The following is a 123,215-nucleotide window of genomic DNA, read 5'->3' as shown; positions in this document are numbered from 1 at the left end:
CTGTGAAAATTCAATTTCAATAATACAATATCTAACTTTAAAAAATATCGAGCACTCATATCAGAACAGAGCAGTAGCATAAGAAATTACTATAAAAAGTATGAATAATACTTTAATATACATGATATTTGGACATTTATTTCATGACTGACAACTGTGAATACCTTTCAACAACTGCCTTTCAGGAACTTCATTTGAAGTTTAACTTGCATAAATTTATTGGTTTGCTGTTTATCGCCACTCTCACCAGTTTTCCAGCTATATGGTGGCAGTCTGTAAGTAACTGAGTCTGGACCAGACAATCCCGTGATCAACAGCACGAGCATCGATCTACTCGTAGGATACTATGACATGTGTGAACGAAGTCAGAGAGCCTGCCCACCTGATCCTGTTAGCCACCTCTTACAAGCATGGGTTACTGAAGATCAATTCTAACTCGAATCTTCACAGGTTAAATTTTCGCAAAGCAGTGGCCAGTTTCAGTAACCAGGCAGATAAATTCCTCAATCATGAATCTGTGTTTCATTTCTTTATTACTATGAATACAATTTATAATGCATAATTATCAACAAACAAAACAACAGTATGGGATAACAATCATATCAACAGTGGTGTTATCACTCCTATAAATATCTGGGACTTTATATCACTGCAAACAGTTCTCCACAACACTGAGACAGTATTAAACTGACTACGATCAGGTTACTTTCTGTATCAAAAAGATTTTGGATTCAAATTTCCTCAGGTCAGATTTGTTTATAGACTATATGAAAAAATTCTTTAAACTTAATAAACTCACACCTGCCCCAAATATGAGAACTCTCTGAGCTGAGATCTGAGGATGCTATCAGATGAACTAAATAAATTCTCAGCATTTTTAAGCCAGCTGTCATTTTTTGCCATATCATTTCAGAAATTTCAACTTGTTCAAATGAAAACTTACAATGAACAAAAATATTTCTTCTTGGTAAATGCTGTGGTGCTCAGAAACAGAATGATTAAACAACCATGATAACACTCTAGTGTCACTATACACTCCACATTTGTAGGAGCGGTGGAGTAAGTAGCCTAGCATTTGTCGCACCAAAGGCCTGTATTTGATTCCCTACAAGGGTGCAGTGTACAAAGCCTATTTCAGTGAGGTATTGTATTAGCATATGAGGCCTGATTTTATGAGACTGATCAGTTTTTTCTTTGGGAATGAACTTGTTCTTAATTTTCACAGAGCAAAACAATGTAAAATATATTTACAAAAACAAAGCATCTGAATGACAATATACTCACTTTGAACAATCGTTTTTGGCCCCAATTTTCATTTTAAGAAATCTTCGTTTTCTTTGAGATCAGCTAAAGGAGAGTCCAAAAGACAGATATATTGTAGCATGTTTACGCTTATGCATTCTCTTCCCACAGTGGTTACTTGTCACATCTTCCTACATAACCTCTGTTCTAATATGACCCTTTCATGGTGCGAGTATTCAAGACACGTGATCAGACTACTAATCAGATTTAGTAGTGCAATCAGCAACCTTGTTTCAAAAGTGATCATTTGAAAGCTCTCAGTAATTTCCGAATGCATTGTGAAAACTAGAACCTCTTACCGAGCGCAATACTTGAATGTTTCTTCTAGACAGAACTCAGTCATGTCATTTTTGTTTCTCCACATCGCTTGCATTTGTCAAGTTGAATCTAAGTTGATGTAACACATGTTCTGATTAGACAGAAAAAAAGGGAGATAAATCTGCTGCTATTTTTTTGCCCCCCCCCCACCCGCCCTAGATTTTATGAGAACCGCGAAATATGGCCGTATTAGAACAGTGGTTCGTAGGAAGATATGACAAGTAACCTCTGTGAGAAGAAAATGACGCTTACATTGTGATGGAAGTGCACATGTACAACTCATGCATGATTCTTTCACCAGGGCTAAACATGATTGTAAATCAGTATATCAAATGGTTTCACAACACCTATATCACAAATGTCTAAACATATAAGTGCTCCCTAAAGGCAAAAATGTGTTTGACGTCACATGAATAACTTCAAAAAGCACTCGGACCCACAAATATCAACCAAATCTATGAAATGATCGACAAGTTACATGACTCGTAATACAAACAAATTGGAATCTATATACTCTTGATAATAGACATGGAATGTACCGGTGGCTAAATTCAAACAAAACTTATATATGTGCGAGGCAAAACTGATAATCTCTGAGACTGTATTGTGAAACAAACATCAGAAGTGAGTGATAAAAAACAGTTTTGCATCAGATATTGCACACAAAAGACTTGTGAAAAAATGTCTGATGAATTTGATTGTTTGATGATCTCTTGCTTTTGGAGAAATTAATTATATCTTGATGCAAAAATGTTCAAAACATTCCAAATCTAACAAAGCTGTCCATCTCACTTACTAGTATCTTTCATACACACGATCATTCCTCTTCCAACCCTAATCTGCACCCAAACCCCTACCCCTCCCCTCCAACCTTTCCCCTATAAGCCTTACAGACCCCAGTGGTAGAAACATCCATGCATATTCCAGTATCCACATCCTTTTCTTATGCAATAACTTTGTGAGCAACATCAGTTTCTTACAATATTAGTGGGGCAGAGAGGTAGCTTTGTGGTTAAAGCTTTCGCTTGTCACGCAGAAGACCCGGGTTCAATTTCCCACATGGGTACATTGTGTGAAGCCCATTTCTGGTGTCCACTGCTGTGATATTGCTGGACTATTGCTAAAAACAGCATAAACCTAAACTCACTCACTACAATATTACCAATGATTAGAATCAAATTATGGCATCCTCACAGACAATATTCAAATACTTTGGTTAAAGCAAAACCAAGTAAAACCATGTAGAACTATACACACTGAAAGGTGACAGTTAACAAAACAAATGCCAGCACAAAGTTCGCCACAATCTGGACTCTTGGGTAGCTTAGTGGTTCAACCATTTGCTTGGGTTTGATTTCCCACGTCATTATAATGTATGAAACCTTCATATAAAGGAAATCAAGTCTGTACCAGGTAAACCAGTGTTCAAACTGTTCAACATTGCACAGCCAGCATCTATACCTGCTAAGCCAGCAGCTCTTGCTTTGCTTGCTTGTCAATTAATGCCACACACAGCAATATTCCAGTATATATAACAGCAGTCCTAACAATCTTCACTGAATCTCAAAATGTCCTGTTTCAAATACAATAATTTAAAAGACCAACGTTTGATTCCCAGTGTGTGAAGCTCACTTCTGGTGTGTCCGACCATGATAATGCTGGAATACTGCTACATGCAGGATAACGCTCGTGAATAATGCTCATGAATAATGCAGTAATGATTCTAAACATGTTCAACCTTACACTGGAAGGCAAAGAGTCTTTGCATAACCTCCTGCCAATGAATATCGTCATTCTCTCAGCTGCGAAAACAATACACTTGACAAAAATTGTTCTGTAACACAATATCAAACAATTCTAACTTAATACGATACATATTTCTTGATTATGATGACCAACACACTCAAACAGATAGGGGGAAAAAGGAATTCTGTTCTTTCACTCATATGCCTCCCAACTTGCTCTCCCAAACTGGCAAGGGCAGGTAACTCTAACCATGAAGAAGTAACTCTTACCACATAAAGTCAATGACAGGTGGTGTTTGGATCATTCAAGCAATTTATATACACTACTCCATAACACAATCACCTATTCTAACGTTTGGCCTGGAAACTGTCACTGTAGGCAAGGTAAAGGTGTGTTCTCAAGGTGTAACTTGTAGCAACAACTTGTACCATGCATGACTGAAATGTAAGAACACCCAAATCATAACGATTTGAAATATAACCTAGTTGCAGCTGAGTTGTAAGACATAGGATTTGTCCTATTTTTTACCACCAGTTGCAACCTCTTGACCAATCAAATCCAACAGTTTAAATAGGTATCCATATATCAAATCGAAAGAGTCAGATTCGATTTTCGATAAATTGAAATCACTGCAGTCGTACAAGACACACCATGAGAATGCACATTAAGGCATGCAGCTGCAAGCAAGCTATGGTTTACAACTGTATGCCATCTAGTGTTTACAATTACATCAACAACAACACATATACATCTATCTACTGTAATACAACACTATCCATAACACTGAAATATCACAGTTCTGTCAAAAAGCATATTATTGTTCAATCTGAATAAATATCAGGATTTATCACACTGTCAATAGAGATAATATCTTAGTAAGACCACATCATCAGAGGATAGAACAACAACAGACACTGCTTGATGTATGCATGAAGGTATTTGTCATGACTACATATTGTCTTCCTGTAACTGGCTATAAGAGTATTGTTTCTATCTTTGCCAAATTAGGCCATTTTTATGGAGATATATATATAGATTGGACTAATAACTGCATAATCCACTCAAAACTGACTATTGAAAATGATATCTGTACAAAAACAACATGTTGACAACCAAGCTGGGCCCTGTTGCACAAATGGATCTTCGTGCTATGGTTACAGTAAGCCTATGTTAAAGTATGGACATGATGATGACATTAGTACTACAACCGCTTTGTGCAATGGGGTCAAGGCTTTCATTAAATGCAGAATTAACAGTGCATGTGTATTCTTAACTGTTTTCCAAATCTTTACAAATTTCCCAAGAGATCATAGCACTTTGCAGAGTAAGAAATGTTTCCAGTATTGCAATAAAGATCTTGATCATAAATGAGATAATGTCGACCTGCTGAAGCCATTTTGTTTGAAGCAAATGCATTGCCAGTATGAGATGTGGAATCAGTAGGAAGGACTCAGAGGGGATATAACTCATTAGAGCTGGTGGTACAATCAAGCCTTAATATTTCAGGCTAATTCCATAAGGGTGGTAACTAGATTTATGTAGTCTGAGGTGGGAATGGTGGGGGAGCTGTCTAAGGCGCTAGGTTAGTAATCCAGCAAGCTTGGAGGTGTCAGGATCGAGCCCACTTGTGACCCGGTGTAAAAAACCTTGGAGTCAACTTTGTGTGCAGACTCTTTTCGTCTTGTCCCAACCCCTAGTGTGCAGTACACAACCCTGTGCACTTAAAAGAACCCATGAATCTGTTGGTAGATGATCAGATGGAGGCCACACGAATATGTGCAAACGCCTAGTTGTGGGCACACCAACATACTGTGACTATGTGTCCCAGTCCACCTGGGAATGGGTACCTTGTAAGGATAGGAAAGCTATATTAACTTGTTGCGCCTAGTAAGCTGCAAGAGTTGTATGGTCCTCAGGGAGTTGAGACTGAAAATATGATGTGACGCTGTGTTGAACATTCAGTGATCGGGGGAAAAACAAAGCGCTCTTGAGCAACTGAATTGGCAAACTAGATATGCAAATGTATAGCATAATAATATAATATTATAACAGCAAAATGTCCTTAAATCACACTCAGTATGTGAGAGGTCAGTTAAGTCAAGCTCAGGTATTTTATAGATCATCACACAGTACTCTGCAGTCCAAACCAAATCACAAGTGACTTTGACAACAATACTTCATAACACATTATGTACAATCTGTTCAACAGGTTTTGGGATGGATAGCACAAGAGTTATGTCCCCTTGGAATCACTTTCCCGCAGAGTTATCACACTTCTATACAAGCTACTGTCATCTCATTCATATTTCAAACAGCATATTAACAAAGTATAGATCAATCTACACATGCTGAAGAATACAATTAACAACACATTTCCTCTAAAATCTATTACTCAATAATGTTGTCTGCTTGGTCAAGGAATAATCAAGGACCTTATTTACAAAATTTCAATTTAATTAGAAAAAGTATGCATCAATAACTACCAAAACAACAACAGTTTGATTGAAACAATTTGAAGATAGTTATATCAAGAAACACAAAGCTTTATGTTACAAACAAACCTCCATGTCCAAACATTTTGAATGCATCATTGAACAATAAACTACTCAGGTTCAGCCTAAACACAAACTGCATCTCCTCTCCTGATCTTGCTTCCTAGGTCCTGTAATTACTTGTAACAATGTCTCTCACTTTTTGTTCTTGTCAGGGAACAAACACAACAGCTCCGCAGAATTCTTTAACAGGCTTCCAACACATTTCAGCAAGCAGACTATGATCCTGATCTAAACACTGCCCTTGAAAAATAACATAATATTTACAGAAAGCACCCTAAATAAGGTTCCTTGACAGTATTGTGCAGGAACATGGGACTATTGGTACTGAAAAATAATATACTCCCACTATGTACATTAATCTTGCAGTCTGATATTAGTATATACAATGCTGTACATATATTGCCTAAAGTATCATTACATGCTTCCACCAAATCATAGATTTTTCAACTTCATTTGTCATGACTTTGATCTTTGGTCTTTTAGAGAAAAGTTTATAGGGGATATTTTGGAAGAAGCTTATGGAAGAACTATTTTTTAATGCCAATAATCTTTCAGTAGAAAATTTCATAAAAATAACAGCAGTGGCAACATTTGGACAAAGTTGTAAAGCAGTTATCGGTGGGCTGCTAATTATTTGGAAACAACAGTACTTGTACCAACAACAGATACACACACCCCCAAAGTGTTGAAAATAGTAGTTTCAACTTTCAAAAATTAGTAGTTTGACCATAAAATTAGCAGATAACTAAATAGACAAAGTCATGATGAATTCTGAGAAAAAAACGAATGATATTATGGTCACGATTGAATTATTTCCATCAGAACTAAATGTGTCAAATTGCAAAGGTATTGAAATCAGCTTCGCTAAAAATTACGATTGTTACTTGCAATCATTCCAGTTCAAATATGTCATTAAATATGATGAATGGAAGGTATGAGAAATCCAAAAATGTATTTCATCGTTGAAAAAATATGTGTTTGTCTATATATCCAAATTTTAATGCATTTTATTAAAATTTCGTAGGATTTCTTGTGGAATCGTATTGGCATAGTTTGAAGATAAAGTTTGTTGCAACTTCTATAAAATCATAGAGGTTGGCATCTCTGCAACAACAACTGTCTTGCAGTAACAACATGGAAACACGTTCACCTATCTAGTTATTAATCATTTCTGTACATCCATGTTTCCCCAGAGTTGAAGAAAGCTGTTGAACCACCTCTCCCTACTCAGTTAGTTGATGCAGCTGTACATCTCAACAGCCATGAGTGAGCTGATTAACACTATCACATGATAAACAATAAGTTAGGTAAAGCATGTATGTAATGTCACGACTTCTATCAATCAATTAATATATGAGGAAAATTTTAGGATATTTTTATAATTACCAGTGCTCTAGCTTCCCTCCCTTAACTTAACAGGAACAGACTGAAGTCTCTTCCCCAGTACTACCACAACAACTACAAAAGTGGCCACCATGGCCCTGTTTCACAAAACTCTCGTAAAACTAAGATCTCGTAACTTTTCTCACAGCACGTGCACCTCCTATGTTACAGTATGCCAGGTACAAGAGCTACGAGAAAAGTTACGAGATCTTAGGCTTGCGAGAGTTTTGTGAAACAGGCCCCATGTCACAATCATACACAACATTGGGAGGTCAACACAAATCTAACATCAGCAACAAAAACAGCAAATTGTAGAATATATACCACCCAGAAGTAATGGATTAACATCTGGGAAAGGACATACAGGATGAAAAAGACCAAAACTGAAGTAAGTACTCTGAACCACATCTGACTGGAAGACAGATACAGAAGAACATAAAACTGCCACAACCAAGGTAGATAACTCAGGGGTATAAGCATAAGCCTCACTCATCACATTTTTTCTACTGTCTCCCCAATCCATCACTGTCTGTTAGATTAAGGTAGGCAAACTAAAGGACTGTGTAGCATCAGGTACGGTAAAATTTGTTTGTGTCATGTTTGTAAGCACTGAAATTGTCTTGACTAGATCCCTAAAGCTCTCACGTCAGATGATTGGCATCAATCATAATGAAAATAACTATAATACTGCTAGTACTTAGGACTACTACTAATGATGATAACGATAAAAATTATAATAATATTAAAATTGCAAGCAAACACTTCATGAAGAATACTGGTGTTTGATGGTCTTATTCGGAGACCTGGAGGCTGTTCTTCTATATAAGAAGTCATTCATCTTGCAATCAATCCAGCTTTCCAGGGATAAACATAGTAAAATTATAAGATTGAAGTTGCAGTTAAAAAAAAAAAATGGAACTAACTGAAACAAGTCATGACAAGAATTATCATTCATAATCTTTCACTGTGCAAAGATATCAAGCAGTGAAGAGAACGGCACTCCCAATCATGGTATTGGTTCAAAAAGTTTCTATAATATACAGTATAGAATTGTCCCAGTTCAAGGACAGCAATGAACCAGTCCATATAAAACCTCTGTTACAAATGGAGATGACCCGACTGAATCTTCTGAGAGGAATATGCAGATTCCTGTATGTGCACAACACATAATGACGGCTTGCTATTGGATGCTCAGTTCTGCAATAATATGGATGCGTCTGGCATACTCTTCAATATACCTTAGTCTAAATAAAGTATATGACATTTTCTCAGGCATCGGCCCATCACTTTTATTTGTGCGCATAACATTTTTTATTGCCATTTTAAAAAAAAAATTTGACTTGGCCATGCCCTGATCATCAATTTGTCCACTAAAAGAACGAGTGTGACTGAATCTACAACTCATTAACATGTCCTAAACTTCCTAAACTGTAATTCTAAGAGAAAAAAGAAATAAAAATAAAAAAAGAAAAGAAATAAAAATGTGTTCCTCCTGTGTTCCACCTTCCTACTTTTTTTCTATCAAAAGCTTCTACCACCTAAAAAAAGCATTAAATTTTTTTTATGCAGCCTTAGAGCATTAATAAACATCTGGAACATCAAATACAATCAAATGCCACATAAACAAATATCCAAACTAGTATCAATACTACCTGTCTACCTGATGGCAGTGTGCAAAACAGTTTTCAAATTTTGCTAGCCAGCAGCTACGCCAGAGATTTACTAGCCAACAAAATTATTCAATAACCTAAAATCTGAATGCAGAAACCGAAGAAAAGATTACAAAAAGGTAAAATAGCTTAAAAAAAAAAATAACCCCTTGAAAATTCATTAGCCAGTCAGGCCTGTTACTAAGATTTACTAGCCCGACAGGATATTTACTCTCCATGTCTGATGGTCTTACAAATAATAAAAGATACAGAAGATCTTGAATATGACCAATATGCCGTTTGAAAATACTGAGAAGTACCAATAGAACAGTAAGGTGCAGGGGCCTAGATGAGCTTCCTGTGTTGTAGAACGTGGTCAGTCTCCGCATGTTAGATCAAAATGTCTGGATATATGACTGTGAGTAATGATGAGCCAAGAAGTTTCATTGCATCAGTGCCGAGGTTCATGCATCCGATCTGCCAACCCAACCAGGTATCCCTTGACTTCTGACTCGTAATCAGAGCTCCGGGGCTTCTCAGCCAGAACCCAGGTGTCATCGGCACTTTCCACTTTACACCGGCAAAGTGGGCAGGTGTTGTGTGCCACATTCCTGTTGAACACAAAAAAAAAGAGTGAGTGAGAGAGTTTAGTTTAATGATGCATTAAGCAATATTCTGCTATAATGGCACTGCATGAGTAAAGAGGGTTTTCACTCCGCTTTTAACAACGTTCTAACAATATCACAGAAGGGGAAACCTGAAATGTTTCACACATTGTACCCATGTGGGAAGTCAAACCTAAGTCTTCAGCTTGACAAGTGAATGTTTTAACCACTGGGCTATTGCATCCATGCTAAAAAATATGGATACACAAGCTGTACACAAAGTTTGTGATCTAGAATATCAGTTGCTGAGGTCCATTATTGTGGAAGCCCTAGCGGGTGAGTGGGTTAGATGGCCGATTCTGAATTCTGGTGACTACCTGCATGACTGTGAGGGTATGGGTTTGAATGCCATATGGGAATGAACATCACAAAAGGTTCTAGAATCTGTACTTTACTGAGAAAGTGTAGTCCCCATTGTAACATAAAACACAATGTGTTGAACTTTGAGGAATGTGCCATGTATGTGCATTCATGTGTGTATCTCTTTTTGTGTGTTTTTGTACATCATGTGACCACATGACCATTATGTGAACACCTAAACTATGTTCTTGTTTTGAAAACATCAGTCCCTCAAGGATTCTGTGATTCTGCAGTTGCAGAAAAAAATCGTGGAATTTACCTTTCCATGCAGAAAAAAATTCGCGGAATTTACCTTTCCATGCAGAAAAATGTCTTGTCCGTGGAAAATGCATTTTCGGGTAGAATCCGTGCAGAATTTGCCACTTTTCTGTCGCGGAATTTGCTTATTTTAAAAATTGAGTGAAAACTGACTGACAGCAGAAACGAAAATTAGAGTTAATGTCAGAAGTAGGATCGGTTACACATAAAACGAACTGACATATTTATTGTGACAATATTTTCAAAACAATTACGATTAAAGATAGTCTATTAATAAAGCATGTTTTAGGCATGTTTCAAATAAAATTAGATGAATTTGACACTGCAATTATGCTCTCAAAATCGATCATTTTGAAAACAGAAATTATTTAAGATTTTGTTTAAATATAAAATTGTTACATTGGCATGAAACCTGAAGTTGTTCGTCTGCATCAAAGTTACAAATGAGAAGACAGAAATAACTTTCAGCAAGTGTTTAATTCTCAAACACAGAAAAAACTGTCAGCGCTTTGTTATCAAAGAAGGCCTGTATAATTTTTTTGTTGTTTATCCTAAATGTTTTAACCGCAGAACGATTTGGTGGCTTGGCCATTTATTAATAAATAAGACCGTAATAAGACCTATGGATGTTTCAATTCTGGCACACGAGACAAACATTTCCATATTGTGCTTGGCAGTGGGATAGCCCAGTAGTTAAGGCAACAGTACTTGCACCAAACATGCTAGGTTCAATTCCCATAATAAATGTGATGTCCATGCAATCTGGGGTAGCCTAGTGATTAAAGTGTTCACTCATCATGCCGCAGACCTGGATTTGATTCCTACATGGGTTCAATGTATAAAGCCCATTTCTGTGTCCTTCACTGTAATATTGCAAAAAGTGGAGTAAAACAAAACTCATTCCATATTAAGTCAAAAAATAGAACTCACCAGGAGTCAATGCAAGTCTCACAGAACTCATGGTTGCAGGAGAGGATTATCTCAGACTTCCGGTCCATACAAATACAACACTCGTTCTCATCTGCCACGCCCAGGTTAGACGACGCCACCCTGAAATTAACATGGCTGTCATGAACGAATACAGACTGACAAATAACACCTGCTGCAAAGTGGCCATATGTATGTGTGCTGAAGGATCATGGCATACACAAACCTAACAAGTACTGACAATGCAAAGTGGGAATCAAACACAAAGTTAAGTTGTGATGAGAGGACACAGCAGCCACAGAACTACGGTAAAACAGTCACTTCCCACTCCCGGTAAAACAGTCACTTACTCATCAAATATCTTTGAAGCCGTGATGTCGATAGGAGTTGACCCAAGGGGTGGTTTTATGGCTGACAGGTTGTCGACTTGCTCCGCGATCTCACGGTACATGACAATAAACTGCCGTAGTGACAACAATCGTGAAGACTCAAACTTGTTGGTATGTGTGTTTACCTGAAATGATGATAATAACAAGAATAAACATGGTTCAAGGATCACCAATGGAATTAATATTGAGTGACTTTAGTTTATGCCACTTTTAGCAATATTCCAGAATTTGACGGCAGTCTGTAAATAATCGAGTCCAGACCAGACAATCCAGTGATTAACAACATGATCATTGATCTGCGCAATTGGGAACCGATGACATGTGTGAACCAAGTCAACGAGCCTCACCACCTGATACCGACAAGCATAGTCGCCTTTTCTGGCAAGCATGGGTTGCTGAGGGCGTATGCTACCCTGGACCTTCATGGGTCCCAGAAGTATTAAGGTGGGGACACCAGAAACAGTACCCGAGTGGGGAATTGAACCTAGACCTTCGGCATCACAAGCAAACACTTACACTACTAGACTACCCTCACCTGAACTACATAACTGAACACCAGTTATTTTTCAGGGCAGAATGTCTTCTGCAGCTTTAGGCATTTCCAGTGCTTAGTTTCAAAAACCATTGTATCAGTAATTAAAGATCTAAAAACAAAATTTTTTCCAGGAGTTCCTTACCTCTGACAAGAGACATGCGCAAAAAGTATTTTCTATTCAGTGATAAACATAAAACCCATGCTGTCAACCACTTGTTTGCCTGGACAAGACTACATTGTTTACTAACTGCTGTGATATAACTATTATTGATCAGAGTTTAAATGACAATTACAGCTTTGCTCATTCTGGTTTCATGTACATGAGTTAGTGAGTTAGTTCAGTTATACATCACTTTTAGCAATATCCCAGCAATATTATCATTGTACCCATATGCAGTTTCGAACCTGGTTCTTCAGTATGAGTAAACACTTTAACCTCTTGGCTACAGCACAGCCTCTAATGTACATGTAACATACCGTACATTACCGAGTATAAGCCGAATTTTGAGGACCAAAAAATGTTGTCTGTAGAAGGGGGTCGTCTTTATCTATGAGACACAATTTCACAAAAGTAGTCGTCATTGCCCTGAGAGGATGATCTTACAGGTTAGCAGTACACCTGCTAGGAAGTTTATGACGATTACAGCCACTTTGTTATACATGATCAATAAAATACAAATCAAAGTATACAGTTTTCATTATTTCAAATTATTTTGCCCTTAGTCATTATTAAGTTCCGTACCAACCTATTTACACACAACATTAACTTTTAAAAAGTTATAATACCGTCCGGTCGCCATTTGACGTACTAATCGAATCAGCTGTTTCTTGTCACTTCACATAAGGTGATTACTTCCTGTTGTTTTGTAATGCCACGCAAGCGATACACAAGTACTGTTAATAGTGGGCCTGATTGCTATTCTTTGTTGTTTGCACAAGCACTTTCAAGAAGTGAGTGATTATTGGAGTAGGGGCATTAATTTGTAACACTCTCCCCAGCTGAGAGCCACGATGTGATACCGCTAAGTTTCCCTTCACCCTTTTATATTTTCATTTTTGCGTAATTGGAAAATTATTACTAAAGACTTCTCAAATAATATCTATGGTTGTCTCTTCCCCAATACCAATGGATTTCCGCTCGGTAACAGGATACAACTGGGGCAAATACTTCCGTTTTCGGAATTCCGTACAAATAACATGTGAGGTGGCGATTCGTTTGATGGCGGGTATCATTCGAAAGCTCTAAACATCAACCTTGCCAAGACCTTTCTAATGATGCTTTTTTGTCACAGTCTACTATAAGGATCGTGAATGCATTCGAAACTACTCGTCCTCTTTCTGTGACCTACAAGAAAGCTTGCTGGTATGACATGAGTAGTTAGGAATGTCATGAATGGTCAAAATCAAACATGTGACCTACGGTAGCCAATCAGATAACAGCAATGGATAATGTCCTTTGTAACCTTATAGATTCAGACGAAAGTTTTTGAGTACAATCATGCTCTTCTGAACCTGTTACACAACACACCACCACCTATACATACATTATGGACCCTAGTGCATGTATTTTGCAAGGTTATGACCTGTGACAAAAATGCTTTATGCACAATTTTTAGCATTAAACATCGTGTCCGAGCATCAAATTCGAGGCGACGGAAGCCAAGATGTCACTTGAAGTACGGCACACAATCGCTCAAAAAAGATGGAAGTAGTAAGTTATTCTGTTCATTTGACAACTTTTACGAGTACTGTTGATTGTATTCTTCAGCTTGTTCACTTTGATTAATTATCTCCCCAAAACATCGTTACTCTGCTCTTTGACAACTTGATGATATGGACCCGTTGATGATGCACATGTACAAGAATTTTTTCCAATAAAATAGGGAAAAATAGTTCATAATTCTACTTCTGTCGGGTTTAGCGTATTATTGTGGACATAGAATGGAAAACATTGTTAGAACAGAGCACCAGAGCTCCTGCAATCAACCCGTGCTCAGTCAAAGGAAAGATTTTTCTGTTCAGACTTCAAAAACCAGGACTGCATTTTTTCAAGAAAGAAACCAATGAAAAAAAACCGACTTCTTTCACATTTTAACAGATATTTTACTGTAGAAATATAACCTTCATAATGTAACTGACCTTCATGCATCTGACCCTGACAGTGGCCTTCCAGAGGACAGTGGAGTCCGAGCCCTTCTTCACAAGAAACTGCAGCTGTTTCCCACGGTGGTCAGTGAAGGTCTTAGTGCTGTTGGGAGCAAGTGCTGGCATAAAACAACTTGCACCAACATTGGAAGCTGTCTCAGTTTTCAACATAACTAAACAACATAACAAGAAATCTAACATGTCATTTTTCTTCAGTCCCAATATTCTGAGTGTACATAGGCCTTGGAAACAGAATCTCTACTGTCAGCGACAGGATTTAGTCTCTAATAATTAGCTGTATGAATACATGATAAGTTTTTATGGAAAGCAGCTCTTTTTTCGATCTCTGTACAATGTTTCAGAGGTAATTCTTGCTCTTTCATTATCATTCACAAGAAGGAGCAAGAACTTGCTCTGAAACATCGTATAAAAAAAATATAAAAAAGTTGTTATTCATAAAAAATGTGTCATGTATTCATGTTCGAGAACTTCCAAATGCCCTTCAAGAATTTCTCTTAGTTGCATGTCCCTCAGAACATCAAGATTTTATCACTTTATAAGAAAGGGTGAATAAATCACACAAAGGTACATTAAAAAAAAATAAATTCAATCAGTCATCTACTAGTATCAATTTGCAGTTGTATTTCCTTGATAGTGTGATGCAATGGGTCAACCTATGGCCTCGTGGTTAAAGGGGTGCAGTTTGCAGATGCAGTTATGGTTCAATGAAAAGATTAACTTCTACCTGTTACCCACACATTATAATGGAAATGGAATAGTCCAAATAAAAACAGATAAATAAAAAAACGGGAGCTATATTACATGCTTTGAAAGATGGGCGTAAGGCATTAAGTTGAAATTTGATTGCTGCAAAATAAAAATAGTTGATTTTCATGAATATTTTGGTTTAACCTTCTTAAATGGCATCAGTATATTCAAAACATTGTAAAAAAAACATCTAAAATTATTGGAACATTTCAGAAATGAAAGTCCCTACTAAATAGAAATGAAAGAGGTGCAGCCTCACATTTGATTCAGCTCCAGCACTGACTGACAGAACTCCTCGTAGGTCAGGTGAGCTACTCTCTTCAACACATCCAGGTGAGCCTGCAGTGCCCCCACGGGCACCACAGGGGAATCTGCTTGACTTGAGGTTTGACCCATCACATGGCACTACAGGCTGCGCTACTGAAACAAACAAAGAGATAACTCATAACAACTGAAATACATGCAAATGTAATCCAAGCAGCTTAACAAGATGAATTTCTTAACAAATGCAGACCTCCACTAGTACAGGGTCAATAAAGACTAATAACAGATGCATCCAGTGTTAGGGGTGAAATGGTATACTAAGACTAATAACAGATGCATCCAGTGTTAGGGGTGAAGTGGTATACTGAAGCATTGGTAGATCTGTAGTATTTTGCCTTCACCGAAATGGACCGAACCAAAGGCCTTGTACCGTAATACGTACTGTACCATGGTAAGAGTTGCCGCAGTAAGTACTGTACCATGGTAAGAGCTACCACAATACATACTGTACCATGGTACGAGTATTACGAGCATACCGTTTCACCTCTAGCCAGTGTACATGTACAGAACTGATCCCTGATAGTATGATAACTTACTTAGAAGTTATATCTGAGATCAGTACTGATGATTTACTGTTATCATCAAGTTTAAATTTACTGTTTCATTTAAGAAACCTGCAGAAACATGTGTACAGTGCAAACAAATATTGGAAATGATAGAATAAACACAGAAAAATGAAACCATGTGGCATGCACTGTAATATTCTTCGTATTAAATTCTTGAAAAGAAACAAAATAGAACTCAAGTAAAAGTAATACATACTCTCACAGCACACTATCAGACTACCTTAATTCACCTAACTATATCCTAAGAGTTTTTCCTCTTGAAATGAGTAATTACAGGTACTCTGGTTCTGTTTGTCAAGGTAATCCTATTTGTATTGGTTCTATATTAATGATTCAGTATGATCAGAAATTCCCAAGTTCATGAATGTGAGACATACATTCCTTTAATGGAGCATCTGCTGTCATTTGTTTGCAGAGTTGATAAGTTGTTTATGTACAACGTCTAGACAAACAAATTAATGCGCCGTTGCACACGTTTCGTCTGTGGACCGGAATGGCTTTACTTGATCAAACGTTCTGTCAGAAAACAAAATAACTGACTTCCTGAGAAGTAGCAAATATCAGGGCCATACGAACACAAAAGTTCCTACTGGCTACAAGTTAATCGGCGTTTTGGATTAAAAATACTCTTTCTTTGCATTGAATTTGAGAGTGAGACATCAACATGTGATTTATCAGCTGTTGGTGGTTATTCAGATCGCAATAATTACCCCAAGATGGCACGTAGAAAAGTGGTTGAATTTAATCACATATTACATACCCTCTGAATATCACCAAAATCCTTTTCGTTTATGAAAATCTCATGAACTGAATCATATGATGGAGTCTACCATCACAAACACATTTCCTTAAAAACAACAACAAACAATGAGAGTTATCCTCCCTTCAAATAATATCTTCCCACTGACTAACCTTTCTTCGTGGACTATTCTACATAGCCTCCAACAAACGGCACATTTAACTGAATGATGTGTGTCGAGTTTCAATTGTATATCTGACCTGGCGATATCAGTTATAAATATTTTTATGAAAACTGAGTCCCTGATATGTAGGTAACTCAACACAATCCATAAACCAATAGCCATCCTGATCAGCAATTTAAAATTATGCCGAATAAACATTTACAAAACTAGATCCGTTATGTAACTTACAGGTTCATTCGAATTAGCGAGCAGCAACCCACAGCCATGTGATAATCCAGATAAGCACTCAACAGTAACCAGAGCTGTTTTCGGTAATTCACGTTTGGTTCCATTTTAATTAACCTCTCTCTATCACTGCTGACAAATTCAGTGCAAATCATGCATATGAATGGGACCAGCCAAAACTAATGGATATCTCAGACACGTGGGAATTACAATACATTATCTAAGCCTACTTTTAGGCCAGTAAGTTACTCCTTTATGTATTCTAAATAAAACATCCACAATGCGACCTTCATATAATCATAATGTTGTATATACCAACAGTTTATTATGATTTCGCTCTAATTTAAAAATAAATAGATAAACACAAAAACATATTTAAGTACTTTTCACCGCTTTTAGCAATATTTCAACAATATCTCAGCGGGGAACACCGGAAATGGGCTTCACACATTGTACCCATGTGGGAATCAAACCCCGAGCAAACGATTTAACCACTACTCAACCCCATGGCCCCATGGATTTTGAAGTTTTAGTTAAGAGAAATATACATGAAGTCAAGACATTTATGAATAGTGGACTTGTTCTAAAATATTTTGGACAATTTTCCTAACAATATTTTGCAGTAAGCGATTCATTTTACATTTTTTGTGTTAGCTAAAAATAGTGTATTCTAAAAGAAATGTTTGGAAATTTAGTTAAATTCAAATCATCATCATACAGAAGTTGGAAAAGGAAACGTTTTCTATTTTTGATACATACTGAACAAATTTTATACAGAGTTTACAGATTCTTTCACATGCTGGTCTAATTTTAAAGAGACACACATGAAAGAAATTGAAATAGATCGTATGTAACTTGGAAGAATAAATTAGTTTTGGAAGCAAGGTTAGCATTTTTTTTTCACATGTTAAGTGGCATAGAGGAAATGACAGAGGCACCAGCGTAATAATACTATGTTCACTACAATGCCCCTTTCAGCGATATTTCAAGTGTAGAGTAAGTATATACTGACAGTGATAATTATTCTGAATATAACAAAATTTTATCCATTTAATCATGCTGATGAGCAGGGTCAATTGGTCCAGTGATAATCAGTGACGTCACAGAGACAGTGAATTGCGAACGCAGCATTTAACCGAAATAATATTACAGTGAATTTAATGTTTCTCATAGGAAAACGCTAAAAACGATAAAAACAAATTGTACATTTTGTAGCCGGTTGTGATTCTTGTTTGTTGTGTTGTCCAAAATCGCAATATTTGTGATCATATCTCGTGTCCTCAGAGGATTGGTACATATGTTACCCTAATGAAAAAGCAAGTTTGTAAATCTGACATGTCACCGACGAAATAACGACAGCAAAATGAAATGTGTGTTCGACTCTCAACACGGGTGCAGTGCGAGAAGCCATTTCTGATGTTCCCTGCCGTGATATTGCAGGAATACTACTGCTAAAGGCAGCGTAAAACCACATTCATTCAATCACACATTCCCAGCGGCTGGGGCGGTTGGGTAGCGTAGTGGTTAAAACTTTCGCTCGTCACACCAAAGACCCGGGTTCGATTCCCCACATAAGTACAATGTGTGAAGCCCATTTCTGTTGTGTCCCGTCCTGATATTGCTGGCCTATACCTTAAAGCGGCGTAAAACTATCTCATTCACTCACTGAGTGTACACGTGTGGTTACATGTATAAGTGTCAGCTAAATTCGATTTGTTCGAACCCATCTCACTTTCTAACAATATAAGATGCCTTGTTTTGAAAATAAACTGCCATACCATAAGTATGTATCTGAAACTAATCGGTGTTCTAAAGTGCTTCGAAAGCAAGCTGTTTATGGTTCCTCTTTAAACCCCGACAAGATGTAAATATTTTACGTTCGCTTCACGTCGCAAGACGTACGCATTTCAATAATGATAAGTTGTAGACGATCAGTATGAACAGGTGCCCTGCCCTCTTCATCACGGTTATTGAGGCTTACGTCACTGGTATGAGTGTACACATCGCAGCAAGTAACTAAACCAAGTCGGGCTAGGTGAATACACACTGCCGTCTTTAAATTGCCTTTGGACACATATTTTAAGGTAAGAGAACCGATTTCTATATCATGTCATTCTTTTGTGAGATCTCAGGGATTTGGTTTTATTGACGATTTTAGAAACGGAAGAAAGTTGGCACACCTGTAAATGAGCCAGTGACTCGACCGTCAACTGGGTGAGGGATGTTGTCATAAATTTCAGGTATTCCACTTTGTGATCGGTCTCACTTGCGTGTGTCTGGATATGTCAAGACTCGACTAAGCGTCACGCTTTGCAGACGGGCATGAATGATTGTCAGGTCGTTTCAGTCTTATGATGATCCTTTAATGTTCTTAATTTACGTCTCAGCTAGGCGTGTGATCAATAAAATGTATTCTTATGCCTACCTGTTAACCATTTTAAGGTAAAACTTCAAGAAATACTTGTAATGTCACAACAACCCGTTTGGGTGATTTATGTTAAGCTTATGTATCTCTGAAACCTCTTGACAGGTTGGTTAGAAGGAAGAAAACGTGATCAAAGAAAATTTATATTTAGATATCATGGGCGGATCCAGAAATTTTGAAAGGAGGGGGTTCAGGGGATTAATCCACCATCTGCGCTCTGCCAACACACACAAAAAAAATAAAAAGAATAAAAATAAAAAACCCTTCAATGTGATCATAAGTCATTTTCAAAAGGGATGTGAGTTTGAACCTCCTGAAACCTCCCTCAGGATCCCCCAATGAATATATATACCTGAAACAAGTGTGCAATCCGTTAAACATCTTGAAAAAGCAGTATTGTCAATCTTTGTAATTTGTTATTACCTGTATTTCATAACAGAAACATAGGTAATAAATCAATTATGATTTGCCACTTACAAAGAAAGACTACCCAGGTGTCAATTGCCATTTTTCTAGACCGAGACATGGGAGTTGCATGTGTGAAACTAAACATGTTTCTTTAATTAGTGGAAACCCAGTGAGTGAAAGATTACCGCATAACATTTAAAAATATGAGAATAGAGTGATAAAGTTGCCTACTATATATCCACTTAAACCTAGACCTTGAAGCAAATATATCCAAGAAAGCCCACACAAGAAAGAAGATTTTATGGATATCAACTTCTTTATATGAGAACACAATGTTTCGGAGTTAATGCTGATCCTGATGAAGGAGTAAGCATTAACTCCGAAACGTTGTGTTCTCATATAAAGAAGTTGATATCCATAAAATCTTCATTCTTATGCATTTCACTTCTAAATGCCTTTCAAAGACTTGATAAGCCCACACAATTCTAGAAAATGTGGCAAGTCTCGATTTCCACAGCGTCTTTAAGAAAGCCTCATTTCTCATTTTCATTATATATATTTTTCTCCATGAACTTTTTGTCAGTAAGATATGTTCATTTCAGAGACTAGTTGTTAATCTAATATTCACCAAGCAAACACCCCTTTGTAAAACTAAATTTGATATACAGAAAGAAGAAAATTTCATGGAAGTCAGTTCCTGTAATATGAAGAACTCAACAATAAGGAGTACACATATAAAAGGAATATACAATGGAAGCTTGTCAAAACTGGCATCTGACAAGTCCGTCAGGTTGTCAACACCAGCATAAAGTCTCAGTCCCATCCGAGATTGTACATTTATCATCTGCATCACCTCATCATATTCTTGTTACAGATGTCGGTGTTGACTTCCATAATAAAATTTATCCCATGATGAATAGCCGTAATGAGTTGAAGATAACATATATATGGATGTTGAATGTTTAGCTGTGCAGAACTATTTTATGTTATCTATCCAGTTAGATGCTCATTTTAGCAAAGACATATGGACATCACCCATCGTGGACCGAAGAGATATCTTCATCCTCCTCACTGCACTGAAGGATCTCATGCTGAATGCTGATGTCATAGGCATTATTAATGGTGAATTGCCATAAAAAATAAGTGTAGGCATGTGCCTGATGGCAGTTATGATGATGACAGTTATGCTGCTGCCATTATAGTGGTTACTGGTCTTTAAGAAGGCTGTTTTTTTTCCTGACATGCAAACAATGTCTGAACCCCTTTCCTTGTTTCTTCAAGCATATTTATATCATAATATAAAGTTCAAAGGTCAGTGATGTGTGTCATGCTCTTTGTGTTAAAGCAAAAGATTGCCTTGATTCAGTGGATAATACCTTAAAGTACAAAGGATATACCTTAATTATCAACAAATCAGTTGTTACAATATTTAAGGTATACTTTGAGTATCAGTCCACCCTTTACCAAAGTCTGTCAGGAATTTATCTAACCGTGCTCAGACGACAGCATACAGTCTTAAGTCAGCTGTATGTTTCAAAGTAAAACTCCAAATATGGAATTTATAAATACTCCTGTTCATGCTGGGAAGATATAAAGAATATCAACTTTGCAGAGATTTCTTTTGTGCAGCTGATTAGAGTGTTGTTGTATGATTTTGTTGATTGTATTCCAGCAGTATTCTTGCAGAGAATACCAAAAGTTAGCTCCATACATTGTTCCCATGTGGGGCATTGAACCTATCTTTTAAGGCATGATAAGCAAGCACTTTATCCATTTGGCTGTCCCAGTGCCCTGAATTGTAATAGGACAATTGAATAAGGTGGAAGCCAGATTAATGCGAAATAATTAGCTTTATAGTATTGCATTGAATTTGATGCAAAGATTCTTCTGAATTAAAACAAAATAGGAATTTGTAGTCAAATTACGCTATTTTGGATGAAATATAATAGTCACAAATGAACATGATGCATGTTTTCTCCCCCAAATTGCCTTCCAAGGGCAGCACATTGTTTGTAATATGTGGTAACTCCTTTCAGAGTTTCACTAGACCATCCATCTTGTTCTGGTTCGTTTACAGCTGATGACAAGCAATGTTTTCTCAGTACTCCATGTTGAGTTTGAAGTTGTTCACACTTCTCTAAGCCCCTGGTTCCCCCAAATCAGTCCACTTTGACACTGTGAGGATAGCTGCTTCCCTTTGTCCACTGTCAAAGCAAGAGTTGACTTAGCCTTGTATAAGGTCAGAGGTCAGAGTGTTTGGGACCCTTGTAACAGGGAGTCCTGGCTCTCTGCAGCAATGCTGAAGGTCGGCTCTGAACATCACTGGTACACATTGAGAGACCTACCTCCTTGTGTAAATTAAGGGACGCCAAGTCGAACATGCTGATCGCGCAAAGGCAAGAAAGTAGAGAAAAACTGAAAACTTTGTTTGTTGCTGTTAAATCTACCTGTGGGTTGCTTTTGTTGCTAAATAAGTGTTTTCTGTTTAAGAATGAATAATGCAAGAAGTCGTACATCCTTTTACAGGGACTAGTTATCATAACTTAGAAATATGTACATAAGTACATATATACCATACATCCTACTTGAATTCTCTGAACCAAAGTGTAACAATCAAAGATTTCTGTCATAATATAACTTTAATGCTGCAGATATTTATGACCCAAGATTAAAATGTTTGCATCCTGAACTTTTATAACAAAATATTCCACAGGTCCATTCTATTGTTATATTCTTAATTTCTTTTGGATGTAAAATTAAGCATATGTGATGACCTTGAGCATGCATTGTCACCTTGTCTGTGAAGACATGTACGAGGCGGGAAATACACAGAGATGCTATTAGCATGCTATGTCACGTCTCCAGTACATCGCTGTGTCCTCTCCCTGATGAACGCTGCTAATTGCACACTAATCTATTACTGTAATGATGTGGAACAGCCACGCCTCAATGATCTCCGTGGGGAGTATACAAGGATCTGTCAGGACAATTGCTTGATCAGCAATCTGACCAACCTTAACATGTTTTAATTTGATTGATATTCGTAGGGAATCCTAAATGCGAACATCCTTTCAAATAGTATTACACTGTATGTTTTATTTAGACCTCATTAACTTGAACCTGACTCTCAAGTGCACAGAGTTCTTGGGTTAGGGCCACTTTTGTGAGTTAATAAAACCATGAAAGATTAACTTTTGCTGTTTTTTGCTGAAGCTGTCTGTTTTCAGATTTTTTTCTCTTTAATAGATCCTTACTATTTCAGTGTGTATCCAGTGTGGTATGCTTGTTTTCTTTTGTGGCAGACAGGCAGAATTAATGCGTTACGAATGCAAAATACATTTCAAGAGGTGGTCAGATTTAACTTGTTATAAATGGGAATACACTTTCTCAGCTAAGTACAGATTCTTGTACTTCTGGGGGTGGGTTGGGGTTAGTTCCCATTGAGTCAGGCAACTTATCGTTGCAAAGTCAGCCATCTAACCCACTCAGCCACTCAGCAGCTCCTACAATATGGAAGTGAGACACAGTGTTCGCATTTAGGCAGAAACCTGCATTTTTCATGCTAAAAAATGATAGAACCAAGCAAGCAATATTTTGCGTGCTTGTTTCGGACTCCTAGATTCTGAACTACGTAGTTTTAAAAGGTACCTTAAAACTGCAACATATAGGCAAGCAATACATTTTAACATGATTCAGGATTTTAATGGAAATTTCACACGCAAAAGATTTGGACTGCGTATTTATAATTTTATTTCTTCATGCACTCATATAAAACCTACGGTGAAGACTAGAGACAGCTGTTGGTCTAGATAACATACCTAAAATATAAGAACATACTGTCATGTCACCAAGCAATATGACTTCTCCAAGCAACTTATGCTTGCTAAACAGTTCATCAACAGCATTCGGAGACATTTCATGCTAAAAAATGATAGAACCAAGCAAGCAATATTTTGCGTGCTTGTTTCGGACTCCTAGATTCTGAACTACGTAGTTTTAAAAGGTACCTTAAAACTGCAACATACAGGCAAGCAATACATTTTAACATGATTCAGGATTTTAATGGAAATTTCACACGCAAAAGGTTTGGACTGCGTATTTATAATTTTATTTCTTCATGCACTCATACAAAACCTACGGTGAACACTAGAGACAGCTGTTGGTCTAGATAACATACCTAAGGAGAACATACTGTCATGTCACCAAGCAATATGACTTCTCCAAGCAACTTATGCTTGCTAAACAGTTCATCAACAGCATTCGGAGACATTTCATGCTAAAAAATGATAGAACCAAGCAAGCAATATTTTGCGTGCTTGTTTCGGACTCCTAGATTCTGAACTACGTAGTTTTAAAAGGTACCTTAAAACTGCAACATATAGGCAAGCAATACATTTTAACATGATTCAGGATTTTAATGGAAATTTCACATGCAAAAGATTTGGACTGCGTATTTATAATTTTATTTCTTCATGCACTCATACAAACCTACGGTGAAGACTAGAGACAGCTGTTGATCTAGATAACATACCTAAAATATAAGAAGAACATACTGTCATGTCACCAAGCAATATGGCTTCTCCAAGCAACTTATGCTTGCTAAACAGTTCATCAACAGCATTCGGAGACCATGGTACCCACAGGACTACTGGAGTTCTGAATAGTAATGTGTTATATTCTTTAATAAAAACAACACTGTATAGCTGGACTATAAATTGCTCATGTTCATTTCTTTCTGACTACATTCCTTGAGACTTCTACATATTAGAATGAAAATATTGCTTCACTCTGTAGTTTTATTGCTGCAGTGTGATCATTAGTCAGTCTGGCAGTCTCCGAACAAGGCGGCGGGTGGTTGAGTAGCATTATGGCTAAAGTGTTTGCTCATCAAAGATCTGGATTAGATTTCCCACATGTGTACAATGTGTGAAGCCCATTTCAGGTGTCCACTGCTGTGATATTGCTGGAATTTTGCTCAACACTCGCTCGCTCGCTCCCTCGCTCCCTCCCTCCTTCACTCACTCACCCGCACACCCACTCACTCCTGTACTATACAACTCACAACTAAATTGCAAATGCCCTGAAGCAATTCTAGATTTTACTTTCTTTAATTTAATTTATTTCATACAATAAAAATTATATATTTTCAGAGACTAAATGTTAGTTTGTGTATTTTCATGAGCAGATTGTTTTGTACATGTATCTGTTCTAGTAAAGACATATATAAAGAAAACCTAGACGTATAGTTTATAGTCAACTCTCGACACCTACAGTACGTGAAGATCCAGGTTAGAATCGATCTTCAGCCACCCATGCTTTTGCAAAAGCTGACAAATGGGATTGGGTGGTCAGACTCACTGACTTGGTGGACACACGTCATCATATCCCAATCGTGCTGTTTATCATTGAATGGTCTGGTCCACCAGACATGATTATTTGTGCCATTTAGCTGAGTTGCTGAGTGCGGCATTAAAAATCAAGCAAACAAAGCCAGGTAAGGTCTAATAACTGGAGGTCAGGTACCCCTCTCACAAATTTGAACTTATCCAAGCTCCAACTTTAAAGTTATCATTGGCTCCAGATCAAACATTTTCGACAAAGAGCATATTCAAACTGCACTTTCACTCTCATTGCTGATTCAACTTTGGCACAGTTCCGTGAATGTATCCGAACAGTTAACTTGCCTGTAGAAGAGATCAGGTCTCTTCGTCCCAACGTTCAAGTCCATTGTCACTTCTGTATGTTAGGCAAATTTCTCGTAACAAGATATTTGCATACATCCCTGTGATTGAAGGGGAATTACTTGAGTCAATATGTTCAGCCTCGACAGGCATTTTCTTCATAATGCCTCCATTTGATCAGAGCTCCAGACGTGCCCTGGACATGATGACATTTGCTACACACTGTTAGAGAGTATATTCACTGCAGCAAGTTAATCTCTAGTAATAGCTTCACTTTAGTGACCTACCAGTGATCGTTTCTTCAATGATGTTTTTAATGCCCACAGATTTAATGATTCAAGGGGTCCAGTTTTGATTGTGTAAAAAAACTGCTGTTTGATGCAAAATTTCTTTCAGAATGTTCAGCCATTCCTTTTGAATTGTGGTTGATTTGAACCTTTGGAAACTCATGCTTGTCGTAAGAGGTGACTAACAAGTTGGGATGGACTTTATTATTTACAGACTGTTGCCATATAGCTGTTATATTTCTGATTGCGCCATTACACAACAAACCGAAGATGTATACATGTATATGTCTTTGCAACAAACAAACAAAAACTTGAAAAGAACCCCTAAGTCTGTTTCTAAGCACACAGGACTGTGAATATGGTACGTGTGTGACATTAAACGAATGAGTGTTACTTTTGTTTCTATCCTTTAGAATGTTTTTGTTTCAAGCCATTACAAACTGAGGTAAGGGCTTCCGCCTCTGTTAGTTACAGCCTGTTGATCTTCCTGTCTAATGGCATTGTTCACTCAAAGCAGTATCTCAGGCCTTTAGGGTACACTGAGACTGATGTGGTACGTACACACAGACGACAAGACATTTCCTCGACTTGTTCAACAGTCAGTGTGTAAATGTCTGTCACAAATGTCTGTATACTGTTTAGGCTCTAACTTTGTCGTATTTATTGTCAACTAGCTACTTAACCTATTTTATCTGTTATTCCATTTGTTGTTGAGAAGATAAAACTTCATTAGGCTGCATAAAAAAATTAAATGTTTCTTGGGCACATTTTTGTCAAAAGTGGCAATCGCAGTAGGACTTTATTTTCAATTTTTCATAGAAAAAGAATTGACGAGGGAGGAACACATTTTCATTTTTTTCTCTCAGAAGTACAGCTTGGGAAGTTAAGCACATGTTAATGGGTTGTAGATTCAGTCACACTCGTTCTTGCAGACATTCATTCTTATACTATTGTGGACAAATGTATGATCAGGACGCAGCCAAGTCAAAATTATTTATTATTTATAAAATATTGTTACATGCATAAATAAAAGTGACACGCCGATGCCCAAGAAACATTTCACTGTTTTCATCTTGCCTTAAACCTTGGGAAACATTTGATCAGTATTTTTTCAATGTAAGAATAGAATTGGCTGTGCACATCCCTCTTCTTCTGTTTCTGTGTGTTATCCTGTGGCATCACGGCAACAGGATTTTCTTCTTCATTGTTTGGTTAGTATGTAGCCCCTCTTGGGTGATTTTGTAGCCATGTGTTTAAGGTTCTTGCTCATTATACTTAAGGCCTGGGTTTCATTCCCATGTGAGTTTGTGGTGTAAAATCCATATCTGATGTCTGATGATCATATCTGTGATGCTACTGGAATATCACTTAAGCTGTTTAATACCCCACACTGCAACCTAGACAACTAATGGGGTTAGGTGGTCAGGTGGGCAGACTTGGTTGATGCATGTCATCGTATGCCATTTGTGTAGACCAGTGCTCTTGATGTCAATCACTGGATTGTCTGGTCCAGACTTATTTACAGAACTCTGTCACATAGCTGGAATTTGCTGTGTGTGATGTTGTTTCACTACAAACAAAAAATCGCACGAGGTGTTACCATGGTTACAGTGTGTGCCAAAATCAAAAAGAGCTCAAAAATGCACCCCCCTTACATACGAAAATGATAATGTGTAATGCCTTGCTAGTATGTCATACTCATACAAACCCTGTATGTATACTCACGTCTGTTCTAGTCATGAAATACTGCAATTCCTGAAAATGGGGAGAGTCTCTGAGCCCCTTTGTATTACATTTTGAAAGGACAGTTTCTTGGTGGGGTGGGGGGTAAAATATGTTTGTTTGGTCTAATTAGTAAGTAAGTAAGTAAGTGCATCAGTTTTTGCCTGACAAAATCGCACCTATTACTAATTTTGCTTATCACCCGGTGCTGTACTTTCTGTCTGTTCCATAACCTTGAAGATTTTGCTCAAATTTGTGTGACTTACCAACTGTTCTTTCTGTAAGCCTTACATGAATCATAGACTTAAAAAGCACCAATGATCTATTTCCCTCAGTGTAGCAGTCTTACAAATAAGTAGTCAAAACTAGGTATTGTTCTGGTGAGAAATTTCACCACCTCCCAGACATTGGATCAGCTCTGTCTGCAGGGAATGTAGGGGCTCTCAAACTATTTCTGTATTTTGTTGCAGTGTTTTTGATGTTTTTAAAGAGCAGAATAAAGAATAAAACTTCATTCGGGGTTTTATTCATTTAGTTCATGTTTGATATTTTTATGTGTATGGCTTATGCAAGTTAAAAATGTTTGGAGAATACGGTTTTTCATGTGAAAAAATCTATCTTGGTTAATGGTATTCCTCTGTAATGCTAACTGCTTTGTAGATTTCAGGAGAAGCATTTTATGAGAAAACTGAACAAATCCTTGTAGCATTTATATCATTATTAAAATTGACTTTATATGCTCATAATAACTTTAAAATTGTTGCTATTTTTAAGTTTCATGAAATTTGGTGTGCATCAGAATTGTTTGAATTGTTTTTCAGTGTCTTGAAAACACTTCTGTTGAACAGCATCTGCACTTTAGGGCATTAATGTGAGGGTATTGTAAGTTAATGTCTTGAAACAAAGTGATCTATCACCTACACAGTGATTATCTGGGCCAGAATAGGTCTTCAACAACCCATGCCTGTCATAAAAGGCGACTAACAGGATCAGGTGGTCAGATTTGCTGACTTCGTAGACACGTCATCGGTTCCCAGTTGCGCAGATAAATGCACATGCTGTTGCTCAGTGGATTGTCTGGTCCAGACTGGACTTTTTACAGATGGCCTCCATTTAGCTGGAATATTACTGAGTGTGTAAAACTAAAATCACTACCTCACTCACCCATTTATTTGATAAACCTGTGTTGTTTCCTGTTTTCTGTGGATTATGACCTTGTGAAGCTGTGTACCACTGCACTATTGTCAAAGGAAGCAAATACTGTCTGTGTTCCAAAACCTACTTACATAGAAATTGCTAAAATTGTTGAAAGTTTTCCAATAATAAAAAAAACTGCAGACCGCGAGTACCAAATTGTTTGGGGACAAGTTAAATACCAGTGATGGTAGTCATCATTGACAAGGAACATTTCAGGGCAACAGTTCTGAACCAGTCGTTAAAGCCTCATTTCTACTAAAACTTTGCTCTGAATAAAGTATAGTAACCATTTTTGTCTTGTTCATGCAGGACACACTGCATTCTCTGATAACTGTCGATAATCCATTAGCCATCTGTACTGGTGTGAAAAAAATGAGCTTCTGATCCTACAGACACTATCCTGTCCATGAACTTGTAGCCTAATAAATTAATGGGTGACTGAAAATTAATTTTGTTTACTATATAAGTCAAAAGACTTAAAATGTTTATGCACCCTAAACTGCATGTTTGGGACTGTCAAAGATGGCTTCATGCTGTGTAATGTAAATACTGAGGTAAACCAGGCAAAAATAAATTTTCCTTCTTTTCCAAACTGGGAATTAACTTGTGTAAGGAAAACAATCATGGTTAAGAACAATATTTGAAGTATGATTTAGATGACCATAAACCTAGATTTAGCTTAGGGTCTGGTACAGCCTAATAAACATAACCAGGTTAAGTTGTTAGACCTTGCTGTCTAAGTAAACTTACTGTATTTCGTTACACTTCACTACTGAGTCTAACAAAACCTAGTAGAAGGTCACGTCAGGTAACCTTTCAGCAACCTTTGACCATCCAATCAAATGCGAGGTGGTTAAATCTATTTATATTATCAGACAATGGCTACTATTTAGGGATCGGAGGGACTTTCAAAATATTCAGATCACTGACACAGATCTCTCCTCAAACAAAAATCCGCATATAATACAGTTATTTGACCTGCATTATATATGCTTTGGGGTTTCTGTTGGCATGGTTACCATTAGCTAATATTTCCGCAAGATGACATCCTTGAATACTGCCCAAAACACTATTTTTAGTGACTGTTTACTCTCCGTTGTCATGGTCAACGTACGCTGTGTGCATCACCCGGAAGCGAGCGTACATTAAATAGCATTCGGAATCGTTCTCGTACGAACCTTTTCGAGATAAAAAGATCAAAAGGTATGTGCGAATGTCCACTTCCACGATTTGGTAAGCTGTGTTCTGATTGGTCAATCTCAAAGTTTACCTGACGCAACCTCCCATAAGGTTTTCTTAGACTCAGTAGTAGAGTGTAACGAAAAGTACTGAGGATAAGTTTGCTTAGACTGTTAGACCTTGCAACTTTATAGCTGGAATATATAGAAGAAAGACAAAAAGAAGAGATGACATGCCAATTGGCACTCTGTAATGCTCTTTTTTGATACCAGATCAATCCTTCAAGACTTTTCCCCTTTTAATTCACACCTGATATGAATGTGGATATTTCACAGGACAGCTGGCTTTTGTTTGTATTGGCACTGACAGTTATGTCATAATTTTCATGTTTAAAATTGATGCCATTTTAATTGTAATTGATTTGCCAAATCCAAATCCGATCTGATTAACTTGATGCTGACATGATATAGTTGCCATGTGTTCTCTATTGACATGATGTGATGATCACAGCATGACATACCCCAATGTCGGAGCATCGCTGTTGACATGACAGCTTGTAGGAATTTATTGTCGATGTTACATAGTTTGGTTGTGCTGCATTTTGCCAATCTCAACAAACATTATAAAATGTCTAGTGTTTGCTTTGCAGTGGAAACTCTCAACACGCCAACCCTTTTGCCAGGGGCGTTTGATTCAGTACACCTAATGTGGACAGGCATATTTTGAGTTTGGGGAGAATTTGCTTACATTATTCATTTTATTTCCAATGCATTGTCATATTTTAGAAAAATGTATCAACTAACATCTTGGTCGTGACGGAAACTTAACTGTTACAATGGGACAGCATTTGGGACGAGATTTGTGCAGCATGACAACGAATTTAAATATGTCAGAGTCAGCAATCTTCTAGCTGTATCACGCAGCCTGTAACTATCCAGGTTTGGTATGGTCAGCTAGTGACTGATAGTATGAGCAACAATGTCACACGACCATGCAGGTTACATAGTTATGACCAGACAAACATTAGGACCTACACAACCACAAATATATTTTGGCTCATATCATCAACACAAGCTGGATAGGACCTTTCCTGCCGTGAATAATATTAAATTGTTTGTTGTTAAAGACATGGCATCATTCTGTAAATATTTAAGTTTGTAGATAATCGAATCCAGTGATCAAAAGCATGAATATTGATCTTCACAAGTAGGACATCATACCAAAGAACGTCTCATGTGGCTCTTTAAAGGAGCAAAGGCATGCCACTGAACGATAGTACCCAGTTCCTATAATAAATATATTGGTTATGTCGATAAACAGAAGTTACATGGGACTTGTCTTGAGTCAGAATTCCCATTTTGACTCTTGTGACTAGGGGAATTAAGGTCCTATTTGTCTCTTGAGACCTGTTCTACCTCATCGTTTTTGCCTGATCACGCTAATCATTATGATGTACAGCCTCAGTAATGAACTGTATCAACAAGAAGTGGGAGATATGATGTTATGATCGTGAAGTAAAATGTTCAGTTTGTACGCATTTATCAGAGGCTGATATTCAACTCCAGCAAATGATTGTAAAGTTTCCCAGTTTAACCAAAAATTTTACAAAAAGGAAAACATGAAATTGTCCTGAAATGAAATCATGATTTTGTTACAATTTGCCTGCCCAGGGCATTGAGTTTGGACTCCAAACGGGAGTGTTCTTCAGAGTTTCCTGTGAATCAATGCTATCCTACTGCTGCTTGCCTTCACTGATGTCATCTCAAGCATGAGTAGACATGATAATTGTTCCATCAGAGTCTTATGAACGGTTATTGAATTTTCTGTATATGCTCTGTTTGCAACTTCTAGATCAATCAATTATTTTTGCTTAAACTGAACATTTGCATGACAGTCCACGTCTTGTGTTTATTAGAGATTGTCTTGTCGAAATCAGCAAGTAAGAAGGCAGAAAAGGAAAAGAGAAGACAGATAAAATATTTAGTCACACTCACATTATGGGAGAGAGGTTTTAGTACAACTTTTGCATTTAAACAGTATCGTGTTGGAATTATTTGAAATTGGCCCCCCACATAGGTATAATTAAGCGTTGGCCATCAGTGTGTCAATAGTGTTTTATCCGGTATGCTACCCTACCCTTACATTCAAAAGGACTGTCATTATACCCAGACAATATTATCTTGGCCAGGTGCTTGCTTGAGCAACATTACATATTGTCCTTGATGGTGAGTGAGTGAATTTAGTTTTGCACCTCTTTTAGCAATTTTCCAGCAATATCATGGTAGAGGACACCTAAAATGGGATTCACAAACTCTACCCATGTGGGTAATTGAACCTGGGTCTTCTGTGTGATGAGCTAACTCTTTAACCTCTAGGCTTCCTTAACATCCCTCTTCCTTGATAGAATAGTCAGGTTATTATTACAAGGATTTCAAACTATGCATGATAGTGTTTACTAACAATTATTTACATGCACAAATTTTCTTCTCTTGAAACTTTGTTTTGAAAATCTAATTTACTGCATGCAGTTGTTAATTGTATTAGGTTATTGCAAACTTGGAAATTATTTGCATGCATAAATTTTATTTTCTTGAAACCGTGTTTTCATAATATACATATGGAAATTAATTAAGCAACACCAAATTCAAAGACACATAAAAACTTAACAAAGTTTAAGGAAGTAATTTTGATGATTGATTATTCAATTTTGATGTATTGACATACAGCATGAGCTTTTCATGGGTTGATATGACGCGCGTGAAGCTTGCACAGCGCACGTGCATTGCTTTAACCTCAACTTTCGAAAAATGCACTTTTTCCCTGGGGTGTTTACAAGCGCAGGTTGTCGATTGCATTCGGTTTTTCATTCATTTCAATGTCATGGCACGTAGGAAATTATCAGAGGCCACTCGTTGGCAAATAATCGGCATGAGGAATGCTGGTATGTCTCTAAGACAAATCGGGACTCAAATCGGACGACATCATTCCATAATTTCAAAACTTTTGAAAAAATACCGGGCCACTAATGAAGTTAAAGACCTGCCTAGACCAGGAAGACCCAGGAAGACCACAGTCCGGGAGGACAGAGCTTTACTGAGACTTGTACGGCGCAGGTCCTTCGACTCGAGCTCTCGGTTGAGACAGGAGTGGCTTCCAGGGAGACCCATCTCGAACAGGACTGTTCGGAATCGTCTGAAAGCTGCAGGATACCGGGCAAGGAGGCCAATCAAGCGACCCAGACTGTCTCCAGCCCATAAGGCAGCCCGACTGGCCTGGTGTAATGACCGTTTGCACTGGAACATTGCCTCTTGGAGGAAGGTCCATTTCTCAGATGAGAGCCGGTTCTTGCTGCACATGGTGGACGGTCGTACTCGGGTCTGGAGGCAGAGGAACACAGCAATGGCTCCACGGAACATCCAGGAGACTGTGGCCTTTGGGGGAGGTTCCGTTATGGTATGGGGTGCATTTCCATGAACTGCAAGTTGGATATCATTACCATCCGTGGCAACCTTAACGGTGTTCGTTACCTACAGGAGGTTCTTGACAGGGCTGTGGTACCTCATTTTGAGAACCATCCTCTGGCAACGAGACCCATATTTATGGACGACAATGCTAGACCTCACAGGGCGCATGCTGTAAATGATTTTTTGCGGCAAAATGCAATTGACAGAATTCCATGGCCTGCCATGAGCCCTGACCTCAACCCCATTGAACATTTGTGGGACTTTATTGGCCGTCGTGTGAGGCAGAGAGACCCACCAGTCCATAATCTCAACGAATTGACGGCTGCCCTGCATGAGGAGTGGAACAGGATCCCCCAGAATCAGATCCGGAGACTCATCCAAGGAATGAGGAGGCGTCTGGAATCGGTGGTGCGTGCGCAGGGAGGACACACTAGATATTGATGAAAGTCGGTGTGCAGACTCTCAGATGACTGTTCTTTCTTTCCATGTGACATTTGTGTTAATACACCTGACAACAACGTCTGTGGATGAATAGTAAATTGTGTCCATTTTTTCATGAATTTAAGACAGTTTTAAGAATTTGGATTTCGTTGCAATAAAGCAAAGTCTTGATACTTTTTCCCTTTAAGTTGTTTGTCAGAGATCGTCTGTTGAATAAAAAAGTGTCAAACTATATCAACCCGGCATATTTTGATTGTCAGAACACTTCAAAGTTGCTCCAATAGAAAAAATTGGGGTGTTGCTTGATTAATTTCCAGGTGTATATATTTTGATGTATGCTCATTATAGCTGTAAGAATTAACAGGTTTTTACAAACTGCTTGATATTGTTTTACGGTAAGGAAAGTATCATCAGTTTTCACTCCTGACATTGGTTGTGTGATGCTACTTGGCCGTCTGCTCCAGGATATTTGAAGAAGTCAAACACTCTCATTGTCCTGATTGCACAATCTGCCTTTGAAACGACATGCTCGGAATTCATTCAACAGGAATGTGTGCTTGACAGCGCTAGCCTATTTCTAGCAGGCCGCAAATACCATAGGTAAATCTTGGCTGTAGAGCTGGCTAGTCAGACACCTACTGTCTTCTTCACAGCTAAGCAAGGCTGTGTCTGTATATAACACGAAGCAGTCATTACAGGCGACTATCAACTGTGGAGATAGTGTTTACTTGTCTTTTTTGATTAATGTAAATGTACAGTCATTACAGGCGACTATCAACTGTGGAGATAGTGTTTACTTGTCTTTTTTGATTAATGTAAATGTTAGACATATTAGAAATTAAGATTATTCGTGAGGCAAGAATATGAATGGTGTTGTATACATGAATATTAGAGTTTCGGTATGGTATGTTTCAGGTGTATTCATGTCATGAACGTTACAGGGAGTGTTTTGTGGAAGTGAGTCTTTCCGGTGTTTTTGCTTTTCATTGTAGAGTTTGTTTGCAATGGATATGTGTTGGCATAGGAATTTCAGATATTTTGAATGCTTTTTTGTAATTGAGCATGTTATATACTTGAACATAAATGTCGCTAATGTGTGTTTGGGACTTTCTACAAATGGGATATTTTTTTTGAGGGAACATGATGAATGTTAATTAATGCATGTTAGTGCTGTATTGTCCTTTGCACAAGCAGATTTATTTGAACCCCAGACAGGGGCATGTTGGCATTTAGATTACATGTGTACACACTGACGAGACTGCAGAATTACTGCAGTCTCACGCAGGAACATGCATGAAGATACCCCCTGACCCTCCCGCTACTTGCATGTCCCAGATCCAACGGACACCTGCCTGTCCCAGACCCTCCCGCTACTTGCATGTCCCAGATCCAACGGACACCTGCCTGTCCCAGACCCAACAGACACCTGTCTGTCCCAAACCCAACAGATACCTGCCTGTCCCAGACTCAACAGACACCTGTCTGTCCCAGACCCAACAGACACCTGCATGTCCTAGAGCTTATAGACACCTGCCTGTCCCTGACCCTACAGACACCTGCCTGTGTCAGATTCTACAGCTACTTGCCTGCCATAGATCCAGCAGACACCTTCTTGTTCCAGATCCTCTAGACACCAGCCTGTGCCAGATCCTACAGACACCTGTAAGTCCCCTACCCAACAGGCTCCTACCTGTCACTGACCTTATAGACACCTGCATCATCCAAACCAGCTGATGCCTGCTTGTCCCTGTCCTTTTCTGTCATTTGGTCATTAAGGTGATGTGTCCTTGCCTTGCCTTGCTCTACTTTCATTACTTTACATTGCCTAAATTATTTTAATCTTTAAACATTTACGCTGAGACAGGAAATCTATAAAGAAATGCTTCAGTTCACAACGTAGAATGTTCCCTGCTTGACAGTGCAGTACCACTGACCCAGCTGTGTAATGTGTAGACAGAGGATGACTACAGCCTGATGCCCTGTGTAGTGATGTGTCTATGTACATTTTTATGAGGTGTGACAACTGTGATGAAGACACTGGAATACATCTGTTGCATTTACGTCAGTTGCTGGGTAGTTAAGAGCTATGGTCATGCTGCCTTGTTTCACAAAGTGATGAGATCCCCAGCATCAACTGATCTTGGAGCTATGGCTAGTGTTTCCAAGGCTTTTACATAGGCCGGCACTGACAGCAGAAGTATGCGGGGTGTGTACACCAGTGTTGCTTCCACTGTCTCTTTTACCTAGAGGTTGTAGCGTCTGCTCTTCACGTCGAAGACATGGGTTCAATTTCCTCAGATTCCCCACATGGGTAGAATGTGTGAAGCCCACCTTAAAGTGTGTTTCTCAGTATATTTCTCCATTTTTGTCAGTGTGACCAGTTAGTCAGGTCTGAACCAGACAAACATGCGCTTCAAGTTTGAAGTTGACAGTTGTTAAGGTCACATAAGGTTGTTTTTTTTCATTTGTTAAAAGTTCCATATTAGTCACATTAAGTTTTTATTTTATTTACTCGTCCTGTATTTGAAGATGATATAGTTGTGTTTCAGGTTAGAATCTCATTCACTGTGCTCTGAGATGGTCTGAAGCACAAAGCACGCTATGAAAACATGATTATATGTTTTTGTTGTAAGGTTAAAATCTTTAAGGAAACACGTACAAGGAAAAGAGACATGGTTTTGAGAAAAATATGACAGAAACATGACAAAGTTCTGTTTAATGTACAGGGCAGTGGTTTAGATAAACTAGATTTTGAAATGACACGTTTGATCCCCCACATGAGTACAGTGTGTGAAACCCATTTCCCCCATCATGATATTGAATATTGTTAAAAGTGGCGTAAAACTAAACTCATTCACTCATTGATCATTTCACGCCTTACATAGAAAAGGTTTGAAGCCTACTTAAAAGATACATATATGTCTTTGTTTTGGCTGGAGTAATTCTACAAGGAGCACACTCATTTTCATCTTCTGTCGGTGAATATCCATGAACTATTGCAGCTATTTGTTATGGAACAGCACTGGCAGGGTACCTTCACCTGGTTTCAAATACCCCACTACTATAGCTTATATCAACACTTCACTTTCACATAGCAGTGGGCATTTAGGTATTTATAGCCCAGTATGTTGTAGCAGGCTCCCAGGGTAAACACCCTGCACAATATCAACTGGGTTATAAAGATACTTATCACTCTATGCATGTAACACCCTATGATTAGGCATGTACCCAGCCCTGTGCCATTGTGCCCAAGTACCTATACTTACACAGCCAGGTGTATTTATATCGGTTACACTTTCCCACGATTTAGCTTCCGTGGAGATGTACCGTAAGTAGTGTAATAGCATTGTTTTTTTTTTTGTTTTTTTTCAGGATTAAACACAGCAATTGCCCATGTATAGGGTGGCAGCCTGTAATAATCAGATCGGTGCAGACAATGCCACACATAAAGATGATATTAATTATATCAACACAAGATGATAAAATCACAAATATTTAACTTTTATCAATGGTGATATAACTGATATCAGTTAACATGAGTGTGATGTTAATTTATCACAAAAAAATCACTTGTCATTAGTTTTCAGTGAAAAATGTTCATATCTGAACAAGGTACTTAGTAACCAGTGAGTGATGTCATAGCATTGTGATGTTATCAAGTTCATGATGTCATAGCTACCTCAGGGTATTGTACAAAAGGAGGAGGTATCATTTGACCTCACACAAGCAATATCTTTTGTCTAGTATGGTGACCTACCTTCAGTTGTTGGTGATCTATAGCCTGTTTTAACATTGTACTGTCCGAATAGCGATATTGGTTTTAACTTTTCACGCTAGTTTTAATTCTTATTGTGATACTCTAGCTGTTTTACTGTTCTTCGTTGACAGGTTTTTACCATATGCATAAATTCCTTTTTCCAAGAATGTTCTTGTCACGATATGGCTGCAATATTGCTGATGTGACATTTAATATTAACTCACTCACTCACTCACCCAATATCTTTTGTGGAACACAGTTTTGGAAGACAAAATAAATTGGTCACTATGTCTGACCACTCCACTGTGTAGGCCAAATCAGGTTGACTGGAGACCATTTCCTTTCCAGTTGGTTATTATAACTAGGTTTTTTTTCATGAATTTTTGTGAGATGTCTACATTTTTGCACATGAAGCCTGTAACTCACCTGTTACTATGATACATTAATTACAGTTTACAGAACCATTTTTATCATCTACCAGAGGATGTTCTAAGTTGTGGTAACTATTATAACCAATCCTTTCATGAGAAAATGTGTTTAATTTTAACTACCTGGTACAAGCAACACAGATTCTCATGTCAAGTGGCCATTTCTTTCACCTGACATGACCCCAACTGAGACTTGCAATCTGGGTCAATACACATTTGGCAAAAAGCAGGTGCCCTGACTTTAGACCTGGCTGAACAGATTGTCTGTCTTGCTGTGCGTGTCCGATTGAGGCAATTCATCATCGGATATTGACCACTTTCGCTTGTAATATTGTTATATCTATACAGTTCCAATAGGGAAAATTCATGATGGTTTGTAAGGGTTATTTCTTTGACACTGTCGGGGTTCGTTAAGTGGTGTCATTGACCATCTCCTGAAAAAGATACAGCTCTTTTATTGCTGACTGAGAGGCTTTACAGGTTCTTATAATGAGCTAATATCAGCCACCTTAAAATATAAACTAGGTGGTTAAAAAGATCTTTATGAACCAGTTAATTTCTGTCCGACAATATATATATATACAATCTTGCTTCCATTTATATATTTATTTATTCATATTTTATTTTAAACAGCCCTCTGATATACGTTATACGAGGTATGCATTGACATATATGCTTTGGATGTTTCTGTGAACATAGCAGATCAAAGTGAATAATAGTTTTCACATACCGTGTTTGATGTAGTAGTGTCCTGGGTTCTCAGAAACTTCTCTTGTTAAAACCATACACAAGTTAAATATGACTTAAGTTATCAATTAGTATTGAAGAAATTTGGTTGAAATGTTGTAAACTTACACCTTTTCCAATAATAGTTTCATAGGGAAACAGTATGTTCTTCTCCCACTCTTTTTTCTGTAAAGGAAATCTGCATTATACAAAAGCAAATATCAGTTGCCTTGTAAATTTATGTTTAAGAGTTATAGACATTAGTAGTAGACTGGTTGATGTGTGTTGTGTATTATGGTGTAATTGAAGGTTTTATACCACAGAAAGAATGTATAATAAATAGTGTGATTAAACAATCTTCGGTATAACATTGGGACAATATCTCACGATTCTCTGGTGTGAAGATTGTCATTATCCACCAAAGACCTACTACCATTCTATATTCCTTCAAAGTAAACAAAATAAAGTTTCATTCTTTTCAAAAGTTAAAGATGGTCAAAACTGAAATTACATTCTTTTATCCAAAAAAACCCAGATTTTCTAACAATGAACAGTGTATTCTTTTCTCAGTCAGAATTGCTTCTTTCTCCTCAGAAAAGATATAAATATACTTTTTTGTAATCATTCTGCCAAACATATTTAAGAACAGTGATGACGGAGATTCTATTCTTTCATCCAAAATGCTTACAGATTTTTTAAAATGTATAGTTTCTTAATCTGCATTTCATTTTTTTAAATTATGAACTGTTTTATCAGTAAATTGTGTTTGTTTCAGAGAATAGTTGTTAGTCTATTATGCTTTTTAATCCAGGCCAAGCCATACGGTGGCCTACATGTAACATTGTCCAGTGACTAGAGTCAACCATTCTCAACCCACAAAGATCTAGGTGATTGATAAGTAATCACCAGTTATATAGTCTTGATACTCTCACGTTCCCAGGTGTGATCGTAACCTTTGACCTGCTTTTGGAGGTATGCTGCTGGATATTGTCATTCAAAATCTGTGCAGCCGCTTCCAGCCAAGTCACAACATGTTTAAATTTCTAGGGAGTACATTGATCTAGAACTGACTCACTGGGCTCTGAATCAGGATTTTCAAATTTGTATGTTATTATGTATCGTATATGTGATTTTTATTGAAGACAACTGACTTTTTCCCTCATGAAAAAGGAAGCCAGTGAGACAGGTGATATATGTGCTGTATCATTAGGGAGTTTAATGTCATTCTTGGGAGGGGAATCTTGGCAGGATTTTGAGATAGAATTTGGATAACCTTTGAGTTATTGTTGTAACAGTGTTTGCAGAATATGATTGGTTGAAAACCATTGTGAGACTCTGAGAAATAGGATTTGATTGAAGGATTGAAATCTTGGAAACATTTAATTTCGTTTGAATTCTTTTCTTGATGAAGGTAATGTTTTTTGTAACAGTCTTTTGGCATTGTGCATGACAATGTCGATAACATATTCATGGTCATGTTTATAACGTATTTAATAAATGTTGATTTTAATAATTCAATAGAGAACAATCGTCACTATGGTTTGCAGACAGGTGATTTGTACCTAGGAAGGGGGGATTGTTAGTTTGTCTCACAAGGAGCGGAGCTGTAGCCTAATGATTGGAGCATTCGCTTGTCACGCTGAAGGCAGGGGTTCGATTCCCCACATGGATACACTGAGTAAAGCTCATTTCTGGTGTCCCCAGTAGTGATATTGCTGAAAGAGGCATAAGTCAGCCACCTCACACACTCACTGTCTCACAGTCCCTGAACCACATTATTTTCCACTACCGCCATATAGCTGGAATATTGCTGAATGCGGCATGAAACTAAACTAGCTCACTCACATTATAATCCTTCCTGCCCAGTCTTCTCTGCAGTACCTTAAATGAAGCAAGTCTAGATTTCCTCAGGTTCTGTAACTCTTGTCTCCCTGGGTTCCTTTACAATTTGTATGGCTTTGTTTGTTATTATCAAAGTTTTAAATACACAGAGACTAAGTGTTAGTTAGTCTAGCTTGGTTGTGTGTGCTTGGATAGCACAGTGTTCAACCTTGTGAAGGGTAATCCTGGCCACTGACAGTCACAGACACACGGAAATGTCTAATTGAGGAGCTGGTGGCTGCAGCGTGTTTGTTATGTTTCAGTTGTCCAACATCTAGTCTGTTCTGGATGGCTGGTATCTAGTGTGTTGGTTCCAGCAACACCTGGCGTTACATCAACATAAACAACAAATTTAGCAGTATTCAGACATATTGGGATAGTTTCATCTAGTGGATGGCATATGAAAGGCCTTATTCACTGACATTACCACTACCTCTGTCAAACAAAGGTTCATCCTCAACTGTGTGATCTTGATTAGATGTACAGCAGCAGTTGCTTTATGAAGAGGGACCTTAGATCACTCACCCATTGTTACGCTTAGTTAATGGGTGTCATGCACGAGATCAAGGACAACTGACTGTACTGACCTTAGAATTTCCTCATTTGATTTGAATGTTTTTATGACCTAAATATGGCACATATATCCAGCTAGATTGCCTGGCTGCAAAAAGCTATTGCCATTGCTGATCACATGGGGCATGAGTCAGAGCTGTGTGAAGTTTTAGTACAGTTAACAATCAGCCATACTTGTGGCTCCTCTGAGTGGAATCCAGCTATGCTTTTCCAGTCTTGAAGTAACATGGTTATGTTTCAATCTCAGGCCTACCAAGAAAACTTTCCACTGTGCAGAAAAATGCAGAAAAGCCCACATTAATCAATATAAACATATTACCTCGCTACTGAAACAGTACTGAGAAACTGTCATTTAAAGCTGCCGATACAGTGACATCAGTTCTAACCTACATCTTTTAAGAATTCGGGGCAATGGAGTGGCCAAGTGGTTAAAGCGGTTACTTGTCTCGCTGAAGGCCCAAATTTGATTTTGCACATTAGTAGAATGTGTAAAACTGTAAAGGCTATTTCTAGGGCCCTGTTTGTGATATTGCTGGAATATTTCTAAAAGTGACATACAGCTAAACTCACTCACTAGAAGGGTTCTGGACTTGTACAAGCAGCCACATACACAGACATAGGTGAAGTACATGGATGCAGCATCAAGTGCAATGTTAAACCCTGTTCACCTTGTGCTTGTACACAGCGCCATGACAGATAAGCTATCAAAGTTCCAGGACCTGTTTTTAAACTGATCAAGACCTGGGCCATGACTTGCCATCATTCTTGAATGCTTCAACCCGGTTAGTTGTGCCTATCCAGATCCCAGAATGACTGGTTTCCTTCCTAATTACTGATTGTTCTGTTACATCGGTCACATGGTTGACAGAACCAAACTGAGAGGAGCTGCATGACAGCTGTATCACTACATTCCAGGTAGTCCATCTTGAAGAAAATCTAGATTTCACCAGATTAAGGTTCTAAATGTCCCATGTTGCTTGGGCTCATTTGCAATTTAAAAGTTATGATTTGTTTCTATCTAAATTGTACATGTGTTCAAAGACTAAGCAGAGACTAGTCCGGACATTGTGTGTCTTTCGTGTGTCTAAATGTCCCTTATTAGCTGGGGCTTGTTAGCTATTTAAGAGGAATTATTTGCTATCTATCTGTCTGTCTACGGAGACTAAGCATTTGTGTACTCATCGCAGGGCTTGCCTAAATTTAAATTGTTAATGGTGTATCATCACTCATGGTATTGCTGTCACGTAGCTGATCTTGAAAATAAACAATAACCTGCAATAAGGTTCCAGTGATTTGCAGCAGAGTTTGGTGGCCTTGTGTATGCTGTATGTTCACAGTAATGAGGAGATTCTTCAGATGTATGGTTTTATGTAGAAAGAACTACATCAATAACTTGGTAGTTGGTGCCAACAAACCAAGGATAATAATCTGAACAAAAATTGGATTCAAACCTGTGACATCTTGTAAAGGCATGTCTCAAACTGAAAAGGATAAGATTTCACAAAGCAATCATAGTGCTAAGAGTCTTGTAAGTCTTTGTTAAGTTATAGGAGTTAAAACATATCGTAGTGGTATTATTTGTTAGTGAAACTGGACCCAGCACAGTACAGTAAATGTTACAAGGTTAATCTTGGGCAGTGTAAATGCAAGGGTTGATCTTGTAAATGATGGAAGGTCAGTACTTGATCGCCAGCCTTTTTATGACAAAAACTGATTGTGATTGCTCTGTTACCAGAGGTGGTGGGGTAGCCTAATGGTTAAAGTGCATGCTTGTCACGCCAAAGAACTGGGTTAGTTCCCCACATGGGCAGAATGTATGAAGCCCATTCCTGTTGTTCCCAACCGTGATATTGCTTAAATATTGCTAAAAGCAGTGTTAAAGCAAACTCACTCTTCTTCACTTGCCTCAGCATCACATGCACTGCAGTAAATTAAGCCACCAATCTAGAATGCTTCATTAAGCCTTATTTCACCAGGCATCAAGTGCATGTACAGATTAAGTGCATGATGAAACTGCTGCCTCAGCCATGACTGAGTAAATCTGAGACAACCGTAACGATGGCACACCAAGTGAACCCCACACACTGATGCATCAACACAAACCCATTTTAATGATCAATTTTATCTTTCTCTGATGACAATAGGACACAAGTCTTATGCACTTTGTGATGATATGCTTGGATGGATGTGCGGCACTGAAAGGTGGATGGTATTTGTACTTGACTAGATGATGTCTTTATGGCTTTGATTCTGTTAGTTTGAATACACCACAATGTTGGAAAAATGGAAGATGCTTTGTCATGTTGAGATAGATCAGATGTAAGTATATTTGTTGCATACAAAAACTGTCAGCACGAAGACATTTAATTTGTTTATTCTGGTTCAGGTAAATAACATCTGAATGAGTATCCATTATATCCAGATAGTGATATGAGAGATGGAATGGTCTTTTGTTGTCGCGCAATTTTGAGAGAGAATATTTGTATCTGTGGAGCCTTTTTGAGAGATATAATTACTTAGCACATCTTTTATATGATGGTTGATATGATGGTTACTCAAGTAATCAATTAGCAAATGAAAATAAGACCATGATACCCCAAGCCTTTGTGCAAGGATGAACCCCTTTTATTTGTTTATTGCCTTTCAATGAACCTTGAGCAGTTTCTTGTTGACGGAACTTTGGTGTCAGTACAACACTGGGCAAAGTGAATATCAAAGGTGAACCATGGAGTCAGGGCTACTTTTACTAGAATGTGATTGTTAATTTCCTGAAACAATTCATACAATAAATTTTGCAACAATATTGTATTAAAGTGAGTGAGGATGGTTTTATACTGCTTTTAGCAATATTCTAGCTATATTATGCCTGGGAAAACGAGAAATGGGCTTCACATATGGGGAATCGAACATGGGTCTTCAGTGTGACGAGCGAACACTTTAGGCCTCTGCTCTGCCCCTATTGTATTTAAGGAAATGAATATTATATGAAAAAAGCATGTATGCTCCATGTTTTAATATTCTCCCTAAAATTAGCATTGCCACATCTGTAGAAAATGTTTTTGAGGTTTGAGTTCGAATTTGAAAATGCTATTTTCTTATTATTAAACTGATATTTGATAGTTAGATGGAAGTCCTGTAGCTAAACTAATACTTAGTCCTTGAATATGTAGAATTTTGATATCATATGATAAGGAACCAATTTAAATGGCAAAGGAGCCCCAGTCTGCTGGGGACTTGTTTCATTCAGGGATGGCAAGGCAATTAGGAAAATAATGTGGTTGACTAACTGTGAGACAGACTTATCCTATAACAATATTTTCTACCACTGTATGTTGGTCGGTATGAATAGAAATCTGCAGACTGGACAAAAAACTGTTTTGGATAACTGAACACTACTGTGCATTTCAGTCACCATATTTTCATAAATGTTATGTATCATCATATCTAAAGACATGACTTTGGAATTTGTCAGCGATAATTTGCAGTAATGCAATGAAATTAGAGCCATCTGTCCGTGTTTCCTTGGAGATGTGACAATCTGCATTTACATATAGATATTTCACATTATCATGATTATAGGTTGAACGTGACAGCTTGCCTCCTATTAATTTAGATGTTATTTACAGCAAATTATGAATCTGAAAAAATAATGATTTCTCAGTGAAGGTCTAAACTGGTGAAGATCTGTGTCAGAATTGTTCTCCAGTAACACATGCCTGTTTTTAGATTCGACTTATGGGATTTGGTGGTCAGGCTTGCTGACTTGGTTGACACATGTCATCATATCCCAACTGTGTGGACATGCTCATGAAGTTGATCACTAGATCATCTGGTCCAGATTCGATTGTTTACAGACTGCCATATATCCAGAATATTGCTGACTATGGCGTTAAATAATAAACACACATGTGACACTAGGACGAGGCACACCAATGGTTAACACCTGATAGTAGCTGTATTTCATATGAACAGTGACAGGTAGGAGAGGCAATCATTGCTCCATTATTACATATTGATCCCCAAGCAGGACATCACATGGTGTGAGTGTCATATGGTTCTGGTCACAGCAGATGTCATAGGTAGGTTCAGTGAGAGAAGCTGCCATTGATTCTGGTCAACACAGATTCACAGAAGAAACCTTGGTCCTTGTGTGTTCAGGAGATTTGAGGTATTCACTGATCATTTCATTGAACAATGAACTTGAGGCTAATGGAATCTCATTGAATGATCCACTTACGTATCTGCATGCTGCAGTGCACTGCCAGGTATTCCAGTGTGGAGACTAGTATTGATCATCCATCTTCAAATTGATCATTGTATGTGTAGATTGTGTGGGAGACATGTCACAGTGACCAGAATAACCTGAAACTTGACCACCTACATCTTTAATGTCACTGCACAAGTGTTTGGGGTTTAATGAAGCTTTGAATGGTGTTCCAGTTGTAATATCAGTTGTGGGAGGAAATCCTTAAGAGATGCAGGTTTCAGGCATTTACCTACATGGGTATCAGGCTAGCTATTCTCGAAATGTTTGTGACGCTACAAACTTCTTAAGCCCATTCTTTACACATTGGCTACGATCAAAGTTAAGAATTCTTAGGGGTATGAACGCTTCGAGAATAAGGGCCCAGGTGCCACCTATTTGTCGTGACAACTTGTAGCAGTAAGTATGTACGTTTCGTATATTTCGTGTATGTTTCAGAAACATGTGACCATACAGTGGATGTCCTTTATAGTTATATTACTACTTTATAAGTTTCTAAATTTTATATAATTTTAAGGTATGTGATTTTTTTTAAAGATCGTGAAAACTGCAAATGCTCGTTTTAAATATATTCATTATTGTTGTCAAGCTGAAACATAGTAGCATGTGTGTTCTCTAGCTCACTGAATATTTCAGCTAAATACTGTTGCCTATATGGCTGTTTTGTGGGTTAGAATTAATCTTCAATAACCCATGCTTGTCGTAAGAGGCGACTCATAGCATTGCTTGGTAAGGCTTGCTGACTAGGTTGACACATGTCATTGTATCCCAGAGTGATGCTCATGCTCTTGATCCCTGGATTGTTTGGTCCAGACTCGATTCTTGTCATGTAGTGGGAATATTGCTAAGTGCGGCGTAAAACAAAACTCACTCACTTATTTGTTTCATAACAGTGGGGGAGCCTTAGGGAAAAATGCATCACTTGTCACGTCAAAGTACCGGGTTCGATTCCCCACATGGTTACAAAGTATGAAGCCCATATCTGGTGTCCCATGTGTGATATTGCTCGAATATTGCTGAAAGCGGCATAAACTCACTCACCTGTTTCTTACTGTATGGGATAACCCACCATGGCCCTGTAACTCAGGCAGTAATTGGCTACTCAGCAGAACATGAAGGACATATTATGTTAGTCAGTTCTAGCTTCCGGACAGGAACAAATGTGTCTGTCAATATATTGACAGTCCACACGTAAAATAGATTCCTTGTTGCTGGCCACAGATTGATTGGTTATGGATATTGTGACTAAGATAATGGAGCAGAGCAAGCTGTCAGAACACCAATCATTGATTGGGGAAACATCAGCGACGTGTGTCGAGGATCATACTGGTGGAGTAATGGTTGGTTCTACATGTCATGGGAAGATATTCCTGTTTTTATGTAAAGCAGGCGATTGCATTTTGACTGATGTTATTAGCCAGTTTCATTTACACTTGTTTACATAACAACAGTTTATGTTGTCCAGAAATATCATCTGTATAGGCAATGATAGAGTAGTCCCAAACTGCAAGTCCTAAAGGGAGGTAATTCTGAACTTATACCCATAATTTGTAGCAGATATTAATTAATATTTGGTTTGAATTTAATATGTTTTTGCTTGTATTGAAAAAAAAGCACTGTTAAAATTACATTTCCATTCTGCCAGGGAAATTCTGTCATTAGTCCACTGGTCATGTGCGGAAATTAAAGTGAATGAGTTAAAATTTATCATCTCATCTGCATTATTCCAGCCATATTGAGACTGGAAATAAAAGAGTTATTCTGAAATTACTGCTATTTTGTTTAAAGTCAACCTTCATTCATTACACTGATTCATTTTAACAAACAGAATTACTTCTAAGGCATCTGCAAAGTGGATTGTTCAGCAAATGAATTACTGCACTGGGTCTCCCCAGAGGATTGTTGGAGAAATGGTGTTATTCCAAGGTCAGAAGCCAAGAAGATTGTCAGTGTAGATCTGTAATTGTACCTTGTGGACTTTGTGATGTCTCCATTTAGAGTAAGCTGAGAGGCAAGTGATCATCGTCGTCAGGAGACACCTTGGGACAGTAATGTCTTTGCTTTGTGAATAATGAGTCTGAGGACACAGTGATTACTATGGGTAATAGGATACACACACATACAGATAAATGTGACACTGAAACTAATGTTAGCCAGCCCTGAGTTGAGGCACTTGGGCTGCAGCTTGTTACCTCCCTTAGCTGCATCTTTCAGAGTTAATAACTTGCAACTCGTTTTTTGCAATATTCAAGCTATATGATGGTGGTCTCCCTGGACCATACAAAACAGTGGTCAACAACATGAGCACTGATTTCTTAATTGAGAACTGATATGTCATCAGTCAACCAAGTCAGCGAGCCTTACCACCCAATCCTGTTTGTCATATCTTGAGACAAGACCAAATCCCTTACCTTCTCGGGTCAAGTGCAATTGACGCTGTTGCCCCTTTTGATTGCCAGGCCATGTTGGAGTGGATAGTAGTCACAGATTTCTTCCAGATAAATGATCCCTAAATGTGAGAACTGTATTTAGATGCTTTTGAGTGTCATTGTAGATGAAAATGCCAGGTCGAGATAGGGCCTCTGCCATAGGATGATTTGTGATATTTCATACAGTCAATATCCTGCAGCCTACCAACAGAAATAATTACAACAGGCTAGGCAAACAAGTTGTGAACAGCCTGAGCACTGTTACTAAGCCATGTCGGATGTTACTTGTGGACGCTTGTATCTAGCTACCTGTCAGATGGAATGTCTTTGATTGGAAATATTAGCATTAAGTTTTCAACTCAAAATATCACAATTCACTTATCAATACATATAATAGATACATATCAATACAATTAATAGATAGACTAATAAGGTAGATAGGAAATTAATGTTATTTCAGAATGTTGTAGAGTGATTGATTGATTGGTTCGAAACATAATTTATTCAATTAAGAAATGGATTGGGCACAAGTTATCCAGCTTAATAAGCCTTCTCCACGAGACAACCAGACAGTTGTGTTGAAGACTGATATACTAACAGAAGAGTTATATTAAGGATTGTAATACAAAGTATCTATTGCCATGACCTTGTATCAGGATCGAATGTAATTTTACATTTTTCAGTGTACCTGTGAATTAATATATAGCAGTAATTCTCTTTTATCCTTGTTTTGTGTGTTTGTTCAGTCAGATGAGCTGATGCCTTTCAGCTGAACTGATTTCATGCAGATGAACATGTCAGTGGTCTTCAGTGACAGTTATGTATGTGGCAGTGCCATTGGATCAGAATGATTCTGTTTCATGCTCGTAAATTTTTGTCTTCTCACGAGACAGTCACGTTGTTAAGACAATGGCGTAAACTGAGACAGGTGTGTGGCAAGGCAGGTTTCTTTCATCAGCATCATTACCATAAGCAAATTTACTCGGAAGTATCCAAGTATAAATTGAGGCCTGAAAGGTTCAGCTCAACCGCAGGGATATCAACTGAAGATAAGGAAAGTCACAAGCAGGGGTAACCTGACCCCCTGGGATCCCTCCAGCCCCTCACAGTGTCAGTCAGGATGGTCATTGTCTCACTGATTGAATCACATTGGTGGAGTCTTTTCAATCTAAGGCTGTAGAGGGACATAATGTTACCTGCAGGAAAAGAAAATTGACGGGGTGTACTGTGACGTATATCACTCATCAACCATCATTTCATTAAGTGTCACACTGGTGGAATGTGGTCAGTCTCAGAGCGTATAGGAAAGTTACATGATCGAACATAAGACCGTAGAGAAATGTTACCTGCGGTAAGAGATAATTGAGGGGGTTTGCTGGAAGGTGTATCTCCCCTTAACCTCACTGGAGGAGGATTAGATTAAACCATCATTTAACTAAGTGTCACACTGCTGGAGTCTTGTCAGTCCCAGAGTGAATAGGAGAGCTACCTGATCGAACGTAAGTCTTGGGGGATGACTTTGATGTATATGTACCTTCAGCTTCACATTAGGAGGACTGGATTCAACCAGCATTGTCTCATTTGGTGGAGTCTTGTCTGAGGATGGAATGCTACTTGTTGGAAAGAAAAAGCAAACTGTGATGAGCATTTACCCTTAGCTTCACTAGAGGAGTACTAGATATTTTGTTTGGGGATATCTGTGAATCACATGTGTTGCAGCTTTACTTGGAGGTATTCAATCACCATTGTGTCATCACAAGGGTGGAGAGCCAAGAGGTTTTCCCATATCAGAGAGTGAGGGACTGTTACATCTTTGATGAACTGTAAGGGGACTTTAACAGGGGAAATGTGAGATGTCTGAGGTATGGTATCACTGTATGCATCAGCAGGCGCTTTTCAAGTTAGAGGTGGTTACCTGTAAGTAATGAGACTTTTCTAAGATGACCACTGATTGTAAATTATGTACAAGGATTCAGAATTTTATGCAGTGATCATGTGATCAAATGATGCTCATTGGTTGGAGATAATGGTACCCAATCTCCAAGTCCAGACATTGTGACACTCCAATCCTTGAATCCTTGTTATTTAGGGATGAGCACAGATAAGACATTGTGGCCAACTAATTCTCATGAGTTACTGATGATGGCAACCATAGACATTGAGACCAACCAATTCTCATTAGATAGTGTCATAATGATAGCACCCAATCTGCCACATTTGACATTGTGGCCAGACAATCCCTATTTTATTTAAGTTCCCAGTAGGAGCTGCCTATGCTCCAAAGTCTACTTTGTGTGAATTGTATTAGATGTCTCTGATTCATATTTTGGGTATAACTTAAGGTACCTCAAAATCCTGAACACAAAACTTCAGAGTTTGAGAAGCCACATTGATTAATTAATAGGGAATGAACCTGAAAATCATTTTCTGTTTGCATGCCTTCAGCAGTACAAAATCAATTACCGGTACTTGGAAAGAGAAAAGGGAGCTCCTCATCTAATAATGCCAAACAGAATTATTAACAGTATATTTTTGCTGTCTGTTGTTCAATCACACAAATGAAATGAAAGACACATACCTTTTTCTCATGACATCACTTCCGAGATGATGGGACTGTCTCCTACAGTCAGCGAAGTTGCCTGCCGTACGTTGTATATTAGCTCTGTGTCTCCCTTAGGAAGTGTGTGCAGTGATGCGCGTCATTACACATAGAGGTGTTTTGTTGCCTCCATATGGAATGTAATTAAATACCCATAGGGGACTCACTTGACCCAGATTCAGGATGGCAATGACCAGGTGAGCTGATGCTAGGATGACCCTTGTTAGTGCTGAAAGTAGGAATAGTGTGAACAGACTTGTACCTGGAGGTGGGTGGCACTGACGGACTTGATGCTGTGGGATGTACAGTCGGGAGATGATGCATGGAGTCGTCGCCACAACGTCCTGGTAGGTCAAGGATAGCTAGTGGAATCATCTTTAGTGTTGATCGGTGAATAATACAAGGATAGATACAATGAATACATTTTATTACAGTCCCCACTGAATTTTGCAGGCTTGCAGCATGATTAGCCTGAGCACAACAAGAGATTTGTTGATGTGTTATTTCCCATGGTATGCTATTTCCAGATGTGTGATCAGTGGTTCACCAAAACCATGGTGTTGCGAAGGGATGACAGTTGTAGTACGTTTTTGTTTTTTGTGAAATCTGATCGTTGAAGTCCTCTGAAAACTGTTACAAGTTGACTAGTCACTGTGTATGATGGACCAAGTGGGACGCTTTGTAGACTTCAGTGTGTTGTGTAAGCCATAGAAGTGCTGATGGTAGATTGTGTAACTTTTAGTTCACATTATCAACAACCTCCGACATAGTCATGGCAGCATGAATCAAGTAAGTCAGTTAAGCCTGTCTGCCACATCCATTGAGTTACCTCTTGTAACAAGCAATGGAGTGCTCAGTAGCTATTGTAATGCTGATCCCCATGAGATGGGTGATGATGAATTATACAGACAAGGTATGCTCTTGTGTTAATTGGGTTGTAATGAATGGTCCCTGGTGTAGGAGGCAGTGTCTCTCTGTTCATATGAAGACCAAGAGCCTGGAAGTTGAGGTATTGTACAGAGCATATGTAGGTATCTACCTGAGTGAACTGCTCTTGATAGTGGAATGAATGGTTCCAAGTGTAGGAGGTGGTTTCTCTCTGATCTCAAACGATAAGCATGGATGTTGATAATTAGAGCATAGAGGATATGTAGATATGTTCCAGTGTTACCTGAATTGTTCAAAGTAATGAAATGAATGGCCCCTGATGTAGAAGGTACAAGAAGCTATGGATTACTTCACATATTATGCAGAACACACGTACAGGTGCACCTTGTTTTGTAGATTGTTCCTGGTAATGTCATAAATGATCCAGGGCGAGGGAGGTAGTGTCACTTCGATCATATAATACCAGGCGAGGGATGTAGTGCCACTTCGATCATATAATACCAGACGAGGGAGGTAGTGCCACTTCATTCATGATACCAGGCTGTTGTATCGGAACCATATACCAGCGCCTTGAGCAAGCACTAGATGCATGGATATATGTGCCATATTAATATCCTGTAATAATTTTGAGCTTGATACTTGATCATATGAATGGACAGGTGTTAGTGTGTCCTAGTGCATGTGAGTGTTGGTGATGCTGACTGTACATTACATGCTACGTTGAGACTTAAAGCATATACTGCAGCTTCATAACTCACCATGTAACTGTAAACAGGAAGTAGCAGGTCGAGTGATTGATTGATGTCTCAATTATGAAAGGTATACCTCCTCAGATTAACAGTTATAGCATGGGGGAAATGCCATACTTGCAGTCCATGTCAAACTGATAACATTCAATTACTAGGAGTGCCTGCCTTAATTGTATTTCTGTGTTTGTCAGCACCAGGCAAGCCTTGCTCCAAGGCTGTACTGAATGCTTGATCCATGGATAGATGGTAATTCTATCCTTTAAAGAAGCAAGTGTAGAAAAGCAGACTGAGGATGCCAGTCAGTTATTTCAATATTCTTTTAGAAATACTCATTTGAATTATTAACTGGTATGCCAGTCTGTTATTTATTTTATTTTTATAAATTTTCATTTAAACTATCAAGTATTACCTTAGTGGCTTGTGCAAGTCTAGCACTATAATACCACTGCTTGTGGTTCTACCATGGTGGTGAACTTACTAGAACTGTATTTCCAACTACAGCAAGCTGATACGTGATGTAATTCGAATATTGTAGTATGCAACATAACTGCAACTTATTCACTCACTCACTTACTCTAGAGCACTCACTCTACTGTAGAGCGTCATGAGTGCCTTACTAAGCCTGCTGTAGCGAAGACAGCTGATGGTGACCCCCTTTCATTAGTAGCCCATATGCTATACATGCAGGAACACAGGTCTCTGTGACTTTGCATTTCTTTGAGGACACATGATACACTGTTGTGGGGAAGTGGTGTACAACTGACAAACTTTGAATAGATTCTGATTATTTGCTGTGAATCTGTTTTGTAATTAAATACAAACATTGGGAACAGTGCCACCAGTAGTGTATGGGGACTATTAAGAAGTTTGATTTCAACTGATAGAATTACGTTAACCATTAACAGACTGCCTTGATGGACATTTACTTTTATAGCTCTAAGGTGTCATACCACTATGTTTAGAATCACATGATCTGCATCTGTCTTTGTTACATGCCAGTGAGTGCCTAAAAGAGGAATAACTTGTCATTCACATTCCTGATCATGCAGGAATGTTTGAGAATTTGTGTGAGTGTGAAGGCATGCATATAGATGTATGGAATGCTGGATATGAAGTCAGGTAGAAGATATCAATAATTAGAACCCTTTTCTTTTTCCATTCATTGTTAGGCCACCATCATAATTCAGGTGCCAGATCCATGTAGATTTTTCAGCCACATTCCTATGTTGATGTTTTTTTCAGCTTTTTGAGGCGGTTGGGTGGCCTAGTGGTTATAATGTTTGATCGTTTTGCTGAAGACCTGGGTTTGATTCCCCAAATGGGTGCAATATCTGAAGTAATTTCTGGTGTCCCCTGCCATGATATTGCTGAAAGCTGAGTAAAACTAAACCCCCTCATTTACTTAGGTATCATTTCTTCTCATATAGGTGGTAGTATCCTTTAGCTGGAGTCAAGTGACATCCTTCAGCAGTGTACCTGAGGGAGATACTTCAAACCTACTGATGAATGCAGTGTGCTCATTGTTACTTCTTTCAATGACTTAGCATTCATGTGGTTATTCATCTGGTTGTTTTTCAGATTGTTGACTCAAAGGAATACAAATACCTGGAGTGTTACCATGGATACCAGACGATGAGATACATCCCCTGGACAGAACAACTGAAGGTAACGAGTGATAGGACCACTATACCTGTATACTGAATGATGATATAATGCACAGCAATATGCTTGTTTATTTCATGGCTTGTGTGTCATTTTTTATTGGTTGTGTGTGTGAGTTAAATTATTATGTTACCAGGTCAACATTTCAGCCATACAGAGATATGGATACAAATGTGAAAGAAAAGGCAATAAAGACTAAACATTAGTCCCGTCTTTCTGTGGTTATCTTAGTTCTGAAAATTGCATCCAGATTTAACAAGAAGAAAAATGATGATCTGTCCTTAAAATTTTAAATATGCACCCCAAACTGTTGAAATATATCTGTAACACCAAAGCCCCAAAAAGCATGCTGCACTTTTTAATGGAGTCGAGGACAGACCTTTCTTCACAAGGTAAACATGAATGCTTTGTACAGGAAGAGTTCTGAAGGTTGGGATTGTAAGGAGGGGGGAGACATGTTGGGGGAGTTTGGGGAGATGGGGAGGTTGTTGGTGAAGAGGAGCTACTTGATGGATGGCTTGGGGCAGATAAACACCAGGCTTCCTGGAGTTATGTAACTTTATCAAACACAGGCCAGACTTCACAAGGATTTGACACATATGGTTCACGAAGCCGCCATAATTACAGGACAGGATTAAATGTTGCCTGTGTACTTAACAGATTGTTTTCAAAATTTTGTTTGCCGAAAAGACATGATTTAATGTTGTTTAGTTGTGTTGAAGTGTATTAGCTTCGGAGAGTTTACAGATGGCTGTGAACAGGATGTTGAATTCGCCAGGTGACAACACTTCTGGTTTTCAGATCTGATGAACTTTGTTTACAAGACATGAAATCAATAGAAAATTAAGAAGTAATATTTTTAGTCTGCTGGACATAGTATTTTGTCATTTGTCTGAAACTGGTATTGAATCAAAAGTAAAGTCTGACAGAAACTGAGCAATCTGTGGTCCATTAATTTGTGCCAGTTTGTTTGAAAAGAGACTATGGGTAGGTAAGTGGTTAAGGTGTTTGTTTATGACACTGAAGATCAGGGTTTGAAGCATATTCATGAAGTACTCTTCAGTGATATGACAGGAGCAATGCTAAAGCATCTTAAAACATTTACTTACAGTTATGCAAGAAAAGACAAGAAAATATTAAAACAGTCTATTGACAAATGAGAATCGGCAAACTCTTAAAACAGAAAGTATTACTTTAGGAGCCTGAAATCCCATGTTGGCAGTTCTCCCTTAGAATATGCCCTTTTCTTAAAATTTGATACAGGGAGATACAGAGAATCAAGAATTTATTGATATAAAATTCCAACAAGACTAAAATGACTAGTCCCTGAAATGAACATATTTTGTATCTGGCCTAGACTTTCCAAGTTCTCTTAACACTCAGATAGTTGTAAGTTAATGTTACTGTATGGACCATGAAGATCCGGGGTAAAATGTCTTCAGCATCCCATGCTTGCCACATAAAGTGGCTATGCTTGTCGACTAACTGGATCGGTTGGACAAGCTCACTGACTTGGCTGACACGTCTTTGGTTCCCAATTGTACAGATCGATGCTCATGCCCTTGATCACTAGTTTTTCTGGTCCAAACTTGATTATTTACATATGGCCGCCATATAGCTAAGTGCAACATAAAACTAAACTCACTCACTCTATAATGCATATAGAATATTATGCATTGCTGAAATAATGCTTACTCCCCCACCCAGTGTTTTCGACAGGTTTCAACTCTGAAACTGTATCGGCTGGTCTTGTGGGACAAATCTTTGGACCGTCGTGTTAGATTAACATTGATATTTCCAGCAAATGTTTGTCTTTGTTTGCCACTAGGAATGATCCAGGGCAGATTAAGATGGAAGTGATAATTACTGATATTAACATGGAGACCTGCTCTGCTGTTTGTTGTTTAATGCCACAACTTTGATACTATGTAAACAATTATGTAAGCTGTCATGTATGGACCAGACATACCAGTGATGGACGGAGGGGTAATTTAGTGGTCTAAGATTCAGCATGGTATGCCATAGGCCAGGATTCGATTCCCTACATGGGTACAATATGTGAAGCCCTTTTCTGTTGTCTCCTGTCATGGTATTGCTTGAATATTTCTAAATCCCAATTCACTCACCAGTAAAATGTAATCATACAAGCCTAGACCAAGAACATAGTTGATGACCTATACTATTCAAAAGTTGTCAAGGGAACTTGATTTCCTATAACAGTTTACCTGTCATGCCATGATTGATTATTGCAGTGTGAACAAATGAGGTTATTCTTTATTTCTTTTGAGTAGTGTATGATAACCTGGAATTGAATGAGGCAGTTCTTACTATTTTACAGATATGGTGGCAAGCAGTTTCCATGAAATTCAGAAACACAAAATGTGCACCAAATTGTTTCAGGCTATGTTATTGTCCTTTGATCTGTGCAAGGTTTCATCAGAGTTTGTTCCAAGGCAGAACTGTGTGTATACCCATCAGATTCGCCTCTGTTTCCAGCTGATAAAGTTGGAGAGCTTTTCCCTGGCAAACAATAAATAATTAACTCCACATAATTGACCAGGTGTGCACTGATAAATGATTGATGACCAAAGGGCATTGATGTTTTAGCATGAAACAATAACTCAGGATTGTCTTGTGTTTGGTCCAGGTCTTGATTTTCAAAGCTCTCTTAGAGCTAAGATAGTCATAGGTTAATGTATGGCACTTAAACCGTCTGAGCACTAGTAGATATTCTTTGTGGGTTTTTCAAAAGAGTTGATGCATAAAGTGTGCATTCCCTAACCCCCATCATCCAATTTCATTTTTAATAACTAAAGAACTTTTCAAAAGAAGTGTTATAACCAACTCCCACTCACTCATCACTGTCTTCTGATGTCCTGCTGACTTGAGCACTGTAATCCCTGAAAATCCTCATCCATGCCAGCAGGTGCCCTCCTCAGCACTTGGTCACTCATCACTGACATAAGGACTTGTACCTCGGTCACCACACATTTATCACAGCTTAGTGTGTGCCTGGTGGGCATTTTGTCACTGACCATCAGCCCAGAAGATGACCAGATGACTAATACCAGGAAATTCCTGCCTTCCACCAGCCCAAAACCATCCACATGAGCAAGCACCTGTTGATCTGCCCCTTAACAGTCACAGTGTCGGACTGGTTACTGCTCAATGGGGCTATCACACCATCACTTATTACTGTATGTGGTTTTCCTCCTTGGCTCAGTGAGTGGGTTGATTTGTTGAAAGACATTGATTACAGTCTCAGTTCATCCTGAAGGAAGTCCTTTTGCCAGCCTATGGCCCACACACTTGAGGGAGTTTTAACTGGTTTGTTGAAGAGAAGTCTAGAGCGGTAATGGGTTGTGCATTGCTTTTGGATATTTGTTGTATAGGAAACTGAATGGAAATAAGGACCAAATAGTCGACCTGGTAAAATTATAGATAACTGGAAAATTGTCTACAAGAAATATCATTCATGTTTATCAACATAAAATTGTGTTAGTGATAATATTGTACATTAATGTTATTGTTAGAAAAAAAGTTTTTGTTTTCTCACACAATATACAAATATGGAACTTTATTCATGGTCTGCGTCTTAATTATTTTCATGATGTTGTTAGTAATGAATGCAAAGACTTGTTACGACTCGTCGGTGATGTGAAATTAATTTTCTCTTTTTCTTCTTTCATTTTTAGCATTTTTGCACAAAGGTATTTTTCCAATATAGCAATAACTGATCAATATCTAATTAGTGATTATCAATCTCTATGATCTATATACTGATAGACAACCCTTCCAAACACTACATAGTGGACTATTTGCCCCCACACTAAAGATTTGTTCCCCCAAATGTTGAAAAATTTGTTTATTCTTTAGGTAATTGTTTCCTATACATGTTTGGTATCCCGAAAATTAATGTGTCAGTTAAAAGGAGGGTTAAGTTCTTCCTGACAGGAAAAATAATTGTAGTTTGGAATCCATTTTCTGACCCTAACAGAACTTTTAATCCTCACCAACTTCTCTTCAATATTGCTTTGTCATTTGGCAAGTCCAAGTGTTGCATTAGATTAGATGTTCTATCCTCAATGTCATACAACATTCAACAGTAACACAAGGTTTCCAATGCATATTGCTATGCATGGATAGTCAGCCAGTTGTTTACACCCAGAATAAATACCCTTATTGTACAGAGAGGCATTAATTCCCCATTATCACAGCCATTCTCATAGGAATGTTGAGGATGTGATGTAGACTTTAAAACGTCTCTAATATAATAATTAATGATTTAAATGATAATTTCTAAAATATTCAATATCCTTTTAACAGGCTGGAGTCATAATGTTCTGTCCACGTCTTTAGACTTGCCTCTTTAAAGGTCAGAATTTAGAATACATCCATGGGAGCTGCCCTTCAGTACGGCCTTGGAGGAAGGGTAGGTGTGATGTTATTCTGTGTTTTATGTTGGACTGGGTGATATAATGTGTATGTTCTGTTGTTTATGAGGCATGAAACATAACTGGTGAATCCTAGCTTGAACAGAAGGAGGGCTTGGGTTGTTTCTGTCAATGTTGAAGGACAACTGACTTGGGGTAAGTGTTTTGGGTTTGGACAGCTGACTGAGGGTAAGTGTTTCGGGTTTGGACAACTGACTCGGGTTAAGTGTTTTGGATGTGAACAGCTGCCTCGGGGTAAGTGTTTCCGGTTTGGACAACTGACTTGGGGTAAGTGTTTTGGGTGTGGACAGCTGACTGAGGGTAAGTGTTTCCGGTTTGGACAACTGACTCGGGTTAAGTGTTTGGTTTGGACGGCTGACTGAGGGTAATTGTTTTGGGTTTGGACAACTGACTTGGGGTAAGTGTTTCCGGTTTGGACAACTGACTCGGGGTAAGTGTTTTGGGTGTGGACAGCTGACTGAGGGTAAGTGTTTCTGGTTTGGACAACTGACTCGGGTTAAGTGTTTTGGGTGTGGACAGCTGACTGAGGGGAAGTGTTTTGGGTTTGGACAACTGACTCGAGGTAAGTGTTTTGGGTGTGGACAGCTGACTTGGGGTAAGTGTTTTGGGTGTGGACAGCTGACTTGGGGTAAGTGTTTCCGGTTTGGACAACTGACTTGGGGTAAGTGTTTTGGGTGTGGACAGCTGACTGAGGGTAAGTGTTTCCGGTTTGGACAACTGACTCGGGTTAAGTGTTTGGTTTGGACGGCTGACTGAGGGTAATTGTTTTGGGTTTGGACAACTGACTTGGGGTAAGTGTTTCCGGTTTGGACAACTGACTCGGGGTAAGTGTTTTGGGTGTGGACAGCTGACTGAGGGTAAGTGTTTCTGGTTTGGACAACTGACTCGGGTTAAGTGTTTTGGGTGTGGACAGCTGACTGAGGGGAAGTGTTTTGGGTTTGGACAACTGACTCGAGGTAAGTGTTTTGGGTGTGGACAGCTGACTTGGGGTAAGTGTTTTGGGTGTGGACAGCTGACTTGGGGTAAGTGTTTCCTGTTTGTACAGCTAACTCGGGGTAATTGTTTCCGGTTTGGACAGCTGACTTGGGGTAAGTGTTTCCGGTTTGGACAGCTGACTCAGGGTAAGTGTTTCCGGTTTGGACAGCTGACTCGGGGTAATTGTTTCCGGTTTGGACAGCTGACTCGGGGTAAGTGTTTCGGGTTTGGACATGACTTAGGGTAAGTGTTTCAGGTTTCGGGAGTTGGGTGATAGTGTGTCCATGTTGCATCCTAACTATGCTGACAAAAGGAAAGTGATACGACTGAGTTGATTCTCAAGAAATACTGTGGTGATATAAGAGGTGAGGCAAGGGGCAAGTTATATTAGAAAGATGATATGAGGACATTTTGATGTGACATTTCTCCATGTCATAGTGTTGTCTGAAAATATATTCTCAGGACATGCTGGATGAGAGCAAGTATTGTGGAAAAGGAACTGATCTGAAATCCTGGGAATTGATATAAAGGTGATATATAAAGGTGATATATAAAGGTGATATATAAAGGTGATATATAAAGGTGATATATAAAGGTGATACGAGTCAGGTGATACCAGAAGACATTACAAGAGTAGATACATAGGTTTGTGATACAATAGGGGTGATATGATGGATATGATACTAGGAGATGATACAAGGAAAAGGATTATAACCGATGAAGGTGACACAAGGAGGTGTCACAGGGAGGTGATACGAGAAGGTGGCATGACTAAGATGATACAAGAGAGCTGATAGGAGGTGTTGTCAGGGAGTTGATTCAAGAGAGGTGATACAAGGAGGTGTCATCAGGGCTTTGATACAAAAGAGGTGATACGAGGAGGTGGCATGAAGAACTTGATATAAGGAGGTGATACGAGGAGGTGGCATGAGGAACTTGATATAAGGCAGGTGATATGAGGTGAGAGCGTGATTAAGGTGATACAAGAGCGGTTATATGAGTGAGGGAATGCAAGGGAAGGAGTACAAGGTAAATGATGAGCTGCCCTGACACTGTCTAAAGCAGTTTCTACACTAGCATTAGGAATGCAGGGAATCTGGATAATAATCTCACACAGCGTCATGTGAATCTATTGTCATGTGAATCTATAGTCCGACAAGTGTTTACAATATCCTCATGTCACTGCTGGTTTCTTTTCCTCACCTGATTCAACACGTTTTGAATTATGAAAATGAAGATGTCTATCATCTGAAACAGGTTGAGGTATATATGACATGTGAGCCCTTTTGTGGCAGAGGAGCATGAGCATAACGACACACTAAGTTACTTTTCTTTTCAAATAATCATCCACAGTGGCAAATTGTTTTCCTCTATATCTTTTCCATATACAGACCAGAGCGAGGGGTAGCCGAATGGTCAATGTGTTTGCTGATCACGGTGAAAACCATTGTTCAATTCCCCACATGGGTACAATGTGTAAAGCCCATTTCTGGTGTCCCCCACTGTGATATTGCTGTAAGTGTCATAAAACCATCCTCACTCACCCACAATTCTGAATCTGGTTTGCTATTATCAAAGCTGTGGAAACTTGGACAGCTAAACTGACAACTTGCATGGGTAATTTTGTGTTGATGTATCCACACTGGTGTTATACTGTTGGTTAGTCTGCCTGAACCACATTATTTTCCCAACTCCCAAGCCCTCTCTTCATGCTAAAGCTTAAATGAAGCAAACCTAGATTTCTTCTTGTTCAAAATCTCTGGTCTTACTGAGGCTCTTTTTCAATTCATATGGGTTAGTTTCTCACTATCACAATTATGTATATTCAGAAACTATGTATTAGTCTAACTTGATGTGATCCGTCAGATGGGTCTGTATACGGGCATCTGTCTTCTAGTTGTTCCCCGCAATCCTGTATCTGTTATTATAAAAACTGTGTAGAATTTAACCTCTCCATGTTATATTGGATGGGATTCACCTTTGATACCCCATATGTTTGCACTAAGTGGATTGCCGTGACCCTCCCTCATCTAGATAATAGCAGACTGAGACAATGGGAAGGTGGGGGCACAGGCGAGGGGAGTCAAGGAGTGAGAGTGAGGATGGGGGCGGAGTAGGGCTGGGGGGAGGATCTACTCAGTGCCAAATGTCACAGAAGATTGTTTCAGGAGACAGACATGTTTGTTTCACCACTTAAACTTGACAGCAAAGGGCATCTGGACACTGACAATGGATGTAGCAGGGATGAAGAAGGGGGATATAGTGTTGTTTTTAGTGGAAATTAGAGATGCTAGTGACATATGGACAGTGTGATAGAACTGTTTCCTGGAGAGGGGATATAGGAGGGGGTTGAGTGGACCAACCATCTCCAGCTGTGTGAAGCTGGTACAAAGGAGGAGAGTGGGTGCGGTGAGGATGGACATTGTCCATGGTGTATTGTGTTCTGGTGGTTTCAGCTGCAGCTTGAAATAATGTCTAAGGTGCAAAAGATCTTTTGGATCCTTGAGACAGGTATGAAATTTTAATGTTTTAAATTGTTTCTGTAATGGCCTCTCATTATTTCTAACCCCTGTCTTTTGTTAATGCCCAAGATTTTCTGAACATAAGTGAAAGAATTTTCTTACTCTCTCACAGTTCCTGAGCGTCATTAGTTTGCCTACTGCCAATCCTTTTCTGCAGTGCTAAAAGCCTTAAATGAAGCAAGTCTAGATTTCCTCAAGTTTCCCTGGGGCTCCTTTTCAATTAAAATGTGTTTGTTGGTTACTTTCAAAATGATATATATTCAGAGTGTAAGCCTTTGTCTAGAGTTTTCTGTGTTGTGTTGTGAGTGTATAGGCAGCCTGTTACTGAGATATGATAATGAGTATTCACAGTGCTGCATCACTGCTATGGAACTTCAGATGATACCAGTACATGTACAGCGTTTTATTGCCTGAGAGCACAGTCTGCCTTGCTGTGTATACTTATTGAGTAAGTTTTGCTTGTGATACTTACATTTCCGAACAGAGGGTAAGAGAAATATAAGTTTATGGCAGAGTTTATGCAATAGCATGTGTGCCATATGGTCCTAAGATCAGAAAATGATGATGATGAGGAGGAAGAGGAGGAGGAGGAGTAGGAAGAGGAAGATTTGAAATGCACATTCCGATATAATGAATATTTCACACGATCATGCTAGGCCATTTAGTGACTGATTTTCGTAGATAATTTTTTATGGCATTCTTGGTCATTTGTGTCATCTGGTGTTTTATCCTATGCTATTGTCTGTTATTAATGTATTAGTGAAGGTGTGAGTTCCCTGCCGATAGATTCATGTTTTAATGACATCCTGAGTTATCCTCCAGCTGGTGAAGATCCTCGTCATTTAACAGTGACATACTTCCTTGATTCAGTGATTGCCCTTGGGTGTCCAGATACGATCCATGTGTTGTTCTGTTTAAGGGCAAATATTTTTGTTTCCTTGTTTGATGAGTTGAAAGCAATGTTAACTTTGTATCGGTTCTGTTATTGAATATATTGTAGAGGATATTATCTTACATTTTGCAGTAATCAGTTATCTTTAACAATAATCAGTAGTGTCTCATTAAGTCAGTTTTGAATGGTTTATGAACAATTAGAGTCAAAGGCATGACGTGTAAGAGTCAAAGTTTTCAAAATAGGACTCTTTTTCAGAGGACGTTTTTTCCTAGGCATATTTAGGACTTTTTTTTTTTGATGGAGGCACAATAATGTGTCGTACAGTCACCAAAAACCACATTATTTTCCCTGCTGCTCAGCCGTCCCTGCAATGCTCAAGCCTAAATGAAGCAAGTCTACATTGCCCAAGGTCTTCTCCTTTTCATTTTGAATAATTTGTTTAGTACTATCAATATTGCATGTTCAGGGAATAAGCATTAGTCTAGGGGTCACAATTGTCCTAGTTTTTGCACGTCAGTGAGCTACTGTCCACCGGAGGAGAGTGGGTGCGGTGAGGATGGACATTGTCCGTGGTGTATTGTGTTCTTGTGGTTTCAGCTGCAGCTTGAAATAATGTCTAAGGTGCAAAAGATCTTTTGAATCCTTGAGACAGGTATGAAAAGTTTACATTTTAAATTTTTTCTTTAACGGACTCCCATAATTTCTAACTTCTGTCTGAAGTCACCCGTGACTATCCACTTTAGAATTGATCTTCAGTAACCCATGCTTGTTGTAAGAGGCAACAATTGAGATCGGGTAGTCAGACTCACTGACTTGGTTGACACATTTTATTGTATCCCAGCTGCATAAATTGGTGCTCATGTTATTGATCACTGGATTGTGTGGTTCAGACTGGATTGTTTACAGACCACTGCCATGTAGCTGGAATATTGCTGAGTGTGGCGTAGAACTAAACTCATGTACTTGCCCAGTCACTGGGTACCAGCTACACTATTGCTGACCATGGCACAAAACAAGACCAAAAAGGATAATACACTTGTGTCTAGGACCTGGAGTATTTGTAGATACAGTGAGCATTGACGGCAAGACAGTGTGACAGGTATGTAAAAGCATCATGGTTGGACTGATGGTAGACTGGTGATGAGTCATAAAACAGGTTGTCACAGCATGCTGTGGTTTAGACTTGTGTTGATAGAAGGATCATCCCTGTAGCTCTGTCAAGGTTATGGCACATATGTTATCATTGGTGGTTCACATACAGTCAGTCTACCTCGTCAGAGACAGTCTGAAAAACAGATTCAAGATATTTTTCGATGTTGTCATGTACTTGAATTCTCACTGGGACTTACTGAGAGTTGGAATTACTGTGATCACTGGAAGAGATGACTTTATGGATTGGACGGCCAGACACAGGTCTATGGGTCTATGTGTCCTTGGGGGCGATCATTGGTGTACGGTTACAGATATCAATTTTCGGATTCTCTGGTTCAGACTTAGTGATTGACAGAATGCTGTCACATAACTGGAGCAATGCTGAGCAAGCTAACAATGGATGACGGATTAGAATTGGTTTGGTACAATTTGTGACAATATTTCTTCTTACTTCAGACATGATTCCTTGGGGTTTAGTTGATAGTACCTGATGCAGCATTGGCCAACCGCTTGTGTTTCGTTTGATTGACATTTCACACTCTTGCCTGACAATGGAGTCAGAATCTGCACCAAAATGTGGCATCATGTATACTTTATACATGGCATCATGTATACTTTATACATGGCATCATATATACTTTATACATGGCATCATATATACTTTATACATGGCATCATGTATACTTTATACATGGCATCATGTATACTTTATACATGGCATCATATATACTTTATACATGGCATCATATATACTTTATACATGGCATCATGTATACTTTATACATGGCATCATGTATACTTTATACATGGCATCATATATACTTTATACATGGCATCATATATGCTTTATACATGGCATCATGTATACTTTATACATGGCATCATATATACTTTATACATGGCATCATATATACTTTATACATGGCATCATGTATACTTTATACATGGCATCATATATGCTTTATACATGGCATCATATATGCTTTATACATGGCATCATATATGCTTTATACATGGCATCATATATGCTTTATACATGGCATCATGTATACTTTATACATGGCATCATGTATACTTTATACATGGCATCATATATACTTTATACATGGCATCATGTATACTTTATACATGGCATCATGCATCATGTATACTTTATACATGGCATCATGTATGCTTTATACATGGCATCATGTATGCTTTATACATGGCATCATGTATGCTTTATACATGGCATCATGTATACTTTATACATGGCATCATATATACTTTATACATGGCATCATATATACTTTATACATGGCATCATGTATACTTTATACATGGCATCATTTATACATGGCATCATATATACTTTATACATGGCATCATATATACTTTATACATGGCATCATATATACTTTATACATGGCATCATGTATACTTTATACATGGCATCATATATACTTTATACATGGCATCATGTATACTTTATACATGGCATCATGTATACTTTATACATGGCATCATATATACTTTATACATGGCATCATATATACTTTATACATGGCATCATATATACTTTATACATGGCATCATATATACTTTATACATGGCATCATATATACTTTATACATGGCATCATATATACTTTATACATGGCATCATATATGCTTTATACATGGCATCATATATACTTTATACATGGCATCATATATGCTTTATACATGGCATCATATATGCTTTATACATGGCATCATATATACTTTATACATGGCATCATATATGCTTTATACATGGCATCATATATACTTTATACATGGCATCATATATGCTTTATACATGGCATCATATATACTTTATACATGGCATCATATATGCTTTATACATGGCATCATATATACTTTATACATGGCATCATATATGCTTTATACATGGCATCATATATGCTTTATACATGGCATCATATATACTTTATACATGGCATCATATATGCTTTATACATGGCATCATATATGCTTTATACATGGCATCATATATGCTTTATACATGGCATCATATATACTTTATACATGGCATCATATATACTTTATACATGGCATCATATATGCTTTATACATGGCATCATATATGCTTTATACATGGCATCATATATACTTTATACATGGCATCATATATGCTTTATACATGGCATCATATATACTTTATACATGGCATCATATATGCTTTATACATGGCATCATATATGCTTTATACATGGCATCATATATACTTTATACATGGCATCATATATGCTTTATACATGGCATCATATATGCTTTATACATGGCATCATATATACTTTATACATGGCATCATATATACTTTATACATGGCATCATATATGCTTTATACATGGCATCATATATACTTTATACATGGCATCATATATACTTTATACATGGCATCATATATGCTTTATACATGGCATCATGTATACTTTATACATGGCATCATGTATGCTTTATACATGGCATCATATATGCTTTATACATGGCATCATATATACTTTATACATGGCATCATATATGCTTTATACATGGCATCATATATGCTTTATACATGGCATCATATATGCTTTATACATGGCATCATATATACTTTATACATGGCATCATATATACTTTATACATGGCATCATGTATACTTTATACATGGCATCATATATGCTTTATACATGGCATCATATATACTTTATACATGGCATCATATATACTTTATACATGGCATCATATATACTTTATACATGGCATCATGTATACTTTATACATGGCATCATATATACTTTATACATGGCATCATGTATACTTTATACATGGCATCATATATGCTTGTATAAAGTTGTCATCCATAAAGTATCATACTTTCTTATTAACTACTCTCTCTCTCTCTCTCTCTCTCTCTCTCTCTCTCTCTCTCTCTCTCTCTCTCGCTCTCTCTCTCTCTCTCTCTCGCTCGCTCGCTTACTCACTCACTGAGGAATGGAACAACCATCTTTTGTGTTAGTTTCTCTAAGCATTAAATGAGATATCATAAGATAATTTATTGCATAGCATTCCTTTGAGGAACAGCGGCAGTATTCTGTAAACTGCAAATATAAGCATAAAAGGTACAAAGATATAGAAATACACATAGATGATCTTTATTGTAACAATCAGGCGCTAGATGCTACAAAAGCAAGGTATATAATGAACCTACATCTTATTGATTATGAACAAACTGTAAATCTATGGCAGTAGTATTCTTCTATAGCTTTTGTATTCTGCATCCTTTCCAACTGATCAGGGAGTGATGTATGGCACATTACTATCATCAATATCAACAAGTTTCACAAGTGTATCATGCAAAGTCAGTTTACATGTCAGACCCACTGTGAGACTTTTCACATTGTGGTGAACCAACCGAACCATTAACACTGGGTATGTAAATATTGACACAGTGTGGCTACATTGTTCTTGTCATAATAATGCAATTACCCATCCTCCCACGCAACTCAGGGTGGGTTTGTCAACACAATGATGTAATCTGCCGGCTATATAACAGTGATAACAATCCCATTATTACAAAAGCAGCCATTTTGTTGCTGGCAATTAAGTCATTGTTGTGCCTGCTTGCTCTCTCCCTAAGCTATTGTTACAACACTAAGTCCCTTATACCTGTGCAGCTAGCACTGTCGAGTGAAACTCTACCTGGGAAAGGTATGAGCAGTTGAAATCCTACCTGGTCCTTATCAGTGTTGTGACAAGATCCCTTGTCCCAACTGATCCTTGATTCCTTGCAGTGTTAGGTGGCAGTGTTTCGGAGTTTTGTCGGGTTAGTCATAGAGGGGCATCTATTGAATGCACAAGAGGATTGCTGGTAAATGTCACAGGTAATGTTAGTTGTATATTAAGTTCATTCTTTATAGTTTGACTCTAACATAACTGCAAGGTGTCATTTATGAGGAAGTGTGACGCTTAACATGACATGACATGAGGATTCACATCATTGTCATGTGTCATGAGTGTTATGTGGCATTTATGAAGAGACTTTGCTCTGCCTTTAGTGTTATGTGCCATTATAAAGAGTTTTGGCTCTACCTTGAGTGCTGTTTCATTATGAAGAGATGTGGCTATACTGTGATTGCTGTGTTTCATGAAGAAGTTTGGCTTTACTGTGATTGCTGTGTGTCATAAAGAGGTTTGACTCTACCATGATTGCTGTATGTGACTTTACGAAGAATTTTTGGCTCAATCACGATTGCAATGTGTCATTATCAAGAGGTTTGGCTCTACCTTTGCGTGCTGTGTAATGTATGAAGAGCTGTGGCTCAACCATGACTGCTTTGTGACTTGGTGCTACCTTGGGTGCTGTGTGACATTATAAAGAGTTTGGGCTGTACCAAAATTGCTATGTGTTGTTAAGAAGTGGTTTGCTAATGGAATGATCGAGACATGTCATGAGGCATTACTACATACAGTGGCTCACTCATGACTGCCATTATTTTCAGGGGTTTGGTTGTGAATCTCATATGAAATTTCAAAGAGTTCAGCCATGTTAATCGTAATTTTCATAATTGTGGCATTTTTGGGAACCTTGTCTTTATTCTCTATGACATAATGTTAGTCCTGAAGGACCTTTATTCATGGAGATGTGAAACATGATATAATTGTGTCAGTCAGAGGAGTGTGCCTCTGCAGTGTAGTGGGGGTGTAGTATTGCCTCTGAGAGTCAGGGATTATAACCTCAAGTGTCAGCTGGTATCACACACTGACATTTCTCATACTGTAGCATTAAGGTCTTTGAGTTTGTCTTATGTCACAAGGGTGAGAGTTCTACAGATATGCTGCTTCTTAACTATCAACATGAGTGACGTTTCAGTGTAACTACTAAACTATCAAGCAAGTGATGTACAGTGTAGCTACTAAACTATCAATAAGTGATGTACAGTGTAGCTACTAAACTGTCAAGCAGGTGATGTACAGTGTAGCTACTAAACTATCAAGCAAGTGATGTACAGTGTAGCTCCTAAACTGCCAAGCAAGTGATGTACAGTGTAGCTACTAAACTATCAAGCAAGCGATGTACAGTGTAGCTACTAAACTGTCAAGCAAGTGATGTACAGTGTAGCTACTAAACTATCAAGCAAGTGATGTACAGTGTAGCTACTAAACTATCAAACAAGTGATGTACAGTGTAGCTACTAAACTGTCAAGCAAGTTATGTACAGTACCACAGTCAAAGCTGGAGATACCCATACAAAAGTTGATTGATGCAGTATGCAGTATTTCTATGCAGAGACTGACACCAAGATAGATGTGTAACATCACATTATGCTCTGATGAAGTTTTATCCCTGACTCAGAATAATTCTGTGAGACCTGCTTTCAGGCTTCACATGTGTCTCAGGTAATAATTAATAGTTTAACTGATAATTTCTAAACACTATATGACCAATCAAACTGGCATCCTGTATTGTTGGCTTATCGAGACTTGCCTCTTTAAAGATAGAATTACTTGGGCTTATCCTTCAGTAAGGCCTTTGAGCAAGGCTACCTTTGAGTGAGAGTTAGATTTTTTGCTGCTTTTAGCAATATTCCAACAACATCATGGCAAGGACACCAGAAAATAGGCTTCACGTATTGTACCAATGTAGGGAAAGACAATCTTTGATGCTTCACAGGAGCCTCTGCCTTTGTGTATCAGCTCTTTCAACTGTAAGTGCTGTAATGTATGTGAGAAATAAGCTATTACAACCAAACAGGTGACCTCCGTCACGAGAAATCTATCAAAGTCCAAGAGGAGTTACACACTGGCCTAGCTCCCAGGTGATCCTGACTCAGTCCTGCCCAATCATCTGGAACCAGTACCAGTGTTCCTCATTGTGCTTCAGTGCACCCATGATCTGTTTGTTCAGCTCCGGGGCTTACTAATACATGAACTGTTCCCGATTAAGGTGTCAAGGTTCATTAGATCATGTACACATTGAGGACAGGTTGTTTGCTTGTGTAGGTTAAAGCTACCATGATCAGCTGCTGTGGGGTGTGAGATGTAGGCTGTGGGGTTAATGGGGCAGGTAGAAACCATGTCACTGACGTTTTCGAATGATTGGTGTATTTGGCAAGTATCCACTGCATTCTGGAACAGGAGAATTTGAATTTTAGCGTCTGTGATCTTGTCAGTGGATACTAAAAGGGCTTTTGTGATGTAAATAGCAGCAGTGGTATAATTTATGAGATTTATGACACTTTGTTGTGCCATGATGCCTTATTCATACCAGTAATTGTGCTGTCTGAAGTGTCATCATACAACTCTCACTCTTGGTCAAGTGGTGATGACAGAGAACCTTCATTAAAGTAGATTAATGCTTATATTCTGAATATATAGAAACTCATTAAAGTGAAGATGGTGCTCCTGAGGGAAATGAGAGATTCTGGAAAATTAAGCTTGCACTATTTAGTGCTAAAGCATTACTGTGAGTTTGGGCTGGGCAGAATTGCCAATAACAGGAACTGCAATACTGACTACACTTGAGATTGTCTTCCCATCAAGTAATACATGATTATTTATCAGCAAACCAGTGACCTTGCTCAGTGACCTTGCAGTGACTGTACCCACAAGACACAGGACTAACAGGCTCGGGTGGTCAGATTGTGTGACTAGGTTGACATGTCATTGCATCCCAATTGGGTATAGTGATGCTCATACTGGATTTATGGCTAAGCTTGATTATTTGCAGACTGCTGTCATATAGCTGGCATGTTGGCGTAAACAAAAGTCACTCACTTACTATAATCACTGACTGTCCCTAGCATATTTTGTTGTATCATTTATGGTGGCATTCATATTGTAAATTAGTTATTTACTGGTCATTATAAAATAAGCAATTGGAGTGATGAAAAGTGAAATAGTTTATAGGAATTATTTTCACACGTTTTTGCTCTTGTATGAATGCACACAAATTTGCTAAAGCAATATTCCCTGTACATCAGCTGGAAATTACTTTCTTGATTGGCAATTAAGGTAAAACCATTTGGGGAACATGTTGATACCTGTGCAGAGTGAAGGTTGGTTTATGCACGGAAATTGTTGTTTACAACAGGTGATTGTCAGTCTGTTTTGCAGGAGTTACTGGTACATCAGTTCAGGCACTACACTGTTTGCCTTGTCCACCCACATCATCTGGAAGTTGCTTTATGGGTATTGATCTTGTGTTTCATTAGTACCGTGTTAATGAACATAACAATTAGTGACGCTTGCTGTGTGTACTTTGGAGGATGTGGAACTGTTTGACGGACTGGAATGATGGTGATCTTGTGAAGTCCTTACAGCCCATACAAAGCAGGGTGAATAGTCAAGAACATCTATTGTCACGGGTGTTAATTCCAATACGGGTGTTAATGTGTGAGTATAGATGATGATCAGAGGTATTCTTGCTTTTGTTTTTCGGTCAGGGGTGTTCAATCCAATGTTGTGGTTAATGAGCATGATATTATGCCAATGTAGGTTTTGTGCAAGGAACCACACCTCTTTGAAGACACTGGTATGGATGACAACCAGAACAGAAGTTGTGCTCTGTAAGTAAGTGAGTTTATTTTTACGCCGTACACAGCAATGTAATTGCTGTATAATTTGTACTGTAAATAAGCGAGTCTGGAACCGACAGTCCAATGATCAACATCATTAGCATCGTTCTATGCAACTTCAAAGATATGTTCCATTGTCAAGTGTTTCAAAGATGAATACAGTAGTTACGAAATCGTTTCTGTTCGATTATGAGAAAATGTGATCGATTGCGGAGAGTCTTCGATTATTTCAATTAATCAGAATACCACTACTTGCCAGCCGATCCTGTTAGTTGATTCTTATGACAATCAAGGGTTACTAAAAACCAATTCGTACCTGAGTCTTCACTTGTCCTTATCCACTGTGGCTGTTTGTTAGTGAGTGTTACAACAGCAGGTTTTGTGATATGTAAGTCTACGTTTCAGTAGTGGAAGTCAAGCAGTCACCGTGGTTTTATAACTAAGTGGTACGATTTCAGAGGTATAATGAACTTCAAGGTTAAACTCATGTTAGTCTATATTATAGTATCAGCAAAGCTAAGCATTACAACAGTTGTTTGTCTATGTTATGGCGTTAGAGTTTTTCTTTAATATTATTATAGGATTTTTATATTGCTCACATATCCATGCATGCAGGAGTGCTCCCTTGGTCAACAGATGTCTTTTTTGTGTCATTCTTTTGGCCTACTCAACACCCAGGGGAGTAATCAACACAGCCTCATCCTCACAAAGTATCCATTTGCAGCTGGGTGGACCAGGACACATAGTCACAGTATTTTGTCAAGTGATACTGCACAGTACTACCCACAACTAGGTGTCTGCATGTGTTTGTGTGTCCACCATCTGGTCACCTTCTGTCTGATGACTGAGATTTTGCACAGGTTTTTGTACAGAACAGTAGGGGTTGTGACAACACTGAACGAGCCTGCAAATAGTGTTAAAATCTACTTATACCGAAGGTCACTTTATAGAATTACACCAAGGTCTTTATCCCAGCTCCACAAATCATCCAGCATGCTTTAAGTGGTCATTACTGTTAACATATTTTATGCATCCCTGTCCAGAGGAGCTGTAGAACATAATAAGCTGGCCATGACAGGCATGTTGTCTTTAACACATCTCCAAGCTAGCCCCACAAATCATGCAGCATGAGATGACTTAAGTGGTGATTACTGTTACACTCTTTTATCTTCCCCAGTCCAGAGGAGCAACACGTAATATACCAACACATGGACATGTCTGAGCCATGTTGTTGACACCCTGGTAGACAGTTTTCTTCAAAAAGACAGTGGCAATGCAAAAACAGCGTTGTCTGGTGTTTCAAGACTCACAGTTACGCCTTTGCCACAATTAGCTCGTCACCAGACAGATATTGAGGTCTGGCTGTAATTAGTCCTTTATCTGTCATGACCCTGGGTGTGATAAGCACCAAAATGTTCAGTGTGGCGATTTTGTGTCAGCCCATTGTCTCTGTGTCTGTCTGATGTTACCATTTGTTTTGCTGTGTGTCTCCAGTGACTGTCTGTTGTCAGACCTGTAGACTCCATGTGGTTGGCTGTTGTCTGATCCATTGTCGCCATGTTCAGCTGTTCAGGAATGATTTTGTCACTGTAACAACCCACTTGCAAAACTGCTCTGTAGGTGGAAGAGATTGATCATTTTAACAATCTGAGAATCCATTATTAGCTGATACTTACTTTCTCAACAATCTTTGACAGTAAATGTGTACACAGGATATCATAGATGCGATTTGAATTGATACTTACGAAAATCAAAAACATGACTTTCCAATTCTCCTTACACCAATTGTTACTTACAAGGGGTACTTTGCTAAAATGTAAGGAAACATATTGTTTACTATGTGTATTTTACAGCCCAACTGTCTTCATGTCAGCTGCGGTATGTTGATTTTGTTCAGGAGAATTTTGTCCAGTTACGGCGTTAATAATACCGTGTAATATTGTTCAAAGTGACATTAACCATCCACCATTCAGATTTTTGGTTGTGAATATTTCTACTTTTGTCTTGCCATTTGGTGTTGTGAAAGTTTTAAGCAAATATTATTTTTGACCAAATTAGTTCATGGCAGAGATAAGGTGAAGTTTAAGTAGGAGCTGGGTTTGAAGATGGACACAGAAACATCTTTGTTGAGCAGTTTATCTTCAGGTTTGTGTGTTTCTATCGACAATGGTATGCATGGGTTGATTCCCTCTCCCTGTGAGCTGCCTATGCAACATGGCCGCCCCCTCATCCATCACACGTCTGCTCCAGGGCAGTGGGTTCGTCAGGAATGTAAGGTCCTTATTATCAATGTCCCCCCAGGCTGATGGAGTGAATAAGTTTGATATAGATTCATTCCTCTTGTCATTGTTCTCATATTTATGTATCTTGGAATGTATTGTAAGCACTGAATATCTATGACCATTTTTGTAAACTGAGGTGTGACCCTCAGTGAAATTTTTCAATGATTTAGGTTAGAATACTGATGATGTAACTTCAGACAGTATGGAAGCTGGGGCTATATTTCAGCTAGTTAAACTGGTTCAGACTAGTTGTTAACACTGTATATTTTGGGAAACATCTGTAATTAGTACTAGTCCAAGGAGAGATGTTCCCATGGGAATGAAAGTAGAACAAAAATCTTTTGGGATCAGAATTATCTTGGTGATAGTTCTTTAAAAAGTTCACAATTTCATAGAAATGTCCCTAAATGTGTTCTTGATCCTTTCCTTTATTGTTAAGTGGAAGATGGTGGGTAGCCTAGTGGTTAAGGTGTTCACTGGTAATGGCGATGGCCTGGATTCAATTTCCACATGAGCACAATGTATGAAGCCTATTTCTGGTTTCCCTCGCCATGATATTGAAGGATTATTGCCAAGTATAGGAGAAAACACTTCTACTCGGTTTTGTTAGACAACATAAAACCGGAGGAGGAGGGATGTGATCATTTAATGAAGCTACATAACAATAACTGAAGTGTGCTTAAAATCAGTTTAATGACAGTAAGTAGATAAGTTAACCCCACCACCTTTGTCAGCCTGGGGATTGTGTGCTAAAGTGTCTGCCTACAGATCTTAGATTTGTGGTTCCAATCCTGCTTGGGAAAACATTTATATTGTGAGTTTAATCTAGAACGATATTTTTCAATTGATTTCAAACACTCTGTATCATTTAAATGTTGATGTTCATAAAAAGTTAGGAAAAGTAAAACCTGGGAAGAGGTCTTTCTAGCAAAAACTAACATCTGTCCCTCCAAACAAAAACCTCTAATGCGGTTATTCTGGGAAAACAAGAGATGATTTATAGTGAGAAGCATACTTTTGGTTCATATAATCTGTGTAAAACCACACTCAGTCATTTATTCACTCACTGTTCAATGAAGGTGTCTGTCTGTCAGGTTTCTTGAGAATTTGAATTACAGGGCCCTTGAATTCTCATTGTTTCTATATTTGATTATTGGTGTACCCTAAGACCTAGCTTTTAATCTTAGGACAATGATGAGGACTTCACGACATTCATTCTTAATTCAAACGCTGAAATGGAGAAAACAATATTTTAGCTGGTAGTCCAAGTCAGTGGACAAACACACCTGTTTGTGTCCAACCCTAACTTACTCTAGTCATCTTACTATCCTGAACCTAATGGGCCTTTAACATATGAGAGGTAGAGATGTGTTCCACTGTGATGAATATGATTGAGTTCCTAAGCTGGACACATGCCCCATGTCTTGTTGTATAACATCTCGTAACATATACCTATATATCCACTTGTGCATTTCAGATGTGACAGTGACAGGTGGGTGTGACGTTTCCGACTGTGAATGCTTGATCTATGTCACATAACGTGCTGGAGGAAGTATATACAGATCACATGACCTGTTTGTCGTAGGAGAGTGATGACAGTATTATGACAGTACTGAGTCGGAGAGCTGTGACGGTATGACAGTTGAAGTCAGTGCAGGAAGATGATACGTGTCTTGTATCTCCCACTGCTAGTGAATACAGGATTTATACACTACGCTTTCCCTACATGACCTAGCGCCGGAGATATTTGTGCTTTCCTTACAAGGATTTATTACGAAAAGAGGATTGTGCCCAGAATTAATTTGTGTTTCTTTGGAGAGAATTGTTCACTTTATGTGCTGAATATCTGTTTTTAAAATGTTTGACATTTGTGAGGTGTCAGATTATCCAAGTATGGTTTCTAGGAGACAATGATGGAGTTAAAAGTTTGGGTGGACGGGATCCAGCGAGTGGTGTGCGGTGTTACCGTGGATACCACTTGCCAGGATGTTGTCATAGCACTTGCTCATTCTATGGGTCGCACAGGTCGATTTACGCTGATCGAAAAGTGGCGTGATGTGGAGCGACCTTTGACCCCTGGAGAACACCCGTTAAGGGTGTTGCATAAATGGGGAGAATATTCATCGGAGGTGAAACTATTTTTGTGTCAGTCTGAAACTGAAAAACTGAAACAGAGGGATCGACATAAACAACCGGACAGATTCACACACAACTTCTCTCCCCCCAAAACTCAATCAGAAAATGTCATCAAACGCAATCTGACATTCAGTGGTGCCCACAATATTTCAACGAGTCGTACCAGCCTTATTCCTGGAAATTTGAAAAGAGGAACTTTGTTAGAAAATGGCATCAGTCCTCGGTCATCATCTCATTCATCGTCGTCATCAACAAGGTCATCACCCCATCCTGTTCCAGCGCCAAGACAGCACTCCCCAGGAAACATACCGAAACCAGCACCCAGGCACTCCCCGCTTCACAATGGTCAGATTCCAGCCCTTCCAAGCAAACCGAGTGTTGTTCGTCAGCCACCATCTAGGTCGATAAATAACCTGTCGCCAGCCAATCACCAATTATCAGTGTCAGCTTTTGACCAACACAGGGGGAGATCACCCTCTCCAAACACACATAGACGTAATTCTCCATCACCTAGTTCCTATGGGAGAGGTTCCTCAATTCGTCATCGGTTGGACTCACCTTCACCCAGCAGACATGGCACTTACAGTAACTTGAACACATTAACTGCAGAGGAACATAACATAGATAGTCCAAGACATTCCCACCAGGGGAGTACAGATCTAGAGGAGTATGACCTAGATATTAATTTTCCCGATATTTTGCGGGATTCCCAGTGTCCAGAAAGGTCAGCTGTGCACACAGAGTACCGATTAGATGATCCACAAAACAGTCAACCAGAACCGGAGAAGGCAAAACTCCTACGTCTTGTGTCAATGCAGAAAGAGAGGTTAAAAGTACAAGAATCTCAACTGGATGTCATAGAAACCGGTGAGTAGTCTCCCCTTAGTAAGTACCAAAGCAATGAAGAGTTTTTGCTCCTTTTTCAGATTTTGTAAATGGCCATTTTAATTTGTTCAGGTTCTCATAAGATTTCACAGGATATGGCAAGAAGGGAGCTAAAATGTGGTGTGAATGTCCTATACCCATGTCAGTTTCTGTTATGTTTGTTCAAAATGTCATTTCATAATACATTTTTTTGTTTCGTAGATAATGCTTAACATGTTGACTGCCACCATGAGTATACTTGTAGTGTCAGTGTTGTAGCCCAGTTTGTCACTGTGAGTTATCTCGTAGCTACATCAGCTGTATTCCACAACAAGTTTCACAAACCAGCACCAGAAGCAATTGTCTCCTGGTGGTAACACAGAACACATATTCCAGCTGCATAGATCGATGCTCATGCTGCTGGTCACTAGATTAGCTGATCCACACTTGATTATTCACACACTGCTGTGATATAGCTGGAATATTGCTGAGTGCAGGAAAAAACTAAACTCACTCACTCTAAGACAGGCTTTTCTTTTTCATGTATGACTTTGCCAGGATATGTAATATTCTGAACAAGTATTGGCCTGAAATATTTGCTTAATGACCATCATAGTCCAGATCTTTGCTCAATTTCCTTAATTAAACATCACAGATAACCAGCTCTTAGAGGAAATGGTTCTGTCCATTGACTGAACTGTAGAGTATTGACAGATATAGATGGCAAATATTGATTGATAGCCACTACAATAGTCTGTGGATTTGGATGATTGGAAAACCCTAACATTCAAAGAGGACAGTTTACAAATACAAACAATTGTGATGTACATGAGTAAATATAACAGAATAACAGACAATAGTTGTGCCAGACTTGAGAGTCGTATGTGTGAACAAGCGTTGAGTGGGTTTTGTCCCGAGCTACTTGTGGTGGACTGTAAGTGTGGAGTAGTGATGGAGTCTGACTAGGTGATGCTCCTTGAGGTGGACGAAGGATGTAGGTAAACTCTTGGCATGAGGAGGAATCAATGGAGGAATGAGATTGGCAAGTTTTTCAGTTTGTCCCTTTGTGGTATCGGCGCTCTTAATGACTTGTTTCCTGGATTAACCCGGGCTTATCTCTGATGTGATAGCTTTGTTTGGGAAGTGGCACCACCATTTTTATGACAGATCAATAACTGCCCACACAAAGTGAATTTTCATTTAGCAGCACATTATTATTTAATCAGTTTGTGTTAATTTCTTCTGCCATAAAATTGTTGCTGTTGAATAAAGTATTCTATTGACACGTATCACTACGTGTCTAAACTGGGTAAAAATGTAAATACCAATCATAATTCATAAGAGGCTGGTCACATAGCCCTATTTGCAAACCATGTTACAGGTATTTGGAAAGGACCTGGAAGGAAGTCTTTGGCAGTGGGGTAGCCTAGAGGTAATGGTGTTCACTAGTCATGCTGAAGACTCGGGTTTGATTCCCCACATGGGTACAATGTGTATAGTCTATTTCTTGTGTCCACTGCCCTGATATTGCTGGAATGTTGCTGAAAGCGGCAATAAACCAAACTCTCTCACTGTTAACACAGTAATAATCTTGAATGCAATGAGAAGACCATGCTTCAGCCCACTGTTCTGGAAAATATGGATATGAATGTCAAAATTAATATTTTGTGGCAAAAGCCAAGAAATTTCATTTGGACTGTCAAAACCAAAAGGCATTTAAGGACAATAAGTATACAATGTGTGAAGTGTTTCTGTTTGAACCTGATGTATAACAGGTTCTTACACAGTAAACATGGCTATGTTTTAGTGATTCTGGACGAATGAGTGAACTAATCCAGAAGGTGTCAAATCAGCAAACACTGTCAGTTATTAAGGATCACTTTGAAAGGAAATGTACATAGGATAGGTTGACATTATCTATTGAAATATCCTTAACTACAGAGATAAAAAGAAGTTCTAAAATCAATATTGTTGTATTCTCATGAACTTTGAAGGTTTGTTTACACAAGGATGAAATAAGATTTTGCTTGATCATAGTTGTCCAGTTATATGCTTGTTTTTTCTGTCCACAAGTTATTTTCTGATTTTGTTTTATACATTTCTTATGGCAATTTTAAAATTAAATAAATATATGTGTAAGTTACGTGCTAAGAAAATATGTATTGTAGCAATCACTTTATTGAAGACGTATTCAAAGAGCTTTCGGAAATATTCCAAGCAAAACTACTGGTCTGATGTTACTATGGAGTATTTATGCAAATAATTCTTATGAAGTCATTGTTGTTAATGCTGACCGTGTTGATAATGCTGAAGGTGATATTAAGTTGATTTGTTTTATGTCAGCTAGTATCCTTATGGTCCTTACATATGACTGTAAAGCTGAAAAAGAAAATCTACATCAAAATATGTCCCTCACTTGATACGTCATTTAAAATCCTATGCATCAGTTGTTTTTATTGCATGCTAACATGATATTTTAAATATTTTCCAGTCACGTGAATGATACCATTATCCATTGGAAGACATGCTTGACAGATACAGTATAATTAAGGAGGATATTCAGAGTGTTCCCAGTTGTGTAAAGTTAGGATTGTTTTTGAGAAGAAAGTAAGAAGTGTTCTTCACAGATCACATTCCTTTTAATAATTTCTCCATAAATTTGAGCCAAAAAGAATCCAAGAAACATTAAAAGGTTTGTGGAGCCTTAGCTAGTTTTACTGGTTTTGACATTGTCTGCTGGTTTAACTATGATTTCTGTGAATATTTATCATTTTCCATAGTATTTAAAAATGTGAACGAAAAAAACTTCAATGCAGGAGTGTTCATGGTAATGATGCTAAAATTATGCACATTTTAACAGCATAACCTTTACCTCTAACTTGATATTCTGTTGGGGTGGGCATTACGGTAATTTAATACTACACCACGACTACAAGTCATTGAAGGCTTGCACGCAATGGCGGTTGTCATTTTGTGTGTGGAAATACATTCAATTATTAATTAGTTGTTAATCCAACTGAATGTTAATGGCAATGGTTAGTCGACCTTGACACTGATGATCCATGTTTGATGAAGGACTGCGATCTGATCTGAGACATGTTAGTTCACGTTATGACCGTATAAAGGAAAAAATATTTTGCCTGATTTGGGCCCTTTGAATAGTAAAAATCCTAAGTGTCTTAGCTCTAGTGATGATTTAATTAGATAAAAATTTAGGGCCTGTAGGTATAATTATGCACATGTTTGTTGTTTGTTGAATTGTTTGTTTTGTCAGAGGAATTTATTAAATTATTGGGGGTATGTAAAACTCCCATAATGAAATCCGCAGTAACAAAATATTGACTATTCTGTTTCTTCTCCAGGAGATGTATTATTCAAAATACATGTGAGAAAGCAGGAGATAAAGATGTATAATAGATAACTAGCTTCAGATAGGGACATGAAGAATGTATGAGAGCTCACTGATACCCATCTGTTGTAGCAGGTGCCCCCAAGGGCTGCAGTATCTGTAGTCTAAACTCAAGTTGGTTCTTGGGAAATGTGTAATTTTGATGGAAAAAAAACAGCTGAAAAAGAAGTATGTGTGAGAGAGAAGCTCTGTAAGGACTCATGTGGAAGAGCAAGTAGTAAAGTTTTGGGACTGTGAGACAGGATAGCCTTGTTCATCAAATTGATCTACTGGACCAGTATAATTCATTAATCTATCATACTGACCCTGAAGCAAATACATTTAATAAAGCCCATACATGCCTATAAAAATGATGAAATCTAGAGTGGCAGGCCAAGTCTAATTTTTGTCATATCTTATGCAGATAATTTCACAACTTTTTATTACTTGTGGTAAGTGGTAAAGTATTTTCAGGGACTAGACCTATAATTTTAGATTATACCATGTGTGTGACAACCGTGTGTATTCTATAATTATTCAAAATGTTAAAGATAAAAGGCATGATTGTTCTGTTATATGGATGAATACATTTTGTTTCTATTTTCTTGAATATATATTTTAATATGGTATAAAGAGTTAGGTGGAGTAACGAATCATGAACTTGCTGTGAAGAGCAGGTTTTGTGCCTACTGATGTTTCCGCGAGGAACTATACAGAGTGAGTGAGTGAGTGAGTATAGTTTTATGCTGCACTTGGCAATATTCCAGCTATAGAATATATATGGTCTATAAATAATCAAGTCTGGACCAGACAATCCTGTGATCAACAACATCGATCTGCAAGACTGGGAACTGACGTATCCACCGAGTCAACAAGCCTGATCCTGTTAGTCACCTCTTATAACAAGCATAGTTGCCTTTTGAGGCAAGCATGGGTTGCAGAAGACCTATTCTACCACAGGTCTTCCTGGGTCTGTCCATAGAAAGAATGTTACAGGGTCACTTCCCTAACCAGTCATCATTTAATACCACAGGTACTGACAGGTAGTTCCTTGCCTGGTCCTTTAACATGTTTAAGACAGCAGCATTAGACTAAAGCAGGGCTCCAGATAAAGGCCGTATCGGCATATGTTCGGATATATATGATATGGTAGGAAGAAAATAGAAAACATAGCTGATAATACGCACTACAGCAGTGATGTACGTTCTTAGGATTATTTACATACGTATTTATCTGTTGTTTTATTGTTTACTGACCAGTTTATCCCAAAGTAGCAATGTTGTGCAACATAAATGAAGCGGAACACAAGATTACTGGCACTCCAGTAGATTCCATTCAGTGCTCTTAATGGACTCTTAAGGTTTTCCAGTACTCCTTCATAGAAAAAATATGGCGTACATACTCCTGATATAATGTGGTTCAGAGATTTTGAGACATACTGGGATTACACTTTCTCATCAAAGTACAAATTTTAGTGCTTTTCTTTGGTGGAATTTGAGTCAGGATTCGAACCAGAAGCTGTGGTGGCTGAGTGGGTAAAATGGGTAAAATTTGTGTGCTGTTGATTAGTGCCTGACATTGAGAGTGTGGGTTCAGTCTGAATGGGATTAAATTCGACAAAGTTACTCGAGTCTGTACTTCAGGACCAGTCTAAGTAAACTTATCCTCAGTACTTTTCGTTACACTCCACAACTGAGTCTAACAAAACCTTATGGGAGGTCGCGTCAGGTAACCTTTGAGATTGACCAATCAGAACACAAATCAGAACACAAACACTGCTTACCAACTCACGACAGTGCACATTCGCACATACCTTTTTAACTTTTTATCTCGAAAACGCTTGTACCCGAATGATTCTGAATGCTATTTAGCGTACGCTCTCTTCTGGGTGATGCACACGGCGTACATACAACCATGACAACGGTGAGTGAACAGTCACTGAAAATAGTGTTTTGGCAATATTCAAGGATGTTATCTTGCGAAAATATTAGCCAATGGTAACCTTGTCAACAGAAACCCTGCGCACATACTGTAGGTGAAGTATTTGTGTTATGTGCAGATTTTTGTTTGTGGAGAGATCTGTGTCAGTGACCTGAATATTTTGAAAGTCCCTCCGATCCCAAAATAGTAGCTGTTGTCTGATTGATTAAATCTATTTAACTGTCTCATGTTTGATTGGACAGTCATTGGTTGCTGAAAGGTTACCTGACGCGACCTTCTACTAGGTTTTGTTAGACTCAGTGGTGGAGTGTAACAAAATACACTGAAGCTAAGTTTACTTAGATTGACTTCAGGACAGACCAGTTTTATTTCTTGTTTTACAGATCCGCCAATCCTATTTTTTTTCAAGAACATGAATAAAAATTAAAATAAGTTTCCTCATGTCAAAAAGTAAAATCCAAATGTTTTACTGGCTGAAAATGTAAACTTACAAGAAAACTTCTGTTAGATTTTTTTATGCCCCATATACATTCATAAATTACCAAAAGTAAAGTACATTTAGTATTTAGAAGGAATATTACTTTGATTGCTGATTGTATTTTTATTTTTTCTGATTGTATTTTTATTTTTTTTCCTCTCCTGCCTCCAGGTTCTCTCAAAAGTCTGTAAAACATGAAATAAATTTGTTCTGGCCCTTAGCTGAGAAAACCTAATCCCACGTAGTGAAGCTGTACTGTGTATTTACACCTGAGTTGGAGATGATCAGCAACAGAATCAGTGACCCATGGCGGCCATGTTGTCAGTCAGTGTGACACAGCACAACAATACAACCAATCAGAACAATGTTGACCTTTCATTACGTTCAATTATCCTTCAACTAATTATAGGGCTTTGACTGTTAGGGGACATAAGTGACTTTGAGTGATGTTTTGTTGATGTTAATTTTGGCAATGTAATTATCGGTACTGTTTGGCTTCACAGAGTTGATTTGATCATTGTGTGTGTGCTGTTGACGTATGACTACACATTGTAACAACTAGAATTTCACTGTGTTAGTTTAGGATCTAACATGTACTTGTGAACTCTCAAGTGCAAAGCAGTTGTCCGTGACCTGCTTGTTGAGGGTAGTACAAGTCATATATTGATGAAAAGTTGTACAAGTAGTAGTCACTATCAATACTTTCTCCAAATTTAATATTGTTTTGCCTAGAAGTCAAATTTAATTTGAATGATTTGGCAAGTCAAGGCTGCCATTTGGCTTTTAGATTTTTAGATATATTAAATATATTTTTAGGACTGAATTTTAGCCAATGAATGAGACGAAAATACAGAATGAATGATGCAAAAAACAGTGAAACATATCGTATGTGACTGAACGTAGCCAAATTTTTAGGGCCAAAAAATATATTTGGTAAAAGGGGGCTGGTTTATCTGAATGAGTCTAAAACTGTAGTAATAAGGATGCAGGGCCTTCAGTTGGGGACTGTTTAAATGAGTCGTCGTCGTCGTCATCATCATCATCATCATCATCATCATCATCATCATCATCAGGCAAATGAAGAATAAGCCAATTATATAGTACAGTTACCCACTAAAAATGGAATGGCTGTAGTGCTGTTAAGTGTAGTGAGAGTTGTCCTGATCTGTCAACACCGTTGTGGTGTGTTGTGATTAAGGTATTGCATGCTTACATCAATTCTTTGTCGCATTTTTAGGAATTCAGTCTATTTGCGTGCACATGGCATGTTTATTGTTTATCATTTACCATGGAATGTAAGAAACATGAAGTACACAAGCCATAACAGATGTTATTTTGTTTTGTTTGATGTTTTGAGTTTGAGGAGATGTTGGCATGCAATATGTGAAGTGCAAAGATAATATGTTTTGGTGAAAATAGTACCTTGATGATTGTTTTATTTATGTTTTAATAGACCATTGAGTGCATAAGGGTCATTGTGTCAGTATATCCATTGCCTTGAAACAAAGTGATTAATGAAATATTTTTGGCTGATTTAAATGTTGAAGTCATCTGTCTTTATCCTCATGTCTCCAGTACTAATTATGAATGTTCAAACGTTTCCTCAAATGGAAAGTGGGGTAGCCCAGTGGTTTAGGTGTTAACCTGTCATGCAGAAGATCTGCTGGACTATTGCTAAAAGTGGTATAAAACCAAACTCTCTCACTCACTCTTGAAAACAGAAATTTGTTTTTATTTATGAAGCCACTAGATATTCTAGTCTAGATAGTCAATTAAAAATTATAAGTTATTCTGATTAGATATGATTAATCTGTTTGCAGAGATTGTGTCACTAGAGGAAAAGGAGAGCGAGTATGAGAGTAACTTCCAGAAACTGACAAACGAACTTGTTCAGTTGGAACAGAGGGAACATGATGATGAAGTCGAACTGACTGAGATTTCATCAATTCAGTGGATAGATGTTCTTGATGTTGCACAGAAAACTGAAACGCGTTTAAATGGTGAGATCAATGATCTCAAAGAGAGGCTTGGTGAGCTAGAAACTCAGCTGTCATCGCAGCAGGTACGACTGACGGAGTTGGAGTCTGAGGTTGTGACAGCTCAGAAAGCCAGAGAAGAACGAGAAAAAGAAGCAGAACGAGTGAGACTAGCAAAGGAGGCCCAGTGTAAGACAGACATAGAAGACGTGAACAAAGAACTTCAGAAGGTGGAAGAAGAACAGGAGAAGGGAAAGAAGGAACTGGAAGAGTTGGAAGGAGAGATTGCCAAAGTGGAAAAGTTGCTCAAAGTGAAAGAGACTGAGTTTGAGGGGCTAGAAGGAGATCTGAAGAAGGTCAACTTGCAGGAGTTTGGTTCTCAGTCATTATCTCCAACTCTTGGCAAGTCAGCAGACAGTGGAGAGGGTAAGTTGAAACTAGTGAGAAGCTTTGGGAGCAGTTGAGTTGCCAGACGGTTAAATGTGACTTCTTGGGTTCTTTTGATTCCAGTTCTTGATGTCCCCTTGCCTTTCTATGGCTGGAATATCCACATTGATAGAAAGAAACTAGTTTATGAAGAAAGTCAAAGGTTTCTTATTTAATCCAAAATACATTTATTTTAATGCTGTTATAAATCATGAATACACAAACTCAAGCATTATATATAGTGTGAGTAAGAACTTAGGGTCCAACCAGTATATTTTGCCAATATGGGTTGTCTCATAGGAAATATTTCAGAATGAACCAGCTATCATAATTTGGTTTAGTTCTGTAACTTTAGTTTAAAAACAAAACCATTATTGAAATTATCCTTCACTTTAAACAGGATGTATGCACTTTTGGGAAGTTACTTTCTTTTGAAAAGTGAAAATCAGAAATGACTGGTTGTCATTTTTGACAAGTGCAATGTGATTTTAGTGGTGTTGTATAAGCAGGATAGGAATGGTTATAGTTATGGTTATCATACAGTTAACATTTCCTTTGATTGTAAATACAAATGATATCCCCAAATCAGTTTCCAGATGAACTGTCTCTAAGTATGGATTTGTGTTCCCAATTATTTTAGCCTAACATTTCCACAGCTTCACATCTTAGTTTTGAAACAGGCTGTTGCTTAACTCTTGGTGACTATTTTGATGTTGAGCAGCATGTGAGTTCTTGTCTGGTGCATCAAGGTTACCCCTAAGATTGCACTATGTGCAATGAGGTTTCATTTCCTTAAGTTGAGCCTTAAATCTAAGTTTGGACTTAAGAGAGAGATTTCACTCAAATTTGAGTAAACGCAGGAAAGTGCACTTGCCAGAATGAACTGAAATCGATATTAAAGTCAAACATGAAAGACAATTTGAGTATGGTGGATAGATTAATTTAGTTGATTGGGCTTATTTAATTGAAAAATGCAGTTGAGTTAAAGATTCAGCTGTTTTAAATTGTAAAACTCATTTTGAAATTTGAGTAGAAATAAAGTTTGTTTTGAGAAATTGGAGCCTGATCATAAAATTTCTGGCATCTGTGAGAGAGACCTGGGTTTGTTTATTTTTAAGCTCTTTTAAATTGTAAAACTCAGTTTGAAATTTGAGTAAAAAGAGGGCCTGATCATATAATGTCTGAGATCTTAGAGAGAGTGAGACCAGTATCTAATGTTGCCTCTTTCTTCTTCTAGCTGTGTTGAAGATCTTAGAGGGCCGCCTGTCACCTCGGCCATCCATCAGCCCCAGCACACCAACACAGCAAGCCTTCATCAATGCTCTAGCCAGCAAGAACCCTAATGGAGTCTGGGTGTAGTAGTCCCTGGAATTCACAAGATGCACTGCCATAGCAGATTTGTATGACTGTTGCACCTAGCATGTACAGCTAAGCATGAAGGGTCAAACATTGCAGTATCCATTTAAGTGCAGTTCATCACAAGTCTAGTGCTAAGGGATTATGCTAGGTTAACAAATGTACTTTGCATTCCTCAGTCATGCCAGCAATATGACCTGTCTGTGTACATGTCTATAATGTGATAGCTCTGTAAGAGTGATACGTTTCATAGACTAATGTGGTCAAACTCATGATAGTGACAGCAGATGCATTGTGGGTCCATGTTTCTTGGTGATGACTCTCCATTGTGTGAGATAGAAAAATGACCTTAGGAGCTTGTGGTTGTTGCTCAAGAACTTGATAGTGTCACGAGCATACAACATCTCAACTAGGTGCGGGGATAGTAGGTGTAAAGCTTTTAGTGATCACACATCAATGACTCTTTGAGAGATCATTGACAAAATTCAGCCGTTGATCAGGAGAGTTCAACATAAAGGTAAACAGACTGATCACAAGTGATTACAAGAAAGCCTTCACCGGAGACTTTACACGTCTGAGATGGCTCAAAAGAATGTCTGCTGTCAGTGTTCAGAAGAGATTCAACAGAGATTATTTAATTAGAGTTCCTTCAAAATCAGTGATTCACACAATAATCAAGAGACTGGGATGCTCTATTCAGACTTAACTCTATGTGCTGTGGTGATGGGACCTTACAAATCAGTGCGTATCTTCCTCATCATACAATTTTACCCAAGACCTGCATTTGTTCCTGATCCTGCCTCCCTTGGGGAGGGGTGGTGGGGTGGCCTAGTGGTTAAAGCATTCACTTGTCATGTAAAAAGCCTGGGTTCTATTCCCCACATGGGTACAGTGTGTGAAGCCCATTGCTGGTGTCCCCCATCCTGATATTGCAGGAATAAAAACAAAACTCACTGATTCACATGGGGAGGTTACCTGCCTCAGGCTTTCATCCCTGCTGCCTGGTGTGATGGGTAGAACTGCATCTGGTTGTAAACTGAATCTATGCTCATTGAGAATATGTTGCTCCTGTGAATCGTTTGTATCATGACTAATACTGACTGTTACAGCACACAGAGGACATATTTTTGTAACTTGTTACACATGATGTGATAAATATGGAGTATGAGTGGTGTAAAACAAGTCCTTTGTCGAAGATACCATGGACTAGCATTTATTTTCAGTTTGTGTGTCAACATCAGCAAGTAAGGATGAGTGTGAACATACTCAACATGTGATTAGTTTGCATCGTACTGTAAGGATGAATTTACCTGAGCTAGTTTTGCTGCTAAACACTATTATTGGTTGTGAGAAAAGGCAAGAGGAAATTTGAGTGTAAGTGTGAGCATTTATGAGATTATGAGTTGTTTAAACCAATAAGAATCAGTCGTAATTTTTCCTTTTTTCTTTAACTGTGATTTCCATGGTTTCAATATAATTATTAACAACATTATTCAAGATGAATAGAATTTTACATTTGAATTTAGTGGGAAAATTTAAAGAATTTGAGAGTTCTTTACAGAGATGACACAACTTATAACATAACAATTATTTTAACAAAGGCAACATTTGGGATCTTATACCGTTTTCAGGCATATGGCGTAAGAACTTATACAATTTGATCGTCCATAAAGTTGTGTCATCCCTATACCAGCAACTTGTCACTCAGACAAAGCAGTCATGATAACAGCCTGATTATTGTATTGAAAAAGTGTGAAGGAAATGGTTGCTTTTGTAGATGCTTGTTGATCTGGAGTCTGCAAGTGGGCTCAACTTATTAGTTTACTTAAATATTTTCTTCAATTGTTGTCTCTGAAGTGATAATATTTTATGTAATTTCCAGATTTATTCTCTTCGCAGTGACAGGACTCTAAACTTTTTTATGACATACCGGTAGCCATTTTTGTATGATGATGTCCCATATGCCAGATGTTTAATTGTCAAAGAAAACATTACATTTTATTTCATATGATTTCTGGACATTCCTATTGAATGACCTTCCTTGTCAAACAATATATATTCCATCAGAATGTGCACTGCCCAATTATCATCTTTTCAAATCACTTCATGAACTGGTACCTTTTCAAGCCGTAAATGGCTGAAATGGTGTAAAAGCCATACTCACTGACAGTTGAAAGGAAACATTGTTGTTTGAAGCATAGCCAAATTTGCAGTCATTAGTGTACACATACATTTAAACCCTATTTGTTTCTTTATCACACTGTAAAATAGGTAATGACTCAAAGGGACACAACTCCATCTAATGGTTTGTTGTGACCATAATAAAAAAAAGATTTTCGTTGTCATACATCACTTACTGTCCCATATGTCCTGCACGTCTTTCTATTCTTGATAAAATATTTCATATATGGTACCATATACAGAGACTAAATGCCCAGTACAGAAGAAAGTGTACATGTAGGTCTACCAAACATTCCATCCTCACAGATCGGGTAGTCAGACTCACTCACTTGGTTGACATATGTCATTGTATCTGATGCTCATGCTGTTGATCACTGGATAGTCTGGTCCAGACTGTTACTTACAGACCACCACTGTGTAGCTGGAATATAGCTGAGTTTTGCATAAGACTAAACTCACTCACTCACTCCAGCCTCATAGATATATCTTACATATTAATTCATGAACACAACAGCCTTCAGGTTTTTGTTAAAAAATGTTGATTATTACTAGTAAATATTCCTCCTGCAACTCATTCATTAAGATATAAGACTATACCTGAAAATTCCTTTGAAGAATGATTTACTGCACATACTGCACATTACAATTTTTCAAATAAATATATCTGCCTATTTACCAACCCTATTTTGGGATAACCTCACCAACAAAACCCTACACATTCTCGGGGACAAAACTACATTCCTAAGCCAGTCAGGGTTTTCACACCATTTTTTGCATCTTGACAATTCGTTTTGAACTTGAACAATACCATTGGTTTGATTGAATTTGTATTGACATATTTAAGTGTATTTTTTTCTTGAAGGATTGATTTAATTAATAATGATTGCAAAAGAAGTCAAGAATCGTGACAGATGAATCTAGTGATTCTGAAACTATGTGTTTGTAATATCCATGACCATGCATTCTGTGCTGAAAGGGTTTGGTTCTGCACTGGCACCAATGTTGACTTAACAGGTTCCTTTTACTGTTGTGAACTGAATTGTATTTCTTGATGATCTTGACCTATGACACTTAAGTCATGCATATTAAATGAAGAAGTGTAAGGGGATCTTGTTAGAATTCATAGGTAGTGTCGAGACAGTGGTGACAGCGTTAGCTTCTGACGAAAAATATTGTTTGAATATTGACATAATAGTAGCAAAATGATCTCAAATACTGATATCTGTAATAGTTAAAAAAGCCAGGAAATTGTATGGATTTCTGCTTAGATTGTTATACCGTTGTCAAATAAGCAGGGATATATATATATATATATATATATATATATATATATATACATAGGAGATGAAATTTGTAATGTAGCAGTTTAGAATGAGTCAAATTCAAGAGTGCTTTTGTTCCAGGCAGGGAAATCAGTCAAAGGGGAATAACTCATGTTGTCAATGGAGAAAAACGTTCTCTCTTCATTGGCCTGCTACTATCATTCTTGACAAGGAACTGTTTTCTGACATGCATTTTGTATTCTTAGCTCAATTTCATTTGTTTTATTTTTTTTTAAGTTTCCATTGTCCATGATCCTTTGTAGCAAATATGCAAGTCATTTTACATCATTTTACTTAACTGTACATAAAGCATTTTTGTCCTATTTACTTATTACTTCTACTTAGGAATATCAAATGTCTCAAATTTAGTAAATTGTTTAACAAGTCAATACAGGTTTGTATACGTACACTCCACATATTTCTGTTAATGGTTGGGGCAGTGTCATGTGAGGGTGGGTTGGGTGGTTAATGCGTTTGCTCATCAAGGCGAAGGTCTGGGTTTTGATATTCCCCACAAGGGTACAATGTGTGAAGCCCATTTCTTTTGTCCCCCAGTGTCATATTGCTGTTAAAAGCTGCATAAAACTCAACTCACTCACTCACGCAAGAAGTAGGCAGGTAAACCTTCTGTACCCTGAAAGTCTCTCAGATATGTGATTACATGATGAAATTTTATAGTAGCAATTTTAGCTTTGACTATATTTATGTACACTTGTTCATCACTGTCAGTGCACAAATGGCCTACTTTACGCCAAAGTTCACTTTAGTGAATTTTCATTTGGATGTTTTGCGGGGATCTAAAGACATCTATTTATACAATTTTCCATTTTCCCATTGAAGTGTAGGAAAGTAATCTTAAAGCAGTGACATCCTAAAAGATAAATATATACTAAGAACATTTGCAGTGTTTTATTTATTGTACTGCAGGGCCCTTATTCAAGATAGAAATCTCAGCTCTAAGAATATCAAAGTGACATACTTTCAGCTAGACACATCCAATGATTGCTCCAAGGTTGCTTTGTGGGGTGAGCTTGTCCCTGAGCATCCTGTAACTGCTCTTTCTAACCTTCAGCTGTTTTTATGGATCACTTTAATTATTTACCTATTTTATTGCTTCCAGTGAGAAAGATTTTGTATAGTGATGATTGTGTTATATTTTACATGTTTATGTGTGCATCTGGAATGATATTACCAGCTTGACCAAGATCAAACCTATTTATGTTATGTTTGTGTGACTATCACACACAACTTGTACAAGGGTCATTAAACTGTCACCAGAAGTTCATTTTGCATTCACTTGTACGTTCAGTCTCATTGCTTGATGATGTTAACTATGAAAATATTTACTAACATTTAGTAGAAAGGATATCTTATGAGACAGTGACACTGTGCAAAGCAGCCTTTGCTATGATTGTAAGTCTGTACAAAGTGTTGGGGCTACAATCACCTTAACCCTTATATTGCCTTGTATGACACCCAGGACATGTTTGTTGCAGTAGAGGATCAGGTTATGTCAAATTTTGCTGAGACAAAGACACCAATAACTCCAACATGTGTTTGCTAAAAAATGAAGTTTTTAATATATTTTAACATTTGCCCAAACTACATTAGATCACTCAAAAGTCTCTTTGCAGTTGATCAGAAAAATCACTAGAAGAAATTTTATGAATCTGGGTCCCTATCCTCAAAGCTTTCTAAGTGCTATGACATTCTTAAGCCTGTGGTAAATTATCGAGTTAAGACAGGTTGTGACGTCACGAATACTTTCTTGATCAGGACCCGGGTCTTTGTAATATTATTTTAGATTCATATCACAGGGTCTTTGTACAGGTTGTCATTTCCTGGTTGTGTCTCTAGTCGTGACCTCTACTCTACTTATTCATACCTCGCCTTGTGAGAAATGTGAAACTTGTTTGTTTCAACACAGAGAAATACTTCGTGTTCTGTCATGCTTAGCTATGGCATAGGTGAGTTTCTTGTACACATTTAGGTAATAATGCATTATATCATGAAAATAAGGTGAATTTAGCTATGGCATAGGTGAGTTTCTTGTACACATTTAGGTAATAATGCATTATATCATGAAAATAAGATGAATTTAGCTATGGCATAGGTGAGTTTCTTGTACACATTTAGGTAATAATGCATTATATCATGAAAATAAGGTGAATTTAGCTATGGCATAGGTGAGTTTCTTGTACACATTTAGGTAATAATGCATTATATCATGAAAATAAGGTGAATTGTCACATTTTATCAGGAGTGGGATGAGTGCACCTCAGACCATGTCATATGCATATGGTGTTTACTTCTTTTCATGGCGCTGTAGGTGCTGCTGGTCCCTTGTTCAAATCCCAGATTAAATCTGATCATATCTATCAGCATCAAGGGCGGTTGAGTAGCCTAGTGCTTGGAGCCTGAAGATGGGAGCTAGAATTGAAAGTCAGTAATCCATGCCTGTCACGACAAACAGGATTAGACGGACATATGTCTGTGTAGATAGCTGTTCATGCTATTGATCACTGGACTGTCTGACCCACACTCGATTATTTACAATAGCCATATAGCTGGAATATTGCTGAGTGCAGCATAAAACTAAATTTGATCATGCTCTCTCATATTTAGCTCTTAAATCTGAATCATGGATGGAAGGTGTAGTTTACATTCTCTACTCTCAGAGGCAATTTCTTCAACATTCACCCACTAGTTTTTGTGTGTCATTGTCAGGTGTTTGTTGAATAGCAAGGTGTTTGAGTGTACATTAGATGCTAATTGCTTACTTTGACTATTCTCTAACAAATTACCTTGTGAATGAGACATTCTAGATGTGTTTATGACCAGCTTGAATGAGGCCAACATCAGCAACATAGATCTCAATCTGTTCAACGTTCATCAGACCAAAGAAACAGATTTCATTTTCCAGAATAAGTTGAATGTTTTATGAAATTTTTCCTAGGTCATATATACATCTGTCCATATACCGGGTATTCATGTTTTGATCATTGACTCTGATTTTGTACGTAGTTTATAACCAAAATTTGGTCGTTTTTGTTATATTTTCATTTACTTTTAACAAATACTACACAGATTTAAGAATAAAAGGCAGCTGTATCTAGTAACAGTTGTTTGAATTACTTGTTCCATATTGCAGTGGACAATGAATGCTGTGAGATATTTTATGAGTGTTTCATGGAATGTTAACTTGTGCCAGAAATTTGTTTCAACAAAGGTTGTTCAGAAGAGGATTTTATTAGCAGGAGTGTCTTGCAGCAAAGCCCAAAGTGCCTAATGTAGATAGTCTGTGTTATATTATTTATACATCATAAACCTATGCTATATGAATGGTACTGTAAATAACACAGCATCAAATCTCAACTGTGTGTACATGTCTAGGGGATATAGTGTTTATATGACTTCTTTGATCGGAAGAAGTACTTGTTTGTCTTATGTAAGGATTCCACAAGACACTGTTTTGTTGTTGAAACAAAATTTTTGTTTTGCAAGACAATTGGGATTTGGTTCAGCTTGTCAAAATGACATTTCTTTTGCAATTCAAACGTTTCTTTTGCCCTGCAATAGAAGATTCCTGTCACATGTGTCATTTTGTTTGTCAGTTGACAATCTGGTTTAGAATTGGTCTTCGGTAAACCCTGCTTGTTGTCTGGTGGTCGGACATGACAACTTGGTTAACATGTGTCATAGTATCTCAGTGGGATGGAACAATGCATATACTGTTGATCACTGGACTGTCTGGTTCATACTTGAAGACCATTATCATATAGCTGGAATATTGCCCAGTTCAGTGTTAAACAACATTCAAACCAAACCAATTGAAGGATTTTCTAATTATTGAGTTAGGACTGTTATATCTTGATTGATTGGTACCAGGGCTCAACATGTAGACACAATCTTGTAGGTACGCACCTTTCTTAATAACACATAAGGATGTTAGTATATAGGACTTGTATATTTATCAAAGTAGGCTGCAAGTTGGAGGTCTCTGGGCACCAACTGTGTGTGACAGAAGCATGTCTTCTTGGAACTATAAAATGTGTATCAGCAAATGTTTTTCAACCTTTCTTACAAGATGATATAGATTGTGTAAGTTCTGTATGTTTTGTTTTGTCTAATACTAACTGAACCTTTTGAACAGCTGACCAGAAGGCAGGGTTCCTGATTAAGGGGGTTTCACTGTAACAGCTTGCACTTGCATGGTCTGTCTTGTAGGCTGATGAACCAGGTGTGTTGTTGAGGGTGGGCAGTTCCAGTGTTTTAGTGTTGTGACCCGATGATGATGATGATGATGATGATGATGGGTGAATAGCTATGTAAATATACTAATGATAAGGAACTGTCCACCAAACCGAGGGTTTGTGCAATGTAGCTACGCGCTCACAGACCATTGTCAATATGATTTCATTGTAATAAAATCCCTTGTTATGATTGGAGTTGTCTTGTTTTTATACTCCTTCACTCTTTCCACAACACCTTTACTTGATCATGAGTTGCCTGTGGCACGGGGTGCAGCAGACCATAAGGAAGGTTGGTTACTCATGTCAGGATATGTTTGATCAGGCTTGTTATTAGAGGCCAATCTGGCAATGGTCAGGCAGCTTGACTTGGTTGATGCATCTCATCCTATCCCAATTGCGTAGATTGGTGCTCATGCTATTGTCCATCGGATTGTCTGGCCCAGACTCAGTCATGTACAGACCACCATCATATACAGTGGAAACTGTCAAAACCGGCATTTGTCCAATCTGGCAAATTGTCAACACCAGCATAAAATCTCTGTCCCATTTGTGACTTGTACTTTTAACATCAGCTCTACAATCCAGCAGGTTGTCGAAATTGGATTTATTTAGTCCCAATGAGTGCCGGTTTAGACAGCTTCCACTGTAGCTGGAATACTGCCGACTGTGGAGTTGAACAACAAACCAGCCTAACTTGTTCAATCATTGACAAATCAAAGAGGTCAACTTGGCAATATGTAATATTCACTGGTGTAGTAATGCATTACTGTAAAATGCAACCTGATATTAACAGGTATCATACCCCTGCTTTTCGGTTCATTCTTCTTACAAACTAAAGGCATTTGAAAAATGTCTATTTTACTTCCTCACTAATTGTGATGCATGATCACAGAGCGGATGATGTGCACTTGCTGCTGCAATTTGTTTTGCTTCTTCACTTCTCAAAGGGACTTAATCTCTGCTGAGAATTTTATTAATTTAAACTCCGCCGACCGATCACACAACGTGGGAAATAATTTCCAAATTGTGCTTGCCAGGCGGGCATAGTCCGAAAGCGAGCCCACAAAATAATTCACCAGCCCGAAATATGAATGTAGAAACTTAACAAAAGATTACAAATATAGATGAGCATATAATATTGGCCAACAGTAAGCTGCTGATATGATTTTTAAGTTGATGGTAATGTCCGAGTAATTCCCCATTCTTCAAAAATATTAGAGCCGATGCCCCGAAGGAGTTGAGGCGTATTATTTGTAAGGAATGGAGAGTTATGAGGATATTACCCTACTTATATTACATTCAAAGTATTGGGAATATTTCTGTTGTCAAAATCAAATGTCATAATGACAAAATCAAGTCTTAAATTTGAAACTGGCACACACCTCTCCATTACTGAAAAGTCTAACAAGTCGGAGAGCGTAATATATATTTACAAAATGACCCCACGAAAATTCACTAGCCACTCGTGCCAGTGACTATGGAGATTTACTGGCCCTATTGGATTTTTAATAACCACGGGTTAGCGGGCCAGTGGTTGTTTCGCACACTGCATTTGCCACTGACAGAACAACTTGTATTAATAATCTCTACGGCGACAAAGACCGTCTTAAAATCTTTAATTTCATGAAGCGTCGTAAAATATATGTTTGGATCAGTTCAATCTGCGATGTATGTGGGCGTTTGTACAAGCTGCTTAGTTCGTAAACGCTGTTTGTCGCATTCAGCAATATTCAACTATGTATTCCAGTGACCAACAGCATGAGCATCGATATACGCAACTGGGGTATGAAGACGTGTCAAACAAGAATAGTGAAGGCCAATTCTTCGCGGATCTTCGCGGTTCTAGGATTTACAGACTCGTGTCATATATTTGGGACACTTGACGCCATTTCCATAGACTTACATGTTATTTCAGTATACCATGAATAATTTTATTGAATTGAGTTTGGGGTGGACCTTTGGACCTCAACTTTGACAGGTAAATTTGTAATCATCTCTGCTCTGCGCACATAATTTCACTCTCCGACCACTATTTAACTAATGGCATCACATTTATCCGCTTACGTGTGGTTCCAAAATGCACAATCCCACATGTCGCCATGTTAAAGGGGTTCACGGCACTGTACATATGTTGATTACATTGCTGTCATTCGATAAATAAGGAACGCACAATTAAACAGAAATGGTGTGATTGTAGCTAAAATGTTTCTTCACATATGTGCCAAATTTGACTTGCATCTTACGGAAATTAACGTCGAGAAAAATATTCATGCATCACTAAATTAACATGTAAGTCTATGGAAATGAGATCAGGTGGCCGAATATTATTGGCACGGGCCTGGAGAAGTCGGTATGATTGAGAGGAATATTAATACAGAAAACCAGGACAAAGTTTTACCAATATTTTATAACGGTATGTTATAAAACAGGATATTTACAAACCAACCGACCACGTTCCTCACTGTTAAACCTGTCAAGGGTCACGGTGATAACGAGCATCGGACTTATCCGTGACCGGTATCTCTAAAGCTAACAGAGCCAAGGTGCAATGTATGTATCTGTCTATATGGCTGTTAGTAGTTCACGCTGGTCAAATCACGTGCGTGCCACGTATACCTCCGTGGCATACTCACGACTGGCCATCGATGCCTTGGTCCATCTAAATGACATAATCTCAAGTTCACAATAACAACGTTTTCGTAAGTTTCATCTGTAAACGCACTTATCTGCGATGGCTGGAATAGGTACATGGAGTGGGTGACAGTCACAGATCAAATGTGCCTGTCTAGTAAATTCACTCAAGTATTAACTTACTTTTTTCTAGTTCCACAAATCTTCATCATTGCAATTCTATATTAACCATATCTACAGTAGATATCAACCGTTAGGTCTGAGTGGAACGTGGCGTCGTTAAATGTATCACTCAGTTGTATTAAGTCTACGTTGTTTGGCGTAGATATTGTAGATTGTATAAAGTGTGTCGGATACTTTATCTGTAGCATTACCTTGTGAATACTATGCTGTGTTCTAACTCTGAATACTGCAGATTGTACAAACGCCCTCTGGCTTGATGTGCAAAGTATTTAACAATGACATTACCATGTATACTTTTGAATGTGTATCGTGATTAATGTAGTATGAATAACGAATCTACGTATAATGTCTATGTTCTTTAAAAGCTGATTGATGTTACGATAATTGTAACATATTATTATTGAATGATCATGTTAAAATCATCTTGTGACTGTGGTGTAATGAGCTCCTTGTTTATGTTACTCTGGGGTTGTGTTGTGTTGTGTTGTGTTGTGTGTGTGGGTTGGTATAGGCATATCTTATTCCAAGCGAGCTAATTCCCCAAACGCGCGATTTAATAGGATCAAACTCTTATCTTTCTTTCGAATCCTGCAGACCACAAAATTCTACAGGCCACCATCATATACAGCGGAAGCTGTTAAAACCGGCATTTGTCCAATCTGGCAAATTGTCAACACCAGCATAAAAGCTCTGTCCCATTTGTGACTTGTACTTTTAACATCAGCTCTACAATCTGGCAGGTTGTCGAAACTGGATTATTTACTAGTATATAGTGCCAATGAGTGCCGGTTTAGACAGCTTCCACTGTAGCTGGAATACAGCTGACTGTGGAGTTGAACAACAAACCAACCTAACTTGATCAGTCATTGAAAAATCAGAGGTCAGCTTGGCAATATGTAATATTCACTGGTGTAGTAATGCATTACTGTAAAATGCAACCTGATATTAACAGGTATCATACCCCTGCTTTTCGGTTCATTCTTCTTACAAACTAAAGGCATCTGAAAAATGTCTATTGTACTTCCTCACTAATTGTGATGCATGATCACAGAGCGGATGATGTGCACTTGCTGCAGCAATTTGTTTCGATTCTTCAATTCTCAGAGGGACTAGCATCACTGCTGAGAATTTTATTAATTTAAACTCCGCCACCGATCACACAATGAAGGAAAACTACTCCTTAGAGGCTACTAACGTGATGGTGTGGTCAGGCTCGCTGACTCGTTTGACACATTCCTTAGGTCGATGCTCATACTGTTGATCACCGGATTGTCTGTTAGTTGCATCCTGGTGACTAGAGTTATTTATCAGTTCTGGTCTTGCCGTAGGCGTCCACCCATCATATCTCCGCTCTTGACGAATAGATGGCCAGGTCAAACTTCCGGTACCAACGTTTGCAGCATGGTTGGCAGACATTGTCCTCTTGCAATGTGACGTTACAGTCCCTAAACATGCATAAAGGATAACCGCCACATAGCTGGAATATTGCAGAGTGAGACGTTAAACAACAACCAGTTGCAAACAGAGTTTAACATGACCTCGACCGTTGTCGTTTGATGGCGTACGCCATTCAAGTTTACATCCACAATAAAGTCTTGTCATACCATTACTCTCGACTGATAGGTACCGTTCTACCACTAAAATGTTTCAACCTAGGGCCTAGATTTTCGAAACTCTCTTGGTGCTAAGATAATGTTAATGAATGGCACTTACGACAATCTTAGCGCTAAGACAGCTTCGAAAATCTAGGCGCAGGAATTGTGCCAGCTGTTAGGCGTGTGATTTGGGCATGGACTCCGTAGATAAACCAGCTGAATACATTAGCCATGATGAGGTGACAAAGCGGAAGTGTTATTTACCGTTAAATAAAATGTCGAGTCAGAGAAACATATGAGATTCAAGTCCACAACGTCTATATCTGAGGAACACATTTACAAGAATACTCAACACCAACGACAGTGGTTTCTTTATTTTCCCGTTTTATGTTGTACACATATATGTATGTGCTAATTTCGGATATATATCGTCGTGATGAATTACTTATAAAAATAGTACTGACAAATGGCATAGGTGTTATGGTTTTAATTCAGAAGTTCTATATGACCATGTTTTGTTACTGTGACACGCACAAGAAAATACTTTATCCTTCTTGTATCGTGACACAGCAACAGACATGCGACATTTGTTAGCATAGAGCTGATTCTGTTCCTTCCGACGTCCGCGTCAACTGCTTCAGTCCAGCTTGATCCCCCTACGTCCGCGCGACCTGCCTTAAGAACTAGTTGAACTTGTCTTCTATGACGTCCGCGCGAAGCCTAATTTGAAAGCTGCTCTGTGTGTTCACATAATTTCTGCATACTTCTGTGGAAAACTAGTAGAGCACCTGAAACACAGAACAATTTCGCATAACCCCTTCCGATGCGCTCTTGAATTAAACTTATCAAACCAAACGTAAAGAGTGGGTTTTACGCCGCTTTTAGCAATATTACTGCAATAACGTGGCTGTGGGGGGAGAAGAAAGAGACACAAGAATTTGGCTTCACACACTGTGATCCTGTGGGGAATCGAACCCGTCACGAGCGTACCACCAGGCTAACCGGCTATAGAAATGTAATGAAAGAACTGAACATTTACTATACCTTACACACACAGCCATGTAGCTGATTACTTGATTGTCTGGTCCAGACTCGATTACTTACAAATTCCGCCATACAGCTGGAATATTGCTGAATTCGCAGTTAAACAACAACAACAGCCCTTAGTCGTTATTTTATGAGTCAAGACACCAATAATTGATTAATTGTATTTCAAATCGATTCCCGTCACGATTCCTTGATATCCGCATCACAACTGATGTAAAATGATATTTCGAAAATGGATTTTCCCTTGTTCGCAACAATAAATATCAAGGTTGTCGTAATTGTGGAGTCTGTTTTAACTATATCTGAATAGTTGAAACTATAGCTGGAAAATAATTTGATTTCATCATACCAAACAAATAGCGTCTTCACGCAAAGACGTTGGTGTGATCTCATGTGATCTCCGCTGGTGACGACAGCGTTGACGCGGCTGTGACCTAGTTGCTCCCCAAGACTGGACAGGGGGTTGGGAAGTGCCGCTTGCCTAGAGATAAAACACAACGTTGTACGTGTCGCTACACATGGCTACTGGTGTCCTAGATGGCATCATGGGCGTCTTATGAAATACGCCATGTCACTCAGGAATGACAGCATAATGTCGCGATAACGAGGACTGAAATAACCTTGCCCAGTGCTAGGTATTGCTCGACCTTCAAGTCACGGTCGTAGGGGACACAGTTGCCAACGTATTAATGTTAGTTTATCTCACCGATCTTTCTGCACATGACGTCATTGGTTACAGAATTCGAAAGAAAGTGCAAAGATAAGAGTTTGATCTTCTCATGTCCGCTTACTACGACCAAGCCACGCGGTACTATTACTAATACGACTTTGACAGCTGACGCTGTTGCTGCAGACACTACTTCTTATTTCTGCAGATCCATGAAGATCCGGGTGATAGACTTAAGTAACGGATGATTGTCGAAAGAAGCGACTAACGCGATCGGACGATCCCTCAGCAGCATTTCCAGCTATATGCCAGCGATCTATAAATAATCTAGTATGGATCAAACAATCCAATGATCCACAGCATGAACAACGAAATAGGCACTTGGGATACGATGTCATGTGTCAACCAGGTCGGCGTGTCTGACCACCTAATACGGTTAGTAGCACTAAAGACAAGCATGGACTTTCGAGGACCAATTCTAGCCCGGATTTTCACGGGTTTGTTTATATTTCAAAATAGTATGGAATGGATGACTTCCATATATTAAACCAGCAAACATCTCATGAAGTGACTGACCAGTTCTCATAGCCACAGCAAATGAAAACGACCGAAACCTATGCATCGGTCTGAACTGTATTTGCTTTCCTGCAACACCACCAAATACTTGAAATGAAATACTGTGAAGATGGACAAGGTGTCGTCACTGCGTTCAATACCCAACATTGTTATGGATAAATAAATAAATAAATAAAAATGCCAATCCATCAAAGCCAAGCATAATTTGATACGTCTGATGTTAAACATTGTTTTGGGGCTTGATTACTTACAGTTTTTAATATACTAGTATACAACAGTCTACCAATACTCCATGACAACAACCACAACGGCTACTGCCGACTTCATCGTCAACGATCGAAAGCCGCCAATTATCTATAATGCTATATCACGTGGTGTCTGTGATACTAGTTTCACGATAAGAGTCATCTAAACAGCAAGTGAAACATTTGGAATTGCTGGGAACACTTAACACTTGTGAACGCAACGGTCCTAACATCTGTGTAACCTTATCTATACTCAGCTGACCTTGCACGTGCAGATTATGAAGAGAGGTCATTGTCAATAATGTATGACGTCAGTGCAGCGAAGTATAAGTTCCATGGGAGAGAGCACTTGCCTGAGTACAGTCGAACTCAACTGAACTAATGTCGTGGTTTTTTTTCTCTCTTTTTTTAACAAACAAAACCTGACAGTTGTCATGTTGAAGAATGATTGAAGGTGCAGCGATCCACACTCATTGCAAGGTTACACATATTTTCAACAGACCTTGCCACTTGAAGCAGAATATGAAAAAATAAAACAAGATCGCGACGATTTATTCATGAAGAAAGCTGCGTGTGTGGAAATACTTGTAAAGTAAAAAGACGCTCGCAGTCATCTTACCGATTTTCGGGAAGATCGTATGACTCACGTGACCACAATTCGATGACGAAAAACCGCTGAAAAAAACCGGTTATTTCTTAGCATTTTTTCAGTTTCTCTGAATAATAGCCCGTTTAACAGCAATGGAGTTTTTCAGTTTATAAGTATTTGAATATATGCAATTGTCTTCACGCGGGTGCTCGTGCGCAACCCCACTATCAGCACATTACAGGAGCTGTGGACACCTCAATATAGGCTTCGCACTTCTTAGATCTTTCAGATATATAATCCTCGTGATTTTCATATACACAGGGTTTGTAGCTGTTTCCCCTAAGACAGTGGGCAATTTCATCTTCGATGTAATCATGTGTATGTTACAGTCAGATTGTGAAATCAGCCATTTCGTCAAATGACTAAGAGGGTCATCCATTTCGCGTCTGTTAGTGTAACAAAAGTCAATATACTTCAGTAATTTCATGAATTTAACTCAATAACGTATTCTACAAGAGTGGATCACATTTTCCACCTTATTTATTGCCACCAAAAACTGAAAACTATTGTGGCAGCGACTGTTACACTTAAGGTTGAGTTTGAAGCATTGGCACCTGTTTGTTCGTCACTTGCTGTCCAGAGCAGCCACACCTCACAGACCCCTGTCCTCTATATGTAAAGGAAATGAAATTTCATGAAATGACCGAGGTATATTGAGACGCGCTGACAGTAACATATATACAAAACATATGGTAGGTGCCTTTAGTTTACGTGCAGCATGCAGCCTTGACATTCGACGCCATTACTTCGTTTCGGAAGTGACTCAATCTCAGTCTACTGTTATTAATACAGCACCGAATCTGTCTCGCTGACGGGTCCAACTTGACTGGTCATATTTTACCGTTGCCTCACTAACATCATACTGAGAACCAAACTAATGGCAATTAATCACATCAGAATGGAAATAGACTGGCCACGAGTTAACTTGGGAGCTCAACCATTATTCTCTGATTACATACAATTTTGTTAGTAGCCCTTCATCCCACGTAAATTGAAAAGAGGTCTTAGACAATTAGGACATTTGAAAATCCTTCACTCCTGAAGTGAGTCGGTTTTCTTGCAGATAATAAGAGAACCTCAACCTCAGGGTATTTAGACTTGCTTCATTTACAGCTATAACACTGCAGAGAGGTGAGCCAGCGAGTTTAATTTTACCCCACCTTTGGCAATATTCAACATATGATTACGGCGGGGGAAGATCAAACATGGGATTCATACACTGTACCCATGTGGGGGGGATTCGAACCCATGTCTTTGACGAACGAGCGCATTAACCACTAATCTGCCCCATAGCCCCCAACTGCAGAAATGGGTGGACAGAATGGAAAGTGCGATCCGGGGACTGTGAGACAGACTATAACCACTGACCGTATTTGCTATACGCGTGATGGTAAGAGTTCCGCCCGTATAGCAACCCCCACCCCCAATCAAAAACCAAATTTCAAACTGACATGCCCACTTCACCCTAAATATACATTCAATAAACTCGAACCGGTATAAAACACTCTATCAATGAGCTTATTTCAGTGTTGGAATATTACACCGGGGAAGGACTCTCCCTAGAGGAAATTACTATGTGAAAAAAGCGGGCCTCTCTACCCTGTAATCTGGACCGTTTCAAAAAGTAATCACGGGCTGGGTGTCAGCGGATGTACCCATGTGGGGGTGTCCGGGGTGACATCTTCAAGTAGTTTGTTGGTATCTAGATGATAATGACTGTACTCTCAAAACCAAACTGGCTGCCATATCACGATACACCTGTTTTCCGATACCTCGAGTGTTTCAGGTTGCCGTGACATAGCCGACACAGTGATAGTGATGTAAACCACTCTCTCATTTGCCACCGGAAAGGACGGTTCATGAACATATGAAATAAATGTGTCTTGCCCAGGAAAGGTAGCGGATCGCTGCGAAAGAAATGTCAACGATTTCCTGGTACGCTGACTCACGATCGCTCATGCAGGAACACACGTACATTAAAATTTCCGTACACCCGTGCAAGTTTGATTACGCCGATTCCCGATAATGTAATGTTCCTCACCTAAAGCCCAGCCAACTGACATCTGGTGCATGTGCAGCACTGCACGCGGCGAAGTGTCACGAGGCGCCTGCAAGTTCGCCAGCCACCTGTTGCATGAACCGCACGAGAAGCACACAAATGTTCCCTAAGTATACGTCAATTATCTGGACGCAATGTGTTTGGTCCTTCGTGAATAAGCGACAAGCGCTTTTGTGTGAATGTGATTGAAATGTGCGTTGTTTTGTAAAGAAGTCGAGTGACAACTGATCATATTTGATAAAATTACACCGCGAACTTTCCTTCCCAACAACCACATCACACGTGCAGAAATTCGAATACCATTCTTATATACGACGTCCTGGAGATTGCTCAAAATGTTCACTATTTCGGCGCTCACGTCAGACACCAAACATCCTGTCTTTTGTCTGAATCCTGATAACGGCTCTTAAAGGTAAGATCTAATGGAGTTTCCTTGTTTGTATAACGTTTTGGTTCAACTGCCCACACGAGCGCAAATATGGATTATTATACAAATCTACAACTATTTATTCTACTAGTTGTAACCCATGAAGGTCCGGGTTAGAATATTGGCCTTCAGTAACCCTTTCTTGTCGTAATAGGCGGACTAACGGGATCTGGTGGTCAGGCTTCCTGACTTGATTGACACATGTTCTCGGTTCCCAATTGAGTGAGTAACTTTAGTTTTACGTCGCAATCAGCAATATTCCAGCCATATGGCGGCGGCGGTCTGTAAATAATCGAGTCTGGACCACACAATCCAGTGATCAACTCCATAAGCATTGATCTGCGCAAATGTGAACCGATGACATGTGTCAACCAAGTCAGCGAGCCTGACCACCCGATCCTGTTAGTCGCCTCTTACGACAAGCAAGGTCGCCTTTTATGGCAAGCATGGGTTGCTGAAGGCCTATTCTGCCCCAGGACCTTCATGGGTCACCCCATGCTTGGAAGAGGAGACTAACGGGATCGAGTTGTCAGACTCGATGACTTCGTTGAAGCATGTCATTGATGTTCATGATGTCAAGTCACTGGATCATTTACAGACCGCCAAGATTGATTCGATTGATTTTCACAAAATGAAACGGCAGAAAACAAAGACTTGAACAATATAAACGGCAGAAAACAAAGACTTGAACAATATTACAAACGTTCACATAGTCAGTGACTTAAGGTTTACGTCCCATTCCAAACGCGCATCAGTTTTAAGCCAAACTCCAAACTTTCCAACCTGAACTTTCACGGGTCAGGACATTTACATGTTTAAGATGTGTCAGACAAGAATATTACATAAATACCTTGTAAGTGTAAACCATGACCCCAGGTCTCCGATTGTTTACCGCAGCTAAAAGTCCACAGTTCACAAGTCTATTAACATCCGGCCACTGAAACCAAAAACATTACATTGTACATGTGTATGAAGAATGGGTGTTTAAGCTGTAGGTGCTGAAACAGATATTCGTTTAAATTAAGGCTATGGGTACTGACAGGTTTTCTGGAACAACACCTTGCAAACATTCTTATGTTGTTGTTCAAGACAATTTCTTTCGAACCTCCCACCCCGAATATGAAGCATTATGTTTTAAGTATTTTCTGTAAATGATAAGTGAAATAGTGGGCCCCAATTTAATTTCTAAATGTCATATTTATGACAAATACTCCGAGACACAATGACTTTAATTGTTATGAAAGTAATGCGTGGATGAAATGGATAATGTATGAACGTAAATAACCACTCCGGAATGTTATAATGTCCAGATGTACTCGGTCTGACGGTACCACCTTCACGGCTCACATCGCGCGGACCTCAGAGTAAACAATCTTAGCGACCCCGGCATCTGATTGGCTTCAACGAATAGGCCGAGCACATTTGAATGGAATGTATATGCAAAACTGACAGTGATGGGTGTGAGCTTAGCCGGAGGATGAGTGACGAACGCCAGAGAGGGTTTCCGGGGCAAATGGGGTATCTCAAGGAGGCTCAACACTAACATATCTCGATAGCTGCATTGGGAGGTCAGTCCGGGTCTCCCAAATTGTTATCATATGTTATCAGTTAGTGTTGATATCTCTTATCACCTAAACTCTGCTCGTATCATGGAAACAAGAATTTAACATTTGCAACAATAAAGAAACGCATTAAGCTCATCAGTAACACAAATATGGTAAACAATTCTGTCAGAAAACAAGAAAATCCCTTATTGCTACACCTCTTCATCTTTGATGGATTTATGACACTCCCAAAAACATTAGAATACACGTTCGCTTTCAAAAGTTAAAGTGGCGAAATGCTTAACATTTGGTTATAATACTACATAAGATAATAAGACAAACTCCAGAAACTTTAAAATAAGCAAATAACCCCATAATGTGTAACCCCATAAAATATGGATATCCATCGTGTTCCATATAGGCTTCACCATGCCTCTGGCCATAAAAGTGTTTGATTCTCTCAGTGTTTGATTCTCTCACGTGTGTGATTCTCTCAGTGTTCGCCCTCCAAATGTAACCAGTGCCACCAAGCGATCCTTGAGCAACCACAGTCGTCGTCATACTTTGCGAGTAACTTAATTAGCACTAAGAGAGCTTTGAAGGGCGGACTCTTGCATGTCTTGGATGGTACTTCTTGGAATACATTTGACCATAGTGAATTCGTGAAGGAAGAATAGAGCATAAGATCAAACACCGCCGTGACACAATCATATCCAAAGAAGAATGCACTACCTTGATACCTGCTAACAGATCTATCCAAAATACTTCCTCGAAGCGCGTGTATTCAATTTCGCGTTAATTCCTGATAACCATTCGATCTTATGCCGAAATCGTAGACTGAATTCTTGGAAAAAGGAAAGGCATGACCACACTTTTGAAACAGAGACTCCCTTTTCGGAGAGATCGGGTGTGAAACGTCTTCAACATACAATATTTGAAAATGCCTTTGTGGTTCGGAAATATTATTCCTGGGGTGCCCTGTTGTGGTATTGCTGCAACATTGCTATAAGCGGCGTTAAAGCCAGTTCACTAACCCACCCGCCACTTAACAGACTTTACGACATTTTATCCTTTAGGTGAGTTGGACGCGGGTGTTTGGCATGCAGAAGGAATGCTTAGGCCCGTGGCATAAAGAAGCAGAGTGCTCGAGTTTGGTTTTACGCCGCTTTTAGCAATATTCCAGCTACATCACTCCGGGGGACACCATACATTGTACCCATCTGAGAACCCGGGCCTTCGGCGTGACGAACGAACGCTTTAATCACTACGCTACACCACTGCCCCTAAATAACTCCGCAAAGTGTAGTACAAGGTGCATTGCTGGAGACTGAAGATAAGTAATAAATAATATTACAAGGCGCTGCTTGGCTTCTCTGAATGACAGACGAACTTTGATCTCTCTCTAAGGGAGAGAGAATGTATGTAACCCTTCGTCTGTTAGGTCAGTAGATGTGATAACAGTGTTTGTATATCGTATTAACATCACAAAACAGTTCTTGAATTCCTCAGATACGACAATCAGTGGGAGTGCCGGCACGTACTCTATGGGACTTGAGTCAGACAAAATGGGCTAGTTAAAGGACAGACATCTTTACGGGTAGATAGAGAGCTGGACATGGGTTACAGCGACCGACAAGGCGAGAGAGTATGCAGTCCAGGGAGCAGGTAGTCGTGACCTGCAGATGTTAGTACACCTGGAAGTTGTGAGTGAGTGAGTATGGTTTTACGCCGCTGTTAACACTATTGCTGCAGTATCACGGCGACGGACACCTGAAATGGGCTCAATACGACGCACCCATTTGGGGAATCGAACCCGGGTCTTCGGCGTGACAAGCGACCGCCTTAACCACCAGGCAACCCCAGGGAATGGGAAAGGTAGGAGCCATGGGCCATTTGCACATTAGAACAAAAAACGGCCCATTAAAATTTGGAAGTTTAGTGTTGATACAAGGGCAATGGCGCATTCAAAATTCAGGAAATGGCTAATAATCCTGAAAATGGTCCGTTGTCGAAGTTCTCTTTCCCAATCCCTGCTACCCCACTCTCAGCTGATTTCTCTCCCCTCGGAATATTGTTAAAAGTGGCGTACAACCATAACAGATAGACCAAATATATGAAACTTTTCGTGATTATATTTTATAGATATAACAGGTTGGTGATGTAGAAGCCGCGGACATATTGTCTGTGCATTACTTACTATGTTCTGGGATTTACATGTTCAAGAGTACGACATAGTAGAATGGTTGTAATTCTTTCCTTATTCCCAACAGTTCACCTACACTGATGAAGGCATGAAATTATATGTGTTTTTGAATCAAGCTTAACAAGGCCTAGATTCTGGAACATCTCTTAGCGATAAGATACTCGTTAGGTAATGTTAATGTATGGCACTTACGTCTATCGGAAAGAGTTCCGCCCGAACCCCGTTCTTTTAGAACATTTCCGCCTTCCCCGGTGTAATATTCCAACACTGAAATAAGTTCATTGACTGTTTTTTAAACCTGTTCCAGTTTATTGAATGTATATGTAGGGTGATTGATGCATGTCAGTTAGTAATTTTGGCTTTTGATTGGAGTGGGGGTACGGGCGGAACTCTTACCCTTGTGTGTGTGTGTGTGTGTGTGTGTGTGTGTGTGTGTGTGTGTGTGTGTGTGTGTGTGTGTGTGTGTGTGTGATACCATTAAAAAAATAGGTACGTGATTTTCTATTTAGCGAGCATACCACTAGCCCGTGTTTATGAGAAAAAGTATATATATATATATATATATATATATATATATATATATATATATATATATATATATATATATATATACAGATGAAACATTTCGAAGAGGAATGGGATGAATTGTCATATTTTCGCTCAATTTCACTTTCTTTGAAACTTACTCTGTGGCATCCTGGGAGTGAAAAGAAACACCAAAATACCTGTATGCCTTCAGATCGGCTTTGGATAACGACAGATAAAATTCAACCGCCTTCCCGTCCACAATTCCACCTATCGGAAAACATTATAACGGCATCTTGGAACTGGCTGACCTCATGTAAATATTTCCTCCATCAGATAGCCATTACGGCTGCACACTGGCTCGGAGATGTAGTAGAAAGGTGATTGTTGATAAATGCGCTTCTTGCTCCGAAACCAAGGGCTAATGGTGTACATTGGGACGGGAAGATCCGTGAGTCATTCTATAACTAATGGCTGTATTTGGGGTCGGTGTCTTACGTGTAAGACCCAGAAACAGAACACAGATAGGTATGGCAAGAACGCACACAAGAAACTGTCTGACAATCTAGATTAACGTTTAGTCTCCGATGTACTTTATTTCAGTTGATATGCAGGCCACCGGCCCAGTACAGCATAGCGAGTGAGTGAGTTTAGGTTTACGGCCCAGTACAACATAGCGAGTGAGGGAGTTTAGGTTTACGGCCCAGTACAACATAGCGAGTGAGGGAGTTTAGGTTTACGGCCCAGTACAACATAGCGAGAGAGTGAGTTTAGGTTTACGGCCCAGTACAACATAGCGAGTGAGGGAGTTTAGGTTTACGGCCCAGTACAACATAGTGAGTGAGTGAGTTTAGGTTTACGGCCCAGTACAACATAGCGAGTGAGTGAGTTTAGGTTTACGGCCCAGTACAACATAGCGAGTGAGGGAGTTTAGGTTTACGGCCCAGTACAACATAGCGAGTGAGTGAGTTTAGGTTTACGGCCCAGTACAGCATAGCGAGTGAGGGAGTTTAGGTTTACGGTCCAGTACAACATAGCGAGTGAGGGAGTTTAGGTTTACGGCCCAGTACAACATAGCGAGTGAATGAGTTTAGGTTTACGGCCCAGTACAACATAGCGAGTGAGGGAGTTTAGGTTTACGGCCCAGTACAGCATAGCGAGTGAGTGAGTTTAGGTTTACAGCCCAGTACAACATAGCGAGTGAGTGAGTTTAAGTTTACGGTGCTTTTAGCAATATTCCAGCTATATCACGGTGGGGGACACCAGAAATGAGCTTCGCACATTGAACCCATGTGGGGAATCGAACCTGGGTCTTCGAACGCGAGCGAACGCTTTAAAAACTGTGCTACCCCACCACCCTCATTACAATACAAAGATAAAAACATGTATTGATTCCTTTGCTCATGTATGAGCAAAGCTTATGCTTCTTTTACACGCATCGGTTTCAAAGAAGCGAATTTGAAAGCATGGTATACATACATGTATCAATACTTTAACTGGACATTACTGCGAAGTGTTGCCTTGACGGATGCTGTATGTATGTTCGTGTTTTGGCTATGTACTACTGTCTAATTCCCCTTAAAGATTTACAGATCATAAAAAAGTGTTATTCACCCTCAATAACTCATTTGCATAGTTCACATAATCTCTCAGACTAATTCACATTCTGCATCCTACCATGGTCTACTTCTATCGGAAGAACACCTCACAACCGAAATTTGCCAAAGTTTAAATTTATTGAAATGAATTACATTGACAAACCTTTTTTGTTCCAGAATGCTTTTAAAAAGTTCATGGTTCTGTAATTTGGACATGCTATCAAACGCATGTTCTCTATACGGGGAGGTGGGGTAGCCTAGTGGTTCAAGCGTTGGCTTGTCACGCCGAAAACCTAGGTTCGATTCCCCACATGTGTACAATCAGTGGTGAAATCTATGTCTCGTGTCCCCCGCCGGGATATTGCTAAAAGCGGCGTAAAACCCAACTCACTCACTCACTTAGTCCTATGTATTTGATAGTAACAAATAATCCCATTCATTCTGCATAAGGGTCACTTGACTGTGTTGGAATAGTTTAGCACAACCCTCTGCTTAGCTCACTAGTACGTGTTAGTTTATTATACTGGTTTGATTCTCTACAAAATACCAACTTACTTATGCCATGGATGAGTGAATAATTGAGCGAATGTTGCTTTAAGCCGTATCAGCAATTTTGCAGCTGTACATTCATCATGACAAGGCCGGCCCAAACCGGATTTGTAAGATCTGAAAAAAACTGAAAAAAAACCTCTTGACACCAGTTTGCATGTGATCGTGAGCTCATTACTGACAAAATCACCAGTATTACAATATAACTTTTTTCATCAGGATGTTGGGATCTCAGCACTGGTACCAAGGCATCTCGCTGTATAAGATAATATTGCTCCACAATTGAAATGAACTATAAGTGTATATGTACTTTTCGTTTGAAAAACAAAATCTTCTGACTTTAGTCAGAGTTTACATGATATTGATCCAAATACCCGCCACACTACATACCTGAGAGTACGCGCAGTAGTACCTGTAGAGATCTATCTGAATCACACCTGTCCTACCTGTAATCTGCCCTCCCAAGGTTTACCTGGCTGTCGTCACGTAGGCGACTATAAGAGAACATAACTTAAAGAGTCAAATGTGAGACTCTGGATATTTATTTATCCATTTCAACGAGCGAGTACAATATCTTCTACCATGAAAGACTTTGCATTACCATAAATTCGGAAACCGTTGAATGCGACAAAAACGATAAGAAATAATAAAATGAATACAGCATTGGAGGATATGTGGTCTGGTCCTTACTTACTGAGCAAAGTAGGAACCGAACGATTAACTACAGATCAATCTTTTGAATCATGTAATGCCCAAATTTATTTGGGTCCATCGGTTCAGTGGAAAATATATATGCTATTTCTGTCAAAAGCCTAAAGTACACCTTAAAAAGTTCAGAGTGACTACGACTTGCATATAGATTTCCTTTGAGGAGGCATCGTTCTCTACTTAAGGGGCGTCGGGGTAGCCTAGTGGTTAAAGCGTTCGCTTATCATGCTGAAGACCGATGTTTGATTTCCCATATCAGTACAAAGTGTGAATCCGTTTTTGCTGATGTTGCTGAATATTGTTAAACCATCCTCACTCCCTCTCTCCATAAAATCTTCATGGGGTATGGGGACAAGAGACCATGCTGCATTTTGATAAATTGTTATTTGAAAAATTATTTAAAGTTGTAATTTTACCGAACTTCCGTACTTTTACTAATTCACCAAGAATGAAAGCTTTCGGCAATGAAACACAAATATATTTTATTTTTCTGTCTGATTCAGAGTGCAGCATTCATGGGTTTGACGAATCCTTTCATTTGTATGTTTTTGTATTCGGCGTAAACATCCGGGCGAAAGGTCCCGCAAATCTTGAAGTATGCATTTGTTAAACACGGAAATCTGGTGCGAGCATGTCACTGTGGGGGAGTTCACTCGTGGCGTGAAAGTGCGTAATGCAAATTGAAAAGTGGTCTTGTCTGTGAAGAGTGCAGATTTGCCTGTATGTCTCCAATTAGATAATGAAACATTCTGAAACTGTTTTCCATGTTGTAAGTCACCTACTTCACTTGGGCGCATGGCTGAGATTGTCACCTTCTAGCTGTCCAATTATTAATCACCCATTTACAGCTTGTTTCAGATTCATAGCCCAATGAAGCAATTTTATAATTAATATTTATAAATAATTATTTTCTATTAGTCATAATAGCATCTAAGGTAACCGTTTCTACTCGGTTTCTCCTCGTCTCCCTGCCAACGATTTTCCTACTTCCTGTATCTCTGTAGCGACAAGCCACAATAATCGGTGTAAGGAGTAACACGTATATACCGTTACCACAGCAACAGTTGTAAATCCCCCGAAACAATAACGTTAAACTATAATGTTGTTCTCAGTAGTTATAAATGCGGTACATAAATCATCAGTTACATTGGATTCTCAAGGTGTAGCTCAAGAGAACATAGGTGAATCTGGTATTTGGACCTAGTTGATCATCGGATCTTAGTACAACTAAGGGACGCAATTTAGACACCAGTTCAGCTCGTATGGCCATTTAAGGAAATGCAATACAAGCAATATGGTGTAGGGTCATACAATGTTTAAAAGTGACCTTTCACAATCTTCATGACCAGTATGTCCAGACATCACCTGTCAACATCAGTTTGCATGACGTTACCTTAAATACATTAAAACACGTCCAATACAAGGATAGCCTTCGATTAGAGTGATACACCAATTCTGGAGCTGTACAACTCGCCTCAACTATAATCTGATAACATCCGATATCTTTCACCCAGTTCTCCACGAAAGATTACCTATATTTGCACCACTGATAAAACCGTGTAATCTATTTACACGCTCCCCGATCTCACTGATGACGTCATCAGTCGGAATCTCCTCGCTGTTCAGGGAGTTCCACTTCCGCCTGGTGTGAGAGCTACGTGATGCGAGGCAGAAACAGCAAGTTTCTATTGTAAACCTTATTTGTACATGTAGAATGAATTCACCACAAAATATAATATGAAATCATTTGATAATGAAAAACAATAACTATTTTACATCTTTTCGGCTAAACGCCAAGCCTCCGTGATTCTAAAATGGTAGCGCGCCGGGAGGGAGGGAGAAGTGGGATGGGGTTGAATGGTGTATGGGGTGGGGTTGAATGGGGTGGGTTCATGGGGGTTTCGTTAAACTTGAGGTTCAGGATACAACCTCAATCATATTTTACCGATACCCCCCAGTCAGTTCAAATCACTGTTTAAACCGATGGTTCCATCTAATAACTTTTTGGAACTTTGTTTCTTGTCTAATATCTCTGTACATAACGGCATCCCTTAATGATCAAGAATGATCGTTTTTATGAGCAATAACCGAATTATAACAGGTTGTTGAGGTTCTGACGTAACTGCATACTTAATATTCTAGTTTACTTGCATCTGGTACTGTTCGCAGTTATACGAACTTATGAGATAAAAACAAGAAGGAATTAGTCAATAATGAAGAGAATCTATCTCACTCACCATTTCGTGATCCCTGACCACGTCGCCGCGTCTACCGCTGCCAATGTCATCCATGTACTTCCTTCACTGTTGTCATGGTTACAACTCCCACACTCACTGTATCATATATGAATGGAGTTTCAAGTGTAAACAAAACTGATTTCAAAGTTGTTGCATGTGGTCAGATACAACCGTCCTCCCTGCTGGACCTCCAGCTACTGCACCGTCAGCCCGTTCCCCGCCCTCCCGTCAAGACCCGCGCTTCAGGGAGACAGGCAGCGGAACACGTGTAGGGTGAGAGGGCTGCGTGAAGATCGGCACGTCTTCCACTATGACGTCACTTAGGAATTCCCCTTACTGGGATTCCTCGCTCCGGCCTATATTTACATTCACGTTCCTCACCAGCCGAGCTTGTAAACGTTTATTTAAGTGTATTTATCAAAGACAGAGGTTACTCAATTCATACTGTGATCACATTAATGGATTCATAATTGAACATTAATTATGATTATAAGATAATAGGTATATTTAAACATTTCGTTTGAAAATACTTACCAGTATTTAAAACATAATCAAGATTGTTCAAAATCATATTTTACCTACAGTTTTTAGGTTAATATTTATGATAATATTAACTGATCGACCTGATAACAAATCAACGTCGGTTCAAATATCATCATCTTCAGTACTGCTTCTCAACATTAATATTAACCTTGTATGCATATTTTGTGTAGAAGATTTCAAATGGTCAAAGTTACATTTAAAGTTAAATTTACATATTTAGGAAGCTTATTAAGAGCGGTACACTTATATCTTCACAGAGTAGAGAAAATACATCTGCGTTTAAAATTTACAATATGATAAACATTTTCACAATTACTTTGTAGCATCATAATGTGCCGGTACAGTTTTACATACACATTCAATTCACTTCATTTCATTCATTAGGGGCTGTGGTGTAGCTTAATTGTTAAGGCGTCCGCTCGTCACGCTTAACACCCGGGTTTGATTCCCCACATGGGTGCAATTAATGTGTGAAGCCCATATCTGGTGTCCCCGCCGTGATATTGTAGAAAAATTGCTAAACCTTACTCACTTAATTATTCTTGGCCACGTGGCCCAAAGTGCAGTTGATCGAGACGACTTAGCCGTAACACGTGACAGGAAGAACATATGTACATCTTCATGATAAGGAAAACACATGTTTCGTGGAATTTGCGAGAAGTTATGGTTTGGATATTCTTTGTATTGATAATAGATAGACTTTTGTAATTGATGCTATGTAAATATTTTGTTCGGAGATCCGCATGCCTCTCACTTACAAATGATACGTAGTACTCTTCGAGAACTCCAAGATTACTTGTACATACAGCAATATTTTAATTAGCATATTTTTGGTACATTTTAATGTCTATTATAGCGGGACAATGAATAGACGTCATTTGGGACTAATGAACATATACCACCCATCAAGTTTAGACTTACTTAAAGCTCACACTATATGTTATTTACATACATATGCCTACACAGAGTCACTAACTTGGGGGAACTAACTACAAACCTTAGGCTGCTTAATAGTAATTAAATGTTTCTCGGGCCCTTTTTTTCAAAAATGACGAGGACGGTAGGACTTTGTGTTTTAATTTTTGATTGGAAAAAGTGACGTGGGAGGACAAAGGGATGATCGGGACGCGGCAAAGTCAAAATCATTTTTAAATGGCAATAAAAATTGTTACTCACACAAATAAAAGTGATGCACCGATGCCAGAGAAACATTTCACATTTTTTATTTAGCATTATGTAGATGAATTGTACGATGGTCATGCATAAAACTGCTGTAAAGCGTGCAGATATCGTGCATGTGAACAGCTGCGCTTTGGAGCAATTTTCATGATTTATTGAACTTATGACAATAATAATTTCAACGTTATTAATTTGTAACAATACACAGGATAATGCGCAAACAGTACCTTTATACAATATGGGATATTTTGCAAAACCTGGTTTAGAACAGTTGACTGAACTATGTGGCTCTATTTCCACTAGTGACTATATACGTTTGATGTGTAGCATATTTCCAGGAAATGTAACACGTGTCATGGATTTATGTCTGTTAATGTATGTCTAGTGAGTGAGTTAGATTTCTTAGATTTTTCGTGACATCGACAGTATTTCGGCCATTGTTAAGAAATAAAAGTTTCATAATAAGATCTGTCGGTGCATGACAGTGAAAACAACTAAATAATCACAGAAAGAGTTCAAACTATCTAGCGTATATCGTTAAAATCTAATCAGTATTTTGGATACAGTGTGAAAATGGTCTATTAGCAACCGAAAAAAGATCACCATCCTAGGACCATGAGGACTTGCACTACTTTTGTTACCTGCAAGGACCTGGAGCTAGATTTACACCATCTTTTCAGTCACTGGCGATTGTACTCGAATTTAGCCACATAAGAACATATATAGGAATCCCCATACCCTCTCAGAGTCAGGGCATAAAGACTTGTGCAAGTTTATACAGTGAAACAAGTGATAAGAAAGTTCATTTATGTGCATTGTTTGTAACGAACATTATGTCAGTGTTTGATAAATAACCTGTGTTCATTCTGCTGAACTGATCACAATGACACCAGGATTTCAGTATTGTGAAGGTTCCTGCCTCCTCAACATTAAAACACACATCTCAAATTAGTAGGCGTGTTTTTCTTAAATATTTAAAGTATACCCAAATATTTCATGTGGCAAAAATGGTATTCTCCATCTTCGAAAAAGGTAATTCAAGTTTGCTTACAGACTAACTTGCTGAGGTGTGATGTAAAACAGGTGCACTGACGGCAGTAACCTTTAAGCGTTGTCATATCTAATTTGGTATGTTTAAGTCAGATGGAGACAAACATGCGAATAGAGTGAGTGAGTGACTGAGTTTAGTTTTACGCCGCACTCAGCAATATTTCAGCTATATGGCGGCGGTCTGTAAATAATCGAGTCTGGACCAGACAATCCAATGATCAACAACATGAGCGTCGGTCTGCGCAATTGGGAACCGATGACATGTGTCAACCTAGTCAGCGAGTCTCACCACCCGATCCCGTTAGTCGCCTGTTACGACAAGCATAGTCGCCATTTATGGCAAGCACGGGTTGGTGGGGACCTATCCTACCCCGGGACCTTCACGGGTCACATGCGAATAGAACATGTACATGCCTGTAATAAGCAGGGACGCATATGAGTGAGTTAGTGAGTGAGTGAATGAGTGAGTGAGTTTAGCGTCGCTATCCCACCACCGGCGTTCATATGATAATTCCAGAGTTTACAGGGTGTTACAAGGAGCCTTTGTTTCAACGTTTTCCTGTAAAGATAATATTCTTGTTAGACTAGTCTCTGAAATGAACATATTTTACCGAAAAACGTTCATAGTTAAATGATAATAATATAATGAAATGGGGGTGGGTGGGTGTTATAATATCTGGATTGCCTTGATCAGAGCTCATGATGTTGACCAATGGAATGTCTGATCTAGACTTGAATATTTTCAGACCGCCGCTATATAGCTGGACTGTTCAGTGCGGCGTACACAACAAACAAACATAATTAAGTATAGAAATAGAAATTAGATTTAAAACATTTCATTTGTTTTTCACATGAAACGCAGCGACTACTAGGTCCTTTGAAGTCTGAGAAAATGTATAAATTTGCATTTTTAAAACAATTTTACACCATTTGAAGCATGGTGGCGGTTACGCGTTGCGCATTAAGTTCCTTCTCTAGTCCTCTTGAAACATGGTGAAGTTGATATAGAAGCATCAATGAAAATCATCAGTCTTTCCATGTTTCTCAGCCACAGAAATTTGTCTCCATACTTTTTTTGCCTCTAAGACTGTATCGCCATGAAAACCCACTCGTTTCAAATATGTGTACACGTGTATGTCCATTTATCGCTAATTGCAGTGTCCACTCTTTATCTGGCAAGGTCAAGCTGAAAGCACCGTCTGATACGGAGTAAGTGGCAGTCATGTGAGACAAGTACGTCTTCCATCCATCAGCTGGCCTAGAATGATCTACGATCGTTTGTCTCACAGTCCGTTACCCGCATTAATTTCCCTAGCCTGTGTTACAATCCTAGACTAACGCTTTGTCTCCGAATATATGTAATTTTGAAACCCAAGTAAATTGAGAAAAGCAGCTCCAGGGAGACCAGAGATTCAGAATCTGAGGAAATCTAGATTTTCTTCATTTACGGCCTTAGCATTGCAGAGAGGACTACTTACTAGGGGAAATGATAATGATTCAGGGACTGCGAGACAAACTGTCACAATACCCGAACCGCATTACATTCCCTACCCTGCCTAACACTTCCTGCACCTTTTCCCCTAGCCTGTTTAACATTCCCTAAACCACATTAGTTTCCCTAGCCTGTTTAACAGTCCCTCAACCACATTAGTTTCCCTAACCTGTTTAACAGTCCCTAAACCACATTAGTTTCCCTAGCCTGTTTAACAGTCCCTAAACCACATTAGTTTCCCTAGCCTGTTTAACAATCCCTAAACCACATTATTTCCCTATTCTGTGTAACAGTCCCGGACCCACATTATTTCCCTATTCTAACAGTCCCTGAACCGTATTATTTCCCTATTCTGTCTAACAGTCCCTGAACCGTATTATTTCCCTATTCCTATTCTGTCTAACGGTGCCTGAACCACAATATTTCCCTATTCCGCCTAACAGTCCCTGAACCACATTATTTCCCTATTCCGTCTAACATTCCCTGAACCGTATTATTTCCCTATTCTTATTCTGTCTAACGGTTCCTGAACCACATTATTTCCCTATTCCGTCTAACAGTCCCTGAGCCACATTATTTCCCTATTCTGTCTAACTGTCCCTGAACCGCATTATTTCCCTATTTTTACAGTCCCTGAACCGCATTATTTCCCTATTCTGTCTCACAGTCCCTGAACCGCATTAATTTTCCTAATCTGTATCACAGTCCCACAACCACATTATTTCCCTAGTCTGTCTCGGAGTCCCTGAAACGCGTTATTTTCCCTAGTCTAACAATCTCTGAGTCGCACCATTTATATGCATCTAGCTCTCCCCGCAATACTAAGGCCCTTAATGGAGCAAGTCTAGATTGAATATGAGACTCCTTTTCAATGTAGATGGGTTTCTTGGTTGCTATCAAAATGACGTACTTTCAGAGGCTAAAACATCAGCAACAAAACATAAGGTGTGAAGCCCTGGTGTCCCCCATAGTGAAATTGCTTCGATGTTGCTATCAGCCGCGTAAAAACAATACTCGCGCCCTTCTATCGGATCTATTTTACGACAATCGGTACATACAAGCACGCGTACGACACACAAACACACAAGCAAACAATAAGGTTCGATCATACCCCATCCCTCCATCTCTGGACTATCGGGATCTCGTGATCAGGGTCGCTGTTTTGGTCGATGCATGTCGTCGAATTATAAATGACAGCATCTAAGCTATGTTTAATGCAACTGATTCATGCACGCACGCACAAACAAACAAACAAACAAACAAACAAGTAAACAATGAGATCCACACCCCATCCCTCCGTCTCTGGACTAACGGGATCTCGTGTTCAGGCTTGCTGATTTGGTCGATGCATCCCATTGGCATCAAATTACAAATGTCAGCATCTAAGCTATATCTGTGACAATCGATTCATGCACGGAATCACGCACGTACAAACAAACAAGTAAACAATGAGATCCATATCCCTCCCCTCATCTCTGGACTATCGGGATCTCGTGATCAGGCTCGCTGATTTGGTCGATGCATCCCATTGGCATCAAATTACAAATGCCAGCAATTAAGCTATATTTACGGCAATCCATTCACACACGAGCGCACAAACAAGCAAACAAACAAACAACAACAACAACAACAAACCAAACAAACAGTTTGATCCATTTCCCCCACCCTCCACCTCTGGACCAACGGGAAGCTAATGATGGCAATCTGTGGTTTATCCGGCCCGTAATAGATTATTTACAGACCGCTGCCATATACGAGGAATATTGCTGCAAGCAGTGATGAAAATATATTTTAAAACATCCGAACTTCAGTTTGTGTCGACAGTTTTGAAACACCTGACATCGTCTGTCTATTATACGGCCAGTGTTTCCAAACAGGTAGTATGTATGATTTTTCAATTTAGTTTCATGTCACACAAACGCCAGCCAAAGGATACGGTACGTTTGGGTATGAACGTAACCGACATTTGAAATGTCCACGCCCCTCACGAATGTATTCCTGACAGCTCCCTGGGTTAGCGCTGACGACGAACCATCCACGTCAGCGTCTAGTCTGTCTCACAGGCTCTCAAACACATTGTTCTCCCTACTGCCTAGTCCTTCCTGCAATGAAATGCTCTGAAATGAACTTTCATTCACCCAAGCAGAAAACTGCAGCATAAGAGGTGCATAATTACATTCATACAACATAAAGCTTACATACAGAATATATTATAGCTGCAATGTACGTCGAGCAAGTTACATATTAAGGTTTTTCTTAAATAAAACCATAATTGTTTTACAAAAAAATGAGTTTTTCTGAAAGTTCCTCGCTTATTGGAGTTAAATAGGATATTCTTTTTTATACAGTTGATCAAATATGATAATGCTTCTGAATATATATTTATCTTTCTAATTCTAATTTGGGACATACACATTTATGATGAAATTGGTCACAAAACTTATGTAGGTTACACACAATACACACTCTATTATTTATTGGGATTCGTCTAAGATTTCGAAAGCCTAAGATTTCGTAACTTTTTTCGTAGCATTCGTACCTCTATGTTACAGTATTGGAGGGACGAATGCTACCGTTTTCGTAGAGTTTTGTGAAACGGAGTCCAGGCCATGATATCCCAACACATTGGGGCTCCTTTTTGATTCATTTGAGTTTATGTGTTACAGTCACAATACTATATTTTCAGAGACTAGGTGTAGTCTAGTTAGCTACGTGTATCAACTCATTCTGTATATGCTGGCTTCGATAGTGCAGTGGGTCAGGTAGGCTGGTACCGAGAGTATTCGACGCCGTGTTTAGGACAACTATGGACTTTGAATAATGTCTTGTGTCCGGATGGTGTGGGAGTATAGAGCAAAGTGATGCAGATGTTAATGTGAGCCGCTTTGAAGGAACCGACCAACACGGGTATGAAGCTGACTAACAACTAGTCTCTGAAATGAACATATTTTACTGAAAAAAAGTTTATAGTGAAAAAATGTAATATAATGAAATGGAGTCCCAAGGCTTTCTTCATTTCCCTGAAGCTAAGAAGCTAAGGAAATCTAGACTTGCCACATTTTCTAGACTTGCGTGGGCCTCTTATTGACTATAAAACCAAAACCTAACAGCAAGCAGACCTGTGACCCATGGTACTACTAGTGCTACTACTGCTGCTGTTGTTGTTGCCGTTGTTGTTATTGTTGTTGTTGTTGCTGCTGTTGCTGCTGCTGTTGCTGCTGTTGTTGTTGCCGTTGTTGTTATTGTTGTTGCTGCTGCTGCTGTTGCTGCTGTTGTTGTTGCCGTTGTTGTTGTTGTTGTTGCTGCTACTACTACTACTACATTATTTCTCCTGCAGCCTTAGCCTACCAGCAATGCTAAAGCTCCACATGAAGCAAGTCCAGAAGTTTAGCCATAGCCTACTACTGCCCCAACTACTGTTGCTGTTACTATTAATGCTACTGCTGTTGTTACAACCACTACTACCCCTGTCTCTTAAATGAACATACTTTACAGAAAATTAAAATTAGAATTATAAATAAAATATGGGGAAATCTGGACTTGCCACATTTTGTAGATTTGCGTGTGCTTTCTTTTCTATATGGCACACCACTACTACTACTACTACTACTTCTACTACTACTACTACTACTACTACTGCTACTACTACTACTACAAAACAACAGCAACAAAAACACCAACTGCTACTGCCAATATTTGCTGCTCTTGGGCCACCCACACCCCATATGTTGTTGATTAGTGGTTCAGGATAATGAGGATGATGCTACAGATGCTGCAGTGTCCACAGCCGACTCATATTTACTCCCGGAAATAACCTTATCTTGTCTGAACTGAGATGGATTCCTTCCTCAACATATTCTCCAGGGTCGGAAAGACGGTCCGCGCCTTCATTCACAGTTGCCGTTGTAGTTGTTGACGCTGGAACATCTTCATCACAAATTAATCACCCGTGATACAGATTACAGAAAGTGCTTCCGGTGAAGTTTGACAAGACAATTTGGGAACTGGGAGGGGAGGGTGCCGGGAAGGTGTGTGAGAGGGGTAACGGATGGGGAGGGGTTATAGCAGCGGCGGGGGACAGGTTCGGTCTGGCGTCTATCAATCTGTCGCCACTGTTTGTTTGATCTACATCCCCTCCCCCAGCAGAAGCGTGTACTTCAACAAGAAGGGGCTAATTCATCAACATTCCAAGGAAGGGACTGAGGCGGTGTTTATACCGCATCTGTCGTGTACAGGAACACTAGGGCTGTTGTAAAACATCCTCGGTCATATCCTGTAGGGAGAATATATAATTTACTAACGTGAAAACACTTAACTCTGCCCTTGTATATGTTTAGGAAAATTAGATCGGGATTGCCATCATACTACTGGCTACATTCCGCCTGACGAAAACAGTGAAGAAGTCCTTGAAAGGCACCTATGTCAACACGAATGAACCCTAAACAGGCAATAACCCCCTTTTCATAGATTATCCTCTGTCTGAAATATTTAAATTTGAATTAAAAAATAGCCTAAGGATTAAAAACCAATACAGTATCTAGACTTGCCTCATATATGGCTAACGTATAGATTATATATAATTTTGATAGTAACAAATAATTCCATTTAAAAGGAACCCAAGTTTGATGGGAAATTCAGAACTTGGAGAAATCTTGACTTGCTTCATTTACAGTTTTGCTTTGCAAGGAGGACTAGGCAGTAGGGAAAATAATGTGGTTCGGGGACTGTGAAACAGACTTGACAACTTTCAGCAGACTTGCATGGGCTGCATTGGTTATATTTGTCTCGTGTATGAGTTTTTTCGTTGCCACTCGCATCACCAATGAAGAGTTAATATTGGTCTTCAATAACCATGCTTGTCATAAATGGCAACTAACGGGATTGGGTGGTGAGGCTTTCTGACTTGATTGACAGATGGTGCCATTTTTGAGTAGATCGATGCTCATGCTGTGGATTACTGGATTACCTGGTCGACGTTTCACGGACTGCAGCCATGTTGCTGAGGGCACTCACTCACTCACTCACTCAGCAGTCGCATCTGAACCATCCTCGATATCTCCAGGGTATACGTTTCGATAAATCTCCACTATACCCTAGATGCATCTACAGCCCTTGCAGACTCCGCATTCTTAGTCGCCGTTACAACAGAGCTTGCCGGTCTCAACAAATTAAGGTATCAGTCGCAGCCGCGAAGGTTTATTCGCAGTGTGACTCAGATTTGGGGAAATGATACAGATCCGAAACTGGTATATATAACAACAACTCCTTCTACCTCTTTCAGAGTACCTCTGCATGATTTGTGTTGTCAAGTTCGATCGTTTAGATAATTTAAGAAGCGAAAGTGAGTTGTGATTGATTCGATAAATAGCCACCTAAGGGAGGGAATTCATCGGGCCGAACCGTAGACGCATCCACGGTATAGTGGAGATTTATGGGAACGTATACCCTGGAGATATTGAGGATGCATCGGTACCGGAAATGCCTTTACCTTTCTAAATGATTATTAAGTAATACTTGTTTGCTGCTCACG

At 38.8% G+C, this 123,215-nt stretch overlaps 3 protein-coding genes across 5 annotated transcripts; 1 reads left to right on the top strand and 2 right to left on the bottom strand.

Annotated features, from left to right (window-relative positions):
• Positions 1 to 5,802: 5,802 nt before the first annotated feature.
• On the bottom strand, positions 5,803 to 16,777 carry LOC137261671 (RING finger protein 141-like). Of its 2 annotated transcripts, none has more exons than XM_067799448.1 (6): positions 16,651 to 16,777; positions 15,260 to 15,420; positions 14,227 to 14,335; positions 11,514 to 11,677; positions 11,167 to 11,286; positions 5,803 to 9,564 (listed from the first exon to the last, which is right to left on the bottom strand). In XM_067799448.1, the coding sequence occupies exons 2-6, from the start codon at positions 15,394 to 15,396 to the stop codon at positions 9,405 to 9,407; spliced, it is 690 nt and encodes a 229-aa protein (XP_067655549.1). In that variant the 5' UTR covers positions 15,397 to 15,420; positions 16,651 to 16,777; the 3' UTR covers positions 5,803 to 9,404. The 2 variants fall into 2 exon arrangements, with proteins under 2 accessions (XP_067655549.1, XP_067655550.1); XM_067799449.1 differs by having other exon boundaries at positions 9,334 to 9,564; positions 15,260 to 15,412; positions 16,647 to 16,677.
• Positions 16,778 to 19,012: 2,235 nt separating this feature from the next.
• On the top strand, positions 19,013 to 94,165 carry LOC137261137 (ras association domain-containing protein 8-like). 2 transcript variants are annotated; one of them, XM_067798833.1, is made up of 5 exons: positions 19,013 to 19,122; positions 53,715 to 53,801; positions 75,135 to 76,660; positions 84,285 to 84,866; positions 86,104 to 94,165. In XM_067798833.1, exons 3-5 carry the CDS (start codon positions 75,568 to 75,570, stop codon positions 86,223 to 86,225), a joined length of 1,797 nt encoding a protein of 598 aa, XP_067654934.1. In that variant the 5' UTR covers positions 19,013 to 19,122; positions 53,715 to 53,801; positions 75,135 to 75,567; the 3' UTR covers positions 86,226 to 94,165. The 2 variants fall into 2 exon arrangements, with proteins under 2 accessions (XP_067654934.1, XP_067654935.1); XM_067798834.1 differs by lacking the exon at positions 19,013 to 19,122 and adding an exon at positions 50,782 to 50,846.
• Positions 58,586 to 59,462, bottom strand: LOC137260741 (putative uncharacterized protein DDB_G0290521). Its single transcript, XM_067798320.1, has 2 exons — positions 59,303 to 59,462; positions 58,586 to 59,004 (listed from the first exon to the last, which is right to left on the bottom strand). Exons 1-2 carry the CDS (start codon positions 59,460 to 59,462, stop codon positions 58,586 to 58,588), a joined length of 579 nt encoding a protein of 192 aa, XP_067654421.1.
• Positions 94,166 to 123,215: the final 29,050 nt, after the last annotated feature.

Source organism: Haliotis asinina, chromosome 14, assembly GCF_037392515.1.
Source record: "Haliotis asinina isolate JCU_RB_2024 chromosome 14, JCU_Hal_asi_v2, whole genome shotgun sequence".
NCBI lineage: Eukaryota > Metazoa > Mollusca > Gastropoda > Lepetellida > Haliotidae > Haliotis > Haliotis asinina.
This window is presented reverse-complemented; position numbering and strand designations above follow the sequence as displayed.

Bases quoted from the DNA above. Each gene is read 5' to 3' on its own strand.
- LOC137261671 (XM_067799448.1), bottom strand. From the start codon at position 15,396: ATGGGTCAAACCTCAAGTCAAGCAGATTCCCCTGTGGTGCCCGTGGGG. The intron at 14,336-15,259 runs GTGAGGCTGCAC...TGCTCCCAACAG, and splicing joins GTGCTGGAGCTGAATCAAAT to CACTAAGACCTTCACTGACC. The intron at 9,565-11,166 runs GTGAGTTCTATT...TGTGTTCAACAG, and splicing joins GAGACTTGCATTGACTCCTG to GAATGTGGCACACAACACCT.
- LOC137260741 (XM_067798320.1), bottom strand. From the start codon at position 59,462: ATGTCCAAACCCGAAACACTTACCCCGAGTCAGCTGTCCAAACCGGAA. The intron at 59,005-59,302 runs GTTAGCTGTACA...AATTACCCTCAG, and splicing joins ACCGGAAACAATTACCCCGA to TCAGCCGTCCAAACCAAACA.
- LOC137261137 (XM_067798833.1), top strand. From the start codon at position 75,568: ATGATGGAGTTAAAAGTTTGGGTGGACGGGATCCAGCGAGTGGTGTGC. The intron at 76,661-84,284 runs GTGAGTAGTCTC...ATCTGTTTGCAG, and splicing joins ACTGGATGTCATAGAAACCG to AGATTGTGTCACTAGAGGAA. The intron at 84,867-86,103 runs GTAAGTTGAAAC...TTCTTCTTCTAG, and splicing joins GTCAGCAGACAGTGGAGAGG to CTGTGTTGAAGATCTTAGAG.